General features: G+C 47.7%; 1 protein-coding gene across 2 annotated transcripts; it reads left to right on the top strand.

Annotated features, from left to right (window-relative positions):
* The first annotated feature begins 4,672 nt into the window (after window positions 1-4,672).
* Window positions 4,673-91,951, top strand: CARMIL3 (capping protein regulator and myosin 1 linker 3). Of its 2 annotated transcripts, none has more exons than XM_061589143.1 (41): window positions 4,673-4,781; window positions 26,479-26,573; window positions 30,439-30,489; window positions 30,963-31,022; window positions 31,118-31,239; window positions 34,345-34,442; window positions 43,324-43,394; window positions 44,361-44,434; window positions 45,465-45,540; window positions 45,830-45,918; window positions 54,281-54,375; window positions 55,496-55,582; window positions 56,932-57,041; window positions 57,918-57,995; window positions 58,172-58,248; window positions 58,381-58,485; window positions 60,819-60,888; window positions 65,339-65,420; window positions 65,513-65,609; window positions 67,816-67,870; window positions 69,484-69,656; window positions 69,870-69,938; window positions 71,752-71,845; window positions 72,408-72,506; window positions 72,730-72,858; window positions 74,468-74,581; window positions 75,989-76,164; window positions 76,583-76,670; window positions 77,392-77,520; window positions 77,627-77,690; window positions 79,370-79,584; window positions 81,405-81,517; window positions 82,043-82,358; window positions 82,465-82,599; window positions 82,971-83,037; window positions 84,280-84,369; window positions 86,194-86,327; window positions 87,530-87,725; window positions 88,195-88,305; window positions 91,023-91,139; window positions 91,264-91,951. In XM_061589143.1, exons 1-41 carry the CDS (start codon window positions 4,742-4,744, stop codon window positions 91,287-91,289), a joined length of 4,287 nt encoding a protein of 1,428 aa, XP_061445127.1. In that variant the 5' UTR covers window positions 4,673-4,741; the 3' UTR covers window positions 91,290-91,951. The 2 variants fall into 2 exon arrangements, with proteins under 2 accessions (XP_061445127.1, XP_061445126.1); XM_061589142.1 differs by having other exon boundaries at window positions 87,527-87,725.
* The last annotated feature ends 13,559 nt before the right edge of the window (window positions 91,952-105,510 follow it).

The raw sequence follows: 105,510 nt of genomic DNA, 5'->3' as shown, positions 1-105,510 counted from the left end.
ACGTACCCCAGATCCTTCAGGCTTCAATCCTATACCCACTTACCTGGGAGTAGGCCCCACTGAATAGGATTTACTTCTATGCATATATGGTAAGGCTATTTATTACTCCTTTTTATCCCACTTTCTTCCAAGGTGGCATATATGGTTCTCCTCCTCCCTGCTTAATTCCTCACAACACCCCTGTGAGGTAGGTTAGGCTAAGCTGCAGCAAATGGCCCAAGGTCACGGAGTGAGCTTTATGTCTTAGTGAGGATTTGAACCCTGGTCTCCCAGGCCCTGGTCCAGCATTTTAACCACTTGTATTGGAAATATGCGGAATACATTTTTGTTATCTCAAGGAGTTGGGGTGTTGCCCAGCGATTGTCCCTTTAATGCCTAGCTAATGCCAAGGTATGAGCCTGAATCTTCTCTGTAGCCAGCCATGCATCCATATATAGTCTTGCCCTTATAATAGTGCATCCTTTTAGTCAGGGGCGGCTGGGGGCTTCATGTCAGTGGAGCAGCTCCTTGAAAGTTCAGACTAAAACTTGAAGCGGATTCCACTGCCCCACTGACACGGAGTCTGCTTTTATGCCTGAGCTCTCTAAGGAGTTAATGCTATTTCCTCTAGTCAGCATTATTTTATCATAGCTAGTGAGAATTTGGGGCGATTTATCTCTCAAAGATATCCCTAAACAAAGACCCACAGTAAACTACTTTGTAAGGGATTGCGGCTTTTGAAGTGCATTGTGTACGGATGGCCACCTAGTTATCTCCTTTGGCTGTTTCCCACCTATTGGGACAATTCGCCGGCCTTTCAATATTGCCAAGGCCACTGGATTATAACTCATATAGCAGGGTGGGCAGCTCTGTCAGCATATTTTGGCAAAATGCATTATGGTCTATGAGATTAAGAACACTATATAAAAAGGTGGAGATGCTCTGTGCCTCAGGCTGGAACTTCAGCATAGACCAAAAGAGGCGATGCAATGCACCAGACCTCAAGGGAATCTCACTGCAGATGCTTTGGCTGTCAGGAATCCAATCCCGTTGCGCTGGAAAAGGGTTTCCCAGCGAATAGAAAGGGACACAAGTTTATCTGTCTCTGATTTGCTTTATTCTTTATTTGCTCATGCTACAAATAAAATCTGTTTTGAGGAACTAATTCGTTGTTCTTTATTGCCTGCCTGAATCCAGGAAGAACGATTGCCCCTTTGGCAGTTGTGTAGCTGCAAGTTCAGAAGTGCAGGGTCTCTTTGTGTCAGTCACAGCCACCCCTTCCACTTTTTGCTGCTGAGTTGAGAATAAGATCCTTGTTAGTGCCTTCTCCCACAACAACAGACATCCCTAGGAGCCAATAAGCATGAAAGGGGAGAGTGTTAGCTACTGAGAAGAGTCTTCTCAGTGGCTGACTGACCTCCTTTCACTCTGATTGGCTACAAGCCACAGGAAAGGACAAAGAAGCATGTTATAAGATTCTTCTCAGTGGCTAACACACTCCCCTTTCATGCTGGTTGGCTTTTTTGCTCCAAAAAAAGTAAAGGGTCTAAGACCCTGAGACCCTAGAAGACTACACCCCTGCCCTTTGGCAATAGGCCACTATGCCCCACTGGCTCCCTTTTATGCCAGCCTTCCTCAACCTGGATGCAGGGCCAGCTGCTATTACGAAGCAGAATGAGGTGCTTCACCTCTCAGGGCACATTCTAGGGGGGGCAGCTGTTTCTCTTGAGTCTCCCTGGCATTCAGAGATGTGTGTGCTTATTGGCCCCTACGGATGTCTGTTCTTGTGTGAGAAGGCATTAAGAAGGATCTCATTCCAACCCAGCAGCAAAGAAGGGTGTGTGTGGCTGTGACTGCCTGAAGGGACTCTGCACTTCTGAATTTGCCACTATACTACTGGTGGCAACCCAAGGTCAATGTCCCCATGATCAAAAACCTTTGTAGCCAACTGATCTGCCATCTCCTTTGCCACATGCCCACAAGTCAAAACCCAACAAAACTGAACCAGAAGACCCATGAGCTTCAGCTCAGTATTCAAAAGCCATATTTCATTCACCAGGTTACCCTTACATCCCACACCTCCATTCAGAATAGCCAACAGTCCTGACAGGGAGTCTGCGAATTCAAGTGCCAGTCCTCACACCCCTAACCCATTCCAAAGCCAACAAAATAGCACTCCTTACCCCTCCAGACAGTAATAATGCAATAGCACTGAGGAAGCATCACCAGGCGAGTGTTCTTAAAGGGTTTAGAGCACTATTCTTCAACCTTGGCCCCCTCAGATGGTGCTGGACTACAACTCCCATCATCCCTGGCCATTGGCTAAGCTGGCTGGGGTTGATGGGAGTTGTAGTCTGACAACATCTGCAGACCCAAAGTTGAAGAACAGCGCTTTAGAGCTTTAGGTTACAGGGCCCATACAACTCCCCTGTTACAACAGCTCCACTGGCTGCCAATTTGTTTCTGGTCACAATTCAAAGTGCTGGTTTTGACCTACAAAGCCCTATACGGCTCAGGTCCAGGCTATTTGACAGATCATATCTCCCTATATGAATCTGTCTGGGATTTGAGATCTTCAGGTGAGGCCCTTCTTGTGCTCCCCACACCTTTGCAAGTACATATGACGCGGACATGAGATAGGGCCTTTTCGGTGGCCGCCCCTAGGCTATGGAACTCCCTTCCAAGTGAGGTGCGATTAGCTCCCTCCTTGCCGTCTTTCCGGTGACAAGTAAAGACTGTTCTATTTCAACGGGCATTTGGGATAGAGAACGACCAGGATTAAGTGTCATAGGATTGGTGACTATAGTATATGATTTTATTATTTTAAATTGTTCGCTGTTTTTAATGTATGTTTTATGGTTTTAATTTTTCTCATAGTTTAATTCTATTTTTAATTGTATATTTCTGTATGTTTTAATGGTGTTGTTTTTTAGTTGTAAGCCGCTCTGAGTCCTATTGGAAAAAGGGCGGGGTAGAAATAACGTTTATTATTATTATTATTATTTGCCAACAGGTGCCCAACAGGTATGTTTTGGACTACAACTGCCATCACAGCCCAAACCATCTGAAGGCATCCGGTTGGCAAAAGACTAAAGCACTTTTTTAACCAACCTGATGTTTAAAAATCCCTCAGTGAGACCAGGATTTTAAAAGAAATATCCACTAGGGGTCATTTGAACACACCATCTCTCTGTGTGTGTCTCAGTCGATCTGAGTGTTAACAATCAGCCTAACTGTGGGGTGATACTTCTTAAAAGTGTGTGCGGGCAGGATCCACCTGTAAACGTGTAAAACATTTTGGGACCATCTTGTAAACAAACAGACTAACTCACTCCCCCATCTGATTTCAACGTTCCTCCTCTGCAGCAGAAAATGCCAATCACATCAGGAAGTTAAAAATGTTAGCAAGTTTTTACACTTTATTTTATTGTTTTAATGTTAATATAGGTATCTGTAAGCAGCAGTATGTATCCGAGCAGAATTCAAACATGACACAGATTCAGGATGGGGGAATCTGTGACCCTTCAGATGTTGTTGGACTCCTGCCTTCCATTTGTCAGCGTTACCAGTGGTCCGGAAAGATGGGAGCTGGAGTCCAACAAACCTCTGGAGGGCCACATGTTCCCTTTCAGGTTTCAGGGTGGACATACTGCTTCATTTCCAATCAGTACATGATCCATTCTTTCCCAGTGAAATGCTGTAGCTTTGTTAGATTCTCCACAGGGATGTAAACGTCCAGGATCTCAGGGGGTCTTAGACTCCTTACTTTTTTGGGAGCAAGGTCCCAATGTGTCCAGCATCCCATAAGCCAATCAAAGGATAGTGTGTTAGCCACTGAGAAGAGTCTTCTAATATGCTTCCTTGTCCTTTATAGCTGATTGGAGCCATTCAGAGTGAAATAAGGTGAGCCAGCCACTGAGAAGACTCTTCTCAGTAGCTAACACTCTCCCCTTTCATGCTTATTGGCTCCTAGGGACATCTGTTGTTGTGGGAGAAGGCATTAACAAGGGTCTAATTCCAACCCAGCAGCAAAAAAAGGGGGCATGGGCATGGCTCTGACTATCATGAAGGGACCCTGCACTTCTGAATTTGCTACAACACTACTGATTGGTTGGCTTTGCCTGTCATTGGCTGTCTGGCAACACCTACTGTTGGGCTCCCTGCCTTCCGCCCCACCAGTCCCAACAAGGATGACATGAGGGCGGCAGGTGAACAATGTAAATATGTTGCTGGATGAGCATTTTATGACTTTTCTATCACTGTTTTAAGGGGTTTTCTTTGTTTTCAATTGCTTTCCGGTCTCACAATTTAAGTCAAGTTACAGTGTATAGAGTGGTAAATGAAACACAAAATACCAAATAATAAAACGCACCACCTGCCGATGTAGATGAAGCACCTCTATCCCCCCCCTTTAAAAAACAAACCAACCCCAAACCTCCCCCCCTTTTTTCTTTTTCTGGAGGGGCATGTCGGCTCTCTCTGCCCCCTCCCGTGAACTGATTTCCGACTGCCTCTTTAAAGAGGCAAAGCGGGGAAAAGGTGTTGGTGGGGGAGGGGGGACCCAGGCGTCCGGGGAGCTGGGGGGGGGAGGCGGGGCGGGAGGCTGCCTCGAGTCCGCCCAGCGGGTGAGAGAAAGACGGAAGAGAGAAGCGTCGGGGGGGGACGAGAGAGAGAGAGGGAGGGGCAGCGAAGAGGCTGCGCAGGCTCCGTGGCTGCCACCGCCGCCCCAGCCGGGGATGTGCCGGCTTCTGCCGCAGCTGAGATGGCCCAGGCCGGAGGGGAGGTCGCCCGGGAGCTGCAAGGTAGGCGCCTGCCTTTTTTTGAGGCGGGGGGGGAGATCCCGGGGCTGCGCCTCTCCCCATCCCTCCAGCCTCAGCATCCCTGCAGCCTTGAGCACATCCCTACTCGCCCCCCCCACATCTCCATCTCTCCTACAACGTGGCTCCAACCCCCCCTCCCGGGGAGAAATCTGCCCCAGAGGAAGGGATTAAATCTTCCCCCATAATTAAAAAAGAGGCCCGTTTCCACTTGCGCCCCCCAACCCTGTTAATGAAGCTCCCAGGGGACACACACTTAACCCTGGGAGCGGCTATTCTCTCCCCATTTCTACCACCCCGGATAAATCTCTCTCCGTCTCCTGTGACCCCCTTTCTGTTCCCCCTTCCCCGGGAAATCTCTCCTCCCCCCTCAGTCATTTGGAAATTTTCTCCCATGTCCCTGCGTTCCTCTCCCCCCAACAGGTGAATGGACTCTTCCCGAGGAACCCCCCCACACACACAGTTCCCAGGGTGGGCAATGGCTCCTGCCCCAGTTCCTCCCCACCTGCAACTAGGGCAACCCAGCCCCATCAGAGCGAATGGCCTGTTCCTCCCTCTTTCCCACATGTGGAAGGCACTCCACTCTTTCTCCCACAGGACCCCCTCCACTCCAGGCCAATGCCCCACCCCAGCCATGCTCCTGGCCCCCAACAAAGGAAAGCCCTCCTCCCTTCTTTCACCCCCTCCCCTTCCAACCCCATTCCCAGGATGTCGGCTGCCCTTTATAATTCCCCCCATACATCACACCCCAGCTGCCCCTTCAAGGTCTCTCTCTCTCTCTCTGCCCACCCCACTGTCCCACAGCCTCTTCCCCAACCCCCTCTCTAACCCCCACCCCACCCATCACATCATCATGGCACCACCTCCCTGCAATTCCAGCATCAGGGATATTCCACCCCACACTCTTCCCCCCACCCGGCCCCGGCCACCTAAGAGCTGTAGGGAGTAGTCTAGATAACCTGCTGCTTCTCCCCATCACCCCGCTCTTGATCTCCCCCCCTTTCTGTCTCCAAAGCAAAGGGAGTTGCCACCCTCTTGACCCTTGCTGGCCCCTCCTTTAGGGCTATTCTCATGCATGCCTCCCTCTTCCCCTCCCCCCCTTTAGAAGCCAGGCCGGGGCTCTTTTCCACCATCCCTGTCCGTGGTACCTAAGTCCCTTCACCCACCCCCCACTACCACTCACATAGACATTCCCTCTTCCAGCTTTTATTGCTTAATGGTTCTTCAGGAGATCCCCGGTGGCTCTCCGGGGGCGGGGGAGGTTGTGGAGCCTCGGAAAGGCAATCACGAGAGTAGGTTGGCGGACAGGGGTGGGGGAAAGGAAGGACCAGGACTCCTGGGTTCTTCCTGACTGCCGAGGAGGGAGGACCAGCAGGTGGGGGGAAAGCGGGTGGCCCCGAGCCAGGACTCCTGGGTTTCCAATCTGCGGCTCTGGAATGGAGGCTGTTTATCTCTCTGCTAAAACGACACTTGCTTGTGCTGGCTAGTGGGTTATTGCTGAAGGCTGCCTGCCCGTTCATGGGCTGTCTCCTGAGGCTGTGCCCCCACGTGTGTGCCTGAGTAGGCTCTGGTGTGTCTTTCTCACCCCCGCCCCCCATGTGACGTCCCTGCTCGGATATTTGAGTCCCTCTTTCCATTACAGCTGCAGGGGGTGAGCTTCTCTTCCTCCCCTCCCCTCCCCTCCGCCCCCCATCCCCAGGGCTGGCAACAGGGAGGAAGGAAAGGTAGAGACACAACTGGGATTATGCGTGCGTCCGTCCGTGTCCGCGTGTGTCTTGCAATATCCTTTTGCAGAATAAACACACACACACACACACGAAGAACCTCCCCAGGTGCCCTCTATAGACATGCATAACAGCCACACAGAGAGACGGTGCACAGAGAATGCTTTCTGACTCTGACAAACAGCACGCGTCCCCGCACCCTGCAGGAAACGCTTGACACACCCAAAGCTGAAGTCAGCTGCTTGTCTCTTGTCTGTCTTCTCACTTCATTTTGTCTGTCTTGTCTGTCTAGCCCCACTTAGTTATGGGGAAGGGGCCATGGCCCAGTGGACCAGCATCTGCTGTGAATGCAGAAGGCCCCAGGTTCAATTTCGGCATCAACTGGTAGGGCTAGAGGAGAAAAAAACCCCTCTGCAACCCTGTGGGCAGTATTGAGTTAGATGGATGCTCATGGTCTGATTGTGTATAAGGCAACTTCCTGCGTTCGGACCTGTCATAGGAAGGGTAAGAATCTTCCTTGCAGCAAGTCAGCTCCCCAGCAGGCAGGGAAGGTCTTGTTCCCCCATCACCTGCCATCTAAGCCTTTAAATTGGAGATGCCAGGGAATTAACCTGCCCCCCCCCAGATCTGAGGCCATTAAATGTCATCTCCTCCCCCCCATGCAACCCGTACACACACAGTCTCACCCTGTGGAGTGGCTCACAGCTCGCTCCAGTCTCCACCCCACACACATGTCCAATTAATAGTTTGACTCTCCCTAGTGTGTCTCTGAGTCCATATTTAAAAGCAAATGCACAATCCCCCAACTTGCAAATTCAGTTGCCCCCTATTCAGTCTGTTCCTTTGAGTGTCCCAATAAGTTGAATGAAGCGTGTCATTTTCACAGTACCTGCTCTGGCCAATTTCATCTGCAAAAGGAAAACCGGAGAGAAAATGCCTATGAATGTTCTAGATGGTAGCAGGAAAAACAACAGGCGCTACCAGCATCTCAGTACACCACGGCCACTTTACTTAACAACAACAAGAGGCGTCTTGGCTGCCGAAGAAGAGGCTCCAGGGCTTACGCTTACTACTTTAGGATAGTGGATTTTTAATTTCAGCCATGTGCCGAAGGGAAAGGGCTCTCTGTGCATGGTCAGGGGCATCCTCTTCCTTGTTACTACTGCACAGAGCCTGGCAGCGAGTGTTAAGTAAACCGTGTGCTCCTGATGATTTGAGCATTCATAAAAACAAGAAAGAACGCTCTAGGCCATGACACAATTCTCACACCGCATGCCATGAGTATGGAAGGTGTGAAGATGATGTCACACTTCTTCCCAGGATCTCTCTCTTAAATACACACACTGCCAAATAGTAAATAAAAAGGAGGGAGACACTCATGTTTAAAGGGGCAGGTGCACTTTGGGAAATACGGTGGTAAGTAACTGCTTAAGAACATCAGGACGTCAGACGTTCCCTGCTGGCTGAGGCCAGTGGCCCATCTAGCCCAGCATCCTGTTCTCAGAGTAGCCAACCAGTTGCCCATGGGAAGCCCGCAGGCAGGACCTGAGTGCAAGAGCACTGCTGCAGTCTCCAGCAACTGGCATCCAGAAGCATCCTGCCTCCGAACAGTGTAGGAAGAGCATAGACAGCAGGGTTAGTAGCCACTGATAGCCTTGCATCTGCTTCAGTTGTCCCATCTCGGGCCCGGCCTACACGTGTCTCAGAATGAGATGGTGGAATCCTGGGGTGGCAGAGTGGACTGTACCACTCCAGCCTGTGGATGGGGGGGAGAGGGGGGAAATGCCATTTTCCAGTGCTCCACTCCACTCGATTCGATTCTCATTTAAAGGTGAATCTACCTAATTCGCACTTTCCAATAAGTAAGCCGAAACACAGCCAAAACATTCACGCCTCTCTGAATTTTGCAATGCAGTTCTCTAGCCAAGTGCTGTGTACAGAAATGCATATACTAGGGTAAAGGGTGCTTAAAAATGCATATATTAGTGAAGATAATGTTGTTATGTGCCTCCAAGTCGACTACGACTTATGGCGACCCTATGAATCAGCAACCTCCAACAGCATTTGTTACAAACCACCCTGTTCAGATCTTGTAAGTTCAGGTCTGTGGCTTCCTTTATGGAATCAATCCATCTCTTGTTTGGCCTTCCTCTTTTTCTACTCCCTTCTGTTTTTCCAAGCATTATGGTCTTTTCTAATGAAAATAACATACACCAATGCATTATATTAGGGGTAATTGTTTTGCAAGAATGTATATATGAGGAGAAATTGCATACAAAAATGTTTGTATTAAGAAAAATTCACACTGACATGCTGATGGAGTTTTATGAGGACTTTTTTTTAAAAAATTGCAAACTGATACTGAAATTTGGAGAACTGAATTTAAGACTGGAAGTATGAGAAAGTGAGAGAAACCAAAACTGATAGATTCTCCCATCCCTACTCTTTCCATCTTTGGCAATAAAATGACAATAAAGACAAACTGAATAACTAACGATTTGCTGACATTTCATGACACCCAAAAGATGCTGCCTGAGGCAGTTGCCTTACCCTAAGTCACGGATGGGGAACCTGTGGCTCTCCAGAAGTTACTGGACTACAACTGCCATCATCCCTGACCACTGGCCATGATGACTGAGGCTGATGGGAGTTGGTGTCCAAACAGCCTTGGAAGGGCCACAGGTTCCCATCCCTGTTCTGCCTAATAGTAGAGCTGGCTCTGCCTGCACTGAAAAAAAATAAAAATGAGCACAGTGGGAAGAATTATTCTATGCTGTGAACGTTTTCTACTTAGGAAGGTTTTTTTAAAAAAAAGGTAGAGAAGAATTCAGAAGTGAAATCCTTGTACTTCCCAGAGTGGTACAGCCCATTCCATCTCAGGTAGGACTCTTCCATCCTATTCTGCTGTATCATCGTCATTACCCACCTTTCAGCCAAAGGTCTCAGGGTGGGTTACAACAATGTTAAAACATGACATTAAAAACAATTTAAAAACGACCTGAAATCCTCAAATAGGTGGGTCCTAATAATACGCATCTCAGGTGTCAAAGGCCAGGGTTGAAGGCCAGGGTGTTCAGCAGGCCTCAGAGAGGGCTGCAAACTTACAGAAATGGGCCAGTAAAATGATCAAGCCCCGGGGCAGAAACCTTTTCAGTCCAAAGGCTGCCTTCTCCCACACACGCATGCAGGGCCACATGGCTCTGGGTCTGAGGTTCCCCATTCCTGATCAAGATAGTGGAAGCGTCTTTTCTGTGAATTTGTTGTGTGTGTGTTGTACAAACTTGGAAAGTATTTTTGCATGCAACACAGGATTAAGTTACGGAACTGACGGCCACAGGATGTGCTGCTGCTGCTCACTAGTTTGGAAGAACAGCTTTTGAAAAGGATTGGAGGAATCCATCCATGGTATATTAGACCCTTCAGTTTTAGTTAAGAATGAAGCCTCTCTGTCCAAAGGCACGGAGAAGACCCTGAATCAGCCTTCCCCAGGCTGGTGCCTTCTAGATGTTTTGGACTAGATGCACTTTCAGCCTGAGACAACAGGGTAGATCCTCAAATTCTTATTACTGATGTTATTACTTCTTTTATACTTGTATTTCACACAAATAAAAGAGAATGAAGAAGATGTCAGGCTTTGTGTGCTGAAGAAGGAAAGAAAGAGATGATGAAGTAGGCAAAAGGATGTCTTTAACTGGGCCATTTAGCGAGTGTAAAGAGCATGCAGGCTTCAGGGTGTTGCAGATCTCTTCACTGGGCAGAAGGTCTGTGATACCTGCAAGCTGGCAGAAGCCTAAAACAGCCTAAATATTATTATTTGAGGGCGAACACATAAGAATGTCAGAAGAGCCCTGCTGGATCAGAGCAGTGGTCTAGGTCCTGCTTTCCATAGCAGCTAACCATATGCCTTCAGGAAGCCCACAAGTGGGGTGTAAAGGGAGTAGCCCACTCCCATTGATGCTATCCAGCATCAGGCATATTGCTTCTGACCCTGTAGGTTCCATACAGCCATCTTGATTAACAGCCATTGATAGCCTTACTCTCCTCCATGAATTTGTTTAATTCCCTTTTAAACCATTCGGTTTAAGGGCCACATATCATGACAGCCAATTCCATAGTTTAATTATGCACTGTGTGAAGAAGTCCTTCCTTTTGTTTGTCCTGAACCTTCCCACATCCAGCTTCACTGTGTGACCCCAGCGGGTTCTAGTATTATGAGAGAGGGAGAAAAACTTTGCTCTGTCCACTTTCCCCTCCATGCCATGCATAATTTTATACACCTCTGTTATGTCCCCTCTTGCCCTCTCTCATAACAGTAGAACTCGTGGACATTCAGTGACGCTGAATGTTGGAAGATTCAGCTCATTCAGGAACATTTAATGCCTTCCACCAATTTACCCCAAGACATGACATTAAGCTAACCGGTCTGTAATTTCCTTGATGCCCCCTAAATCCCTTTTTAAAAATCAGATCAGTGGTAGATTGGATACTTTTCCGTCCTCTGAGATAGAGACTGATTGTGGAGTTAAGTTACACATTTTTGCCAGAAGATCAGCAATTTGACTTCCAAGTTCTTTTCAGAATTCTTGGGTTGGCCCTATCCTTTCCGAATGATTTATTAATTTTGCAAAGAACATCACCTCTTGTTACTTGACTTTGAATCACTTCTTCAGATCCCACCCCACAAAAAAGTAGGTTCGGGCATGGAGATCTGGCCTATATTATCTCCAGTGAAGTTAAGACACAAATTAATTCTGCTTCTCTGCAATCACCTTCTCCCTTAGCACACCTTTAACTCCCTGGGTGCCTAATGGTCCAACCACCTCCTGCTTCTGATGCATTTAAACATGTTGTTATTGTGGTTCTTAATGTCCTTATCAATATGCTCCTCAAATTCCTTTTTCACTTGCTTTATCTTCAACTTACATTCACTTTTCCAGAGTTTGTGCTCCTTGCGCAATTGGGCAAGACTTCAGTTTTCTGACTGAAACCTTCTTCCTTTAGAGCCAGGGTGGCGTAGTGGTTAGAGTGTTGGACTAGGACCTGGCAGACCAGGGTTCGAATCCCCACACAGCCATGAAGCTGACTGGGTAACCTTGGGCCAGTCACTGCCTCTCAGCCTCAGAGGGAGGCAATGGTAAACTCCCTCTGAATACCGCTTACCATGAAAACCCTATTGATATGGTCGCCCTAAGTCGGAATTGACTTGAAGGCAGTCCATTTCCATTTTGACTCTTCTAGTTAACCACACTGGCATCCACTTAAATTTGATGGAGTTAAACATTTTTAGCTGAGCTTCTGTTACAGTTTTAAATAACCTCCATGCAGCTTGGAGAGATGTTGCTGTCTTTATCCTCCCTTTCTACTTCCCTTTTACTAACTCCCTCATTTTTTAAGAAGTTTCCTCCTTTGAAGTCAAATATGACTGTACTGGTGTTTTTTTTGTTTTTTGTTTTGCAGTTGTCTACTTATGTATATGTTGAGTTTGTAGTACTGTGGTCGCCTCATCTCAAAAATCATATCGTATAATTGGAAAACGGTCAGAAAAGTGCAACCAAAATGATTGAGGGAATGCAGCAACTCCCGTGAGGAAAGGTTACAACATTTGGGGCTTTTTAGTTTAGAGAAAAGGGGAGTAAGAGATGACATGATAGAAGTGTATAAAGTTTTGTATGGAACAGAGAAAGTGGATAGAGAAAAGTTTTTTCCCCTCCCCTAATACTAGAACTGGTGGACATCCAATGATGCTGAACATTGGAAGATTCAAGACAGACAAAAGAAAGCACTTCTTCACGCAGCGCAGAGTTGAACTTTGGGATTCACTCCCTCAGAAGGCAGTGATGGCCACACACTTTGTTGTTGTTGTTATGTGCCTTCAAGTCAATTTTGTCTTACGGTGACCCTATGAATCAGCAACCTCCAATAGCATCTGCCGTGAACCACCCTGTTCAGATCTTGTAAGTTCAGGTCTGTGGCTTCCTTTATGGAATCAATCCATCTCTTGTTTGGGCTTCCTCTTTTTCTACTCATTTCTGTTTTTCCCAGCATTATTGTCTTTTCTAGTGAATCATGTCTTCTCATTATGAGTCCCAAGTATGATAGCCTCAGTTTCATCATTTTAGCTTCTAGTGATAGTTCTGGTTTAATTTGTTCTGACACCCAATTATTTGTCTTTTTCGCAGTCCATGGTATGCGCAAAGCTCTCCTCCAACACCACATTTCAAATGAGTTGATTTTTCTCTTATCTGCTTTTTTCACTGTCCAACTTTCACATCCATACATAGAGATCGGGGATACCATTGTCTGAGTGATCCTGACTTTAGTGTTCAGTGGTACATCTTTGCATTTGAGGACCTTGTCTAGTTCTCTCACTGCTGCCCTCCCCAGTCCTAGCCTACTTCTGATTTCTTGACTATTGTCTCCATTTTGGTTAATAATCTAATAATAATAATTTGGTTGATAATCCTTGACAAGTTCAGTGTCCTTGTTGTCAACTTACATAAGTTACATAAATCTTCTGTTGGCATTACTTTAGTCTTCTTGGCGTTCAGCTGTAGTCCTGCTTTTGTGCTTTCCTCTTTAACTTTCATCAGCATTTGTTTCAAACCACTACTGGTTGGCCACAAACTTGGATGGCTTTAAAAAAGGGTGAGACAAACACGTGGAGGAAAGGGTTATCAACAAGTACCAGCCAGGAGGCATGTTGGCTCTGCTCTGCTGCCGTGGTTGGAGGCAGCATGCTTCTGAATACCAGTTGCTGTAAAATGCAGGAGAGGAGAGTGGCCCTGCACTCAGGTCCTGCCTGCGAGCTTCCCATTAGGGCATCTGGCTGGCCACTGTGAGAACAGGATGCTGGAGTAGACGGGCCTGATCTGGCTGGGCTCCTCTTGTGTTCTTATGTTCCTTGTTCCAGTTGGTTCAACAATGCTTGCCTCTCGCACCAGGTCCTCAGTGCTACTTAAGATGAAGGAAGTCCAAGGTTGCCTCCCTCCTGGTCAGTTCCATGACTTGTTCTAAGGCACAGTCTTGTAGGGTATCAAGAAATGCAGTCTCTTCATTGTAACCTGAACATGCATAACTAAACTTGCACATTATTATAATGCTTTCTTCTTTTGGTGAAATCCTGATTTCCTTCTCCTGTCTCAAGACCACCTTCAGCATTCAGCTTTCAGGTTTATTGGTCTCTTTTTAACATATGGAATTATACCATCCCCAGTACACCCCTCCCTGTCTTTTCTGAAGTTTGCATTCAGGGATATACCTGTAAACTTATGCAATTGATGCTCTTCATTCTATCAAGTTGCCAATAATGTTCTATTGTTCAGAAGCAAGCACTCCGATCCCCTTATCTTGGCTTCTGGCATTAGCATATATGCACTTATGCGCTGAGTCCCTCCCTCTCCACGGGTGCCCCCCAGGCTCTCAGTACTTTGCAAGAGGAATTCAATCACACACCAGAATGTTAGGTTTGTGCACTTAAAGTGGATGCACAGGCTCTGTTGCACGAGCGCAACAAAAGCACTTCTTAAAAGGGACTTTTTGTGGTTAGGAAAGTGATGGGAGAATGCAGCGGAAAGTGCGGGATGAATGAATGATTAGAGGAGTCGTATAAACAGCCTCCAAGCAAATCGAAACGAATGCTCCACCTAACCTCCACTTAAGCTTTGTGCAAGCAAATGAGGATGAATGCTCCATAAACAGGTCATCTAGAGGGGTCCCAAATGTCTTTGATGTGTGCAGCACAAATACCCTCTACTGAACTGTGTGTGTGTGTGTGTGTGTGAGAGAGAGAGAGAGAGAGAGAGAGACAGAGAGAGAGAGAGAGAGAGAGATCCATGGCAGTTATTTTTCTGTAGCACTTTTCGGTATGTAATTTAACTCCTTCATCTCACAGGCCTCTCCTCTTGAGTATGCATCTCAATAAGACTTTGAGAAAACATTTGTTGTTGTTATGTGCCTCCAAGTCAACTACGACTTATGGCGACCCTATGAATCAGCAACCTCCAATAGCATCTGTCATGAACCACCCTGTTCAGATCTTGTAAGTTCAGGTCTGTGGCTTCCTTTATGGAATCAATCCATCTCTTGTTTGGTCTTCCTCTTTTTCTACTCCCTTCTGTTTTTCCCAGCATTATGGTCTTTTCTAGTGAATTGAGAAAATATACATAGGGTTACATAAGAACATAAGAAGAGCCTGCTGAATCCAGCCAGTGGCCCACCTAGTCCAGCATCCTATTCTCATCCTGAGTGCAAGAGCACTCTCCCCTCCTGTGGTTTCCAGCAGCTGGTGTTCAGAAGCATGCCCGCCTCCGACTGTGGAGGTAGAACATAGCCACCATGGCTAAAGGTAAAGGTAAAGGTGTCCCCGCACTTATAGTGCAAGTCGTTTCTGACTCTTAGGGTGACGTCTTGTGACATTTACTAGGCAGACCGTATATATGGGGTGGGATTGCCAGTTCCTTCCCCGGCCTTTCTTTACCCCCCAGCATAGGCCGGGTACTCATTTTACCGACCACGGATGGATGGAAGGCTGAGTGGACCTCAACCCCTTTTACCAGAGATTCGACTTCCTCCTTCCGTTGGAATCGAACTCCGGCCGTGAGCAGAGCTTTGGCTGCGTTACCGCCACTTACCACTCTGCGCCACGGAGGATCACCATGGCTAGTAGCCATTAATAGCCTTCTCCTCCATGCATTGGTCTAATCCTCTTTTAAAGCCATCCAAGTTGGTGGCCATCACTGCCTCTTGTGGGAGCCAATTCCATAGTTGAACTGTGCCCTCTTAGTCTATGCAGAGAAGGGCTGCCCTATTTGTGGCACACATGCCAGGCTAAACACAGCTGTTTACCCAATGTGGTGGCCCACCAGGACAGGAACATAGGAAAATGCCTTATACTGAGTCAGACCAATGATCTGTCTAGTTCAGTATTGTCCACACTGACTGGCAGCTGCTGTCCAGGATTTCAGGCAGGGAGCCTTTCCTTCCTGGAGATCCCGGGGATTGAACTGGGGACCTTCTGCAATCAAAACAGATGCTCTGCCACTGAGCTATAACCCCTGCCCAAAGTTCAACAATGACCTCGATGAACCTCCTGGTTTCCCTCCTTGTACTGAGCCCAGAGGCGGCTGGTGGTTAGTGGGGCAATGGAATCCACACAGATTGTAGTCTGAGCTTTCACGGAGCTGTCCAAGCCACCACCAGCGACCATTGCTTGAGCCTACAAATACAGCGGGAGGTGGACATGGTTTGTTATGTAGTATTTATTTCATCTTTGTCTCACCTTTCCAGAGAGGGGAATGTTTAGTCTGAAGATTGAAAATGGAGGGGGTAAATGATAGCTGTCATCAGATATCTGAAAAGGGTGTCATGCAGAAGACGCCATTCCCAGTATTTCCAGACGGCAGGACTAGAAAGTGGTCGGTGGAAATTGCAGGGACGTAGATTTCAGCTGAACGGTAGGGGAAACTTCCTAACAGTAAGCGAGTGGAAGAGGCTGCTGCCTCGGGAGGGGGTGGCTTGTCCTTCGCTAGAGATATTTAAGCAGAGGCTGGCTGGCCAGCCCTCTCTCAGGAAGACTGCAGAAGCATCCTGCTTTACAGATCTTGCGACTGAGCAGAAGGATGGACTACATGCGTTTCAAGGAGCCAGTGTGGCAAAGCTGTCAGAGTGTTGGACTATGGCCCGAAAGACCAGGGTTCAAATCCCCACTCAGCCATAAAGCCCACTTGGTTGACCTTGGGCCAGTCACTTCTTCTCCGCCTAGCCTACCTCATAGGGTTGTTGTGAGGATAAAATGGAGAGGGGGAGAAACATGTAAGCCACCGTGAGCTCCTGGGAGGAAAGGTGAAATATTTATTTATTTATTATTTATTATTGCATTTATATCCTGCTTTTCCTTCAAGGAGCTCAAAGTGGCATACATGGTTCTCCCCTTCCTAAGTTAATCCCCACAACAACCCTGTGAGGTAGTTTAGGCTCAGAGGCGGTGACTGGCCCAAGGTCACCCAATGTGCTTCATGGCTGAATGGGGATTTGAACCCTGGTCTCCCAGGTCCTAGTCTGATACTCTGACCACTAAACCACATTGGGATATACACACAATAATAAAAAAATAAGGTCCCTTCCGACTCAGTGATTATTTCAAGGAGTTCAGGGGAATAGAAGTGGTTCTTCTGCCTCTGCTCCCCCTCAAAACACCCATGAGGTAAGTTAGACTAAGAAAATGCAGCCGGTCCAATATCACCCTGGGAGCAGTGGCAGCTAGTGACTCCAGGTCAGTGAGGCAGTGGAGTCCATTCCAGGCCACAGTCCAAACTGTCAAGGAGCTGTCCAGTGTCTTGAAGGACCTTTTGCTGTAATTTAAATGGAAACATAATGCATCTCACCCATAGTGGGGTAACTGTGAGCAGGTGACCTGTTCAATCTGTTGTCCAGGTGCTAATTGTGGATAGGCAACTTCAAGCACACACCCCCGCTCTCCTTCTTTAGGGTTCTTTATCTTTAAACTGGACTTGGTCTGGGCAGCCTTTCAAATAGAGGACTGTCCTGTTTAAAATAGGGCACGTGGTCACAGTAGCTTGATGCACTCCTCCTGTGTCATGCCAATTTCTCCTTGTCTATGATTTTCTATAACTAGTGCTGCCTGGTTAGCGTTAACCAGGAAAAAGTGATCAGCTCTAACCATTGTTAGCCCCGATGCAGATGCAACACTAAACTATGGTTATAGCAAACCATGGAAAGGGGGGGGGAAGGAATCTAAACGTTAGATGAGAAGAGGAAAGGGGACCATGCAAGCCGATGGTGCATTTCCGTTCGCCAAACCGTAGTTTGGAGTATGGGGAACTTTACTCTTGAAGCAGTATGCTGTCATCATAAAAAGAGTTTAGGCTCTTACATGCTCACATTTGAAATCCCAAGACCTGCAAAATGTCTCAGACCTCCCTCCCTTGCCACTCCTTGATGCACCACTATGAACGAATAATTTATAAAGATACCATCAGTAATCCAAAACACGGACCTCTACTGAGACTGGCTCTTATGAGCATTCAGAACATGCAGATGTGCAACCACAGCAAATAGGAATCAATCTCATATTTTCCTCCCCCTCTCTCCATTTTTCTCTCTCATACGCATAGCGTTAATGCTGCTGTTAACCAAAGCAGACCCAGCTTCAAGCACCCATTTAAATCCCCTAATCCGGCGCAAAACGAGTTTGCAAAGGTGACCCTATATCAAAACTGCAAAAGAACACACTGGAGGTTGGCTTAAAAGCAAAAAACAAAGGCAAGAAAAAAGAGGCGCCTCTCAAGGCTTTCAATGTGAAGCAAGATGCCCTGTTGACTCAAGCCCTCTGATGTGGGCTGGCAAAACTTCCTCCTGTCTTGAGGTTTTGTTGCCTAAGAGTTCTTTGGGCAGTGAGTGTTTTTTTTTTTTTGAGACACAGCACAGATCAGACAGGAAATGCCAAGCACAGGAAGGTCTAAAAACATACACTGTTTCCTCTTTTCCCCTGTGCATAATTGCCCATAAGAGAAATGAGGTCTCAATCTTAAGACGCTTCCTCTTTCTAAAAGCTCTGCTGTCTGACTCTGTTACCATTTTGGCACTTGCTATACGTTTGTTCTGCTTTTCTTCCAAGCAGTGCTGGCACACAGATGCGGTGGGGGGGGGGGGCTTGGGTTGACACCCTCTGTTGGAGGGCCCCTAACCTGGAAGAGGCAAGAGATGCAACTTGAGAGTCCTCTTAAGCTGCATCTGATCTCCTAAGAATCTCTGTACAAAGTGGAAATGGCAGCACTGTTACGGTAGTGGACCCTTTGCTGGCTTTGGGACCTTGGCAACTGCCTCTTTGTGCTGCCTTCTGCAGTCGGTCCTGCCTCCAAGGAGCTCAGGGCAATATACATGGTTTCCTTACCACCTTTCCTCCTGACAACAACCCTGTGAGCCAGGTTGGGTTTAGGTAATGTGGCTGGCCCAGGATAAGTGACAGAGACAAGGTCAGACCGATGAATTACACAGGTTCAGCCGGCAGATTTGGATGGATCCTATGTGCTCACAACAGCCATTAATGAATGAGCATGTGACACAGTTTGGGAACTGGATGGTGCCTAGACAGATCCAGGGATGTTAAGGTTATCAATGTCCACTGGTCGTGACAGCTGAGTACCGCATCCAGGATCAAAAGCAATATGCCCCTGGATACCAATTGCTGGAGGCGATGAGCGGGGGAGGGCCTCATGGCCTGCTTGTGGGCTTCTTCGATGCATCTGGTGGCTACTGTGAGAACAGGATGCCGGGCTATAAAACTATGCAAGGGGTGGGAAAAGTGGATCAAGAGATGTTTTCCTTCCTTTCTCATTATGCTAAAACTTGGGGACATCCAACGAAGCTGAATGTTGCAATCATAGAATAGTAGAGTTGGAAGGGGCCTATAAGGCCATCCAGTCCAACCTCCTGCTCAATGCAGGAATCCAAATCAAAGCATTCCATAGAAAGATTCAGGACAGACAAAATAAAAGTGCTTCTTCACACATCGCATAGTTAAATTACGCAGAGCTTGGAAAAGTTACATTTTTAAACTACAACTCCCATCAGCCCCAGCCAGCACGGCCACTGGATTGGTCTGATGGGAGTTGTAGTTCAAAAAAGTAACTGTTCCAAGCTCTGAAATTACATTATTTGCTCCCACAAGGTATACAGTGATGAATTCCTGGCGTAGACAGCTGTAAAAGAGGATCAGACAAATCCGTGGAGGGTAAGGCTATCAATGCCTTCTAACCATCATGGCTGCCTTCTGCCTCTATTGTCGGGAGGGAATATGCCTCTGGGTACCAGTCTCTGGGAATCTCAGGTGGGGAGAGTTGCTCTTGCACTCAGTTCCTGCTTGTGGGCTTCCCTTTGGGGCATCTGGCTGGCCTTCGGCCTCATCCAGCTGCAGGACTCTTGCGTTCTAATAGCTAGATATCGGAGGCGTTGTGCCTAAGACCCTAGATACTCATCACATAAAGCGCATTGCCCTACCCCAGAACTATGCCCCAGGGCACTCTTTTTGCCATCAGCCTCGCACATGCTCAGGAAATTAATCCCAGTTTGCTTGGATACTTGTGGATGCAGTAGGTTAATGAGTGCTCAGTGCAAAGGTATGATCTGGGGTGGTGGGTGGTGCCAAAGGCAATAAAAATGGACAGAGTAACGGGTACAGCTCTGTACAGTAGGCGCCATTCCAGCTGTGCAAAAGCCAGAGGTGTCTACGCACATCCTGCACAGCTGCGCATTCTCCATCCAGGCAAGCGAGAGACATTGTCATAGTTCAGGGACACATTCCAACCAGGCAGAATTGCTTAAGGAGGATGCAGAGCCAGGCTGTGAAGGGATGTGGCCAAGGAAGGGGGAGAGTCCTAAGGGCCAGATGGAGAAACAAGGAGGGCCACATGGGGTCCTCAGGCTTCCCATTCCTGTCCTAGGCCTTGGGTCTTCAAGTGGTGGGATGCATTCTCAGGGCTTCCCTGGCCCTCTAAGGCACAGTTCTTCAACCTTGGGGTCCAGATATCATTGGACTACAACTCCCATAATCTTTGGCCATTGGCAAAGCTGGCTGGGGTTGATGGGAGTTGTTTCTGGGGATCCATAGCTAAAGAACAGTGCTCTAAGACATCTCCATCAGAGTCTGGTGGCACAAGTGTCTCTGGGAGATTTGAGCGAAATGTGGGCTCTGGTGCCTGAATCTCTACATGGGCCAGACCAGGGAGTGGATCCATCTCCTCACGGCTGCTGTTGGAGGAGGACTCTGTCTCTGTGGGTTCCTGTTTTGGGGTCATGACAGAGTCAGGGCTTAGGAAAAGAGGAAGGCCAAACAAGAGATGGTTTGATTCCATAAAGGAAGCCACAGACCTGAACTTACAAGATCTGAACAGGGTGGTTCACAACAGATGCTACTGGTGATTGCTGATTCATAGGGTTGCCATAAGTCATAATTGACTTGAAGGTACATAACAACAACAGACAACATAAGCTGTAGAAGATGTGACTTAATAAGACAAAGGTACCTCTGCGCACATATAGAGCCTGTCATTAATGAAGAAAATACATTTCACCCTTCAACATCTGGGATTGGTTGGGGAGGGGAAATAACTTCCAGGGCCATGGAGACAATGGAGCAGGAGATTCAGGTTAGCTGGAGCTCCCATTCGTTGTAGAAACTGAGGGGTGGGCCTGAGGCGAGGGGTTTGGCATTGGCCAGATTCCGAAGGGCTCAAACCTGCCTCAGACAGAACCCCGCTATGTGTCCACAACACATCGGGCACCATCTCTGTTGTCTTTTCAGCACCAGTTGAAGATCTTCCTTTTTCACCAAGCCTTTTCAGTCTGTTTCTACATTGGAATTGTTATTAAATATTTTTTAGATGTTTTAATTGTTTTATTGCTTGTGTGTTTACCACCCTAGCCTCTTTTGGGAGGAAGAGCAGGATATAAGTTTAATAATCAAATAAAATCTACACATTGTCTTTAGGCCAACATAACTGTCAATGGTTTCCTCTGAGGGAACTCTGGGAATAGTAATTTTGGGAGAGGATGTGCAGGGGATCTCTTATGGAGGTATTTCAACCTTAGAGACTGGAAAACTGTAGAGTGATGCACAGCCTGAGCCTTTGGTTTAGAACCTAAATTTGTCGTTGGCCATGATTCTCTGCTTGTGCAGGTTGTGCTGTGTCCCTTGGCATCTCTATGAAGAACCCCCCATGTTTTGGCCCGGGAAACAAATCCAGTTTTCAAACTAAAGTGAAATACAGACTGTCATGGTGTTCAAACCCTATTTTCTCTCTCTCTATGGTTTCAGCACCTTTTTGTTGGAAGTGGGGCAAGAGCAACTCCTGTTTTGTTCTTTTGTTTGTGTTCCAGAAGGGGGATAGAGTGAGGGTCCTCCAGGCGGATAGGCTTGATTACCTTTACCTGTAATGCTCTGACTGACTTCCTGTCGTTAGACTGATACTTCTTAGGGAAGCTTATCTGCCCCTCCTCCTTCCGCCCTTCTCTTCTTCTCTTCTTTGACTGTCCGAGAGAGAGGAGACACCGTTGTCTCTGCTCTCTCCCTCCTGAGCCATGAGGGCAACTCCCAAACCTGGGTGTTGTGCCTTCAACTTAGTTAGTTAGTTAGAACTAGGTATGCCTTTCCTATCTACTATGTATTTCTATAAATAAAGTAGCTTTTCTTATTTTACTAAGTCTTACATCTCAGCGATCTCAATGCAGGGTAAAAGCCTGCTACTTAGGTAAATGCATATACACTGGCACACACGCATTTCAGACCGTTGCCGGTCTCTGCTAACATTTATACAAATTTACACAACACTTTCTAGGGGTAGCCAACGTGATGCCCTCATGTAATTGTTGTTGGGCTCTAACTCCCATCAGCTCCTCCCAGCACGGCCAATGGTCAGGGATTATTAGAGTTGTGATCCAACAACATCAGGGGGCACCATGTTGGCTACCCTGAAACTATGCATTCCTGGGTGGGTGGGTGAGTGGACAAGTCCACCATCGTCATCATTTAGACCTGTTAGTTGCTTGTGACCCAAAGGTCTCCAAGCATCTTACAGCACAGTGGGTATTCAGTGCTAGTCCTAATCAGAGTAGACCCATTTAAATTAATGGACACGGCTAACTTCGGCTCATTCATTCCAGTGGGTCTGCTCTGAATCAGTGGCGGCGGCTGGCTCCATGTCAGTGGGGCAGTGGAATCCTCTCTAGGTTTTAGCCTGAACTTTCAAGGAGCTCTCCATGGTGCTTGGGCAGCTCCTGGGAAGTTTAGACTAAATCCTGAAGTGGATTCCATTGCCCCATTGGCATGGAGCCATCAGCCGGCTCTGCTCTGAATAGTACTTAGCTGACCACAACAAACTTACAACATTGATGGAAGCCATGGCAGTGAGGCCAGTTTTGAAAGCCACGGGGAAAGTGGCCATTGACTGGCACAGTGGCCCCTAGTTCTGGTAAACGGGTTTTCCTTTTATATTCCTTGGCTTTGCCAGCCTTCTCCTTAACGATCTTCAGCCCAATTCAATTTCCCATCTATATCACATCAGCAATTGGGACAATGTTGGTTTCTTGCTCTGTCAATCTCCCTAAGATGGACAAATTGGCCGGGGGGGAAACGGGTTTGAAATTGCTAAAGCACAAGAAGCTCAGGTAACATTCGTTTTTCACCACAGTGGCTTGGATTTTGTCTCAAAATGACCAGCTGAGGAATCGGATTGAGATAATGCAGTGGGTTGATTTCTTAACAACATCTCTGGAATTGATGGTAGACTGTGGTTGCTTTGTGGGGAAGGGAAGAACTCTGCAGTGGCTCAGAGGCATATTATTAGTGTCACTATTATTATTATTATTATTATTATTATTATTATTATTATTATTATTATTATTAATAATAATAAAACAATCTGTTTATTAGGAATAAATCTGCCCTAAAATGCTGATGACCTTTCATGCAGACTTTTAAATTAAAAAATTGCAAACTGATGTGGAAATGTAGAGGACTGAATGTAAGACTGGGAAACTGAGAGGAAACCAAAAGTGACTGATTTGCCCATCCTTGCTCACTACCAAATGAACACAGAACTGCACCCTCTTAGGGACGGAGGAGAAATTTGATCCAGTTTGCCTTTAAAGCTGAATCTAGCCAATCTGCACTTTCCAAAACAATATAACTGAAACACATCCTTCCTTTGAAATTCACACTAGTCTGAATTTTGCAATCCAGTTTTCCAACCAAACCATGTGTACGGAAATGCACATGTCATGGGAAAGTGTGCATAAGAATGAATACTAGTGACAATAACATTAAAAATGAATTACATTAGGAGAAATTGCTTGCAGAAATGCATACATTAGCGGAAACTGCATAAAATGTGTTTATTAGGAGATATTCACACTGAAATAGTAAGGATTTTTAAAAAAGTACTGCAGGAATGTGGAGAACTGAAATTAAGAATGTAAAAATGAGAAATGGAGAGGGCCAAAATGGACAGATTCTTCCACCCCTAATCGCTCGGAAGGAAAGACAGAGCAGAACTGCCCGACTGTGGGTGCAATCTAAGCAGTACATTCTCCTAAACAAACAAAAGCTCCTCATGAACACGGTAGGAGTTTGTCGCCCAGGTGACTCATGGGAGAGAAAGGGGAGCGGTGTATAGATTTTTCAGCTCAAAGCACTAAAATGTCTTGAGAGAGACACCTCTGATTAAAGGCTGAGAAGCTCTGCTAAGGCCATTTATTTTATTTTTTTAATGCTAAGGTTTTGAATGAGTCATCAAAGTCAGGAACAGAAACCTTCCCCCGCTCCCCGCACCACGCACACACATCCAAACTCAGAGTGGATTATTTGCCAGAGTGGGAGGTAAATGAGACGTTTATTTATTTATTTCATTATTACATTTATATTCCACCTACCCTCCAAGCAGCCTAAGGTGCCATATATGCTTATCCCTGTCTGTTTTATCCTCCAAGAGCTTGGAAAAGTTCCTTTTTTTAAACTACAACTCCCATCAGCCCAATCCAGTGGCCATGCTGGCTGGGGCTGATGGGAGTTGTAGTTTAAAAAAGGAACTTTTCCAAGCTCTGCGTAACAGCCCTGTAAGTTAGCTTAGAGAGAGTGACTGGCCCAGGGTCACCCCCATGGACTTCATGGCTGGCTGAGGATTTGAATCCGTTTCCCAAGACCTAGTCCGACACTCTAACCACTGCACCGTGTATAATGTAGCTTGGCTCAATGGCACGAGTCATCTGTAGTGATTGCCATGGGCTGGCTTATTGTTTGGGCCTAGATTGCTTACAGTTCATGGGGTTGGGAGCTTGTGTGTGTGTGTTGTGCTCCTGCATTTGTACACAATTTAGATCATCTTGGCGACATCTCAGAGCTGGAATCTTTGTGGGCAGCAAGTCCACTGTGTGTGAGGATAAATGTTTGTGTGTGTAGGGGGGAAGATGGGGACAGAGAGACCTCAGGGAGAGTTTGAAGCCTTTTCTTGTCTCTGGAGGAACTGGGCTCGCCATACATCAGCTGTCAGGACCAATTCATCTCCCCTCCCAAGCCTGTCACCTTCAATGTTTCTTCCCAGTTGCCTGCATGCCCAGCTAGGGCCATCCCCCCCCCCCGCTCGCATCAGACAGAGAAGGCTGGTGGTGGCCTCAGTTTACCCTGAGGTGCAAACATAGCAGGGGACTGTTTCATCCCATACACTTTTGCTTGGCTGAAGCGGAGACATTTCCCAGAGCAAAGCAATCGATTGGATTATGTCTGTGTGCCTCTGGTGCATTAATCTGAGCTCCCCAAATAAGCCCAGTTGGTTCAGCTCCCAGAATGTAATGAAGCTACGCAACAAAGAGGATTCCCTTGAGCATGCAGAAAGTGCTTTTCTCTACTCCACGTCGCTCCTTGCACATTTGAGACCCCACGTCAGAGAATGTAATCTGCACGGAGCCTTGAGCCCTCGGACCCCTTGTTTTAGAGACAGAACAATGTGTGCAGAAATGGGATGTAGGGTTTAATTTGATCAAGAGTTCAACCCCAGATATTGTTCATTATTTCTTAAATTATTTTATTACAACTTTTTCCCCAAGGAGCTCAAGGTGTTTCTCCCCGCTCCTCCCGTTTTATCCTCACAACAACCCTGTGAGGTAGCTTGGTCTGTAAGAAAGTTGACTGGCTTAAGGTCATCCAGTGAGGTTCATAGCTGTGTGGGGATTTGAACTTGGAGTGAAAGTTCTTGTCCACAGGACGTAACTTCTGGTGAATGCTTAATTTTCCCAGATCTCTGTCACTCATCTTGCTTGCCGCAGGTGTGTGGAAGCTGAAATTGTGAATAAATGAACGAATGTGTTAGATTTAATGGAACTTTTGTATGAACTGGAAATACTGCAAAATCTGTGGAATCTCATTTTTTTTAATGATATTCACATTTTGCTTTAGGAATTTGAAAAGCATAAATATTAAGTCCCATCACTTAATTTCATGGCAAAAATGTTAAGCAGCTGCTTAAACATTTTCCTGGAATCCAGTAGAATCCATTGTGCTGAACTCTCAAAATTCTAAATGTAGGAGAATATCTTACTCTTCCCACCTCCTCTCTCTTTTTGCAAGCAAATGTAAGGTATGGAAATCTGTTTTGAGCCTTTTTTCATTTCATTCTGCGATTACCTTGGTGGGGAGGAAAAGCCACTCTGCGCATGCTCAGTGGCACCTTCCACTGCTAACCTTCTTACACTTTACGTTGGTTTCCTGCATGGAGCAGGGGGCTGGACTCGATGGCCTTATAGGCCCCTTCCAACTCTATGATTCTATGATTCCGTATTGATTCATTCCACAAATTCCAGGCTCTGCTTTTTCTTGGAATGCTGATCCAAAGCTTACCAAGGGTGGGGCGGAGCCGACAGTTCAGGGGAGGTCCTTCCTGACAGTGCAGGCTGGTCCATTTGGATGGATGGGGCCCTGCCACACCAATTTCAGTCTGCCTCTGCCACGTCCCACTTGCCTGCCTTCTTGCTCACAACCAACCCCAAGGGTGGCCCTGGCCTGTCAGGTTCCACTTCCTCCTCATCCTCAGTGTTGCCCCTTGTAGAACTCAGCAAGGAGGAGGAGGAGGATGGTGACAAAACTAGAATGAGTTGGCAGCTGGTGACTCCATGTCTGTGGGGCCGTGGAATCTGCTCCAGGTTCCAGTCTGAACTTTCGAGGAGCTGTCCACGTTGCCGAAACATATCCCCCAAAATAGGTTCAGCACCTTGGACAGCGCCTTGAAAGTTGGGACTAAAGGCTGCAGTGGGTTCCACTGCCCCATTGATGTGGAGCCATCAGCCACCACCGCTCCATTTTCGTTGGCTCTGGTTCCTCCTGCTGTTGGTCTCTCTGCCTTCCAGGCCTAATGGGCATCACTACAGCTTCCTGGTTCTAACCTCCTTTACAGACAGTGTCCGGAAGTTCCTGAACCGGCCTCCCATTCACCTCCTGACAAGGGTGAAGCTTGAATCCAAACCGAAGAAGAATGAAGACAGGGTGCTGGTGAGAATCTTCCTTTGGGTTGGGGAACAGGTGGGACAATAACTCTGGTGGTGGTGGTTGGGCTGCCTTGCAACCTGCTGGTTCACCCAGGGCTGCTGGCGCCAAAGGTCAGCTGGTCAGGGCACCTGCTCAGGGCCCACACCAAACCAAGGGGCTTCCTGCCCTCTGGACCCTCTCCTTCTCTTTGCCATTGCAATCTCCTGGCTTGTTCCTCCTGCCTCTTGCTCTGGCCCAAACAACAGCGGTGGTCAGAAGGAGCAACAGTGGATGTCAACTGACCACTTGCTCACCGGCACTTTGCCTGGCAAGCAACGGTGAGGCAGAGGAACAGCAGTGGTTGGAATTGATTTTTCATCTGCCCCAACCTGCAGCCTTTCTCTTGCCCCATGGTGTGTGCCTCCTCTTTCTGTTCTTCCTCCGTGGTCTGGCCCTGCTCGGAGAGGCTGTTGCAGAGGCCTCTGCTCTGTTGTTTGGCCTGGGGCCCCTCCTCTCTTGCTGCCTCCTCCTCTGTGGTGGGGGGACAGCGATTGGAGGAGGCTGGGAAGGGGCTGCCTGCAGCAAAACTAACAGGACAGCATCCTGACCCGTCCCATCAGCAATACACACGTGGGCCCACCACACTGCCAGGAAAATTCTCCAACCCACCCCACCCCATTCCTCATAACAAGTGCATCACAGGTAGAAATCCAATAGGTAAATATCATCCTACTGCTGGATCTCCATGAAGGGGAGAACTTCTCCTGTTGGATTTGTGCTTGTTATGCAGCTGGGTCACATCCGCACCACACATTTAAAGCACATGGCTTCCCCCCAAAGAAATCTGGGAACTGTAGTTTACCACTTGAATTTTATCCGCACAACCACCCTATAAGGTAGACTGGACTGAAAGAGTGACTGATGCAAGGATTTGAACTCAGGTCTCTCCAATTCCTAGTCTAATACATTTAAAGTGCATTTAAAGCACATGGTATCCCCCAAGGAATTCTGGGAACTGTAGTTTGTCAAGGGTGCTGGGAATTGCAGCTCTTTGAGGGATAAACTATACTTCCCAGGTTGCTTTGGGGGAAGCCGTACGCTTTAAAGTGCTTTAAGTGCATGGGGTGTCCAAAGTGCTATTCCATCACACTGGCGCTGGATGCGAAACAGACTTTGGTTCCTGATTTCTAGTTTCTAATTGAAACCGGGGGGGGGGCAGTTTCTGAAATTGTGCAGGAAGGTGACACATATCTCCCTCTGTCCCTCCTCACAAATATATGACCCTTTTCTCCCTCAGTTCCCCCCCCCCCAGATCCTATTCTGAGTTGGGACTGGGCTAGGGGCAGGGAGAGGGCAACATTGCACCAGGAGTTATGCGTTTGCCCAGGATTCGGAAGAGGGGAGGCATTGGCCGGAATGGGGTTTGGGGTGACGGTGGAATGCACTATGTGTCTCTTTGTGTGGTAGTAGTGAGACCCAGAAGACCAGGGTTCAAATCCTCCTTTAAGTCATGAAGCTCACTGGGTGACCTTGGGTCTGTCATCACCTCTCGGCCTAGCCTCTGAATGCCAGTTTCTGGAAAGGCATTTTTTAAAAAGCTACGTGCGGGTTTGAGATGGGGAAGGCTGTGAGTTGAAATTAAGGGGGCATCAGCAGCCATTCATTTCTAGAACAGAAGGGTGCACATATCTGAAAGGGCTCCTTACCTCCTTGGTCTCAGGCTTGCAGGGACAAAGGGGTTTCTTTAGACTGCTCCATCAGAAGAAGCCTCCTGAAGGCTGCCATCTTTTTGTGTGTGTGTGGACAGAAGGAACACAGGCGCTCCATGCCTTTCACAGAGGCACCACAACAAGGCAATATTCAACAGGTGTAGCTCTCACCAGCCTTGGGGGGAATGCTGGGCCTGTTGAATTGCCGCCTTTTGCACCACCATGGTTAATGGCATGGGAGCTTCACCAGAAACAGAAGGTTGTATTCAACTAAGTCCTACTCACAGGTGACCCCCTGAAATGAATAAACCCAAGTTAGTCATGCCTGTTCATGTCAGCGGGTCTACTCTAGCATCGAATACCACCTGAAATGTGGCAACCCCATTTACGGGTCTGGGGAGTGAATACAACTGGTGTGGTTTTCTCTTAGTAAAGTTCAGCCACGCCAAGACCCTTGCACTGCACATATTCTTTTGACCTGTTTGCACTAAACAGTGCCGTTGCTTTTTCCCCATTGCTGGAGCCCTTGGAGTGCTGATCTTAGCATCATGGGTCAGAGAGGAAGGAAGGGGGGGGAGAGAAAGGCAGAGAAGAGGGTGGGTGGATTGGAAAAATCAATAATTCCCTTATCTTCATTGCAAATGGACAGCCCCTCCCAACTGATCACTCCCCCCCCCCCGCTCCAACATCTCTTTCTGGCTCACACAGGCTCCATCTGCAGCTCTGCCCCCAGCCTCTCAGACCATCTCTCTTTCTCCTCCCTCCCCCTCGCCCTCAGAATCACAAAGTCCTCTTTGCACATCCGCCGTCTACTCCCTTCCCAACAGCTGATTGCCAGAGAAACCTTTAAGCCATTGCACTTATGCCTGACCACCCCATGAACCTGGTGGACTCACTCCTCCAACTCGTGATGGGAGTATCTTTGGGGGGGAGGGAAGGTGGAGAACACAACTAAAAACTTTAAATATAAAGATAAGAATTTCACACACACACACACACACGACCTACTTGGGGGGGAGGGGATCAGAACCTGTAGAATAACAGAAAAAAGAGCTGCTCTCTGAAAACCTGAACAGATTTTTCTCTACAAAGCATCTCTTTTTTTGCACCCCGATGATGAACATAAGAAGAGCCTGCTGGATCATGCTGAAGGGGGCTCTTGTAGTCCAGCATTCCGTTCTCACCAGAGCTGTGGAGTCGGAGTCGTGGAGTTGGAGTCGGAAGCAATTTTGGGTGGAGTCGGAGTCAGTAGAAATGTACCGACTCCGACTTCAAAATAAAACTAATATTTTAATATTAATATTAATATACATTTGTCATTTATGAAGGAGTCAGAGTTGGAGTCGGACAGTAGAAAAATAGAGGAGGAGGAGGAGGAGCCGGAGTCAAAGGTTTGACGTACCGACTCCACAGCCCTGGTTCTCACAGCAGGCAACCAAATGCCCCAAAAGGAAAGCCCAAAATCAGGACCCGATGCATAGGCTAGATGCAGATGCTCTCTGTCTCAGTTCTCCATCTGTAAAATTGGAATGAAAGACTGATTGGCCCTTCCAAGTTTGTTGTGAGAGCAAATCTAATATCGGCTGCAAACAAAAAAGTATTTAATTAATAACCCATCACTTGATAAAATGGAAGTATATTTGTATATTTCTGAATCTTAATGAATTATTTTTTTAAGGGAATGGGATAAGGTTTGAAACTGGCTGTTGGCCACCTCTTCCTTGGGTACCTGTGGCAAGGAAAAAGATGAAGCATTCCAAAAGTTGCTTCCCCTTGTTTTAGGCCAAAAATGATTAGGCAGAGCTGGATTTGCTAGACGCTTTGTGGGCTAGTAGCTCTTCCGCACCTTCCTTGCAAATGTGTTAAGAGATCAGGCACTCTTTAATAACTTACAAAGGCAGGAAAGACCAACCACAAAGTTGGGAACATGAAGTCCTTCCCTGCCACAAGGATACGTCAGAAGCAAAATGGCTTCCAAAATAAAGAGTTCCAGCGGTCACCAATTATATTGTAAGAGATCCGGAGTTATTTATTTATTTATTATTTGATTTATATCCCGCCCTTCCTTCCAGTAGGCGGCAGGTTGAAAAGACGTATTTGGACAGGTCCACCTCTTCCAGGGAAATTCAAATGGATTGTGCATCCTTCAACTTCTCTGTGTCTCCCTCTCTTTCTGACAGGTCCTTACTACCTGGCGGATCTATCTCTTTTCACTTAAGGTGCCGGCCAAGGTGAGTGGCGGTCATAGGGATGGGGGGAGAAATTTGATTTAGGTTGCATTTAATATGCCAACCGAAACACAGCCATCCTTTGAAATTCGCACTTCACTGCATTTTTAAGTGCAGTTTCCCAGCCAAGTCATGTGTTAAAAAATGCAATTACTAAAGTAAAGTGAGCATCAAAATGCATAAACCAGTGACAATAACTTACAAAAATGCCTTGTGTGAGGGGGAACTGCTTTGCAAAAAAAAAAAAAGTGTGCGTTCAAGGCAAAATTGCACACAAAAATGTGTATATCAGGAGACATTCGCACTAAAATCCTGATGAATTTCCATGAGGACTTTTTTAAAAAAAATATGGAGAAAACATGTGTGTGTGTGTGTGTGTGTGTGTGTGTGTGTGTGTGTGTGTGTGTTAGATCCTATTCCATGACAAGTGATCCAGTGTGATGCTTCTCTGCTTTTCCCTCCTTGTCCCTGCACAGCTTGAGTGCTCTTTCAACGTCCTGGAGATCCGAGCGTTAAACGCCCTGAATCACAACCAGGTCAGAAGGTGTATCTTCCACAATGTGTCCTATTAAGATACCATTCGTGTTGTGAGCAACGGTATTCACAGATTTCCCCTCCCTCCCACACTCAGATCTTGGTGGAGACAGAGAAAGCAAACTACAACTTGAAATTCCCCACCCCGGAAAGTGCCGACCAGGTCACAAGACACGTCAACAACGCCTTAGCCAAAATCTTTCCCTGCCCAGCCTCTGTGTGAGTATGCAGTAGTGGGCTGGCGGGGGTGGGGGCGGGGTTGGATGGAGACAGTGGAGTTGCCAACTTTTCAGTCATTCGCTGTAACTGTGCCTTTCACGATACCTTGCGTGCAGGCATTAGCAGAGAGGCTAACATTTCCTTCCATGCAGCAGAAGATGCCTGCCGCTGATTGCTGCACATCGGTCTGTTCTCATAGGCGGAAGAGCAGGCTGGGGCTTTTATTACCTGGTCAGTTGGCACCCTTAGATGACAGCAGGAAATGAGGTCCTGCAAGGCAGGGAAAGCAGAATCTGGTAGCTGGGCTGAAGGTGGCCTCAGTCAGTGGCTGTTCTCAAGGGTTTAGTGACTATAGAGATAGAAAAGGAAGAAGACATACACCACCAGTCCTTCCTGTCACTTCCGGTCTAAAACCAAACTGATTTTCCACCCTACATGCTAATGCAGAATATATACAATGTTCACCACAGAGATGCTAAAGGCTAGAGCTTCCTTCTCCAACTGGTACTCTCCAGACTTTTTTATTTACAGGCCCTTCCAGACAATCTGTTTATTGAACTTTCATCCTGACTTCTTTGCACAAAGCTTACGCTGAGGTTAGATTCTATCCAGCCTTTATTGAGCATTTGTTCTGATTTGTTTGAGGGCGGCTCTATGACAATAAGCACCCGTCCTACATTCATTCTGATTTGCTAGCAGTGTTGCTTACATGTCTTCCCGTTATTCATCCACCCCACACTTTTCAATACATTTCCCCATCATTTTCTAAACCACAAAAAGTCTGTTTCCTTTTAAAAAGTGGCTTTCTTGCATGAGGGCAATAGAGTGCTTTGGTCCAGTTCAAATGCGCAAACTTAAAGCTCCAGTATGCAAAGGAATCCCTTCTGCAAGATACTGACAGTCTGGAGGCACCCTACAACTCCCATAAGCCCCAGCCAGCAGGGCCAATGGCCAGGGATCCTGGGAGTTGTAGGTTCAACATAATCTGGAGAGCAGCAGATTGGAGAAGGGTGACATCCGAGGGAGAGGGACCACCTTGACACCCCCCCGAGAGTTATAGCCAACAGTGGCTTTTGATATTTCCCAAAAGGTAAGTCAGTGTATCATGCGAATCATTTTTGCTCCCACAAGAGGCAGTGATGGCCGCCAAGTTGGATGGCTTTAAAAGAGGCGTATTTATTTATTTATTATTGCATTTATAATCTGCCCTTCCTCCAAAAAGGGCAGCAAACAACTGGTGGTAAAATGCCAGAAGCATCTTAAAAACAAAAGCATATTTTAAAACATCTTAAAAATAATTCCAATACAGATGCAGATTAGACAAATTCATGGAGGGTAAGGCTGCTATTATTATTAGTAGTAGTAGTAGTAATATCCTGCCCTTTCTCTTATCTACTGGGTTAACAACAGCCCCGAAGTGGTGAAGACAAGCTTAGCTGCTAAAGTCCCACTTCTTGATTTTGCCGCGCCCTGACCAAGCTCCACCCCCTGGTTGTCCTAGTGTCCCCATTGGTGGCAACTCAAGGGAAGAGCCCTGATGCAGGATCAAGGCAGAGGCCCACCTAGTCTAGCATCCTGTTTTTCACTGTGGCCAACCAGATGTCCTAATGAGAGGCCTGCAAACAGGACCTGAGTGCAACAGCAACTCTCTCCACTTGTGCTCCCCAAGAACTGGGAATCCATTCCCTGAACTAGCTAACTGAGTTCTTTTTCAGCACTGAGCTCTGGGAGTGGCGGGGCTGGAGGAGAGATTTTAAATGATTTTGATTGAGTAAAAGAAGGCATCAAGCAAACAGGTACAGGGGACAAGTCATTAGGGGAAAGATAATCCTGAAATGTACTGGGATGTGTGACTCCCTCCTATTTTCTCCCCATTTACACTGCATTCTTGAGAGTAGGGACAGGAGAGAAATTCGATTTAAGTTCTCATTTAAACCCGAATCTATCAAATTAGCACTCCGAAATATTATGAGAACTGCCATCTTTTGAAATTTGTGCTGCTCTGAATCTTACGATGCAGCTTTCCAGCCAAACAATTTCCTGCCAGATGCATTAGGGGAAAGTGTGCATAATATGGACATATGTGTGAAAATAACATACAGAAATGATTACATCAGGAGAAATTGCTTGCAAAAATGAGTATATTAGTCTGTAGGGCAAGATCTCAATGCTGATCTCGCTGTGCCACCTTCCCCAGGTAGGACACAAGCTGGAATTGGACCCTGAATCAAGTGAGGAAGGAAAACACATCCAAACACAATAGAACTTTGATCAAAGGTTCTAACTGCCCCAAAGAAGCTCTCAGTCCAACCGAGAGTGCAGCCTTGGTCAGAAAGACAACTTTATTCAGGAAGCAGCAACAATTTATAGATCAACATGGCATGGCAAGCAGTAAACGTTGCAAAAGACAGAGTCATCAAACGAGGATGTAAACAGACATAATATAGGGAACATACGTGTTCAAAAGAAACAGAAGGTGAAGTCTCATCCTTTCTGTCTTCCTGTTCTTGTTAGATCTTACCCTAATGTTATCACCCCTTCTGTGATCCGTACAGTGGAAGAGCATGTTTAGTTATTTCCCAGGGTCGAGTACCCATTTGAAATGCGTATCTGAAAGTCACACATTCCATTCTCTGCCTTTGCCCCAAAGGGAGGAAGGCCACTTCAATGAATCCTAATTGCCAGTACGTTTACGAAAGAATTTGCACAACACTGGGAAAGTCTTTTCTTTTTTGGAGAGAAACACTTTTGTTAGAACAGAAGTCAGAAAGGGAAAGCTTTTTAGATCCAGTAAAATAGCTTCTAAGGCGCTAATAGTTTTCACGCCAACAAGTCCAAATGGCATACAAACGTGTGTTTATTAGGAGAAATTCACCCTAAAAGGCTGAAGAATTTTCCATGAGGATATTTTTTGTTTAAAAATTCCTGAATGGCTGCAGAAATGTAGAGAACTGAATTTAAGGCTGGAAAAATGGGAAAGGAGAGGAACAAAACAGAGAGAGCCTTCCATCCCTACGTGAGACAGATGCAATGTGTAGAAGAGGCTTGGAGGAGCAGGAAGCCCCATCCTTCACATTAGCTGCTTTCCTCCTCTCTCTGCCACAGCTGCCTGATACGTCATGGGACTGTGGAGACCCCAGAGACGCCGCGGGACATGTCCCCCAACTCGGAAAGTTCCAGCTCCACCACGCACAGCATTTGCGGTGAGAACGGGGATGGGGAGACGAGATTGGCGGAGGGAGGGAGGCGAGTGAGAGACCGAAGGCAGCATAGGCAGTGTGTGCATTGGGGGGGGGAGGGAAACGGCCCAGACTTTGCACAGTTTTTCTCTGCCTTTTCAGCACTTTTTCGACCATATTCAGGAGAGGCGGGTGATGCAATCTTCATTCATAGGAAATTATATGAAATTTTAATTGCGTTATCCACTTAACCCACTGACCCAAATCCCGGAAGAGTTGTCATAAATAATACACAAATTGCCTTTCTGGATCAGACTAAAAGTCCATTTAGCCCAGGCCTCTGTCTCCAGCCCTAGGAGCCAAATGGGCCTTGGAGGCTTGCAAACAGGGCCTGGCGGTAAGAGCCATGTTCTCTTGTTTGGCTCTGACCACTGGTAATCAAAGGTATCTGGCACCTAGACAGGGACGCTCCGTTTTGATCTATCCGGGCATAAGAGATTCCATTTTCTCACTGCGCTTGGCAATGACGCGTTGGGAGACCATTCTTACACCAGTCAGTCTAATACCATTTTAAAGGTCTTCCAAGCCAGTGACCATCGCTGGATATTGTGGCAATGAGTTCCACATGTGAATAGAGTGTTGCTTGCATAGAGCAAGATTTCCTTTTGCTTCTCCTGCACAAACCTGCATACTTACAACCTATCAGGCTGAATGCAGGACACCAGTGATGTAAAAGTGGCTCACCAGGACTAGAGAAACATGTTTTTTGTGGGGTAGGGCGCTCTCTAAAAGAGCGCCTTTCCCAGTATCAACCATCTCAGTTGATTATTATTAGTATTTAGTCGCTTGATACCCAAAGGTCCCCAAGTGACTTATACAATGTTAAAACAAAACAAATAAAACATTTTAAAAACATAACAATAAACAACAGCAAAACAATAGCAATAGCACCCCCACACAGCCACAGGAAGGTCTGGCAGCATATTAAAAACAAAACACCATCTCAATCTATCAAGTACCTGGGAGAAAAGGTACATCTTTACCTGGCGCCGAAAAGATGTCAATGACGACACCGGGTGGACCTCACTGGGGAGCAAATTTCACATTTGGGGAGCCACAACTGAAAAGGCCTTCTCCCTTGTCACCACTCTCCGAGCTTCCCTCAAAGGAGGACCTGGAGAAGAGCCTCAGAGGAAGATCTAAGGATCTGAGTAGGTTCACATTGGGAGAGGCATTCCAGAAGATATTGGAGTCATGAGTTGTAAAGAGCTGTATAGGTCAGAACCCAACACTTTGAATTGGGCTTGGAAGCTTATAGGCAGCCAATGCAATTGGAACAGGATAGGTGTTGTATGCTGTGCGCACCTTGAAGGCATCAGCTCTCAGGCAGCTGCATTCTGCACTCACTGAAGCTTCTGAACCATTTTCAAAGGCGGCCCCACGTAAAGCACATTACAATAATCCAACCTTGAGGTTACCAGAGCATAGAAATAAATACAGGCAGGTTTTTGGGGTGGGTTAGTTTTTATTATTCTGGTTTGAGATTTTAAATGTTTTAATGTATTTGGATGTTTTATTTTCTACGTCGTCCAGAGTGGCTGGATAACCAGCCAGATGGGCGACTAATAAATTCAATAAATAAATAAATTATAGCCAGGCTATCCCTGTCAGATAGGGTCACAGTTGGGCCATCAGCCAAAACTGATGGAAGGCACTCCGCACCACTGAGGCCACCTGTGTCTCAAGCGACATCAGTGGATCCAGGAGAACCCCAAACTATGAAACCACTTCTTCAGATGGAATGTGACCTATCTAGAGCAGGCCCCACACCGTTCAGCCGGTCAAACAGCATCTCAGTTTTGGGTGGATTAAGCTTCAGTTTTTTGGCTCTCATCCAGTCCATTATCGCAACCAAGCACTGATTCAGCACATCCACTGCTTCACCTGCAGAAGATGAAAAGGAGAAACAGAGCTGCGTGCCATCAGCTTACAGATGTCAACACACTCCAGAACTCCATATGACTCAGTGGTTTCATGTAAATGTTAAACAACATGGGGGACAGAACCGACCCCTACAGGACTCCATACTGGAGTATCCACAGAACTGAGCAATGCTCCCCAAGAACCACCTTCTGGGGCCAGCCATGAAAGTGGGAATGGAACCACTGCAATGCTGTGTCCCCAATACCCAACTTGGACATTCGCCCCAGAAGGATCCATGATCGAGAGTGTTGCACTGTGTGTAGTTGTGTTGCTTAATTTCGTTTAAAAGCAGCACCACAGCAGCAGAGAGTAACAGCAGATGTTGAAATGCGAGTGTGCCAGCGTATGCGTGCGTTTGCCTAAGAAAGCAGGCTTTTACCCTGCATCAGCATCACTGAGACTGGAGACTTAGTAAAATAAGAAAAGCTACTTTATTTATAGAAATACATAGTAGATAGAAAAGCAAACCTAGTTCTAACTAACTTAAGTTGGAAGCATAACGCCCAGGTGTAGGAGTTAGCCCCATGCTAGGAGAGAGAGCAGATACAAAGGGTGTCTCCTCTCTCCCGGACAGTCAGAGAACAAAGGAGTGGAAAGGGCGGAAGGAGGAGGGGCAGGTAAACTTCCCTAAAGACGTAACAGTCTAGCGACAGAAAGAAGTCAGTCAGAGCATCCCAGGTAAAGGTAAACAAGTCTATCCATCTGGAGGACCCTAGCTCTATCTCCCTTCTGCAGCACGAACAAAAGAACAAAACAGGAGATGCTCTTGCCCCACTTCCAACAGAGAGCGAGTGGTGGTGTGGTTAGAGAGTTGGATTAGGACCCAGGAGACAATGGTTCAGATCCCTACTCTGCCATGAAGCTTGCTGGATGACCTTGAGCCAGTCATAATCGCTCAGCCTAACCTACCTCACAGGGTTCTTGTACGTGGTTTTCTTTCCTCCCCATTTTTTCCGCACGCCACCTTGAACTCCTTGGTGGAAAGGTGGGATATTAATGTAAGAATAAATAAATTCTTATTGCCAGTGGTCACATGCAAACCATGCATTTAAAGTACCGTCCCAGATAATTGTGGGAACTGTAGTTTACCCATACAGTGCTGAACTCCCCAGCTTCCTTAACAAACTACAGTTCCCAGGATTCTTTGAGGAAGCCACATGCTTTAAATGTATGGTGTGAATGTGGCCAATGTCAGGGGGCAATGGATATTATTATTACTATTATTATTACTATTGTCAGCTCTACACTGCGTCAGCAGTGCCGGTGGGGGGGCTGGAAATGTCTGGGTGGTTGGCAGCGAAGCAAAGTCCTTAGCCGGCAGTCTGGTCATAAATCTGCCAGGTCTAGGAGCAGGGGAGCTGATAAGGGCCAGGCTTGTCCGAAGCGTACTTGCCGAGTCAGGAGTCCAGAAGTGAGGTCAGTAGAGGTCCGGGATCAAGTGCCAAGGGGTCAGTCCGAAAGAGGGTGCCAGGAAACTAGGAACACACAAGCCACGCCTGACGTTGCAGTCAGCAACAAGCTGCAGCCAAGGTGTGCCTTATAAAGAGCAGGATGGACAGCAGGTGTGAGTCCTCAGCGTTTGGGCCTTAAGGAGACAGGCCTGCCTCTCTTCTGCCTGACCTTCTGCTGTCTACGTTCTGCAGGTGAGGGGGGAGTATCCTGTTCACTGTCTGTGTCTGGCTGCAGGGCCTCTGCTGTCCCTGGGGTGCTCTGCAGCTGAGGGGCAGAAGGAGCTGGATTCTCAGGAGGCTCCTCCGTGTCTCCTGCTGCTCCTGGGTCTGCTGCTGTTACTCCCGAGTCATCCTCATCTGAGGAGTCCTCTGACGGGGCCATGACACTATCCCCCGCCCCACGACCAACCCTCCGCCTCCCGCCGGGGCCCGGCTTATCTGGGTAGCGCTGGTGGAAGCGCCGGACCAGACGAGGGGCATGCACCTGCGTCGCCTCTTCCCACGAACGTTCCTCAGGGCCGTACCCCTGCCAGTCTATGAGGTACTGGAGGCGGCCCCGATGCCTCCGGGAGTCCAGGATCTGCGCCACTTCGAATTCCTCTTCCCCGTTGACTTGTATCGGTGGTGGGGGCCGTGGTTGACTACCCAAGGGGTGAGGCGGGAGAGCGGGAGTCAGCAGTGATCTATGGAAGACAGGGTGAATGCGGAAGGAGGCAGGGAGTTGGAGCCGGAACGCCACCGGGTTAATTTGCTGGGTGATCCGGAAGGGACCTGCATTCCGAGCCTCCAGTTTGTGAGACGGCCGTTGCGAACGCAGGAATTTGGTTGAGAGCCATACCTGGTCGCCTACCTTCAGCGGCAGGCCTGGTTGGCAGTGGCGATCAGCAAAGCGCTTATACGCGTCCTTGGCCTGCTCCAGCTGCTCCTTCAGGACTGCCTGCAGGGCCTGCAACTCCTGCAGCATGACATCCGCAGCGGGGACCGGCGACGGGGGTCACACTGAGGGGAAGAATCGGGGGTGGTAGCCGTAAGAGGCAAAGAACGAGGTCTGGCGCGTGGAGGCATGCACGGAGTTATTATACGCGAACTCCGCCAGCGGTAACAGATCCACCCAATTGTCCTGTTGGAAGCAGAAGTAACACCGCAGGTATTATTCGACGGTGGCGTTGGTACGTTCTGTTTGTCCATCTGATTGAGGGTGGTGGGCGGAGGACAAGTGGATCTGGACGTGCAGGGCCCGAAACAGGGCCTGCCAGAACCGGGCGGTGAACTGGGCTCCTCGGTCAGAGATCAGGTGGTCGGGGAGGCCGTGTAACCGGAAAACCTGGGTCAAGAACAGTTGCGCAGTTTCTGGGGCAGAGGGTAGGCCGGCACAGGGGAGGAAATGGGCCATCTTGGTGAACAGGTCTACGACTACGAGGATGGTGGTCATTCCCCGGGAGGCCGGTAAGTCCGTGATAAAATCCAGGGAGACCGAGCGCCAGGGCCCGGGGGGGGGTAGGCAGTGGGACCTCAGGAGCCCCGGGGGCTTGCCGGGGTGGCTCTTGGCTCGCTGGCAGGTATCACAGGCCGCTACATAGTCCTTGACGTCCACTTGGACCCGGGGCCACCAGAAATCCCGTAGGACCAGGTGAAGGGTTTTATACGTTCCAAAATGCCCTGCCGGCTGGCTGTCATGGCAGAGGTGGAGCACCTCTCCCCGCAGAGCTCCCGGGGGAACGCATAACCGGTTCCGGTGGTACAAGAGGCCCTGCTGCAAGGAAAAGGGGCTGTCCCGGGCGGCCGTCCCAGACTGGAGCTCTCGCTGCTGGGCCAGGGCATAGGGGTCCTTTTGCTGCTGTTCCTGCACCCGGTCCAGGAGGGGTTGTGGTTGGTGTGTAGCGGCGAAGTTCTCTGGGCGAAGAATTGGGCGAAGGGGGCGATCGACCTGCTCGGCTTGTTATTCTGGCTTGCGAGAGAGCGCGTCTGCTAGGGTGTTTCGGCGGCCAGGGAGGTAGGTGACCGTGAACTGAAACCGGGAGAAAAACAGGGACCACCGGATCTGGCGTTGGTTCAGCCGTCGGGCGCTTTGCAGGTGCTCCAGGTTTCGGTGGTCTGTTCATACCTGGACCGGATGGCGTGCCCCTTCCAGGAGATGACGCCAGGTCTCGAAAGCTACTTTGATGGCCAGTAACTCCTTCTCCCAAATGGTGTAGTTCTGTTCCGAAGTGTTGAGTTTCCGGGAGTGGAATGCACAGGGGAGCAGGAACTGCTTGCTCCCCACCAGCTGAAGTAGGACCGCTGCCACTGCCTTATCCGATGCATCGGCCTCCACTATGTAAGGTCGGGTAGGGTCGGGTTGCTGGAGGATGGGTTCAGATGTAAAGGCGTGTTGGAGGCGCCGGCAGGCCTGTTGAGCGGCCTCCGTCCAAACAAACTTCTCTTCGCCTCGAAGCAGGTCTGAGATGGGCGTGGTGAGTTCGGAGAAGTGCGAGATGAACCAGCGGTAATAGTTGGCGAAGCCCAAGAAGCGCTGCACATCTTTGGGGCTTCGCGGAGCTGCCCAGTGGAGGATGGTCTCAATTTTGGCGGGGTCCATCTGGATACCCGAGGGCGAGATCTGATGGCCTAGGAAATCCACGGTCGTGAGGTCAAAGGCGCATTTTTTGAGCTTGGCGAAGAGGCGGTGCTCCCGCAGGCGCTGCAGCACCGCTCGAACGTGCTCCTTATGTTCCGAGGGGTTCCGCGAGTAGATCAGGATGTCATCCAAGTAGATCACCAGGAAGTGGTCTAGGGGGTCCCGGAAGATGTCGTTCATGAAGTGCTGGAAGACGGCAGGAGCGTTGCACAAGCCAAACGGCATCACGGTGTACTCAAAGTGCCCATAACGGGTGCGGAAGGCCGTCTTCCACTCATCGCCCTCCCGCATACGCACCAGGTTGTAGGCCCTTCGCAGGTCTAGTTTGGTGAAAATGCGAGCGCCCCGCAGCCGCTCTAACAGTTCTGGGATCAGGGGCAAAGGGTAGCGATTCTGAACTGTAATCTGGTTGAGGGCGCGGTAGTCATTGCACAGCCGGAGTTCCCCACATTTCTTTTTGACAAAGAGGACAGGGGCGGCTGCAGGGGACGTGGAAGGGCGAATGAACCCTCGGCGCAGGTTCTTGTCTAGGAACTCTCTGAGGGCTGCCAGTTCGGGTTCTGACAGGGAGTAAAGCCGGCCCACGGGAATCTTGGCTCCGGGTAGCAGAACAATGGGACAGTCATAAGGACGATGGGGCGGCAACTGGTCTGCCTCTTGCTTCCCAAACACATCCGCGAACTCCCGGTACTGTTCCGGTAAGGGCTCGAGCGCGGAGCTTGCCTCCCGGGTCATCAGGATGCGCTCCTTTGGCCTCCAGCAGTTGGCTTGGCAATAGGGGGATCCGAGGGTCAGCCGGCCCGTGGACCACTGGATGATGGGGTCGTGCCGCTGGAGCCACGCCAGGCCCAGCACGACCGGGAAGTGGGGTGCGGCAGCCAGGTAGAACTGGAGGCTTTCCTCGTGCTCCCCCAGGGCCATGTCGAGCGGCACTGTCTCCTGTACTACAGGGCCCGAGGCGAGAAGCCGGCCATCAATAGTCTCCACCAGGAGGGGGCGGCGAATGGGTTGACTAGGAACCCGGTGGAGCTTGGCAAAGGACACGTCCATAAAATTGCTGGTGGATCTCGAGTCCAGCATGGCGGGTACTTGTAGGGTCCCCCTTCCGGGGACTGTCAGTGCGATCAACACGGTCAGATGCTTGGGCGGTGAGGAACTGAGGTGGCAGGCCCCTTGAACCACGAGGTTGCCCCGGCTCAGGGGCCTGTGAAGGCCGGGGCATGGACGTTTCCCGAGGCAGGGGCTGTGGGTCGTTTCGCGGAACACTGGGCTGCAAAATATCCCGGGGCTCCGCAATACAGGCAGAGGCCCTGTTGCCGGCGTCAGCAGCTTTTCGGCCGCAGAGAGATGTGGCCGAGCCCCTCCCAGCTGCATTGGTTCTGCCGGGGGTGTAGGGTCCTTGCCGACGGGCTCCGAGGGCCCAGCCACTGGGGCTGATGCTCTGTAGACTGGCCGGGGTTGGTTGGCAGCACGACTGCTTTCCAGCCTCCCGTCAATCTGGAGACACAGGCGTATGAGGGCTTGCAGGGTTCCAGGGTGCTCCACCCTAGCTAGCTCATCCAGAAGCTCATCCGACAACCCCTCCTGAAATTGGTCCATGAGAGCGGCTTTGTTCCAGCCCAGGGTTTGTTGCAATAGACGAAAGTCTGTTACATATTTCCCCAAGGGGCGTCGGCCTTGCCGCAGCCTGCATATCCGGCGGTTGGCTGTGGCAGATTGGACTGGGTCCTCGAACATAGCCTTCAGTTCTCTGGTGAAGGCGGCTAGGTCGTTGAGCACGGGGCTCCGCTCGAGGAGTAGGGGCGTGGCCCATCTAGCTGCGGCCCCGGTGCAGAGGTTAATCAAGAATCCCACCCGGGTCTTATCATCTGGGAAGGCCTCTGGGCGTAACTCCATGAAGAGCTGGGCCTGGGCCAAGAAGGCTGGGAGCTGGTCGGAAGCCCCAGTAAATTTCTCTGGGAGAGTCACAGGGCACTTGGCTCTCCCTGTAGGGAGAGGGGGTGGGGCTGCTGCTAGCTGGGTTTGCAAGCCTTGGACGGCCAACAGCAGCTGGTCTACTTGTGAGCGCAGGAGCAAGTTTTCCTGCTGGAGTTGCTCCATGGTCAGCACTTCCCCCACTCCTTTGTTGCCTGCTTTGTTTGGGCTGACTGCAAACTGTCAGCTCTACACTGCATCAGCAGTGTCAGGGGGGCTGGAAATTCCTGGGTCTCTGGCAGGGAAGGAAAGTCCTTAGCCAGCAGTCAGGTTGTAAATCTGCCAGGCCTATCCAAAGCGTACTTGCCGAGTCAGAAGTCCAGAAGCGAGGTCAGTGGAGGTCCGGGATCAATTGCCAAGGAGGTCAGTCAAAGAGATGCTGCAGGGAAACTAGGTCTACACAAAGCCACACCTGACGTTGCAGTCAGCAACAAGCTGCAGCCAAGGTGTGCCTTATAAAGAGCAGGATGGACAGCAGGTGTGAGCCCTCAGCGTTTGGGCCTTAAGGAGACAGGCCTGCCTCTCTTCTGCCTGACCTTCTGCTGTCTACGTTCTGCAGGTGAGGGGGGAGTATCCTGTTCACTGTCTGTGTCTGGCTGCAGGGCCTCTGCTGTCCCTGGGGTGCTCTGCAGCTGAGGGGCAGAAGGAGCTGGATTCTCAGGAGGCTCCTCCGTGTCTCCTGCTGCTCCTGGGTCTGCTGCTGTTACTCCCGAGTTGTCCTCATCTGAGGAGTCCTCTGACGGGGCCATGACAACTATTATTATTACTATCTGTAAAAATATTAACTTAAAATAGGGGGCAGATCTTGTGCTTGTGAGAAAAGGCTTTTTCCTGATAGAGGAGGAGATGTGGTAACATAAGTCTGTTGGCTTCTCCTCAGGAGGGTTTTCCGAAACCTATGCAGCCCTTTGTGACTACAACGGCCACTCTTGCCGGGAAGAGGTGCAGTGGGTAAGTTTCCAGGCCGAGGAGTGTGAGGGGCGATTTGCACGGCCCAATTCTGAGACCAAGAAAAGGCACCCTCTCAACCACCTTTCCTCCTGCGTTTGTATGTGGTAAAAATGGTCTTGTGGGAAGGAGCCTCTCTGCCAGAGTAAGATGGGGAGTTACCACAACCTGAAAAACTGCTAGAAAAGTTGCGATTGCGCAGGATGTGGCCACTTTTGTGAAAAGGCTTTCCCACCTCCTCATTCACCAAATGGTCTCCACCACGCACTTCTTCAAAAAAGGAAAAAGTAGAGTAACTCATACACCGTGGGGACTTTTCCCCACCTCACAAATAACTTTAAGCAAATTGATGTATGCAATTTGGTTTTAAAATGCTTGTTTCCTGCTTTTCTATTCAAAAATGACATCCAAATTGGCTCTGAGAGGAAGCAAAGAGGGATGTGAATGAATGCAGCAAGAAAATTCAGTCAGTAATGGCAGCTTTGGAAAGGGAGGGTTTGCCTTCAGTCTGGAAATGGATGGGTGAGCAGCAGACCTGATTGCAGGCTGGTTTTGCTTGTCTGTTGTGGGTGTGAAGATTAATACAGTCTGTGGGTCCTCCAGTCTGAGCTATGAAACTTACACTACATACACACCATATATTTAAAGCATATGATTTCCCCCAAAGAATCCTGGGAACTGTAGTTTGTTAAAGTTGCTGGGAATTGTAGCTCTGTGTGGGGTAAACTATGCTTCCCAGGATTCTCTGGGACGTCATGTGCTTTAAATGTTTGGTGTGTATGCACCCTCACTGGATGATCTTGGGCCCATCGTCATCTCTCAGCCCAACCTACCTCACAGGATTGTTGTGAGGGAGGCAAGGGAGGGAAGAACCGTGTATGCTACCCTGAGCCTCCTTGAAGTACATTTATAAAGGTAATCAATGCATATATTTTCTTTCCGATCATCATCTACGCCCTCCCACTGTAGGATGTCGACACGATTTATCATTCGGAAGACAACCGGGAATTCAATCTGCTTGATTTCTGTCACCTGGAAAGCCGGTGAGGAGAAGCAACCTGAAGTCGTCTCCATCGATCGCTTGCTGAACCCTCCATGCAACCGTGTAGCCCGACAGACCTCAAATCAACCCTCTAACTGCCATTAACATACTTGGTGACCTTAGGAAAGCACCTCGGCCTTTCTACCTGCAGTATGGGTCTAATAGAAATGGCGTACCTCGCAAGGTTGTCGTGAGGATTGCGCCAACATTTTTGAAGCACCTAGGTCACCCACCATACATTTAAAACACATGGCTCCCCTCCCCTGCAAGAATTCTGGGAACTGTAGTTTGCTGAGAATTGTAGGTCTGTGAGGTGTAAACTACAGTTCCCAGGATTCTTTGGGGGGGAGCAATGTGGTGTAAACGTATGGTGTGGATGTGACTCTGTTCTATCGATCTGCTTTTAGAAAGAGAAAAAGCTTCTCCTTACTTCCATGTTCTCTGTACAAGGGATGGAGAATCTCCAGATCACGGTCCGGACATGGCCTGTGGGAGCCTCCCCATCCAGTCGCAGCCTCCTCTCCTTCTGTGTAGAGTCTGTGCTGTTGCTAGTTCCGCCTCCTGTTATTCCTCCTCTCCAAGTCCCCTGATTTTGAATTTGCCCCATCTTCCTTTCCAGTTAACCCAGCTTTCTGTGATTCTAGTGAAGGTGCTGAAGGGCGCAGGACCAGTGATTGGAAGGAACTTGTTCGCTTTAGCAGTTCAGAACTATCTGAACTACACCTGAAAGTAGTTCCCATATGGTATCCTTCGCCACAGCAGCTTGTAACGTTCTGAATGCTGGAAAAATATTGCTGAGGATCATTTGGATGAACTGGAATCAAACCGCAAACTGACTGTGAACCAAGCTAGTTTGTTTTGTGAAAAGATGAAGGTGAACTGGAATTAGTTCCTTTTTGGACACGGTGAACTTGAACTAGAACTAGGTTTTTTCTTCAAATGAACTTTCCAAGCTCTGGCCAGGATGGTCAACTGTGTAATCCCCTAAACCTTTCTTTTTGTCTCTCCCTTTCTCCTCCTCCTTCCCCCAGGGACTTAGCTCTGATTGTGGCTGCTTTGGCATATAACCAGTGGTTCACCAAACTTTACTGCAAGGACTTGCGGCTGGTAAGTTTCCTGGGTCGTACCTGGGTACAGGCTGCGACCTTTCAAGGATGCACCAAACTGAGAATTCTTCCTTCAGCCCCAGCAAAATCCACAGCTAGAATTTTCCCTCCTCTGCCACTCTTAAAGGCACAGGAGCCTGCTCAGAGACTAGCTGTGGGCCTTGGCTACTGCGATGGCCAGGCAGCCTGTGTTGCAAGCCTTGCCTCCCCGTTCCTGCCCCTGTGGCAGCTGCCACTGCAGCAGCGCCAACATTTCCCTCACATCACCCATGTCTTTCTTTTCTTCTCAGGGCTCTGAGGTGGCTGAGCAGGTTCTGCACACGGTGAGCAAATCCCATCACCTGGAGGAACTGGTGCTGGACAATGCAGGCTTAAAAACGTGAGGCTCTGCTCAATTTTGAAATTCTCGTTTACGCTGCGTGCAGATCTGGGGAGTATCTTCCGTTTTCACAGGTGCATTTCATTGAGAGCCAAGCCGCAGGTGACACTGAGGGTGCTTCCAGTCCGTGGCAGCTGCTTATATTGCAGATGAGTCGTTCACAATGATACCGTTTTTCTGTCTGCACATTTACCAGAGTAGCTCCCACACAATCCCATTTTTCAGACATGCATGTTCGTAGGTGTTCCACAGCTTGCAGTCCACACCAGTGGGTAGGGATTTAAGGACCGGGTGGAACTTGATGGAATGTATCCAGAGCGGGGAGGGTGTCCAACACTGGCCTTTTTCTGTTCTGGGTCTTTGCGCAGGCTTTTCTGTACCTGAGTGTGCAAACCTTTAAAAAAAATTCCAGGAAATGTAATTTTAATCATTTGGAATTTTGTTATTTATATTGTTAAAATATATGCAAACTACCTTGCAATGGTGTGTGTGTATCTCCTAAATAGGGGTGGGTGAGAATTTTGATTTAGTTCGCATTTCAAGCCCAGTCTATAAAATTTGCACTTTCCGAAACAATATGAGAATCGAACCACAGTCATTCTTTGACATTAGCTCTTTTTTTAATTTTGCAGTGCAGTTCATCAACCAACCAATGTTTAAAAAAATGCATATATTAGGGGAAAGTGTGCATAAAAAAGAATACATGAGTAAAAATAACATGCAAAAATGCATTATATGAAAACAAATGGCTTGCAAAAATGTGTACATTAGTCAAAACTGCCTACAAAAATGTGTTTATTAGGAGAAATTTGCACTAAAATGCTGGGTTTTTTTTAAAAAATCTGCAAATTGCTGCATTAATGTGGAGAACTGAATCTGAGATTGCAAAAATAAGAAACTGAAAGAACTGAAATGGATAGATCTTTCCATCCCTAACCCTAAAACAGTAGTGGGAATGAGGAACATTTGGCCCTGCAGCTGTTGCTGAACTACAACTCATATCAGCCCTAGAAAGCATGGCCAAGGGCCAGGAATGATGGGAGTGGTAGTTCAGCAACATCTGGAGGGCCAAAGGTTCCAGACACCTGTCCTAAAAGGTGGAGCTAAATAACAACAACAACAACAAAGTGTGCAAGAGCAAATATTATCAGCCTTGGGTATCACGTTTCATAATGGAGGTTTATGCTTTTAGGGTGGGTGGGGGATATTCATTTCTGTTCTAGAGGTCTTGAGTATGAGTGACACTTACCTGACTAAGGCTTGCTCAAGAGTGAAAAAAAGGTCTTGCAGGGGGGCATGGCTGGATGAGCCACAAGATGGCTGCTTAGTCTCTCAGCACCTCTCCCCCCTGGAGCAAAAAAGACCCCATTTTCAAAATGTAGCCACTAGAACCAATAAATATCGATCTACCTGGCTGTTAGGGAATGGTACCTACCGACCCCAGGACCAGAGAAGGTATGTTGGAAGGATATTTTTGTCTGATTGAGTTGGATAATTCTAACTCAGCTAAAAGGCCTCTAATGGACAGCATGGCACCTGGCTATTCTAAATCAGCGTGAACGTCTCATGGAGACACAACAATGCAACCTCAATTTTAAGGAAGAACTGGCATCACAATTGGGAATATTGTGTGGGGGGGGAAAGCTAGGAGGAAGCTGGATGGCAGCAATAAGATCTATAGATGATAAGCTGGAAACTTTGAATTCCCGGCTGGGAGATATCGTTGCAACGACTTCAGAAGCTATGGATATGGATGGGCCTAACAAATTCGGAAGACATACTGTTTTTGAAACGTGAAAATAAAAACCTTAAAAATAGACTGGAAGACCTAGAAAATCGCAGCCATAGATCGAACCTTAGACTTCGTGGAATTAAAGAAAATGTGGAAGAACACTCACCTTCAATGGCGACTTTCATAACTGGATGGCATGCCTCAATAATACCTGATTTTGAAATAACAGCTAATGACCTCGAGAGCCCACTGTGCACTAGCTACAAAACCAAAAGATTCAGCCCCATCGCGAGACATAATTGTATGTTTTGCCCAATACGCTAAAAAAGAAGAGGTCCTGACAAAGGTAAAAAAAACTTTAAAGACTTACCTTTTGAAGGAAAAGAGATAATGGTCCTGCAGGACCTATGTTCTGAAACTTTGAAAAAACGCAGAGAATTCTGTCACATTACGACATTGCTGTAAATGGCAGGTGTTCGTTACCGGTGGGGCTTCCCTTTTTGTTTGATCGTTTCACAGAATGGACAAATATTGACAGCATCCACAACACGAGAAGCACTAGCATCCTGCAGGCTTGTAACATCAAAAGACCCAAGACCTGAATCTAACACCTGAAGAAGGAGAAGAAGGGATCAGGAATCAATGGAACAAGGGAGACTGGGAAAGTAAACCCTCTCTCATAATACTAGAACTCGTGGAAATTCAAAGAAGCTGAATGTGGGAAGATTCAGGACAGACAAAAGGAAGGACTTCTTTACTCAGCGCATAGTTAAACTATGGAATTTGCTCCCACAAGACGCAGTCATCGCCACCAGCTTGGATGGCTTTAAAGGAAGATTAGACAAATTCATGGAGGACAGGGCTATCAATGGCTACTAGCCATGATGGCTGTGCTGTGCCACCCTAGTCAGAGGCAGCATGCTTCTGAAAACCAGTTGCCGGAAGCCTCAGGAGGGGAGAGTGTTCTTGCACTCGGGTCCTGCTTGTGGGTTTCCCATAGGCTTCTCGTTGGCCACTGTGAGAACAGGATGCTGGACTAGATGGGCCACTGGCCTGATCCAGCAGGCTCTTCTTATGTTCTTATGTAAACAAGCAGGAAAAGCAACACACAAACAATGCAACGCCAGGGAAGAGGGAGAAAATAGGCAAGAAACACCAAGCACTTCATAAAATTAAGAAAAAGAACCCCAACTAATTCTAGAAACGTATTCTGCAACTCAAGAGAACACATAATTTTCTTTTGATAATTTAACTATCGGTTTTAAGGTGATGCTATACATGACAACGAAGGTATGTGTATAGGCAGCATAGACACATGACTGTATGTGCACGTACAATTGCGCATACATTGTTTGTCTGAAAGAGAGAAAAATAAATCAAGTGTTGGGGACAGAGTCCCCAAAGGTATTCTGTTTTTTTACTCTCTGAATTTCAGGGAGAAGTCTCCAGGCGGGAGGCTAAAGGTAGCGAGAAATGTTATTGTTATTTTAGTAAATTGCATTATAATGGATACTAGCGGTTTCCCCCTACAGAAGATAGTGTGAATCAAAACATGGGGCAAAAGTCAGAGTCTCACACCGGCTGGTGTGGGCGCATTTTCAGTAAGTGTACTGGATTGCATTGGACAGACCCCATATTATTTTGTTAATAGGTATTTATTTAGTTATGGTAAAAGTTGTTAGGGGTAAAGTTGCGAGGGAAAGGGGTAAAGGCAATGGCATTATTGCAAGGGAGAGAGATATATTATATTTTAGTTTAGGCATTCATAATGTATTAGTTCAAAAATCTTCGTTATGGGTCAGAAAAATGATTTAAAAGTAGTGATTTTAAATGTAAAAGGTTTAGGAAATGTAATAAAGAGAAAAACATATTATGTTAGAAAAATGCATCCTGCAGTGATTCTTTTACAAGAGGTACATAGAATTTTAATCATAAATTTAATCATAAATATTTTGTAGAGAAATACATAGCACCTGGTACTTCAAAAGCAAGAGGTGTGGCAATAATTTTCAGAGCCAAATTCCCTTTTGCAGTAGAGAAGATATGGAAAGATCCAGGAGGGCTTTTCCTCGTTATGAAAGGGACTGGTTAATGGTACAGAATATTACACAACTGGCACAATTTACTCACCTAATAATGGGCAAATCAAATTTATATCCATCGTATTAAAACAATTAAAAACATTCCAGAAAGGTCAACTGATAATAGGAGGTGTCTTTAATATTAATCTCAGAGGAATGTTCTCGTTTAAACAAGAGAAAGGAAATACCTGGGGGGGAAAGTGACAAACAATTTTTGCCATCCCGGAATCAGCAGAAATTTGCCACTATTCTCACAAAATTTAATCTAAAGGATACATGGGTGGAGCTATACCCACAGGATCACAGTTTTGCCTTTTTTTCAACAACCTTTCAATCTCATTCCAGGTTAGACAGTATACTCATTACAACAGAATTACTCCCATCTCTAACAAAAGTAGAAATAGGAACAATAAGAATTACAGATCATGCCCCAATTTCAATAATTCTGGATAGCATGCAATTAACTAGGAGGCCCTTTGAATGGAAATTAAACCGTATATAACTAACCGCACAAACGAGCAGGGAAGAAATTCAGAATGCTTTGAATAATTACTTCAAAGGAAATGATACACCAGGAATTCCAATTAGAACACAATGGGTGGCTATGAAAGCAATACTTACGGAAATTTGCATAAAGGAACTACAGTACATGAAACCAAAACCAGACATAATCTACAAATTGATAAACTAAACAATGAGATACAAATTGTACTTTAAAGATATGAGGAATCAGGCTCTAAACAGATATATAAACAATTAAATGCAAAGAAATAGATGTTTTGGAAATTAATAAAATTATGGTTAATATTTTGTGCACTAAGCAAAGATTTTATGAGTTTGGCACCAAAGGATCACAATTATTGGCAAACAGAAAAAATGGACTGCCTTCAAGTCGATTCTGACTTATGGCGACCCTATGAATAGGGTTTTCATGGTAAGCGGTATTCAGAGTGAGCTGCATGGCTGTGTGGGATTCGAACCCTGGTCTCACAGATCATAGTCCAACATCTTAACCACTATACCACACTGGCTCTCTATTGGCAAATAGGATCAGGCAAAAACACAGGAAACGTACAATAACCACAATACAAGGAAAGGATGGCTCTATAACCTGCTTGCCAGCTGAGATTAGAGAAACATTTGCCACCTTTTAAAAAGATTTATACCAAGGTAGGAATGTAGACCCAGAATATATTGAGAAATATATACAAGAAGCAAAGCTTAAAACATTGTCAGAAGCAAATAGAGCATTAATGCTGGATATCAGGATGGAGGAAATTGAGACTGTAATTAAAACTCTTGAAACAAATAAATCACCAGGGCTAGATGGCTTCACTAACGAATTTTATAAACGATATAGATCAACTTTGATTTCCCAGGTATTAAAACTTTTTAATGGCATACACCATGGTGATCCATTTCCACAGTCATGGACACAATCCAAAATAGTGGTTTTTCCAAAACCTTTTTGTGATCCTAAACTGACAGATTCATATAGATCTATAACACTGTTAAATACAGATTATAAAATATTCACCTCAATTACAGCTAATAGTCTGAACAGGGTGGTTCATGACAGATGCTCTAGGAGGTCACTGATTCATAGGGTCGCCATAGGTCGTAACAGACTGAAAGGCACATAACAACAACAAGCATAGTTAATAGACTGAAGCCTATAATTCAGTCACTAATCCATTCTGACCAAGCCAGATTTGTGCCATATAGACAAATTGCTGACCCCACAAGAAGAATTTTAAATATAATCAATTGTATATCTAATCAACTTCCTTTAGCTTTTTGATCTTTAGACATTTTCAAAGCATTTGATTGTGTATATTGGCCTATTTTAATCTCAGGAACAAAATCAATGAATTTTAGCAATGAATTTACAACACTTTTACAAAAAAAATATTCTCCAACAAAAGCAAATATCAAAATTAATGGATTTGACTCACCTTGTATCGACATAGGCAGGGGCACTAAACAAGGTTGACCGCTGTCACTTCTTTTACTCCTCCTGGCGATAAAACCATTGGCACATCTAAGGGAAAACAAAAACATAAAAAGAGTAAAAATTGGAAATGAAACACACCTAGTCAGCCTGTATGCAGATGACATAAGAACATAAGAAGAGCCTGCTGGATCAGGCCAGTGGCCCATCTAGTCCAGCATCCTGTTCTCACAGTGGCCAACCAGGTGCCTGACACAGCATTGCTTATTACAAACCCATTAGAAGCAGCACCTTGTATTCAAAATGCATTGGAAATTACATATATCTCTGGACTTCAGGTAAATCTTAAAAAATGAGAGACATTATGTTTTCATATTCCTCCTGTGATTCAGAGGAAATTCTCATTTGTCTTGGGGATATGTTTATCAATTAAGATATCTGGGCATACAAATACAGAAAATTTTATTATAAACCCCTATGGTATACCATAAGGGCAGATATGAATCGATGGACTAAATTAAATCTCTCCCTTTCAGCTTATATAACTGCAATAAAAATGAATGTTTTACCTAGGCTAACATTTATTTTTCATGAATTCCTAGTTTATGTAAATGAAAAACAACTCAAAATTTGGCAAAAAGAATTACATCGATATATTTTCTGAGGGAAAATCACCCAGGATTAAAAAAACATTATTATTTTGTAAATTTAATAAAGGGGGATGGGGTATCCCTCATATAAAATTTTACTTTGATGCCAATCAGTTATATCATTTAGTGCAATTGATAATAAATGATAAATCTAAAAAATGGACTCAATTAGAAAATTCAGAGATACAAGGTATCCCATTGGGAACATGGCTTTTTAGAGCAAAAACACACACAAAAATAATGCAAATTAACAAAAATCCTTTTACAGATAGTTTAATTAAAATTTGGGCTCAATGGTCACGACTTGTACCTAATCCTTCTGCTTTAGTCCCTCTATTTTTTCAGCAGGATTTCTTTAATAAAAACAGATACTTACTGGGGCAACAATGGCAAGAACAAGGATTATTCCACCTTAGGGACTTTTACCCCAATAAAGTCTTAATAAGGGAAAGAAACTTTAGACTAACATTTGGCCAAACAGGATTTCAGTGGCTTTACTGGAAGCAAATTCAAGATTTCCTTTGCCGCCCACAGGTTAAAGCACAAGCAGTGTCAAATCTATCAACTTTTGAAAATATTATAATGGCAATACAGAAAGGAGAAAATTATATAATTATTATTATTATTATATAATTTGCTTTTGGACACCAGGGCAGATGTTAATATGACTTAAACATCAATGGGAAGGTGATTGGTCCATGGAGCTTGATGGAAGAGAATGGGAACAACTTTGGATCAAACGTTTGGCTCCTACTTCCCCCCATCAGGTTTCAGAAACCATGCTAAAGATAGGTCACTGATGGTATATCACACCAACACATCTGTCACAAGTGAATCACGCCCGCTCCCCTAGGGGTTGGAGGGGGTGTGATTCAATCAGCACGTACCTCCATATGTGGAAGACGTGTGAAAGAGTGCAAATTTTCTGGAATAATGCTTTTAAAGAAATCAGTACAATAACCAAGCAAGAGATCAACCAAACACCACAACTTGCTATTTTGAATTTATTTTTAGACTCAAATAAAGACATATAATGTAAGGACTTGATAAGCTATTTGCTTATGGCAGCGCACCTTACAATTGCTAAACATTGGAAAGACTTAAAGGGTGCCTCAATACAATATTGGTCACAAAAAGTATGGTATATAGCACTTATGGAGAAATTAACCTCTAAACTCTGACAGGCAAGGGGTGAGCTGAAGAAAGAGACCTTTGTTGATTCCTGGTATCCCTTTATTCTATATGTAAGCCAAACAGCACATGGATGGGAGCCACTAGTATGCAGCCAGTCAGAACGCCTAAACCAAAAACTGCTACCTATATAAAAGTTTGCATTTTTTCTTTCTTTTCTTCTGCCTTCTTTTAAAAGGAGGGGAAGAGGGAAAGGAGAGAAAATGGAGAGAGAAGAGAGGGGAGGGAAGGGGAAAAGAAAAAAAGTATATTTATTTTGGTAAATTAATCAAATATATTTAAATTTAAGCCATTGCCAAGAGGGGAGGGGATATATATATTTTATATTTTAATTTATGTTTTAATCATTTTCAGTTTTGTTATTAAGATGTAAAACGTAAGTTTTATAAGTTAATTGTATTTCAGTATTATTGTTGTAGTAAAGATATGAAAATTTACTAAAAAAAAAAAGACCTCTGTATTAATTTTTACAGATATAAGAAAGCCCAGTATACAGATGCATTCCCCTCACAGAGCTACAATTGCTAGAGTTCCCTGCCAAGAGGAATTGATGGTTCAACCATTCTGAAATTGCTAGCTCTGGGAGAGGAATAGGCATCTCCTAACAACTCTCAACACCCTTAACCAAACTACAGTTCCCGGGATTCTTTTGACAGAAGCCATGACTGCTTAAAGTGGTATGATACTGCTATAGCTGTGTTGTGGAGTTGGAGCCTAAAGCTTACTGTTTTCTCTTTGTCTCCCTCTCTTTGTGCAGAGATTTTGCCCTGAAGCTCTCGTGCGTTTTGGCAGAGAACCCACACACAGCCCTTCACTCCCTCACCCTCTCCCACAACCCGCTGGAGGACAAAGGTAAAAAGATTTGCCTAGGCCCGGCTGGTACGAAGAAGAGCCTGACTGCTGGATCAGGCCACAAAGGCCTATCTAGGCCAGCATCCTGTTTTCACAGTGGCCAACCAGATGCCCCAAAGTGAAGCTCACAAGCAGAATTCAAGAGCCCTCTTCCTTCCTGCAGTTTCCGGCAGCTGGTATTCGAAAGCACACGGCCTCCAACTGTGGAGCTGAGCATAGCCATTCTAGGGTTGCCAGGTTCTTGGCCTGAGACAGATCCTGTATCTTTAGGAGAAGAGAGAGTCAGCCAAGTGGAGGTGTTCTTGCAACTCTGTAATGGGAAAAACCACAAGGTGGAATTCTCCCTTCCCCCTGCACAACTTTTAAAGATACAGAAGACCTCTTAGAGGCTGGGCCTGGCAACCAAGAGGTCTTCTGTATCTTTAAAAGTTGTGCAGAGGGAAGGGAGAATTCCACCTTGTGGTTTTCCCCATTACAGAGTTGCAAGAACACCTGCACTTGGCTGACTTTCTCTTCTCCTAAAGATACAGGATCAGTCTCAGGCATGAACCTGGCAACCCTAATTGTGGCCGATAGCCAGTGATCGCCTTATCCTCCATGAATTTGTCTAATCCTCCTTTAAAGGCGTCCAAGTCGGTGGCATTCACGGCCTCCTCTGGGAGTGAATCCCATAGTTTAGCTATGCACTGCGTGAAGTGCTTTTTTTGTCTCTCCTGAATCCTCCAACACTTAGTTTCATTGGATGACCACGAGTGTTGAGAGATGGAAATGTTCTTTTCTCTATCCACTTTCTCCATGCCATGCAGAATTTTATACACTTCTATTGTGTCGCCTCTGACTCTCCATTTCTCTAAACTAAAAAGCCCCAAATATTGCAACCTTTCCTCCTAGGGATCCTGAACCAGTGAGGCTTTTTGGGTAGGAAGGGATTAGGGTTGCCAGGCTCAGGGCCTGAGAATGATAATGTTTTTTCCCATTATAGTGTTGCAAGAAAATCTGCACTTGTCTGAATTTTCTCTTCTCTTAAAGATACAGAATTATTCTCAGGCCCTGAGCCTGGCAACCCTAAAAGGGATTCTTCTGAACTCTTTGCCTCTCTCTCCCTCTGCCCTCTCCACAGGCCTCAGCATCCTGAGCCAGCAGCTGTTGTGTTTCCCCAAGGGCCTCAGCAAACTTTGCCTTTCCAAGACCAGCATCACTGCTAAAGGTATAGTTGGCTTTGGTGGGTGTTTTTGGTGGGCTGAGGACACAGAAGAAAAGGCTCTGGAGTACTGTACTAATTAATTATATTTGTTTACTTCAATTCCTCCAAAGATCTCACAGCAGTGGACATGGTTTTCCTCCGCCCCACACACATTTTTTATCTTCACAACAAACCTATGAGGTAGGCTAGGCTGAGAAAGAAAGAAAAAGACAGGCCCAAAGTCAAGGACGAGCAGAGAGGTTTGAATTGGGTTCCCCCTCAAGTCCAGTGCTCTGCCGCTACCCTACAAGGTTGGTGTTGGAAACCCTTGCAGAGGGCAGATCTGCAGGAAACTCTGGATGGTGTGGGGAGAGACAGAACTCCATCCCTGCCTCCCATAATTTTTGGATTTAAGATTATGCTAATGATCTTTTCTAAGAAAAGCAACATTGTTCTATGCATATGATGCAAATAAAACTATCTACATTTATCTATATTTGTTTTTTGCATGGTTTAGCCTGCTTCTGTTAGCCATGGGGATGGCCAAACAGCTTCACTACATACCAGCCCCACTCTGTTGACATCCCAGTCGTTTCCTGTCCTGCTGCCTCTTTGATTCACCGAAAGCTCATGCTTTTTTATTTTATTTTATTTATTTCATTCCATTTCTATACCGCCCCTAGCCTATGGCTCTCTGGGCGGTTCACAGCAAGCTTTTTGAGATGTATCCTCATAAGGACTGCAAACTTGTTGCTTTGTTTTGTTTCCTTCACGTGAGCTGGGATTCTCAAGATGCTGGCTCTGATACCTAGACTGATTCAGTGTTTGGAGCACAGCAACTGTGAGTGCATGGAGCATAGGCATCACTGTTGTTAGGATATGCGAGGGGGAAAAAAATCTAACACTCCTAGATTTTGATTCAGAAGAAGATCAAATGTCAGCTTTGTCATAAGCTTACTTGGGCAAGTCTTGTGTTCAGCCTCGGTTTCCTCACATGTAAAACTGATGTATGTTTGGATTGTGATTTATATCCTGCAAGGTGAGTGGCAACAGGAAAGCCCAACACTGAATCTTCGCAGTAGCGGACAGAGCTCCTGTACCTTTAAAAGCTGCAGAGAGGGGAGAATTTTGGCACGTGCAACTTCTCAAATCACATTGCTGCAGAGCTGAAAAAAGTAACCCCGCCAAAGAAGCTCTGTTCTCTCCATAACTCTTATGGACACTGGAGCCCTGTCTTCCTTTGCATCTGGCCGCTCTTAAGAATAAGTATCATTACCCTCACAGGGTTGTTTTGAACAAAGGAAGGATCAAATATTCAGAGGACTGCACAAACAACTGATGATGTCAGTTAGGGGGTTTGTTTCCTTCTCCAGGACTCTCCATTCTGTGCCAGACCTTTGGAGCCAATCCGGCCTTCACCAGTTCCCTTCGCCATCTTGACCTGAGCAAAAATCCAGGGTTACTGGGGACCGAGGAGGCCAATGTGAGTGACCCCAGCCTTGCAAAGTCGCCACATGTGGCATTGTAACTTTTGAGGTGTAGAGCCCCTCCAGATGACCTGTTTGGGGGCATTCATCCTGATTTACTTGCACCCAGTCTTTATTAATCATTCATCCTGATGAGGGACTCTCCAGACAGGTGGTTATTTTTCACCATGTTATTGACACAATAATACTGCTCTCATCATGAATTTATACTGGAGTGTCCACACATCATTCCACTTTATCAGTCGTTCTGCAACACCTCCCCAATGTTGTTGCAGTCTAGAAGGGCCCTCTTGCACTTCCAGCGCAACAATTGTGGGACAAAAATACCCCCCACAAACCCAGAACATTTGTGATATAAAATGCTACAGGATTTTAGCAGACACGTCTTTGTCAAGAGATCTCAGTGTCCTGTAATTCTAAAAGCCTGAGTGATCTGACCTCACCTTTCACAGTCCCTTCCACCCCTCAACTGTATATATATGTCCCTGCAACTTAGCATAACATTTTATGCATCTGATAAAGTGGACACGAAAGCATACGCTGTAATAAATTTGTTCGTCTTTAACTCTTGGTTGTTTTTAAGCAATTTTTTTATTTTGTTTATATATATATATATATATATATATATATATATATATATATATATATATATTACAATCCAGTTTGAAGTACAGCTTGTGGGACCTGTAGCCTGCCTGATGTTGTTGGACAACAGCTTGCCCTCAGTCCCAGCAGCTAGCATGCAAAATGGCTAAGAGAGATGCAAGCTGTAGTTCAGCAACATCTGGAGGGCCACAACTTCCCTACCCATGGTTTAAAAACTAAATGTTCACTGTGTTCCTTGGTTTACGATCACATCATTTCCCTTCTAGGGTTTCTATTCATTCCTCGCCCAGCCAAACGCACTGGTTCACCTGGACGTATCCTCCACAGACTGTGCAGTGGATGCCGTAAGGTTTTAAGAGAGCCACACGCTCCGGGTGTGTGGGTGGTGGTGTGGAAAGCATGCTACTTTATGGGCGGTGGGAATGTGGGGAAGACGGTGGCGGCAGCCCAGGTTTTAGTGGCTGAGATTATCACTCACTCCTTGGTGTGGGTTTGTCTGTCTGCCTATCTGTCCCTGTAGCTGTTCAGGGCGCTGCTGCACGGCTGTTGCCCACGGCTTAGCTACCTCAACCTTGCACGAAACACCTTCTCCCACAGGTAAGGAACTGGCTACCCCTTTGCTACCTCACCCTCCCAGGCACCTCTTTCTGGAAGACCCTGTGGCTGGGTCACCTTCTTGACGCTCAGGAATAAAATGGAGGCGTTTGTTTGCTCTGTCTCCCTCTGCAGGAAAGGAAAGGGATTACAGCCTTCTCTCAAGCAGTTTTTCTGCAGCGCCTTTTCTCTCAGCTATGTAAACTTGTCAGGCATCAAAATGCCTGTGGAGGCGTTAAGGTGAGCACATGTGACACCTCTGTCCTGTGTGACTCCAACAAGACTGTGCATGTGTGTATTAAACTCTAGTTGGCCATTAGGTTTTCTAGGTGGTCACTTTTGAGTGCTGCTGTCTAAGGTTGCCAGGTCTCTGGTACATAGGAAGCTGCCTTTGGTTCATCTACTTCAGTATTGTCTACATTGATTGGCAACAACTCTCCAGGGATTCAGACAGGGGATAGACCGAGCCCTCTCTGGACATAACGGGAATTGAACCTGGAAACTTCTGCATGCAAAGCAAATGTTCTGCCAGTGAGCTATAGCCTGTCTTTTCTGGCACCTTTGAGTTTCATGGGGTAGGGTAGCGGTTCCCAAACTATGGTCCATGAGCTGCATTCAGATGGTCTGCAGCATGTCTGCATTAAATATTCCCATTGATTATTAATGGCATTTTTATTACTTCTTTTATATTGTATCATAGTTTGAATTCTGTGAAATGCATATAGTCATACAATGGAATTCAACGTAAAAAAGAAAAGAAATAAAAATATAATTGAAAATCCTGCAGCATCTAGCACAGGGCATTACAGTCGCTACAACAGGAAGAAAAATCATCAAGTGGTCAGCCTATACCATCACCAATTTTCAAGTGGTCCCTGGGGAGGGGGGGGAAAGGTTTGGGAACCACTGGGATAAGGGGTAGTGATCTCAGGGGTGGGTGGGCCTCATGATGCCATGGGGCCACCAAACCATACAAGACAAAAAGCTGAAGCCTAGGCAGGGTCAGGGGTGTGGTCCAGTGGAAATGGGGCTGAACTAGAGATGTGAAGGAAAATGAGAACATTCCTGAGCCGTGTGTCTCTATCCATCTGTGTCTATCTGTCAGTCCATTTTTTATACCGCATTTACTGGACATAATGACTCCCATATGATGAACAGTTGCAGCATTTTAGGGCTTTTTAGTTTAGAGACAAGGCGAGTCAGAGGTGGCATGATAGAAGTTATAAAATTATGCATGGTGCATGAAGAAGGTGGATAGAGAGAAGTTTTTCTCCCTCTCTCATAATGCCAGTCAAAAGAAGTCAGAAGAAGGCTAGGACTGGGGAGGGCAGCTGTGAGAGAACTAGAAAAGGTCCACAGATGCAAAGATGTATCACTGAACACCAAAGTCAGGATCGTTCAGACCATGGTATTTCCGATCTCTATGTATGGATGTGAAAGTTGGACAGTGAAAAAGGCAGATAAGAGAAAAATCAACTCATTTGAAATGTGGTGTTGGAGGAGAGCTTTGTGCATACCTGGACTGCAAAAAAGAGAAATAATTGGGTGTCAGAACAAATTAAACCAGAACTGTCACTAGAAGCTAAAATGATGAAACTGAGGTTAGCTTACTTTGGACACATCATGAGAAGACATGATTCACTAGAAAAGACAATAATGCTGGGAAAAACAGAAGGGAGTAGAAAAAGAGGAAGGCCAAACAAGAGATGGATTGATTCCATAAAGGAAGCCACAGACCTGACCTTACAAGATCTGAGCAGGGTGGTTCATGACAATGCTCTTGGAGGTCGCTGATTCATAGGGTCACCATAAGTCGTAGTTGACTTGGAGACACATAACAACAACAACATAATTCCAGAACTTGGGGACATCCAAGCTGAATGTTGGAAGATTCAGGACAGACAAAAGAAAGGACTTTGTCACACAGCAAACTCTGGGATTTGCTCCCGCAAGAGGCAGGGATGGCCACAAACTTGGATGCCTTTAAAAGAGGATTAGACACATTCAGGGAGGAAAAGGCTATCAGTGCCTATTAGCCACGATGGCTGCGCTCTGCCTCCACAGTCGGACGCAGCATGCTCCTGAATGCCAGTTTCTGGAAACGGCAGGAGGGGACTCAGGTCTTGCTTGTGGGCTTCCCGTGGGCAACTGGTTGGCTACTGTGAGGACAGGATGCTGAGCTAGATGAGCCACTGGCCTGATCCAGCTGCGGGACTGTTCTGATCTTCTTGAGAGTTTGGGGATTATCTAGTCACTGTGACGCTTAGAGAAGATTAAATGCCAGAAACATCGGAGGCTGCCTTGTACTGAGTCAGAGCATTGGTCCATCTAGCTCAGTATTGTCTACACTGACTGGCAGCAGCTCTCCAGGGTTTCACGCAGGGTTCTCTCAGCCACACCTGCGGAGGCCGAGGACTGAACCTGGGGCCTCCTGCAGGCAAGATGGTTGCTCCACCGCTGGGTTCGGCCCCCTCCCGGAAAAGTCCTGGGAAGGCTTCATTCACTTGTCAAGAGACCTAGATTTGTTTGTTGGTTTGTTAAAACAACAACATGTTCTTACGTTCCTCACTCAGGTCTCTTTTCCAAGGTCTGTCAGCCAACACCCACCTCAGCGAACTGCACTTGGACTTGAGTGGATGTGAGGTAAAATAGGGGGGAGGATGTGGTAGGCTTATTGTGTAGACCTCTTGGGGTTGTTCCGGAGGGGCATACATCCTCCCACTCATTCTCTATCAAGGAATGCTACTGAATGGTGGGCGTTTCCCACTGTCACCTATGTGTGGAATTGCAGTTAAGGGCCCCTCCAGACTGGTGGTGATGGGTTTTGTCCTATTGTTTTGTGGCCGTATTCTGCAACAATTATTTATTTATTTATTATTTAATTTCTATCCCGCCCTTCCTCCCAGCAGGAGCCCAGGGCTGCAAACAAAGCGCTAAAAACACTTTAAAACATCATAAAAACAGATCTTAAAATACATTAAAACAAAACAGCGTTAAAAACATTTAAAAAAACTTTTTAAAAGGGTTAAAAACATTATTAAAAAACATATTAAGCCATTGTAACACAGACGCAGACTGGGATAGGTCTCAACTTAAAAGGCTTGTTGAAAGGGGAAAGTGTTCGAAAGGCGCCAAAAAGATAGCAGAGATGGCGCCTGCCTAATATTCAAAGGGAGGGAATTCCACAAGGTAGGTGCTGCCACACTAAAGGTCTGTTTCCTACGGTGTGCGGAACAGACCTCCTGATAAGATGGTATCTGCAGGAGGCCCTCACCAGCACAGCGCAGTGATCGACTGGGTATATAAGGGATAAGATGGTCTTTCAGGTATCCTGGTCCCAAGCTGTATAGGACTTTGTACACCAAGACTAGAACCTTGAACTTGGCCCGGTAGCAAATGGGCAGCCAGTGCAATTCTTTCAGCAGAGGGGTGACATGTTGGCGATACCCTGCCCCAGTGAGCAGTCTCACCACCGCATTTTGTACCAGTTGCAGGTTCATCGATGCAATAGTAGTGCATTGGTGGTGGATTTATCCTGGACCCTCTGTACCTCATGTCACTTTATTAGTTGTTCTGCGACGCTTCCCCAGTGTTACTACATTATTGTTGTCTGGAGGGGCACTCTTGCCCTATGGCACAACAAAAAGGGGGTCAAAAATACCTTGGAACATTTGCTGTATAACCGGTTACAGGATTTCAGCAGGAAGTTACTGGCTGGAAATTAATCGCTATTGTTCAGGTTAAACCCTGACAATATGTCCCTAACAGGATGTCTGTCCCCAAACTTCTGCAGGCGCAAACAGTATTGAAAGTGAGATCGCATATAACCATTGCCAAACAATCTTGAGCACAAATCATCATGAATGCAGAATAAAACGTATCCACTCCTGCTACTCGAGGTCCAAAACCTGAGTTCTTAGCTTCTTGTTCATCATTCTTAACATCTTGAATCTTACCCTGCCATATTCAATCGGCATCCTCTTTCTTCTAAACTAAACAGCATCCATAAATGGGGATTTTGATGACAATGCCATCCTAACAGAAACTTTATTCTCCTTGCCGAGCCCCCATCCCCTGCAACCACCCCAACACCATCATGAGCACAAATCATTGTGAATCCACCATAAAAAGGATGCCTGGAGGAACCAGAACTGTCACTAGAAGCTAAAATGATGAAACTGAGGTTATGATACTTTGGACACATCATGAGAAGACATGATTCACTAGAAAAGACAATAATGCTGGGAAAAACAGAAGGGAGTAGAAAAAGAGGAAGGCCAAACAAGAGATGAATTGATGGAAGCCACAGACCTGAACTTACAAGATCTGAACAGGGTGGTTCATGACAAACACTCTTGGAGGTCGCTGATTCATAGGGTCGCCATAAGTCGTAGTCGACTTGAAGCCACATAAAAACAACAAGGAGAGGCCCTGACTTTTCCTACGTTGGTGGATATAGCATTTTGTGTGTGTACCTCCCACTGTGTTCTGTCCACACTAGTGTATGTAACATAGATGAATGGCTGGCGGAGCAACAATGTACCTAAAGCTGGCCGCTTTAGCAGTGAGGGATTTTTTTCTTAATTGATATTTTAAATAAAATTAAAACACTTTTTCCTTTAAGAGGCTCAACCTCACAGAATGTCACTGCACACATCGAAATCACACCTCCCCAAGCGTAAAGTAGCACTGAGATGATCTACACTCACAGAGGGTGCACTGGTCTTCTATCCATTGCCGGCCCTAACTTTAGGCAGAGTGAGGCAGCCACTTCAGATGGCAGCAGATGCTGATGGGCGGAGAGTGGACAGAGCCGTGTGTGCCACACAACCAGCCCTGCACTCCCTAAGCTTGTTTGTTGCTCTTAGGGGCTATGGAGAACAAGCCTAGCTACTGTGGCAATGTTTTACCTCTACTATGGGAGGCAGCGAGAGCTGGTGTGATGCAGTGGTTAGAGTGTTTGACTATGACCTGGGAGACGAGGGTTTGAATCCCCACACAGCCATGAAGCTCAGTGGGTGACCTTGGGTCAGTCACTGCCTCTCAGCCTCATGAAAACCCTATTCATAGAGTCGCCATAAGTCAGGATTGACTTGAAGGCAGTCCATTTCCATTTTCCATGGGAGGCAGCATGCTTCTGAATGCCAGTAGTTGTGGGATCACAAGTGGGGAGAGTACTGCTGTTGACCTCAGGTCCTGCTTGTGAGCTTCCCACTGGGCATCTGGTTGGCCACTGTGAGAACAGGACGCCGGACTAGATGGGCCCCCTTTGCAAGACTGTTCTGATGTTTTTATGACACTGCCCCATTGTCAGAGTCAAGACTAAACTGCCAGTCTGGTCATCCTTTGTACGTGGAACGAGAAGAGGTGCCATCTTGTCCTTTGCCTCAGGCAGCAAAATGTCTTGAGCTGGCCCTGCCTTTGTTCCTTCCATGTGCACAACCCCCCCCCCACAAAAGCCCCACATAGAAATATAAGGAACTGCCTTACACAGAATCAGGAGAATACAGGGCAACATCATGATAATGAGATCATGTAGATGCCCAGTAAGAAGTGCTGGAATCTTGACATTATTTATTATTTATTGTATTTTATTTATTTAAAATATTTCTATCCCGCCCTTCTACCCTACAATAGGGCACTCAGGGCAGCTACAGTAAAATTGCACACATATATAATAGAATACACAATAAAACGGACTGAAATGGTGCAAGCCCCAAACGGCAACTTAGGAGCCGGTCAACTCCCTTAACACTTCCCAACAAGTTGAGACATCGTTTCCTCCTCCTGATCAGCTCTCTGCGATTTGACTTGGCACCAGCTTGCGGTGTTTGGCTCTGGGTGAGAGAACCCTCCCTTGTCAGATTGATCTTCATCCTGTGTTTTTTCCTCTCCGAGCCTGAGCCCTCGAAACCTCAATGCGTTGTCACGCTGGTGATGGTGCAAAAGTAGCTGCTTTTGCCTCTGGCTACGCCCACCACTGACATGTGTCCCCCCAAGGAGAATGTGGTCGTTGGCCTGAAAAAGGTTCGCCTCTGTTGCTGTTGCCGATAATGATGAATTATGTGACTTCTCACCCACCCAGAGACCCAGGGCAGGTTACAACAGATTAAAAATTCAATATTCAAAACCGTTTAAAACAAATTACGATCACAGGAATAGGAAGGGCCCTGAAAACACATATCTCAAGTGTCAAAGGCCAAGGCATCTTCAACATATTGTAACTGAGTTGTTTCTATGTTTTTGTTTAGTTTTATTGCTGAGTTTTTGATGTTCTTGATGTTTTATATGTTTTTGCTTTGTACGTCGCTCAGAGTGGCTGGGTACCAGCCAGATGAGCGACTAATAAATCGAATAAATAAATAAATAAATAAAAATACAAATATTAGCATAAATTAAAATGCATAAAATAAAATTCAAATACATAAAATGCATTATGCATACACATACGCACCCGTACAAACATGCATGCATGTATATATGTGCATACACATATGAGGGAGTGAGAATATAATAACTTAAAAGATGAATAATAAAAGATAAAAAACTTGAAACAGTGTCAGGCTGACCTGTTAGTCCCATCATCATCATCATCATCATCATTATTCCACCCTTCCTCTCCCAAGTGGCCAGGACGGCCAACGAGAATCAGTAAAAGAATAAAAACTTCTTGAAAACATCTTGAAACAATTATAATACAGATGTAGACTAGGATAAAAGTCTCTACTGTGGCCTTTCTCTCTGTTATTTCAGTATCTGTTATTAATATACTAACAGGCCTCTTACCCATCTTTTACTTTGTGGCAGTGGTGGCCGATGGCTCCATGTCAGTGGGGCAGTGGAATCCACTCTAGGTTTTGGTCTGAACTTTCCAAGAGCTGTCCAAGATGCTTCAGCAGCCAGCTTGGCTAGCGGTCAGGGAAGATGGGAACCGCAGCACCTTGGACAGCTCCTGGAGAGTTCGGACTAAAACCCGGAGTGGATTCCACTGCCCCGCTGGCATGGAGTCTCCAGCCGGTGCTGCTTTGCGCTCCTGCGTTGCCTCTGAGTCGCTGATTCAGCTTCTCTCTCTCTCTCTTTCCTCCCCACTTAGCTGCGCTCCCCAGGGGCCCAGGTGCTTCAAGAGCAGTTGTCTGGAATCAGCGCCTTGAGTAGCCTAGACCTTTCTGACAATGGTGAGTCCATTATGTCCTCCAAGCCTTTCCTCAAGCCCTGCCCTTGCGCTTTCTTCCCAGCATATCCTGCCACTGTCTTCTCCTTGCTCTAGGCTTCGACATGGACTTGCTGACCCTCGTCCCAGCACTCGGGAAGAACAAGTCCCTGAAGCACCTGTGGCTGGGGAAGAACTTCAATGTCAAATCCCGGTGGGTTGGGCCAGACGTCGTCCCTGTGTTGTGTGTGTAATGGTGTTATTCTAGCATTTAGTCACTAGGTGGCACTGGACTTAGCTTGTTTAACCACTTAATCAGTGAGCTCTAAGGTCACTGTACGAAAAAATATAGGTAAAACATAGCTAAAATCCGCAAAGCAATTAAAGAGCAAACATACATAAATTAATTAACATTAAAACCAGTAAAAAAAATTAAATTAATGCAGGTAGCTAAATTGTACCTCAGTGGTTCCCAGACTTTTTCCTCCACAGACCACTTGAAAATCGCGGAGGGTCTTAATGATTTTTTTCCTGCCTGTTGTAGGAATTGTAACATGCTGTGCCAGATGGTGGATGATTTTTAATTGTATTTTTATTGCTTCTTTGATTTCTTATATAGTGTATATACAATGAAATACAGGAAATAAAAGAAGCAATTAAAAATGCAATTGCAAATCAATATAAATCTATAATGTGGTGGGTGTGCCGCCACCTGAGCGCAAACACAAATGCAAACACACCACAGACCAACTGAATGAATGAAGCTCACAGACCACTGGTGGTCAATGGACCACACTTTGGGAACCACTGTTCTGCCTAAAAGATCACATCTCCTGCATTTAACTGAACTCTGTGCTCTGTAGAAGAGGGCATCCTGCAGATCCATCCTATCAGGAGGTCAATTCTGTACAATGTCAGAATCAAGCCTTTACTGTGGTGACACCTACCTTTTGGAACTCCCTCCCACTGCATACCAGATAGGCTAGGGTTGCCATATTCCAGTCCCACAAATCTGGGTGCCCGACCCTGCCGCAGATCGTGAGAGGGAGCTCCCAGGCATAACCCCCCCAGGGCTCAGGCCCGCAACGCCCTCCTGTATGCTCCACCTACCTCTTCCTTGACATAAATGCTGGTCGCTCTGCGGGCACAACCCTGCCATCAACCAAGATGGCGGCTGAGGTTTCCCTAAGGGACTGATGCCCCTGCCGCCATCTTGGTTGATGGCAGAGAGATGCGCATGTGGCACACTCGCATTGACCAGCATTTATGTCAAAAGAGAGGTAGGTAGGTGGAATGTGTGTGTGTGTGCCAGGGCCTGGGGCAGGCTAATGCCAGCCCTGAGCACTGCCCACCTTGCCCTTCCCACACGCCTCTTTTCTTTTCTCCTCACCAGTGTCTGCAGCTCGGTGCCCGCCCGGAAACTCCGGGCCACGTAATGGGCTAAGCGGGTTCCGGGTAGCAGGGCTATAATCTGGGTAAAACCCGGCTAACTGGGCAATATGGCAACCCTAAGATATGTGCCTTCTGCGATATCTGCTAAAGACATTCTTTCAACAAGCCTCCAAAAATCTTTATCCCAGTTGGTATCTGTCTTGGATTTGAATTGGTTTTATGTATGTGCTGTTGTTGTTTTAAAATGTTTTTATGTTTATCATTCTTTTTTTTAAATTTGTTTTTATTTTTGCAATTTTTAACTGTTTTTAGACATTTTGTTTTGTATATATTATATTGTAAATCCCTTTAGGGTGCCTCATGGGAAGCAATTCATAAATGAAATTAATAATGAATTATTTGTGTAGGTAAGCTTATTGAAATAAAAAAGTTTTCAGCAGACATCTAAAACAATATAGCCAAGGCGCTGGCTTAATGTCAATAGGCAGGGAGTTCCAAAGCTCAGGTGCTATATCTGCATTTGGTTGTATCTGAGTCTAGCAAACTAGTTTAATCCTCATTACTTCCCCCTTCCCAAAACGAGCATGGGAGCTGTAGTTCAGCGAGGGTCGGCGTGCTTAGGGAACATCCTCCCACTCCCACAAGTACAGTTGTTCCGTAATCGGTAACAATGACAGTTCAGCAGTTTCACATTTTGTAGCTCTAGCATGCCTTCAGTCTAACTCACCAATGGAAGTGCATTTGGAAGTAAATACAAGGGCATCATGTGACACAAGGGGACCAATAGGGTTCCACGTGGGTCTATAAAGCCTCAGAGGCTGACTTGGCTCCGCAGTCAGAACAGGGCATCACTTGAAGTGTAAAGCTGGCCTCCCTCCCTGCCTGCCCACTCAGTGCTCTGAATCACGGCTTCTAAGCCTTCCTATCCAAAATATGAGAACTCATCAACCGGACTAACTTTTTTTTTTTTTTGTGCGTTTCCTTTACAAATGTTCTCTTGTTTCTCAACATGACATGTCTCCTCCCAGAACCTTGGAGGAGATCCTTCAGAAGATTGTGCAGCTTATCCAAGAGGAAGAGTGTGTAAGTTCTTTGCTGGGAGAAAGAGGAATTTGTGGGATGTCTGGGCTGAAGAAGGGGCTGGAGGGTGCAGGTGTTGAGTTACAAACTGTGGGCAGGGACAGTGTGAGGCACGGCTGGGCCCTTGGGGACCATTCTCTCCTGAGCCTGCGGTGCCGTAGCACAACACCCCCTCCTGATACAGTCCATAATAAGCCCACATGCATACCCCACCTACTTCTTGCATTGGTATGTGTGCACGCCCGCCATCAACCAAGATGGTGGCAGGGGCGTCATCCCCTTAGGGAAGCCCCTGCTGCCATCTTGGGTGATGGCAGGCATGTGCTCGCAGTGTGCATGGTGTTCACACTGACAGGAGAGGCAGGTGGGGGGCACATGTGGGCTTATTGAAACCTGTGCTGTCTGTATGGGGAGTGCCTGGGAGCTACCTCTCCATGATCCATGGCAGCTTCAGGTTGCAGGACCCAACACAGCCATGGATCGTGAGCATCACCCTCCCACACTAAGAAGAGCCCCTTCAGGGCCTCTCTGAGTTGCAAGGGCCCTCAGCCAGGGCCCAACCTGGCCTCCCTGTGGCGCCAGGCCTGCCTGTGGGCAAAACAAGCATGATACCATGTGTGGGTGTGCGAGGAGTGCTTTTTTGGTAAAAAAATGAGGTGCTGGTACTCACATCTTGATAGAAGTGCCATGGACCAAATGGCTGACAGTAAAAAAAAAGAGGTGCATGTAGTACTCCCTACCAGTTAGTACTGTCACACACAAAAAGCCCTGTGCGTGTGTGTGACTGGATCTCCCAACTTTTTTCTTTACTTCCAAATGGCAAGGTTTGTTGCTTGTCTTTTTTTCTTCTAAAATTTTGCCAGGGAAATAGCACTGGGGGTGCAGGTGGTTTAACCATTATCCCCAGCTGTTTCCTGATATAAATTGACACCCCACCCACCCCAGACACACTCAAAGCTACTGTTACCTGCTCAGGGGGAGGGAGAATGCTGAAACCTGTATTTGTGCCTATATTATTTCCCCAGGGGGGAGATTTAGACTAGAGAAACAGCAGTGAGGGAGGGGTTAAATTCCCCCTTCCTCCACCCCCAGCACCAGCACTGCTTCCCAGATCAAATGAGCAACACCCTCATCCTCCTTCACTGCTTGGGATTAAAGGGGGGGGGAATTGGGAGATATTACCAAGATATTACCAACCCCTCCATCAGGATTGGTTTGGCCCTGGGTGTGAACTGAGGGCGCTTCCAGATTGCCACTGTTTTTGGGTGTGATTCAATCACATACTGGCAAGTTTAGGTTTTTGCAATTATAGTTGATTGGGCAACAAATCTGCTTCTCCCAAAGAATGGACTTCTTGTAGTAAGGAAAGTGATGGAAAGTGCAGGATACTCCTTGCTTTGACGCAACGTTGTCTCATCTCCCTGCAAACAAAATCAGAATGAATGCTCAATAGCCAACATTGTCTAACCTCTCTTCAAGCAAATCAGGATCAATGCTCAATAAACAGGTCCTCTGGACGTGCCCTGGATGGACTGAGGGGGAGGGTGTGAGGCAGGGGGCTCTGTTGAGGGTCTGCGACCCATACTCAATCTCTTCTCCTAAACTGTCACCCAAAGTCCTTGCAGTCTTTCTCTGTTGCCGATTCCCGGCTGAAAACCCGCACCAGCATCCTGATCAACGCTCTGGGCAGCAATACTTGCTTGACCAAAGTAGACCTGAGTGGAAATGGCATGGAAGACATTGGGGCGAAGATGCTCTCCAAAGCCCTGCAGATCAACAGCACCCTGAGGTGGGTTGGAATCAAAATGAGAATGTGATGTAATGGAGTATCCTGGAAATTGGCTCAGGACAAGGCTTTACCATGTAGCAGAGGATGCTTCCTATAACTCCACTTTCTGCCAGCACAGGAGATGGGAAGGGACTCTATTGCTGGGGGTATGTAAGGAATTCACAGGCATAACAAGAGACGGTATCACGACCGCAACTTTTTTCTGCTTTCCAGGAGTATTTCCTGGGACAAGAACAACACAACTGCACAAGGCTTCCAGGACATTGCCCGGGCTCTGGAGAAGTGAGTGACTTGAGTGACTTGGTCCTCCCACTGGCGGATGTCCTCCTATGGGCATCATCATCACCATCAACAAACGTTTCTTGGTCCACGTTGGGATGAAACAGAATCATGTCCTACTTTGTTTTCAGCTAATAATGAGGATGAATTGCTGACTGAGTTGACAAGTTGTTTGGGTTGGTAAATGAGGTGCACAGAATCACTGCTTGGGTTGACAAATCATTGGGTGGGTGGGTGGATGGAGTAGCTGGTAGACTAATTGGGCTGGATTATCAAAGGTAACTAGTTTGCCTTGAAGGATTCATTGGATGGTAGGGAAGTCAACTGAATTTAATGGCTGGACAGGCTGTCGATGTGTGAAACGGTTCAGTTAGTTGAGTCTCTTGTTATCTAGCTGGTGATATGGTTACTAATTAAGCCAATGAGTTGATATACAGTGGAACAATGATCTCAGGTGTGTCGCATTTGTGGGTTGGTTGACATGTTCATTCAGTCAAACTTGTTACATGATAATAAGGAAATGAATGGTGATACAGAGAAGTGGAAGATGAGGGATGGATAGAATTAAGCCTCAGTTCACTTTTCCCAAAAGGCAGTGTTTGGTAATTGCTGCTTAATGTCACATCAACCCACATTTTTAAGCGTATGGTGAGGCCACATTATCCCATTGTTGTCCCAGTAGAGAAGAGGGCATTTATCTTAAATAATGAATCTCTGAAAGTTTTGTCATATCAAGCCCTCCAAAACTAGTTCCTGGTAGCTGAAGAATTCACCTTAGAAATGTTCCAAGAGTTGTTTGAGACAAATGACCACTCACCCCAATTGAATATGAGGTGCTAAGGTCACCACATGCATAATTTAATCTCTGAGAAACAACCCTTCGAGTCGACTCCTTGTGTCATGTGGCATTTGCGTTCATACATAAGCACATGCAACAGTAGCTCAAAGGCTTCTTTTAATATATGGGGCAATCAAGACTGGAAAGGTGGGGGTTCTGGGGGCCGTGAATCCTGTCCATGCCTAGTCTTTCCATGCTCCCAATCTCTTCCCCTTCCCACATACATTCATTAGGAAACACACGTTAAGAACCTTGGGTTGGGAAATGGCAGTTTGGCCGGAGGGAGGTGGACTTGGAGTGTGGCGACACCTCTCTGCTTCCAGTTGACCCCAGTGGACTGGGCTGGACTCATTCAAAGGACCATTGTGCTTCTGATGCAAGCCTTTACGCTTAAGATGCAGTCTGGGCCTTTACAGCCACATGAAAAAGCAGCCTTTGCCATGGGGCGCTGCCAACATGGCTTCTCACGCCCCCCCTTTTTTTAAAATGATGTTCTTTGCACAGTAGGGTGGAGAGCCTGGCTGGGAGTCCAGAGTCTGCGAGTTCACATCCCTGCTCATGTCTCCTGGGTGTCAAGGGCCAGCTAAAGATCACCCCCACAGGGAGTGGCTCAGGGGTTACGTGCCCTGCCACCTGTGCAGCCGTGGGCAAGCTGCAGAGTCCCAAGGAGCCCAGTTGCCCCCCAGCTGGCAGTTACGGACAAGGAAGGGGCTGGCTGGTGCAGCTGTGGCAAGCTGAGCAGGCCCTAGCCAGCCAGGGAGGACTAACCTCAGAGGGAGGCAATGGTAAACCCCCTCTGAATACGGCTTACCATGAAAACCCTATTCATAGGGTAGCCATAAGTTGAGATTGACTTGAAGGCAGTCCATTTTTCCATTTTTCATTGCTTCTATATTGTACACCGCTTAGAGGTTTTTTTAATAAGTAAGCAGTTTTTAAATGCTTTTAAATAAATAAATAAAATGCCCTCCTCTGCAGCAACTACACCCTCAAGTTCATGTCCTTTCCTATGAGTGACATCACGGCAGCCTATCGCAACACCCCCGAGAGGACGGATGAGGTGTGGCAAAAGGTGAGCCCCCACATCCACCCGTACGCCCAGGGATGGTGGGAGGAATTTGATTCTGTTTGCATTTTAGTGAGAAGCTGCCTAATCTACGCTCCTTGAACCAGCCCACAAACCAAAACCCAATGATCCTTTGACATTTGCACTTCTCCAGATTTTGCAGTGCAGCCAAATAATGTGTATTTGAAAGGCATATACTGGGGGAAAGTATACATAACAGTACATATATGAGTGGAAATAAAATATAAAAATGCATTACATTGGGGGACGTTGCTTGCAAAAATGTGTGTATTAGTCAAAACTGCGTGCAAAAATATGTATGTTAGGAAAAGTTTGCAGTAATGTCCTAACGAATTTTCATGAAGATATTTTTTTCCTCACAAACTGCTGCAGAAATGGGAAAAATTGGATTTAAGATTGGAAAAATGAGAAACTGACATTGATAGGTTTTTCCCATTCCTGCATGTGCCTTCCCCCTCTGCTGGCACACAGGGGAATTGCCAAGCCCTCACTTTGGCCTCACTTTCCCCGTCTCTTCCTGCCCCCCCATCCCCGCTTCTGCCCTCAGATCCAGTGGTGCCTCCTTAGGAACAACCACTCGCAGAAGGTCCCCCAGGACCAAGCCTTCCGCCTCCACCAAGGAATCGTCACCAATAGCGCCGAGCAAGTAAACGTTCCCATCTCCCTGTACAGCTCCCGCTCGCCAGCCCTTCCTATCCCCGGGACTCGGTGCAGGCGACGTGGGATGCCGCAGAATTCTTGGATGGAATAAGCACAGCTTTCCACCCTGGAGGCTGCTGACCGGCTGGCCAGTGGCGAGGGAGGGTGAAGGACTTGGCACCTCTTGGGCAGGGCAGGAGTTAATGGCCCTGTGTCTTACCCTTCCCTAGATGATGACCCGCCTGTGTGTGAGAGTCCAGGAAGAGGTGCGGGTGCTGCGAAGCTGCTCTGCCGATGCTGTCCAGGAGGAGGTGCTCTACGCCCGGGAGCTCATGAAGGAAGCCAAGAATTCACGGGCGGTGAGAGAAAACCTTCTTCTCGCATACGTTTCCCGGATTTATTGTCCCTCAGTGCGCTCTACGTCAGCGCTGTCAGGATCCCACCTCAGGCCACCACCTGTCAGGTCCCTTCAGTCAGGATCCTGGTTTTTATTTGTTCTCTCACCGGCTCTAGCACAGATCTCGCAAGATCCCACTGCTAGGCAGTACCACCAGCCACTCCCTATTTCACAATATTGCCTAGAGACTTTGCCTTAGTCTCCTTCTGGCTTATTGTTACTTTGTGTCTGGGTGCACTTGCAGGCCACAACCCCCCTGTATCTTTGTGCCAATAAAGCATACAGCCCTGGGTTGCTGTGGATACTTGATGATACACTATCTCTTCACCGCTGCCACCATTTGATACTGTTTCTCCACCTTGGTAAATACCCTGCCCACCCTTCTGGTCTGTGAAAGCCCCAGCCAAGGATCAGGCTTTGGTAAACCACAGAGCCAAAATACAAAGGACATAGGAATACAAGGACAACATGATACATCACCCATCAGATGTCATGGATGGAATAGATGGATGGTTCTCCTGCTTTCTTCAACCACCCCCCCCACTGTAGCAGAGCTTGGGGGGCCTGAGTGCTATGAAACCTGGCTTTTTGTACACTTTCTTTTCTATGGGAAGACGTGTTCCTATGGTCTTTTTTCATAAATTCATTCCCACATATTTGTCATAAACACTCATGGGACAGTCTTGCAAACAAGCACCTTTCTGTTCTCATAGATATCTGTCTCATAAACATCCTCTTAGAGATGTTCTAAGAGATTAATATCAATTCATAGGTGAATTGGCCAGGTTATTGCTGGCTGTTCAGAAAATCCTACTAAGGTATTTTCCTGTTCTGTTCATTGTTTATGTTCTAACTCAGACTTGTTCATTTTAAATCTACTATTTTAGCTGTATGCCCAGATTTCCTGGAGAGGGAGAATGCTTTTTCTCCAACTCTGAAGGGGGGCAATTTCAAACTACTACTATATACTAGTTATAATAAATCTTAAGCATCTTCTAAGCAAATCTAAGCACATATAAATGATTTCAGCACATTATACGCATATTTTAAACCATTATCTATATCTTCCCCTTACAATCGGGAGAAAGGTTGGGGGGAAAACCACCCTCCCCCAGTAGCTCAGTTCTGGCATGAATTGGAGCCACTCTAGGGTAAACACGTTTTTTAATCACATACTTGGACATCACATCTAGTTTGACCTTTAATTAATCTGGCCTGAGGCTCCGTACACACCAAACTTTTAAAGCACACTATTTCCCCCATGGAATCCTGGGAACTGTGGTTTGTTAAGGGTGCTGGGAAACGTAGCTCTATGATGGGTAAACTAGTTCCCAGGATTCTTTGGGGGAATCCATGTGCTTTAAAGGTATGGTATGTGCACAGCCTGAACTTCAATGGATTGTCTCCACACACACGCACACTCATATCCCGCACTGCCCATAATAAGTTTAAATTTCTCCCAGTTGTTCCCTGTCTGGAGTGTCTGGAAGGACTCTGTAGATGGTTTTCATACCTGTGTGTGCTTTTTGCTATCTTCCGATTAAGCACCTTTCCTGGTCTCTCTCCCTCAGCTCTTCCCCAGCCTGTACGAGCTCGGGCACATTTTGGCCAGCGATGGGCCGGTCAGGCACAGGCTAGAGTCGGTGGCCAATGAAGTATCAAAAGCAGTGGACAAGGAATTGCAGGTAACGGGAGGGGGAGTTCCAGACTTATTTGTTTTTATATTCATTATGACTTTCCCACCTTTCCTCCAAGGAGCTCAAGTTAGCATCCTCTCCCCCCCACTTCCATTTTATCCTGACAACAACCCTATGAGGTAGGTTAGGCTAAGAGATATAGGGACTGGCCCAAGATCACCCAGTGAACTTCACAGCTGAGCGGAGATTTGAACCCTGGTCTCCTAGGTCCTAGTCTGACACTGACCACCACTCCACCCCTGGCTCTTCTTTAAAGTGCCAATACCTATGGCACTTTAAATTCTGTCTTCAGCATGGGAGATGTGTTTTGAACCAGGGGAGAGTATCTTGCCAGTGCCTACCACAAATACGCTATGGCAGGACAGCAGGGCTGGCACCAGGAATGACTGGGCCTCTGGGCAGCTGCCTGCCTGGGCCTGCAGCGACATTTGCCCCGACACCCCCTCCAAAACAGGCCATGCGGAGCTTATATAGGCCTGCCTGCCCCACCTACCTTTAGTGTCAGTGTGCATGCTCTCCCGCACTATGTGCACACTCATGCCATCATCCAAAATGGCCGCAGAGGCATCAACCCTTAGGAATGCCCCTGTCACCATCTTGGACGATGGCAGGTATGTGTGTGCAACACGCTGAGGCACGCACACTGATGCACTAACATAACAGGTAGGTGAGGAAGGAGGGCTTATTTAAGCCCTCCCCTCCCATATCGGGGGTGCCTAGGAGCGGGCTCCACCCTCCCATCCTAATGAAGAGCCCCTTGGGGGCCCCTCTGAGCCACAGGGGCCCTTGACCAGGACCCAACCTGGCCAGCTCTGGTCCCGGGCCTGCAGGACAGAGTCGGAAGCCTCAGGCCTGTGGGCCACGTATCTGGCTCTTAGGGCTCTCTGCAGGCCACACCCCTCACTGTGCCTGGTCCACACCGCAAGTGTTTTTGCCTGGCTGGAATGTGTCCCTGCACTCTGAGGATGCCTCTTGCTTGCCTCGATGGAGGATAGAGAAAGGTGTGTAGAAACTAGCACAAAACTAAAATCTACATTCATCGCTCGGCCAACTTTTGCCGCTGCGCCCTCCCACCACTGGTCGGTGGCCCCAAAAGGTTGCCCGGAAAGGAGTGCGGCCCTTGGTTCGGTAAAAGATTCCACACTCTTGTGCTGTGGAAAGGTCTGCTCCCAGAGGCCCCAAGGCCCTGTCTCCTGTGGTTGTCATAGTGACCAAATAAATTGAAGGGAAGGCACCCTTAGTAACCGGGTAACAAATGTGTGTTGCATTCTGCGAAAGGGCGGATTTGATTCCCGAGAAAGAGGGGCCCCCTCCTGTGTTTGGGTTGGCGTTGGGGCTGCGGTATCCCATGATGCTCTTCTCCTGCATCTCTCTTCCTGCTTCTCTCTTCCCCAGGTGATCCTGGAGTCCATGGTTGCCCTCACTCAGGAGCTGTGCCCGCACGCCGTCCAGGCAGCTGAAGAGCACGACAAGATGCTGGCAGCCGTTTCGGAGCGCGTTACCGTGCCCCGCAACTTCATCCGGGGGGCTCTGCTGGAACAGGCTGGCCAGGACATTCAGAACAAGCTCAAGTGAGAAAGGGGAAGGGTGTGGGGTGTCCCTAAACCCTGCGGGGAGGGGGGAAACCATGCAGAAGGGCTGAACACAGGAAGCTGCCTTACGCCATGTCAGGCCCTTGGTCCATCCAGCTCAGTGCTGTCTGCACTGACTGGCAGCAGCTCTCCAGGGTTTCACGCAAGGGACAGTCCCAGCCCTACCTGGAAACACCAGAGATTGACCCTGTGAATTTCAGCCTGCAAAGCAGATGCTCTACCACTGAGCTACCACCATATGACACTTGGGAACAAGATTAGTATGTGATATGAAGGGCCGCTGGGGTCTGGCGCAGGGGCTTGGATGGGAGGGTACCGACAATGAGTATCTGAGCACGGGCGTGTGAGGATGTGTGCTTGACCTCTCTGACCCTCTCGACCTCTGATCCCTGCTCAGCGAGGTCAAACTGTCGGTGGTGACCTATCTCACCAACACCATTGTAGAAGAGCTGCTGCAGGAGCTGTATCATGCCCACAAGAGTCTGGTGAGAGCAAGCCCTCCTCCTTCTCCTCCTCCCCAACCCTCGCCACAATCCTAAATGCTACATTACCATGAGTTAATTTAATCCAAGTTTCAACCCTGGAACCAGTGCAGGGGGGAGGTGGGGGTTGAACCAGGTCTTTTCCCTGGCTTACACAAAATACCAACAAACAAATTCCCCCCAGAGCATGTACAAAGTGCTTTCCCATCACCACTGAGCAAATGCATGAAAGCCCTTACATATCTGAGGTTGGCAGCGAGGACACCACTTTCTGTCCTGCTGGGAATATGGCCACCAATATTTGTGTTTTTTTTTTATGGGGGAAGATGAATGCAAATGGGAGTCCCACAAAACTCACTGTATTTAGGGATGGTACTCAACTAAATAATTATGCCAGCAGAATGACGTCTGCGTGTGCGAAGGGACTTCTCCCATGTTCTGTTGCACAAGGAGGAATCCTTGCACTGACGGAGCATTCACCTTTGCTTATGTCGAATACCACCCTGTGCATGCATGTGGGTACGCATGTAATTGATTCTCTTTAGGAATCACTTCCCATAAAAATATCTCGAAGTGATTTTGCAATAAAAGGATCAACAATAAAAACAATTCCATATGTAAAAGCAAATAAAGACTCTCTAGGATCACATTCCCTCCAGCACCACTCACACCCCTCCCTCATGTCCATTTGGGAGCCTCCCTCTCCTGTCCTCCCCAAACACAGGCCCAGCACATCACCCACCTCCGCCGGCTTTCTGGAGGGCAAGACAACGCCTCCCTCCCGGAGCAGTTTGGGAAGCCCCGGCTCCGTGACCACGAGGAGACCACGGACGATGAGCTTGGCTCCAGCATTGTAAGTTTGCCCACGGGTGAGCTCTGGGCAGATCCCACGTCTGCAAGCCTCAGGCTCCCTGCTGCCTTGGAGGGGTTCACCGGGCTGCCCTCTTGTCTCCCCACAGGACACCATGGCCATCAAGAGGCAGAAGCACTGCCGGAGGATCCGACCCGCTTCTGCCTTCATTAGTGAGTGCGAGAGCCGCCCGCCCCAAACATCCTCCTCCCATCCATGTCTTTCACCTCTGGGGAAGGGTTGTCACTCAGTGGTAGAGCATCTTCTTCGCATCCAGGTTTAATCCCCAGCAACACCAGGGAGAGCTGGGAAAGGCTCCCACCTGGAAACCTGGAGAGATGCTGTCCATCAGTGTAGGCCAGGGATAGCCGACATGATGCCCTCCAGATGTTGCTGGACTCCAGCCACCATCATCCCAGCCTGGGGCTGATGGGCGTTGGAGTCCAACCATACCTGGAGGGTTCAGTCCCAGACATCCTCAGGAAGAGCTAGGATAGACCTTCTCTCTGAAGTCCTGGAGAGCTGTTGTCAGCCAGTGCAGACAATACTAAGCTAGATGGGCCGAGAGTCTGACACGGGAACACAGGAAGGTGCCTCGCAAGAACTTCCCTGTTCCGTGGTCTCCAGTTCCTGGGCATCTCCCTGCGTGTTGCAAACCCCATCTCTCTTGCCCAGAAGGGGCAGCTCAGGTGCACCAGCCACCCGGTTGGCTGCCAGGCACAGGCATGTTCCCAGGGGCAGCCGGGACGCAGTTTGTTATCTCCACCAACATCCTCCTCCGCTGCAGTCCTGCAGCTCACCCAGTTCCTGAATGTTGCGGTGGAGCTGAATTTGGGCTTCTCCAAACGTACATCTTCTCATGGGCCTCATCCAGCTGTTCTCATAACTGTTGCTCTGTGCCCTATAGCAGGGATGGCGAACCCCAGGCTCAGGGGCCAAATGTGGCCCTCCAGGACTCTCTGTATGTCCTTTGGGATTCTCCCCAGGCCACACCCCTCATTTGCCTGCTTCACTCCTTCCTTGAGTGTTTTTGCCGGGCTGAAATGTGTCCTTGAACTCTACACCTCTTGCTTCTCTGGAAGACAGAGAAAGATGTGTGAGTTTATGAAAAAAGCAGCCTACTATGCAAAGGTAACATTTCAATTGATTGCTCCGCCCACTTTTGCCCCTGCCACTACCCCCACCACTGGCAACAGGGCTGGATTAAGCTGAGGAGGGCCCCTAGGCTGATTCTGAGCCGCCCACCGTCCCATCCTCCCCCGGTTCACCTACCTTTCCACTTTTTTTGCGGCTGCACGCACTGTGCGCAAAGGTTTGCCATCAATCAAGATGGCGGCCGAGGTTTCCCTAAGGGACTGAAGTGTCTCCCGCCATCTTGGTTGATGGCAGCAATGTGCACGTGTAGCAGGCATGCGTGCCATCAACCAAGATGGTGGCAGACGCTTCAGCCCCTTAGGGAAACCTTGGCCGCCATCTTGATTGATGGCAAACCACAAAAAACAGCAGAGAAAAAGGTAAGTGAAGCGGGGGGATGGTGGGCGGTTCGGAAGCTCTTGTCCTGCTTCCGCGTATCACAGGCCCCCAAGAGCTCCGGGCCCCTAGGCTTCAGCCTGCTAAGCCTAATGGATAATCTGGACCTGGCTGGCAAGCAGCCTCCCAAAAGGAATGCAGCCCTCAGTCTGAAAAAAGCTCTCACTCTAGTTCAAACCTAGGAAAGCCCATCACCATTAGCATTCCTTCCATCATGCCAATGTTCATGCCGCACATGCATGCCTCATCCCTCCCTCCCTCCCTTGTAGTGTGCAATGCTGGTCTGCCCATCCATCCCAGGATGCACTTCTTCCTCTTGCAGGCGGTTCTGAGCAGGACAGTGACCTGACAATCCCCAGGATGGGCTCCCCGCTGGGCTGGATCTCCTTGGCCAGCAGCAGCCAGTATTTGCATTCCCACAGCACGTCTTTCGAGGTGCTCTCCGACCTGCCGACGGAGGGCGGCCGGCTGGAGCACCGCACACGCAACAGGCCCCGGCCTCCCCGCAATGCACCCCACGGCGGGTTCCGTTCCAGTGTGAGTATCCCACACACAACTTCCGGAGGCGTTTCACTCCTTTCTCCTCTTTCCCTTCCTGCTCACCCTCTTATTTGTCAGTTCATCTTTTCATAGGCTCGTTCTCCATTCCCTAAGTTTCTCACCCCTTGACCTGTCCGTCCTTTGAGGCACAGAACTGGCCTTCTGGCAGGGTTCCTGAAGCCTCTGACAATGTGGCTGATTTTGTTGAAACTACAAAAGAAAAGAGAGATGTAAGGAGCAACCCTGAATTGCACTCCCTCATCAACCAAGAGGGACTGCATCCAGAGTAAGGATGTGCTAGAATTCCGCCCAGTTTGGATTTGGTACCGAATTTTCCATTAATTTGCTTATTCTTAGTCGCTGAGGACCAGATTTTAATGTAGTGAACTTCTGCAATTTATTTATTTATTTATTATTTGATTTATATCCCGCCCTTCCTCCCAGCAGGAGCCCAGTTGTTTTTGAAAATGGACTTTAAATTTTTTTTAAAAAGCCTCTAAAACATAGATTGTGATAATTTAAAAATGATATTTCCTTCAAAATATCAATATTTTTAAAGGAAATAGCGATACTTCCTTCAAAATATCAACATTTCCTTAACAAAATATCAATATTAATATTGATATTTTTTCCAAGCGGGGGGGAAAAATAGATCAGTAAAAGCAGCCGATGGAGAATGAACATGAACCGATGCCAGCCTGTTAGGTCGACAGAATGCTTTTGAACCATCAGCCAACAGATCCCACCCCTAATCCAGAGTCCTGCCACATATGGTGGTCATGGCAAAAGATAGTGGCAGGGAAGGCAGATGGTTTCACCAGTGATTAGGCCCAAATTGGGCCCAATGCCATGATGTGGTAGTAGCAGGTCCAGCACAGGATACAACAGGATCCCGCCTCCATCCTGCCCCCTTCCACTCCCAGAAACCCGCATTTTGGGGTTTTCCTCTGGATGCCACACATTTAGCAGGCAGGAGCTGTGTGCCGGGGGGTGACAGGGCAGAGAGGGTGGCCAGCAGGAGACCAGTGGCGCTGGGCAGAGGGACACACCTGCCCAATCAAGCACCCGTCCCTGGCCTGGTGCCATGAGGTTTCGATTGCCCTCTTCGCCAGCATCACCTCCCTTGTTTCCTAGGTCATAACCTGTTGAATTCGCCCTCCTTTCATCCACTTACCATTCTCATTTCCTTACTCTGCCTTATTCACATTTTATATTCATTTACTCATTTGCTCACATGTTCTGTGTGTCACTCATCTAGGTTCTCTCATTACCTTTCTTTTTCCGTCCTTTTTTTGGTTTTTGTTTACTTTTTAAATTTAAGTGTTCCTTCATTCTTTCCCATCCATTTGTGCTTTCCCATTTTAGTCCCTTCAGTCTTTGCACATCACCCCAGCTCTCTGCAAACCCTCCAAAACTGACATTGCTCTTAAACTAGGAAGTCCCGCCTATTTGTAGGTTGGCAGTTCCTGTTTAGCCTTTACTTTGGTGGTGAGCATGGGTTGGGGTTGGGAACTGAACCATAAAACAATACTTCAGTAGCAAGACAGACATTTCTTTTTCAAATAGGAAGACTGAAAGTTTAGGTATTTTCCTAGACAGGAAGTACTGCCCACTGGAGGTGGAACATCCTCTTTTCCTCTGTGAATAAAGTGAAGATGCTCCTTCTAAAACAGGCATGGGGAGCCTTTGGCCCTCCAGATGTTGCTGAAATACAATTCCCATCATCGTTAGCCATTGGCCTTCTTTGCTAGGGCTGATGGGAATTGTAGTTCAGCAACATCTGGTTAAAGTTAACAAGGCTCTCTCTCCCCTCTCAGAACCGAATCCTGGGGTCTATTGAGTCCCGCGAACAGGAGAATGGGTCGGTGCCACGGTTGGACGAGGGTCTAGATGAATTTTTTAACAGGAGGGTGCTTGCTGACAACACCAGGTAACACTTGTGTATTATCCCTTCCTCCCGCCCCTCCCCCCGATGGTCCCTGATGCAGAGTATTGGTCCCTTTGCAGTCTAGCTCCTCTGAATGTCCTTTCCATTGTGCTGTCATGACGATTTATGCTCATGATGGCCTTGGGGTGGTTGTATGGTCTCCTGCGTTCAGTACCATTTTCTCCCTGCAAACGTTTTGGGGTGGGCGTACGGCTTCATTTCCAATTAGTGCATGCCGTGTAGTTGAAATCCTGAAACCCGCACATGTTCTGGGAGCGGTGGGTTGCCCAGCTTTTGTTGGGCGATAGCTCCTCCAGATGACGATAATGCGGTAACGTTTGGGGAGGACAACCAATAAAGTGGGATGCTGTATGGACGGTCCAGTATAAATCCACCACTAATGCACTCTTGCTGCGTCAGTGGCACATTGCAGAATCCTCCTGCAACAAACCGTCAGCCTGGAGGGGCCCTAATGGGTCTCCCCACCTCCTCAGCTACCGCAGCTCCTCCGCCTTTTCCCTCTCACAGCGATGCCCGGACACCTAAGGGCTGCGGGGTCAGGCCGGGACCCTCCGACCCCCTCCCACCCTTGCAGAAGAAGAGGAGGAGGGGCCTGTTCCATTTCCGCAGGCATCGCAGCCTCAAGGGAGAGCAAGACCCCGAGGACCTGCCCCCAAGCCCTCCCCCGCCTCCGGTGGGTGGGGATGAACAGAAGCCCCCACTGCGCCCTGCCCTCACCCAAGAGGAGGAGAGGAGGCTGGGGCAGGACAACGTGCCTCTTCCAAGAATGGGGCCCACGGGTCCAGAAAGTGGGGTGAAGGGTCTGCCAAGCAGGGGACAGCAGGTAAAGAAAAGCTTTTCTCTTTGGAATGGGGACAGCGTGGAGGGATGCTCAGAGGAGCCCCCGTGTCATATTTCCTTTCCTCTCTGCCCCCCCTTCCACCCGAAAGGGTTCCAGTCCTGACGCAGGGAAGGCGGAGCCAGACCCCAAAGGGGTGGAGCTCCTGCAGCCGTCACGGGTCAAAGGTGTGGCATTGCCTGGCATGGGACACGCAAAGGGGTGGAGCCTGGATGCCAAACTGGAGGTAATTGGTTGCTAATCAGGGAGCAGGTGGGGCTTCTGGGAATCCAGCATTAGCCCGTTCCTTGCATGGAATTCTTTCTTGCATGGATGGCTTTAAAAGAGGATTGGATCAATTCTCGAAGGGGCAAAAGGCTATCAGTAGCCACGATGGCCACGGTCGATCTCCACGTCCAGAGGCCTCTGAATGCCAGTTGTTGGGAACCGCAGGACAGAGTTGCTCTTGCGCTCAGGTCCTGCTTTTGGGCTTCCCGTAATGGCTGTCTGGTTGGGCACTGTGAACCGGAGGGTGGACGAGACAACGCCCTTTGACCTGGCCCAGAAGCCAGGCTCTTCCCATCATCTTCCTTCACGTGCTTTGTTGTCCTGTTCCAGAGTGTTGTCCAGGAGCAAGAAGGGAGCATGAGGGACAGGCAGAGAAGACGCTCTTCCCACGACTCAGGTGTGCAGCCCTGCCCAAGCCGCCTTTGTAGGTCTTTCCTGCCCCGCCCACCACCCCACCCCTAAGCGCAACTTTCTTCTTAAGACAATGAAGGGAACTGACTAAACTCAAGAGACGTCCCTTTGTATTGGTCCAGATTTAGCATATATTTGGAAATTTGCTGTTCTCCCAGCCTTGATTTGGACTCCCTCCCCCCTGCCCGCCCCAGTTGAGTTTTCGAACCACAGGGACGCCATTCAGCCAGAGCTAAGCCCTTTGAGGTCCTGCCAGATCCTCCGGCAGAGAGGAGCATCTCTTTTAATCCCTTCTGACTGAAGTCCAGGAGGACTTAAGGGTGCGTAAACTAGGCCGAATTACGCCCGTATAACTTGGTTTGTAAAAAAAAAAGTGAAAGCAATCCAGTTAAGTATTTGCTTGCTACATTCAGCATACTATTTATTTATATTTATTTCTTTTTATTATTATGTTTATATCCCACTTTTCCTCCAAGGAGCATACAAATATGGTTCCCCCCCCCAGTCTTATCTGCACAACAACCCTGTGAGGTAGGTTAGGCTGAAAGACAGTGACTTGCCCAAGGCCACCCAGTGAGCTTCCTGGCTGAGTGGAGATTCATACTCTGCTCTCCTGGGTCCCAGTCCAATACTCTAATCACTACACATGCTCTTCCCACCTCTTCCGAAAAAACAAGAACATCCATAACCAAGAATTAGGAAATTCCTTCAATTTCTGTGAACAAAGCTTGAGATTTTTGGGCGAGTCGGAGCTGGATTGCTTAGGACTTCAGTTTTGGTCCCAAGTACAGTAGGGCCCCATTCATACAGCTGGTTATGTTCCAGACCCCCGAAACCCACCTAAAAGCGGAACTCCGTCAATAAAATGGCGCCTGACACCCAAAAAACACCATAAAAACAGAACAAGTGCCGTATGAGTGGGACCTTACTCTAATTTTAGCCGCCGTATTAGCAGAACGCCGAAATGCAGGCTGCCGAAAAGCGGGGCCCTACTGTAAGTGTGCACATAGGACTACAGTCTTGGGCTGGTTTGGGCTTGGGTTCAAATCCTGCCTCAGCCTGCACATGGCCTCTTTGGGTGTCACAGTGTTGCAGGCCTGACCTCCCTCCTTCCTGACTGTAAAATGGCCAATACATTGACCATATTGGATAGGGAGGACCAAGTAACTATGTGTTTGACAGGGCAAAAACAAAAAGGGCTGACTTTTCTGTTTTTTAAACTGCACAGGGCAAGGGGGGTGGAGGCCCCATCCTCCACTGCAGAGTTCCAAGCCAAGTTTCGCCACTATTCACCGGGCGGAAGCCAGCTGGGACATAGGTGGGTATGTTGGCTGCAAGTTTCCTACGTAAAAGCAATGCCAACTAACAAGACGTTGAATTGCTAGGTGGTGGTGGTGTTGTTTTTAGATAGCTGCTTTTCCCTGCCCACCCCAAAAAAGGGCTGGAGAAATTCATAGAAGATTATAGGTCTATCAACAATGATTAGCCACAATTGACCATGATAGGATCAGTCAGTTGACTCAGAGGTCATCTAGTCCAACCCACCGACCCCTGCTAATGCAAGAAATCTGCTACTACATCGTTCCTGATAGGTGGTCATTCTGTCTCTGCTGAAAAGACCCCCAGTGAAGGAGAGCCTGGCTCCTTTCTGACGATGCCAAGGATTGTACCACTCACACCACTTGCCTGACATACGAGGCAGATGCTGCCACCCACAAATTATTATCTGGCTCAGATTAAGAAGAATCCTACCCCTTCCCTCCCTTCTACCGATCCAGCCCCCAAATGCTGTACCGTAGCCAAGTAATACTAGTTTTGTCCCTATCCGTCCTTCTTGCAAGGACAGCACTGAGAGACTTGAGGAAGCTGACAGCCAGAGCCACCCCCTGGACTAGTTGTAAGTAAGAAGGCAGGCAGGCGGGGGCTGGCTGAGTGTGGGGGGCAGAGCCCAATGTGCCCAAGTGGGCCAGTCTGCCGTGCTCTCCACAGTCAGGATCCCTCGTGCAGAGGTTTCTAAGTAGGCTCAGTTGAACATGTAAAGAAGCGCCCTTTAGACCTTCCAACCCGACATGGCAAAGTTGGGAATGGAGTGCACGGGGACCAGTATGTGGGGTGTGTTGTGTAAATTTGTGCATATATTAGCAGAGTACCTGTAACTCAGGGGTCTGAGCTGCGTGTGTGCCAGTGTGTGTGCGTTTACCTAAGTAGCAGGCTTTTACCCTGCATTGAGATCACTGAGACGTAAGACTTAGTAAAAGAAGAAAAGCTACTTTATTTATAGAAATACATAGTAGATAGGAAAGGCATACCTAGTTCTAACTAACTAACTAAGTTGAAGGCACAACACCCAGGTTTGGGAGTTGCCCTCATGGCTCAGGAGGGAGAGAGCAGAGACAACGGTGTCTCCTCTCTCTTGGACAGTCGAAGAAGAAGAGAAGGGCGGAAGGAGGAGGGGCAGATAAGCTTCCCTAAGAAGTATCAGTCTAACGACAGGAAGTCAGTCAGAGCATTACAGGTAAAGGTAGTCAAGCCTATCCATCTGGAGGACCCTAACTCTATCCCCCTTCTGGAACATAAACAAAAGAACAAAATAGGAGTTGCTTTTGCCCCACTTCCAACAGGGTGATATTGAGGGAAGGGCTGGCATCTCTCTCTCGCACACACCCCTGTTCCGCCACCACTTGTGTTTACATTCCCTCTGCAGGCATAACACCTGTGCAGGTCTCCTGGGTATTATGTATGCATTTATTCACAGCATTTGTTCCCCACCCTTTACTCAAAAAGACTCTCAGAGCAGCTTAAAAAAAAACAGTCCTAAGACACTCTCTGCCCTCAGGCTCAGACTCTCGAAAAAGACATGACACGCAAGGATAAATGGGAGGGAGGAGGAAAAAGGAAGCTCAAGCACAAGTCCTTAAAAACGACAGCCTGTGTCAGTGGCTGTTTGGGATGTCTTGCCCTTGATAAACACTCTTTCTCTCCCCTCACTCCCTGATCAGATCCAGGAGCAGAGCTGATGGCAACATTAAAGGCAGCTTGTGCCACATAGTCCTTCTATGCTTCTGGTAGATGAAAAGTGTTTTTTTTTAAGGGTTGGCCCTGATCATCTCGTTCCCTTCTTTCTGCTCCCTGGCATGTGCAGCTGAAGAAAGTTCCCTGCGGGAGAGCAGAGGACAGGAATCCCTCAAAGATATTCCTCCAGAAGAAGCGGATGAGAGAGGCACTGTTGTGGCCACCCTGACCTTCGAGAAGGTCCGGCCAATGGTGCCGGCCAAGGCAAGCGCATAGGTCTCATGGGATTCGAGGGGCAGGAGTGTGAGGACAGAGGAGGAGCTGGGGTGTATGTGAAGAGGGGAGCGGGCTTCAGCTTGGGAGGTGGGCTTTAGAACCCCCCCACATCCCAATTCAGCAGGCTGAACTGGAGCTATAGGGGCAACTCCAATGGCCAGGAGTGAAAGAGGGCACTTCTAGACTGCCCGCTATTTTCAGGTGGGATTCAGTGGCAAATTTAGGCTGCACAATCGTAGTTGGAAGGATGGTCTTGCATTACAAACCTGCTTCCTTAAAAGATTGGACATGTGTGCAGTAAGGAAAGTGACAGGACACGACATCAACTAACCTCCCCATAAACAAATCAAAGTGGATGCTCATTGAACAGTCAGCCTGGTTTAATTCATCTTCAGAATGAATGCTCAGCAAAATAGGTTGTCTGGAAGTGCTCAGAGAAGTTTTTAGCAAGACACCGCAAGTCTTCAGAGAAACTCACCCAAGTGAAGCTCATCCTGTAGAACAGGGGTGAGAAACCTGTCGTCCTCCAGAGGTTGTCAGACTCCAACTTCCATCACCTCTTGACCATTGGCCATGCAGGCTGGGGCTGATGTTTGCCCAGCAACATCTGGTGGGCTACAGGATTCATCAGCCCTGTTGCAGAGGCTGCCATGAACATCTTACAAACTGGGAAGGGTTTCTCTTGTTGAGTCTACTTAGATCCACAAATCTATGCAGATCTGCACCACAGATTCAAAGCACATTCAACGCATGTTCAAAGCAGATGACTCTGTCCCCCAAAGAATCCCGGGAACTGTAGTTTCCCCCTCACAGAGCTACAATTCCCGGCACCCTTATCAAACTACAGTGCCTGGGATTCTTTGGGGGGAAGTCATGTGCTGTAACCGTATGGTGCAGATCTTCTGGAGTAAGCATGTGCAGGATTTTGAGTTTCACTGAACTCTTCTTCATCAGATGGAGAAAGGGGGGTGCGTAGTGCCTGGGTGATGATGTCCTACAGCAGCAGCCTTCCCCAGGGATCTTGAGGGCCACTTCCCCCAGCCCAGCAAGAGCTGGTGGCGAGGGATGCTGAGATTTGTCGCCTGGAGGACATCAGATTGGGGACGCCTGCCCTAGAGCTGTGGAGGGTGGTTCTTTCTGCCCTTCCCCCTCTCCCCCCCCTCACCCGTCTTCTGCATTCTGTGCAGCAGTTCAGGGATCTGCCATCTGCCCCCTGGCCTCCCAAGCCAGTCGCCCTCCCCAGGGGCCAGAAGTCCCCCAGCCAGCCTGAGAGAAGCCGTAGCAACGAGGAAGCCGGAGGAGCGGGAGGGGCCACCCCGGAAGAAGCGTGTACGTCCCCCCCAGTAGCCCAACCCCGACGCAGAGCCAAGGAACGGGACAACGAAGGTGACGTGAGAGGGGTGCAGCAGCACAGGGCCTTTCCTCTCCTCTCCCCGGGTTCCGATCTGGGACTGGCCAGCAGAAGGAAGTCTCCCTTCTGGAGGCCATGGGTTCTGCTTTGCCCATGGCAATTTCTCTCCCCCTCCTCCAGTAAAGCGGACACTTACAGAAACAGGAAGCTGGGTCCATGGGTCCATCTAAGCTCAGCACTTACACTGACTGGCAGCGGCTCTCCAGGATTTCAAACAGGGGCCTGTCCCAGCCCCACCTGGAGATGTCACGGGAGAACTGAGCCTGGGACTTTGCACGTGCACAGCAGATGCTCTGCCACTACGCTGTGGGCTTTTCCCAAAAACATTTGGAGCTGCCGAATACTGAGGCAGATCCTTGCCCAATCTTGGCTGTTAGCAGACCTCCAGAGGGAAGGCCGAGAGGGGAACGGAGGGATCTCTAATGCTCCTGCTTTACCTCCTAGGGGACCCTGAGGTGGGGAGGAAGGCAGCCCCCCTCAAACCAAAGAGGACGCGTCGAGCACAGTCGTGTGACAAGCTGGACTCGGATCGAGGCCGAAATCCGGGCTCTGGAGGTGAAGCATTTATATACACACACGCACATGCCCCCCTCCAGCAGGGGATCTGAAAGGGGAACGGGCGTCGCCCAGAGGGGACGTTACTCCACAGCCTGCCTGTCACTTCCATGAACGAATTTTTAAAAGAAGTATCCCGTGGGGCTCCCGCCTCGTGGCGAGCCACAATCCCCTCATCTCAGAAGCACAGTGGGTTAAATGGGAGGTGGATCCATATACTCTGTGCATGCTCAGAGGCACTCTGTTCCTTATGGGAATGTCCCATGCCTGAGCTTTGAAACACCAGGTTGTGGGGCTAAGCCTGTGCCCTTTGCTCATACCCCTTTGGGAGGTTATAGGGGAAAGTAACATCTGGCCGTGGATGCCAGATTCAGCAGTGGAGGCATCCAGGGAGGGGGCCTAGACTCACTCAAATGGCTCAGCAAACCAGCTCACCTCCGCACTCCCCCGGCTCTGCTCTCGGGCTGCCCTTCGCTCTGTTTCCTTATGACAGGATATTTATTTATTCAGTTTATGCCTTGCCCTTCCCCCAGAGTAGCCGAGGGTAGCAAACGCATCAATCATAATAATTAAAAAATTAAGCATTCTAAAAAGCAGTTTAAAACATTCTCTCAGGGTTGCCAGGAACAGCGGCTTTCAGCCACCAAATGCCTGGGCAAACATGAACATTTTAAAACTCCTCCCAAATGTCAATAATGAGGGAGACATTTATAATAATGTACCTCACCAGGGAGGGCATTGCACAAACAGGGAGCCATCAATGAAAAGGCCCTGGCATGGGACAAAGTCAACCAGGCAGCCCCCAGGGACGGCAAAAACAACAAGGCCTCAACTGCCGATCGTAGAGTCCAAGATGTTTGATACTGGGGAAGGTGTTCTTTTAGGCACTTGGATCCCAAGCCATTCAGGGCTTTATCTGCTAGAACTAACACCTGGACTTTGGCCTGGCTGGCAGTCAATGCAATGGTTTCAGGGCTGGTCCAGTCGGTCTGCCCCACTCAGCAGCCACATTCTGCACTAGCTGTAGCCTCCGGACCATCTTCAAGGGCAGCCTCTTGAACGGCCACAGGTCAGCCATCTCTGACTTGTGACATTGCACAAAAAATGTAAGAAAAGCACTGTTGGACCAGGCTGAAGCCAGCCTAGTTTGGCATCCTGTTTGCCACAGTAGAGAGCCAGACAGGAACCCAGGAAGCTGCCTTATACCAAGTCAGACCATTGGGGTCCATCTAGCTGAGTATTGCTTACAGGGCCGGTGCCAAAGGGTGGCCAGGTTGGGCCCTGGCCAAGGGTCCCTGAAGGGCCCTTCATTAGGGTGGGAGAGTAGCGTTCCCCTTCCATGATCCACTGCAGGGTCCCTGCCGCATATTGCAGGGACTGAGTTTCCAGGCTGCCTGCCGGCTCGCTCGCTCCACCTACCTCTCTTCTATCTTGCGGCTGCACGTACTGCACTTGCAGGTCTGCCATCAACCAAAATGGCGGCGCAGGCTTCTTTAAGGGGCGAATGCCCCTACCGTCATCTTGATTTATACAGGCATGTGCGCACATGTAGCATACTGCGCATGCGTGCCGACAACCAAGATGGCAGTGGGGGCACGAGCCCCTTAGAGAAGCCTCTGCCGCCATCTTGATTGATGGCAACCCTGCACGCGCAGCAGGAGAGAGGAAGGTGAGACAGGCAGGAGCCTTGTGCCCAGAGCAGGCTGGTGCCCAAAGGCCCAGTCATGCCTGGCACCAGCCCTGCTTGCTTACACTGACAGGCAGCAGCTCTCCAGGATTTCAGGCTGGGTCCTCTCACAACCCTACCTGGAGATGCCAGCATTAAACCTGGGACTTTCTGCATGCAAAACAGATGTTTATTTATTTATTTTATTCGATGTATATACCGCCCACAGCCCAAGGGCTCTCAGATGTTCTGCCACTGAGCCAACCGCCCTTAACTGCTTCTGAAACCCACCGCCTGGGCAGGAAAGTAACAGCCCTTTCTCAGTTTGCTCTCCAAGAAGAGCTCTTTACAGTTGTGCTGTCTCTGAACAGGGAAGCTCCACTTAGTTATCAAGGGCTAATGGCCATGGATTGCATAAAATTATGGATTCCACAAAGGAAGCCACAGACCTGAACTTACAAGATCTGACAGACGCTCTTGGAGGTCACTGATTCACAGGGCCGCCATAAGTCGTGATCGACTTGAAGGCACGTAACAACAACAGATGGCCATGGAGAGGCATTTTCTCCTCCACTCTCTGGTCCCCTTTTAAAGCCCCCAAAGCCATACTTGCACAAGCTGTGGGGCCAAGACTGGGATGAGAACCTCAGAAGAGCCTGGCTACTGGATCAGGCCAAAAGGGGCCCATCTAGTCCAGCATCCTGTTCTCACCATGGCCAATCAGATGCCTGAATGGGAAGGACCTGAGAGAAACAGCCCTCTCCCCCCTTGTGGTCTGCAGCGACTGGTCTTCAGAGGCAGGCTGTCTCCAGTGGAGGAAGATGCCAGCAGCTACTGTGAGCAGCTGGAAAAAGTGGCAGGTGTTGAATGGCGACTGGAGGGGTGTGGGTGGCCGGGCAGTTCCAGAGGGCCTTGTATGTCCAATGGCCAGTCAGTGGGGTACAGGGCACGATTGAAGTGTTGTGATCGCGCACACACCACCCAGAGCTTGGTCCCCGTTGCTAACCTCCTCTCCTTTCTGCCTTTCTCCTCTGCATCGCCTCCCCACCAGGTGCCAGCGACACACCCCTGCCTGACCCCCCTCCCGCCCCCCCTGAGTGCAACCTGCCCACCTGGAAACCTCGCCCTGCTGTTTCCCACCCTCTCGTGCCAGCGGACCGGACTGTGGGTAAGGTGTAAATGCCCCCCTACACCCTGTTGAGGGACAATGAAAGATTCATGCTCTCTTTCCCATCCTCCTTGCCTCCTTCCCCTTCTCCCCCCCCCAACTTTATAGCTCCTTCTTTCTTTAGGAACTCCCACATCTGGGACAGAGTGATGGACAGGCGCTCCCTTGACGTTGCTGCCCCTGGAAGCTGTGATGCCCGTTCATCTTCTGGCGGAAAGAGCGAAGGAACATGAAAGCTACAAAAGAGAGAGAGAAACGTGGGGGGCATCCCCCCTCAGCTCTCCCCCTCCCACAGAGAGGGGGCGACCTCCCACCGTACAGAAACCGTCCGTCCGGGACTTGCTAGGACTCCAGTGCTGCTGGTCTCTGTCGCCCTTCTGTCCCACGCCTCCATTTGTGCCTGTTTTTCTCCCCTCGCTTCTGGGTCAGACCTCCCCCCTCCACCGGCCCTAATGCCCCAGAGGGACTTGGGGCACCCCCCCTTTTAAAAATCAGGACGGTGACAAAAAAGCCACAATTAATTCCCCTCTCCCTTCACCCCTGCCCCCAAATACTTGGAGGGGGGCGGTATTGAGATTTGAGCGGAAGATGCCCATTCCCTGGGCAAGGCATTGGCCAGGGGCTTCTTTGCCCTCCACCCCCCATCTCTTTCTCCAGTCTGAGCATCCAACCCTGCCGGCCCCTGCATTTCACACACCCCTTTCCCCTCCCCCTGCTCCCTACATTCTCACTGTTCTATTTTAAGCTTGTACAAAAGGAAGAATAAAGAGAGAATCATAATAAATTATATATGGAAATTAAAAAATAAAATAAAAAACCTGTTGGGGTTTGTAGCTGCTGATGTTGCCGTGGAATCCTCCTCTCCTGGGAACTCATCAGGAGGGCAGAGACCGTGTGGGTGCACCCTTGTCACGTACAGAGATGCTTGCAAGCCCAGTTGGGGGTTCAAGAAGTTGGGCTGATTCTCCTTCTGAGCAGGGATGGGAGAAAAATGTCCATGTTGGTTTCTCTGAGTGGCACATCTTTTTCCAGTTCTCTACATTTCCACATGCAGGTGTTTTTTTTTTTAATTCTCATGAAAGTTCGTGAGCATTGTGCAAATCTCTCTTGCTTTGGAAGGCAATTTTCTCTAATATACAAGGCATTTTTATGTTACTTTCACTAATATATACATTTATATGCACACTTTATACATTTTTTGTACCTGGCTGCAGAACTGCATTGGAGCATGCGAATTTTGAAGGATGGCTGCATTTCAATTTGCATATTGTTTCCCAAAAGCTTTTGAAATTTATTTTTGTGAAATTTTCCCCTCCTGGATCAGGTGGTTGAGGTTATCACCACTGATGTTCTCTTATGTTGGTATGATAGATGCAGATTTGCACCAGAATTTTGTCTTAGGACATATTCCTGAAGAAATAAATGTATGACAAGAATTTGAGACGAGGGGGTAAGAAAACTCCCATTGTTGCAGAGTTTCCATTTTCCATCTGAGGAAGTACGAAACAAGATGCAATCCAGGTGATCTCGTTTTATGTCTACTCGGCAGCTAGTTAATAACGAATAACTGGAGTACTTTATAGTGGAGCACTTTATGGATATTTTATTTAGTAGCTTATCAGCGTGTCTTTATATACAGTATATTCGCATAATTCTTTATTTTTCTTTCAAATATTGGTTTCTTCCTGCGTGTAATTTCTGGATAAGTTTGTTTATTTATTATTTATTTATTACATTTGTATACCGCCCCATAGCTGAAGCTCTCTGGGCGGTTTACAACAATTAAAAACATTAAAAACAAATATACAAATATAAAAACACTTAAAAAAAAAAGTTCATAGTAACAGCACCATCTTCTTGCCTGATTGACTCTGCCTGCTTCACCATGGACCCAGAGGGGGATAAACTGAGTTCTGCCTTCAGACAGTGATTAAAAATGATGGGTGCTAATTGCTGGTGTGTATGCATGTGCATGTAATATGTCCTAAAGCAACCTCCGTGTACTAGAGCAGCTGTCCTCAGCCTGGTGCCCCCCAGATGTTTTGGATTACTGTGCTGGCTGAGGCTAGATAGCTGTAATCCAAAACACCTGGCTGTAGTATCCCCTAATGGCCAGCAGGTGGCAGAAGTGATACTGTCCAAAAAAATCTCCATAGAAGAGGGGATGCCAAGGTTACCTATCCATGCCTTTGTCCTTTTTCTGCTCCTCTTTTTCTTTTCTTTTTTAGGTCTCTATTTTTCTCCTTTCCTTGCTTTCCTGCCTTCCCCTCTGCTCGCTCTTAAACCGCAGGGATCCTACCACTGAGCTACACAACCCCTTCCCAATCTTCAACCTCAGTTTTCTGCTTTTTAAAAAAAGAATCAGTCAGCCTAAGAGAATTTGCTGCCTGAGGTCAAGTTATTTTGGCAGTGCTGGCAAATAGTCCCACAAGCACCTCTTCTCATCCGGGGCAGTAAAAAGAAAACACCACTAATAACATTTTGACCAGTGGATTGGACAACCCGCTGTCAGTCCTGTGGTGTTGGAACGATATCATGTAATTGACAGGTGGGTTGCCACGGCCACTGGTCAAAAGTTGGCAATTTGTTGCCTTTTGCTTTCAGAACACCCAAAATCAACTGCCTGAGGTGGCTACCTCACTCTGCCTAATGGTAGAGCAGCCTCTGAAAATAAACCTATTTTCTACTCCTACATAGATCTACTAGTGCAAGGTAGGGAGCTTCAGGGCCAGGGACCAAATTTGGTCTCACAAGACCTTCTGTCTGGCCTTCAGGACCAGAGGTGTAATGGTCCCGGGTCTCAGGGGTCTTAGACCCTTTCCTTTTTTGTGAGCAGGGTCCCTATGTCTCCAGCATCCTATGAGTCAATCTGCATGAAAGGGGAGTGTGGTGGCCACTGAGAAGAGTCTTCTACCATGCTTCCTTGTCCTTTCTGCTGATCAGAGCCAATCAGAGTGAAAGAAGGTGAGTCAGCCACCAAGAAGACTCTTCTCAGCAGCTAACACACTCCCCTTTCATGCTGATTGGCTCCTAGGGACATCTGTTGTTGCTGGAGAACTTCCATGTGGAAAGAAGTGGGTGTGGAGATGATAACAGAGAGTGAGTGAGGAGGCGTGGCTGTGAGGGGACGTGATGTGACTATCATGAAGGGACCCTGCACTTCTGAATTTGTCACTACATAACGGCTCAGGACTGTCTCCACACTGCACCCCCTCCAGTTGCTAGGAGACTGCTGTTCCCCTCACAGAACTACCATCCCCAGAGTTCCCTGGGAAGAGGGATTGATTGCCAAACTGCTAGGGGGTCTCCTAGAAGCTCTCAGCCCTCTTAGCAAAGTACACTTCCCAGGATTCCTTGGGAAGTGGAATAATAGTGGAATAAATGGGTGGTGAGAAATGTGCCCACGGTTAAACAACATTGGAGATGGAGGAGGGGGGGGGAAAAGCTGAACATGACGGTGAAGCCCCAAAGTCTGCTTTTAAAAAAAAAACACCGCAACAGCCTTCAGGTAGCGTACAGAAGGCACTGGGTAGTCTTAAACAGCTTCGCTCCTCTGCTAGGTGCTGCTAACCAGCTTTTCAGGTTGCACCAACAGCTGCTGCGACACAGAAACAACCAGCCAGGGCTGTTCCTCCCCTCCCCCCATATATATATGGACCAGTGTGGTGTAGTGGTTAAGGTGTTGGACTGCGTCCTGGGAGACCAGGGTTCCAATCCCCAGATAGCCATGATGCTCACTGGGTGACCTTGGGCCAGTCACTGCCTCTCAGCCTCATGAAAACCCCATTCATAGGGTTGCCATAAGTGGGGATCGACTTGAAGGCAGCACATTTACATTTTATACGTGTGTGTGTGTTTGTGTGTAGAAATTATAAGCTCTAGCAGATACTCAGATCCGTCCCTGTTATTAGACGAAAGCCGAAGTGAAGGGAAATGTGGCCATCCTTATGTAAGCGAAGCTAGATAAGAACAGAAGAAGCGCCTTGTTGCTGGATCATGCCAGTGGCCCCTCTCCGCCAGCATCCTCACAGTAGCCAACTAGATGCCCTAATCATGGGAAGCCCAAAAGCAGGACCTGAGCACAGCAGCACTGCACTCTCCCCTCCTGCGTTTGCCAGCCACTGCAGTTCAGGAGCATACTGTCTCTGACTGCGGAGGCAAAGCATAGCCATCAGGGCTAGTAGCCACTGATAGCCGTAAACACCATGCATTTTGTCCAATCCTCTTTTAAAGCCATCCAAGTTGGTGGCCATCACTGTCTCCTCTGGCAGCGAATGCCAAAGTTAAACTCTGTGCTGCGTGGAGAAGTCCTTTCTTTTTGTCTGTTCTGAATCTTCCAACATTCAGCTTCATTGAATGTCCACGAGTTTTAGGCTTATGAGAGAAGGATAAAAACTTTCCTCTATCCACTTTCTCCACACCATGCATAATTTTATACACTTCTGTCATGTCACCTCACTGTGGTGGTGCACGAAATAAAGCGGGGGTAAGGAACCTTTTACAGCCTGAGGGCTGTATTCCCTTGGGAACAACCTTCCAGGGGCCGTATGCCAGTGGTAGGTAAAGACACAAAGATGTTCATGGAAACATCAACAGATGTGATTCTCACCTCTGTACAGCAGGCCACATTTCACCTGCACAAAATCCAGAGGTTTCTAATCACACAGCCCCTCCCCAATATTTCGCCACCCTCCATCCGGGAAAACAAGAGGCATTATTACATTTCAATGACACATCCCGTTAGGCAAAAGCACGTGAGGGGTACATGGCACAGGGTCAGTGTGCATTGTGGTCTGGGGAGATTCGTGAGGGCCAGATAGAGAGTCCTGGAGGGCCACATTTGGCCCCCAGGCCTGAGGTCTCCAACCCTGCTGTAGAGAGTCAATAGAAGAAGCCATTATTGGGTCATATTCGATAATGGTTGGAGGGCATGTACTCCACACCTGAGTCCCTTCTCCAGATGGCAGAATAACATGTTGCTCTCCTGGATGGTTTAAGTTTAGTGTTTTTCGAAGAAGGCAGGGTTGTAAGTTTTACTCAGAGTAGACCCATTGAAATTTATAGACCCAAGATTGTCAAGTTGATGAATTTCAGTGGGTCTACTCTATGAATAACATTGGATACCACCCACACTGCTTTGTAGCTTTTCTTTTTTCACATCTTTCACAGTCTCCTCTGCCCATCCTCTCTCTCTCTCTCTCTCTCTCCATCTCTCCATCCAACCTCGACTGCTCTCTTCTCTCACATCAACCATTATCAGGGGACTTCCAGACCGTAGCTATTTTTGCATAGGATTCAGTCATGTACCTGGGCTGCGTAATGGAAGTTGATTTGGAGCTTGTGCGCAATTACCTCACATTAAAACAACAACAACAGACTTTCCAGATGGGGAAAAGTGACAGGAGAATGCACAGGGAAATGTGGGATACATTTCCTTGATGCAGTGTTGTCTAACCTCCATGCAAACAAGTCAGGATGAATCCTCAATAAACAGGAAGCAAGAGGGGCTTTTTAGACCCAGAGAGATTTTGTTTCATTATTGCAAGGGACAGATCAAACCACTTGCGGGGGAGCCATTTTTAGTCCCCTAGTACCATGGACTGCGAAAAAGACAAATAATTGGGTGTTAGAACAAATTAAACCAGAACTCTCACTGGAAGCTAAAATGATGAAACTGAGGTTATCATACTTTGGACACACAATGAGAAGACATGATTCACTAGAAAAGACAATAATGCTGGAAAAAACGGAAGGGAGTCGAAAAAGAGGAAGGCCAAACAAGAGATGGATTGATTCCATAAAGGAAGCCACAGACCTGACCTTGCAAGATCTGGTTTATAACAGATGCTATTGGAGGTCGCTGTTTCATAGGGTCACCATAATCGACTTGGAGGCACATAACAACAACAGATCAGTATTGCCTGCTGACCAGCAATGGCTCTCCAGGGTTTCAGAAAGGGAACATTGCCAGCTCTACCTGGAGATGCTATCAGTGATTGAACTTGGGCCCTTCTGCAAATGCTCTACCCCTGAGCTACAGCCCTCCCCCAGCAGCTCTTTCCAACATTTCACAAGGGAACGGGAGGACTCTGCATGTATCGACATATGAAAGAAGGATGGGCTGCTTGAGCCCTCCCGGGCTATTAGATGCTGGTGAAAGCTTTCCTCCGCCTTCTCCTTGATGTGTTTGCTCTTCTATGCTGGCCTGTCCTCCACAGACTTCAGCGCCAGGAGGAGGGTGTTTTGTTCTTCTAGACAAAGATATACTCTGAAAACCATAATTTGTCCTACAAGAGGTTATCAACAACAACCATTCACAATATGCCTCTGCAGCTGCAGGGCGTGCACAGGCAAGCTGTGCACTGTGTGGAGCCTTAGGATTCATGTGTGCGCACTGATGTTTGAGACAAGATGCTCCCGCCCCACTCTGAGGGTTTAACTTCTAGAGACCCCGAAGAGGGAGCCAAACCCTGGAGAATGATGGTGTTTAGCAAATCAGACTTACAGCTTTTTAAGAGGACACCCCACCGCCCCCGAAGACCAAAATATAAAATAAAAATTGGGGGTTGATTATTCCAGGGTCCAGGGTAAATAGGGACATCTGGAGGATACAGCTCTGGACTCTTTGGGGCTGGCTGGCTGGATGAAGGGTAGTATATATAGGTTTTGAAATATAATAAAATGAATGGATGTTAGAAGTAGATCGCTCCTCAGTCTGGAGGTTAGCTGTGATGGCTAATAGCCATTGATAGATGACCTCCATTCATTTGTGCATCCTTCTTGCAATGCCATCTAAGCTAGTGGGTCAATAGGGCAGCATGCAGAATTGGGCAAGTGTTTCATGGGTAGCTGCCTCGTTTTATTTTCACAACAGCCCTGTGGAGTAGTACTCCCCAATTTGCATCGGCTGTCTGAAGGAACCCAAAAGATCCACATGGCCCTGTGCAGTGGCGGGCAAATATTTAATGCATGATCTCCCTCCCCCAAATGTGTCATCACAACATAAGGACAGCCTGCGGGCTGGATCTGGCCAAAGGGGGCCCACCTAGTCCAGCACTCTGTTCTCACAGTGACCCACCAGATGCCCCAAAGGGAAGCCTACAAGCAGGACCTGAGCGCAACTCTCCCCTCCTGTGGTTGCTAGCAACTGGTACTCAGAAGCTTAGTGCTTCTGACAGTGGAGGAAGAGCGTAGCCATCATGGCGAGTAGCCACTGACAGTTTTATCCTCCATGAATGTGTCTAACCCTCTTTTAAAGCCATCCAAGTTGCTGGCCATCACTGCCTCTTGTGGGAGCGAATTCATGCGCTGTGTGAAGAAGTCTTTTCTTTTGTGTGTCCCAAATCTTTCAGCATTCAGATTCATTAGATGATCCCAAATTCCAGTGTTATGAGAGAGGGAGAAAAGAGTTTCTCTAGCCTCACCATGCATCATCTTAGACACCTCCATCATGCCCCCTCCTGCTCAACTTTTCTCTAAACTTAAAGAGCCCAAAACGTCTTTCCTGGTAGGGGAGTTGGTCTTGCTGCTTGATCACTTGGCTTGCCTTTCCTTAACTTTTCCCACCTCTGCAATATCCTGTTTGAAGTGTGGCGACCAGAATTCTACAGTTTACAGTACTGCAAATGTAGATTTGCATAATGGCATTATGATGTTAGCAGCTTTACCTACAGACCCTTTCCTAATTAAAAAGGCATGGCATTTGCCTTTTTCACGGCCACCTGACACTGGGTCAACATCTTCATCCAGCTATCCGCTCCGTCCCCCAGGTCTCGTTCCTGGTCTGTTACCGCCAGTTCAGATCCCATGAGCGTATATGTATATTTAATATGTTTTTGCCCGAATGTGCACCACTTCACACTTGCTTGCATTGATCTGGATTCCTGCAATGAGCAGGGGGTTGGTCTCGATGGCCTTATAGGCCCCTTCCAACTCAAGTATTCTATGATTCTATGACTCACATCTGCCATTTTACTGGCCATTCACCCCGTTTGAACAGACCTTTGGGAACTCCTTGCCATTCCTTTTTGTCTTCAGCATCCTGAACAATTTGGTATCATCAGCCAACTTGGCTACCTCACTGCTCACTCCTAACTCTAAATCATGTATGAACAAGGTCAAAAGAAAAGGCCCCGATACAAAGTCTTCCTGTATGTCACCACTGGGAGAACTTCTGTTCCTACTCTCTGCTTCCCTGTTCTTTAGCTAGTTGCTGGTCCATAAAAGAACCTCTCTCTTTTTAATCCCATGACTAATAAATTTATTCAGGTGTATTTGGTGAGGGACTTAATTGGTTTTTTTTATAAAGTCCCCATGAAACCTAGTAGTACTTTCTAAATTATTTTGGCTGTCAGGAGGAGACCCATAGATCCGCTCTGTGTGGAGGAATCCCTCCTGTTTTGCTTGATCTCTCCCCCCACACACAATTTATCAGCACAGCCAGCCAGCGAGGTCTGTTATTCAGAGTGAGATTAATATGGCGTCTTGTGAGCTGAGCGTAGGTGCACAAAGTCTTTGTAATAAAAGCTGCTCTATTAACTCAGCATAGCTTTTTTAAAAATGGAACATAAGCAAACCAGTGACAAGCCCATTACTGAAATAAATGCTTGAATCTACTCATTGAATGACTTTGTGTTCAACGAGGGAGAAATACTTGTATTATTATTAATATTCCATTTATATTATTATTATCATTATTAATTAAATTTATAACCAACCCTTCCTCCCAGAAGAAGCTCAGGGTGGCAAACAAAAGCACTTTGAAACATCCTACAAACAAAATGCTTTAAAACATATTAAAACAAAACATATTAAAAACATCTTAAAAAGCAATTCCAGCACAGAAGCAGACTGGGATAAATCCTCTACTTAAAAGGCTTGCTGTTTCACCTTTCCTTCAAGGAGCTCAAGCTTTTTTCTCCTCCTGTCTCCATTTTACCCTCACAACAACCATGTGAGGTAGATTAGGCTGCAAGACAGTGACAGGCCCAGCTTTATGGCTGAGTGGGGATTTCAGCCTTAGTGTCCCAGGTCCTAGTCTGAAGCTCTAATCACTACACCACACTGGATCTCTTCTTTCTGTCCAATTTCTCCACACTGTGCACCATTTCATACATCTTCAGTGGTACCGCTAGGAGACGATTTTCGGGCAGACGTCCAGGGTCCCACTCAGCAGAATAAGCAGGTGGGGCCCCAAATGCAGCCAGGCTAGCAAAGCACATTTTGATATTAGTAGGGATTGGGGGAGAAATGTGATTCAGTTTGCATTTAAAGGTGAACCTACCTAATTAGCACTTTGCAAAACAGTATGCAGACTGAATCGCAGCCTTCTTTCAAAATGGACACTTCTCAGAATTTTGTAGTTCTCCCGTCTAGAAACGTGCACGAAACTGGACATTCTGTATATTAGGAAAAAGTGCATACAAAAATGTGTGTATTAGGAGATCTCCAAACTAAAATATTGATGAGTTTTCATGAGGATTTAAAAAAAAACAAAAAACCTGATGTTGAAATGTGGAGACCTGAACTTAAGACTGAGAAGATGAGAAACTGAGAGGACTCAGAGATGAGCAATTCACCCATCCCTAGAGGTAAGTGAAGTAATATCCCCAACTAGAAAAAATAAAAATCACCTAGCTGCATCACTGTATATTCTCAATAATGCCTTCAATCCCCCACCCTTTTGTCCCTCCCACCCCAAAATGAAAAAGCCCCAAACGTCCTGGCAGGGAAAGCGATCCAAGCCCTGGATCATTTCTGGCTGGCCTTTCCACCCCTGCAACTTTTCCCTCACTTTAGAATAATCTTGCTTTGAGATGAGATCACCAGGACTGTGGCCACGCAGCATTTCAAGCCCAGGTGCACCACAGATTTGCACATAAGCCCATCAAAGTGGCCTGTCTGTTGTGGGCTTCCAGGGGTGTCCCACCACCACCAGGCATGGCTCTGGGTCAGTGTGTGTGTCGTCTCCCCCCCTCCTTACACTGCGGAGTCTAGGAAGGAGGAGGAGCCAGAGAGCCGTGGGATGGAGGGAACGTGACAGCAGCAGAAAAAGGCAGAGAGAGAGACGGAGAGAGACAAGCGCATGGGACAGGAGAGGAAAACAGAGCCACAAGGACTGAAAGGAGTGAAAAGCGTCGCTGGGGCGGAGAGGAAGACAGAGGAGAGAGGGCCTTCCTCAAGGTAAGGGCTCCCTCCTTCCTTTCTCAGCCAGCCCTGCAGTGGTACCCAGAGAGAAAGCCGTGCCCCGCACCCGCGCGGCTGGCGCTGTCCCTGGTGCTAGGCTGAGGCGCCAGGCATGCCCCTGCATTGCACTAGGCCGTGTGGGGCGACCCGTTTGGTGGAGTGGTACGGTGGCCAGGGCGCGCGTCGCTCTCCTCGCCTCCTGCACCAGCTCTCAGGACTCCCGGGATGAGAAGTGGGGGTGTGAGTGCAGCAGGAAACCCCGTCCCGTCCACCTGTGAATCCCTGTTGTGCATCTCTGTGCTGTTGCTGCGCGTCCCTTTTCATGCATGTTGACGTTGCACCCCTTGCATCTGGCCCTGTGTGTGTGCATGTGTGCCGTCTGCTCCAATTGTGGTGTCTTCTCTGCCCCCCCCCCCGCTTGGGACACAGCCTCACACTTTCCCACCGTGTGCAGCTCTCTTGTGCGTTGCGTGGCTGCCTCACACAACCATGCACCCTGTACTGTGTGCCTTCTTGGGGCTGGGGCTGTACCCCTAGGTTGGGCACATGGGCTTTGGGCAGGTGTGCCTTGCCCTCTGTGTTATGGCCTTCCCAGAGTTGTGCGTTCCTGAGGACTGTGCCCATTCCTGCCCCTATAACCACACCAGCGTGTTAGCTGACACGGTGATCTTGTTTGTGTCTGCCTTTAGGAGTTCCCTCTGTAATGGGCCAGTGTTCAGCCATGTGGCCAAACGGAGTGTGGTGTGATCTCAGCCCCAATCGCGTTTGGTTGCCCTTGTTCAGAGTCTCTCTGTGCCCTGGACCCCTCCTTGCCCACAAAACAACTCCACACAAACACACACACACAATTTTCTGTGTCCCTCCTCTCTTTTTTATGCTGCGCAGAACTGCATTTAATTCTTGTCGGTCTCCGGGAAAAGCTTCAGGTTTGTTGAAAGAAAGTACTAGTTGGTACAACACTTTATTTACTTAGGGAATTTGCAGTGGCCAGGAACTCAGATGGGGTTAAAAAAACATATTAAAGGATTAGACAGATTCATGGAGGGTTCATGGCAGGAATTAAGTGTGGACAGGAAATGGAGCCTCCATTTTCAGGAGTAGTATAGCTGGTTACAAAAATGCAGCTGAATGTTGCTACCTTTCTGAGTGGCTTGGCAGCACCCAGTATCTACCTGGTCCCAGGGCTGGATAAGTCCTTCAGCAAAACCATTCCTGTTTGTGCATTCCTTGGGTGTTGCATGTTGGTGATATAGTGTGTGGCAATGTTACGCAGCTTGGATGGGGATCTGTGTTGCCCCCGTGTTTCTGTTACTGTGTCTTCCATTTGTGTGTATGTATGTGCTGCCCTTTTTGATGTGGGCCCCTGAAATTCTGGGGTCCCCCTTGATCACATCTGTGACACACCCTTTTCCCATGGATATATGGGTTCCCCCACTTTCTACCATGGGTTCCCTCTAGTCCCCAGAGACATGCTGCTCCTATCCTATTAGCTGTGAGTGGTCCTGTCCCCCATGCCTTTGTCCAATTCTTGTTCTTTTGTCCACACAACAACCTTGCAGGGTGGATTATGCTGAGACAGTGTGCCTGTCCCAGAATAAGCCAGTGAGCAGGGATTTGAACCTGAGCTTCTCTGGTCCCAGTTCAACCCCTGATCTGCTTTACCACACTGCCATCCTGTTGTATGCACGTGTTGGTGTTATACATAACAGAGTGCATGTTTTTTTCCTGTGTGCTGTTGGTTCAAATGGATCCTCCGTACCATGTGTGTCTGCATTGCATTGTCTTTTGCATCCCCCCACATTTTGAGGTGTATGACTTGACAGTAGTTAATAGACCATCTCCCGGCTTATCCTCCGCTTGAGTTACACTCAAGCAGCTAGTCCATGGTGTGCTGCTCTGCTTAGGGCGTGCCTGTATGCTGGGCTTTGGTTTCCCTGCACCAGCCCGTCTGTGTGCAATGCCAGCGCCTTATTCATTGTTTCCTCCAGGCCACAATAGCATTGTGGAGATGAAGGCATCCTTCATATATTGTGTCCTTTGGGGTAGGGCCAGAACTCAGTGGCAGAGCATCTACTTTCCATGCAGAAGGTCCCAGCTCCAATCCCCGGTACCTCTACGTAGGGCTGGGAGAGATCTCCCCTCTCTCTGAAACTCTGTAGAGCTGCTTCCAGTCAGTGTGGACAGTATTGAGCTAGATGGACCAGTGGCTCAGTAAAAGGCCACTTTCTATTGTATGATCTTGATCTGCCTCCTTTCTCGCTCCTTGTGGGTCTGGATTCCCCAGGCTGTGAGTCCGCGTCTGCCTATTCCTTCTTTCCTGCAAATGGGAGTTTCTTGATCCCCAGAGAGAAAGCATACAAAGTAAGTCAAATAATGTTTGGTGGCATTCACGTTAAGTTTCATGTAAATGAGTGCGTGCATGCAAACTTTGGGACTCCATAGAGCTCCGTGGCAAGAAGATTCTGGTTACTGGAGAAATGATTCTTCATACAATGCCCAATCAATTGGCAGGACTGATTGCCGCAAGATGTCATGGTAGCTGCTGTTGTACCTGGCTTTGAAAGTGGGTTAGAGCTGTATCTGGGGGTAGAACTGGATCTATAGAAAGTAGGTAGGATAGCTAACAGAAGCTTTTGTGCTCAGGGGCAACCGCTGGGGACAATGAACAGAGGGCAGCTCTCTCTGTTGTGCCATGCTCATGAACTTCCCAGCAATATTTGGCTGTCTGCTGTTAGGCCGATGCAGCGAAGCATTTACATTCTCGTGAATTCTGCCCAACAAAGTGTTCTGTGAACCTCCAAAGCTGGCATACCCCAAACTGGTCCAACTGAAGCTAGAACTGACTTGCTTTTTGTCTTCTGTGTTGCATGCCAATTCTTGGTCTTATGACTATCTAGGCACAATGCCTTTTGGATGCCCCTTGGCCTCCTTGCCCCTTTGCAACAGCGTCTTTGTGTCACCCAGCCCTCCTCCCTGTATGGGTGATTGTTGCCCCTTTTCCTGTTAGGCTTTCAAAAATTTCCCAGCTGGTGCTGAGATAGGCAGAGTCCTCAAAGCAGAAAGTGGCCTCAGTTGCCACGGCAGCTGAGCATGCACACCTTTCATGCTGTCGGGGCAGAATTTCCCGCACGGTTTCTATCGAAGAGCAGTGGATTCTGGGCCAGTTCAGAAATTGCTACATTACTGAAAATGCACAAAAACAAGCCGTTTAATTCCAGGCACGTTGGTCCTCAGAAGCTGCCGTCCTTTCATGCAAGAGCAGATCTGCTACAGAGCTTCACTCCCCAGGAAATGGATGGAAAAGGATGACATGGTCTCAGAGGGAGCGGCTGTTGTGTCTCTGGATGAGACTCTGACTTTCATCTGTCCAATTATAAATCCATTAGAAAAGCCCTGCTGGATCAGGCTGAAGGCTTGTCTAGTCCAGCATCCTGTTCTCACAGTGGCCACAGATGCCCATGAAGGGAAGCCCAAAAGCAGGACCTGAGTGCAACTGCGCTCTCCCCACTTGGGATTTCCAGCAACTGCTGTTCAGAGACTACTGCCTCCACCAGTGGAGGCAGAACATAGCCCTTGTGGCTTGTAGCCACTGATAGCCTTATCCTCTGGTCAATCCTCTTTTAAAGATATCTGAGTTGCTAGGCATCACTGCCTCCTGGGGGAGCAAATTCCACGGTTTATGTGCTGTGTAAAAGATCCCCTCCATTTGTTTGTCCCACAACGATTCTGTTTCGCTGGATGGGACGTTGGCACTTCTTGGGTTCTAGTATGAGGAGAGAGGGAGGAAAACATCTCCGAACCCACTTTCTCCGCACTATGCATAACTGTACACACCTCTCTCATATCCCCCGCTGACTCGCCTTTATGAAAAAGCCCCAAATGTTGTCACCTTTCCCCAGAGGGGAATCAGCATTGCCTTAAGGGGGTGGGAGCAGCAAACAGTCCTGGGCATATGATTAGATCACTCAGAGGCACAGCAGAATCACCAGCCCAGAACTGTGACTCATACAGAGCATAACGGACATGCTCCTCTGTGGGAAAGTTCTTACCCTTACATACTTTAAAGAGTGAAGTGCGCCCCTATACAGGACAAGGCTCTACTTTCTTGTGGTATCTGATTTATTATTATTATTATTATTATTATTATTATTATTATTATTATTATAGTTCTCAGCAATCCTCTCTC

The sequence above is a fragment of the Rhineura floridana genome, chromosome 11, assembly GCF_030035675.1.
Source record: "Rhineura floridana isolate rRhiFlo1 chromosome 11, rRhiFlo1.hap2, whole genome shotgun sequence".
NCBI lineage: Eukaryota > Metazoa > Chordata > Lepidosauria > Squamata > Rhineuridae > Rhineura > Rhineura floridana.
This window is presented reverse-complemented; position numbering and strand designations above follow the sequence as displayed.

Bases quoted from the DNA above. Each gene is read 5' to 3' on its own strand.
- CARMIL3 (XM_061589142.1), top strand. From the start codon at position 4,742: ATGGCCCAGGCCGGAGGGGAGGTCGCCCGGGAGCTGCAAG. The intron at 31,240-34,344 runs GTGAGTATGCAG...TCTCTGCCACAG, and splicing joins TTTCCCTGCCCAGCCTCTGT to CTGCCTGATACGTCATGGGA. The intron at 57,042-57,917 runs GTGAGTGACCCC...TTTCCCTTCTAG, and splicing joins TGGGGACCGAGGAGGCCAAT to GGTTTCTATTCATTCCTCGC.